We start from the raw sequence: 122,153 nt of genomic DNA on the forward strand, positions 1-122,153 counted from the left end.
TTTTTGTAAGTACATAATCTTATATATTTTCCTAATATGTTTTACTAATACGTTTTCTAGAAAAGTCTGCTGATGACAATCAAGAAGTTGAAACAAATGTGGGGAACATAATAGTAGATAGTAAGTTATACGTTTTCTTTATACGTTTTTGTAAGTACATAGTGTTATACGTTTTTGTAAGTTAACACCTATTTAAAATTAGCACGTTTTTTAATACGTTCGTTTAATACGTTCCTATTACTCTATCTATACGACTCTAAACACAGGAATTAATTGTTATTACTTTCAGTCATCACATGTGTAATACATTCACTTAACACGTTCAGTTCATACATTTTATACTACGATCTTATAACTGTGTTAACGATTTTAATACTTTCTGAATGAACTCGTTCAATTAATCAACCAAAAAGGTTTATGGAAACAGAGAATAGAAACCATTCCTAATTTAGTAGCGGCGTTGGCGTTGAATTAGTTGAATTTTTAAAGGATGTCAAAAGACGATTCTACCTTTATGTTAAGTTACGATAAAAATTGTAAATGGTTATGATCTACGTTCAATATGATCGCGTACGTTTTGTACGATAAACAATTAGCGTATTATATATATATATATATATATATATATATATATATATATATAGGGGAGATTTCAAATAAGAACCCCCTTTGAGTTTTAAGAACTCGAAAGAACTCAGTGTAACGATTTTTTTTTTCGAATTTATTTTTTACACATGCGTAATATATGTAAGTTACATACACGTAAACAAATTACAAAATTTTTTACGCACCGAGTTGACTTTTTACACATGTGTAACGAACGCAAAAGTTGGTGTAACTACTTACGTCTTTATTCTCTCTCCTACTTTGACTTTTTTGCCAGATTTAATCTTAGCCACATATTCCATTCTATTTAATTAAATGTGTGGCCTATAATTGAGTTCTTAAGTTCTTAAAACTCAACATGGTTCTCAAAAAATCCCTCCCACATATATATATATATATATATATATATATATATATATATATATATATATATATATATATTTCCAAGAATATATTTTTATTTTCTGTTAGAGATCTGTTTGTGTTTAGTGTTGTCTCACTTCCGCATCACCACGTTTTTGTACTGATGGTCTTCGGCGTATCTTCCAGATCCGTTGGAGTGTCCAAGCCGTTTGAGACAAAGAATGGGTCAGTGGTTGGGTTAGCCACAGCCGAGTCTGCTACAAGTTACTTGGTTGGAGCTCGGGGGAGTTTCAACATAAAATTTTAGGTACTTGGGAGGGGTATAATATAACTGGAGGTGTGAAACACTTGTTTAAAAGATTGTTGGAGTTGCCGTTCGAAAAAAAAAAGATTGTTGGAGTTACTCGCTGCTGGATTTTGCTTAAATAAATGGATGTTGTGGACTGTGCGAAGTCTTCAAGTGAAAGATTGTTATGATTTGTGAAAGATCTTGGGCTTTTAGTATGGGTTAATAAGAGTAAGCATTGTATTGCCCCGTATTTTGTTTGTTGTTGACTATGCTATATATTAACTCTAGCCCATCATTATTTATACCCTACTACTGTAAACTTTATACACAGAGCTAATAAATATAAATTATATTCTTCATTTTCTTATTTTCTTCATGTGATTCATTTGTGTTTAATGTATTGTTTCACTTTCAAATCGTCACTCGGTACCTAATGGTACTAATACACATAAATGCGTACCCTACTATTGTAATATTGTAGATTGAGGTAATAAATTATATTCTTCATTTTCTTATTTTCTTTCTGTGATTCATTTGTGTTTAATGTGTTGTTTCACTTTCACATCATCACTCAGTTCCTAACGTTAATTACTAAGAGCATTCTTAGCCCATTCTCTATATTTTTGTTAGAGGGATTTGTAAATTATATGGTATGGTTATGAACGGTTGTGAGTAGAGGAGAGAGAAATGTTATAGGGAAAAGTTAAATTTGAAGATTCACTGTTTATACCGTATAATTTTTTAATATTTTCTAAAAATGGTTGTGAGTGGAGGAAAGAGAAAAGATAATGATAAATATATAAAACGTATTATTTAATTAAATAGTAGAGAGAAAAAATAGTAATTTTAGTGTAATTATATGATATATATGGATATAGGGTAGAGAATGGGTTGAGAATGCTCTAATAAACATAAACATAAACATAAACATAAACATATGCAAACGTTAAATGTAATAATTATAAATATAAAACTTAATTTGTAATTGAACAAAAGCAAGCATGTATTTTTCAATTCTACAATTACAATCGAGAAAAGATTGTTGGATTAATAATAATTATTAGTAGATGTTACTAATATACTAATTATTAACGGGCTCAAAGAGTATATATGAATGTGATATTGAAACTCTAAAAAGTGAATAACCACAACCAAAGTTTGATCCGGTTCATTTCCTACGTTAACGGTGTGTCCCTGTTATAAATAGCAGGTTTAGGGTAGAAGGGAATAACAAGCCGCAACCATATTTCTCTAACCACAACCAAAGTTCAATCCAGTTCACTTCCTACGTTAACGATCTCGTATCCACTAGTATGTATATAGTTCGGATGCTAGGTTAATCCCGGTAGTGCATACTGCTTCGACAGTTGCACTCTGTGAGACAGGCAAGTTCACCTGGGTGGCCCGAAATTTGGTTTAAAGAACCTTTGTTAAACATAAATCCTCAGGCAACACCCGTTTTATATTGCTTTCATTTATTTCTGTATTACTTAGTGGTTTCTTGATTTAGTTATGTAATTTTATTTTATGTAACGTTGTTTTGATTTTATCCGTATTTGTATTATTATCAATATTAATGGAAATTTAAATATTGTTATGCTTTAATTTGTGACCAATGGTTATACTTAGATCAACAAAAGTGTGTGCATTTAGTAATTGCTAAAGTGGAATCGAAATATTTCTGAATATTATCAAACGATTAAATCCAATATAACATCAATAAATAGAATTACAAAAAAAATGTTCATACAACCAGCAAGAAAAGAAAAAACAAAATTATTACATATTAAAAAAAATCAAACAGTTACAATATTAATCACCAAGAATTAGCTAAACCCAAATGGTTTAACTGTGCCCACCACCTTCTTTAATGTTTTCCCCATCTTCTGAACCCGGTTCATCATCGGTGTGTTTGACACTGTCCCATCATTTCCGGCCAGCACTTTATACTTATCTTTCCTAGTAAAATTTGTGCACTCAAATCCTAATGTGTTTGCCAAGATTCTTTGTACATAATTCGCAACGTCATACGGACTCTTACCAGACGAACATGTAGCCTCAGCCGGCAACTGGTTCAAGAATGTAACCTCATAAACCGGTCTAGGGTTCATAAAGAAAAATATAGGGTCTAACCCTTTCCACCCCTTAGCAGTTGTTGCATGAAAGAACCCGACTCGGTAGTTCATTGCCACGGGCACGATCCGGTCGGTTAACTCGGCAAATAGAGCACTGAACCGGAGTAAAAACGGTTCACGACAAGTTGTGCCTTCCGGGCAAACCACTAAATCACCTTTGGATAATTCTTTTTTAATTTTTCCGGCGTCCACGTGGCGGATACGGGTTAATCGGACGGTTGGGATTGGAGAGAGGATTTCGGATAATCTTGATACGGAGTAGGTGACAGCTGGGATGCTGCGCTGGAGGACGGTGGATAAGACTACCGGGTCCATTAAAGTGCGGTGGGTGCAGACAAAAAGTACACCACCTGTGGACCCAGTTGGAGGGGGTGGTGGGACCCCTTTTACTATGACCTTGGCGCCAAATATGCAGGCCACGTATGGAATGGCCCACATCGGTAGCATGGCACCAATGGTTATTCGGATTATTGCTAGGATGATACCAATTGGGATCCAGAGAAGGATGAGAAGGGCCGTGGAAGGAGTTGGTCGTTTAACGAGGCGGCCGTCATGGAAGATTACCGGCACCGGTCGGGTTTGTTGGAGGGGTTTGTGGTTTTGGTGTTTGATGATGTATGGTGCATTTACTTGTTCCTGCAAAGAAGTACAATATCATAAAAACTTGAAATATTAAGCTATATCAGAGCAATATATACATATATTTTGTATTAGCATGTGATTTAGCAATATATGATTTATTTTTTGGGATTTTATTTTTATACTTTAGGGTGGTTCGTTATCTTGTAAGCGAACTCGGCAAGTGTAACTCTATGACCAGCTAGAGTTTGATGAAAAACAGGTTAAATTTGGTGAAAACTGTTTAAGTTTGGTTAAACTATCTATGAAGTTTTCTTGTATGGTAAGCTAACCTCATAGAGTTTTTGAAATAACATGTTAAACTTGATAAAAAAGACTGAAAAGTTTGGTGAGAAATCTCTTAGGAGTTCTCTTATGTGACAAGTCAACTCCATGAAGTTCGGTGAGAAAGTGAAAATCTCTATAAAATTTTCTCGTGGGACAAGTGAACTCTGTAGAGTTTGATTAAAAATAAGTTAGCTTATAAACAACTCCGTAAAAAGTTGTCTGATTCAAGCGAGCTTATCGAGTTCGCTTGTAGAAGTATCAATCTTGTTCCTAACACACAGAATCCACAACCATCACTACTACTTTCTATTAGCATCTTAAATTTATATGCTTTATTTACCTTGCATAGAGACAATACTGGAGAATCAGAATGACATCTTGCAAGCCCTATACTCGGTTGTTGACCTTCAAACAAGTCCACCACGCGATCAACCACCGAAGATCCAAGCCCACCACCCTTAACCAACCCTGTGGCGTACCCAAACCGGTTCACCACAAGCTCGGTCCCAACAACACCATCCGCTCGTAAATGCTCTTTCACGAACCATTCAACCATAACCGTAGGCATTTTGGTCACAACCACCTTTTTATCACACAAGTTAAACACCTTCCATGCTTCCAAATCAATATCATCATAGTAAAACTTTGGCAAAACTGCCCTTGCAACCGATTCTATCTCCGATATTCGAACTCCAGCGGTTGCAAGAAATATGGCCAGTTTTAGTCCAATGTCCGGTTTCCCACATGCATCGAGTAGCTTGATGACCGGCCAGAGTAATAATAGCAATGTGAACCGGATTAAACCCGAGGCTTCGAAAGCTACTAGCATGAAATATGAGAAAGGATCTTTGTTCTTTAGAAGGGTTCCTTCTAGCTCTGAAACAATAGACTCCATTGTTGTAAACACTAATTAGTGTTTTAATGAATTTATGTTTTGAACTTTTGATAATGTTAGTGTTTGATCAATGAAGATATGAATATGAAGATTAAGAGATAAGTTTGTGTTGAATTTATGGATGGAGGGTGAAGGTAGATCGACTATTTGTACTACAAGAAAGAGGCCGTTTATCGGTTTATACCTACCTTCCTTGGTGCCAAGTGGCACACAAATTTATTTGTTAAATATCCAATCTCTTAATTTTTCATTCTAGTGAATTTGAACACAAAATACTATCCAAAAATAATGTTAAACTTTAACTTAGTATAGATGATAGATTTAACGCGTTTATCTAAAGCCAAGGGGATACATTCACATTCTTAACTTCACGTCACCCACTTTGCCATCTTTTACCTCCATCGTAATCTAAAAAAATGGTTTAATCCCCCATTAACTCCTATTGTCTTTAACGCCCATTAACTCATGAAAAGAATGATGTTCAACTCGTTAACCCTTGCCAAATCAGTTTTAACGCTCTGGACGCTAAGGTGTACCTCAAGGCCTGATTACAAAGAGTTAAGATTTTGAAAATAAAGTGTAATAAAATAGTAAGAAATTTAATAAAGCACCCTAAGTTATAGTAAAAAAAATTAAGAAGTTAGCCTTATTGGCTAAAGGAATTATGAGAATAGCCATTGACTTTTGTGAATTATCGTTTTTGACTTTTTACTTCTACGTTAATCTTCTTCTTATGTGACAACCCTTCACCTCCTGCGTCATTTAATAAAAGTTTTCTTTTGATGCGATATATGGTGCAACATATCGCCTCATGCACCCTGTCTCTTGTGCCATCTCCTTTGTTACCATTTCTCCTACGCCATTTTTGTTTCCTGCGTCAAAAGGATACGTGCCAATCCTTAATTAGTGGCAGTCAACAAATTTTATGGCTATGGGATTTTCCTATTAATATCGTTGTTTAATTTTAAATAAATTGCATTGTAGATATACAACTTTGCCAGAAATAAGTAACTATTCGAAAAGACACGTGGATATATGGGGTCCAAATGTCCAATATTGATGACTCTTTAATATTCGAAAAAATAATGTTTGGAATGTTTTGTGCCTGGGAAAATGTAGGTTACTTAACTAGAAAATATATAATAATCACCTACAAAGTATTTAAAACCTCCACGTTTGTGCATGACTTTTTGTTTGCCTTATGGCGAGCTAGGTACACCATACAAGTGTAACGATATATATTTAAACTACATAATTTATAAGCTGGTCAATGTGCTAACTAGTTAATTTGTTTTGCCACGTAGCCGGCCACTTCAATATTAGGTTTCCACATTCGGCTGTTGTCTATTCATTTACAATTTACAAACAATAATTTATGAATTCGTTACTGAAAAAAGGTATGGACTTTCGATTTAAAAGTCAACTGTATATTTCCAGTTTTTAAAAATAATTTATTTCTATTTGTTTCACTTCTTTACCTCACCACGTGAAACTAATTTATAGACCCAAATATTTCGAGATCATAACTAAACATATAAGCATTATTGATGGTCAGTTATGTCAATAATTCCTTTGCAAAAGTAGCTACCAACGGGATTCCATTGATGAAAGAAGGGGCGGGGCTTACATTGTCAAGAACGGTGTGACTGGAAAAGTTTTGAGCGACTCCATAACAATTATTAAAGTGATCGACACCATAGCAAAAGGTTACCGCTGCTGCTCTAGTGGAATAGCGCCCTTTGGGTTCCCTTCAAAAGGGTCACGAGTTCGATTTGAGTAACGCCTATTTTTTTTTATTAATATTGCTATTTTAATTTTCTTTTAAAAACAAACGTGCTCACTCCCAATTTAGGGTTTGCAAAACAGTAGATGCGGCGACGGTGGGATCAAGAATCGAGGCTAAAATGATCCATTAGGGTGTTGTGGCAACGACTTCTGGAACTTCTTTCAAACACGATATATCGAACAATCATACTTGAGGTAATAAACTTTCTATTTTTTCAATCGAATCTTTTAATTGGATAGGTTAACGAATTGTGTTATGTGTACCTTTGAATATGAATTTTCTTAACTCGTCTATTGTAATATATTTTTATGTGTTTGAATTTACTCGCATAGAAAAAGTAATTAAAGCGCGTAAGTACATCATAATGTTTGACCCTAATCAGAAACGTGTCATTTTGTTGAAAGCAGGTAGGAAACTATAAAAGTTATGCACATGTAGGTGAGAAAAAAAATGTATCATATAGTTGCTATACTAACGATCTTTGATTTGATATAAAGCATTCAGTTAAATAATATATGTTAGGTACCAAAAACACTAAAACAGAATAAACCATCAAATAGTTACATCATATAACGCGTTGAGCTGATTAGTCTATTCGACCTAGTACACGTAGATATTCTCTCTCTCTCTATTTGTTGTAAGTTGATTTTACAGAAGGATAACATGTTCGGGTTTTGTGTTACATATATTTTGGCTCCTTTGGGTAGTAAAATAACAATGTTTACACTAGGAAAGGTATCAGTGTATAGAAATCGGTATCGAGTCGGTAAAATAACAAAGTTTTGAGTTTCGGTTGAACTGATAAAGTGCTAAGGACGAATATCATTAGTCAGACTTAGGATATTTAAATAAAGAATAATATTTGTTTTATTACGATGTAATGTTAGTTGTCTAATTATTGAATTATTGTACTTGCGAATTTTATGAAATAAAATAATTCTATTGTCACTATTCATAGTGTTACGAGTTTATGTGTGATCTATACGTTACACCCGGACGTATTGTGCTTAAAGCGGGGTGTTACATAACGCTTAGGTTTTACCAACGGTGTCTAACTGTCTATACCTTAACGAGCTTAATCGATAATGTCCGAATTCACGTCAACTCACCATCATAACGCTCGGGTTTTACAACACCCTGGTTTAAGGTTTTATCAGTTGCCCTGACGCAATGTGCCGGGTAAACACTAGTTTGAAATAAAATGAAATGTAGAAAATTCTGTATGGTTTGTAGACCGTAGTCATTACATGCACGGAATCCTCATATATGTTACACATGTATGCAGTATGGTTATTCCAAATCCTATCACACCCTTCTCCTTTTTGATACGTATTGTTTCTAAATCAATGCAGATGGCTTTTGTAGCCTCTATGAATGGACCGAATACTTGATGCCAAATAAGAACATGATTTAATCATTGTATACAACGTACCATATAGATGAAAATATGTTGAAAAAATAGTTTTTAACTAACATGTAGGTGCATGTAAATTCTAAGTGTAACTTATATAATTATTAGGTGATGAGTTTGCGTTCTGCTTGACGAGAGCTTCGAAATAAGCTAAGTGTTTGAACTGATTAAAGTTGAGAAGTATGCAATATCGATGTTTAAAGTGGTGTGTTTTCAGTGAAAGCGTTTTGAGAAATTGGGTGAGAATGTGTTTATCCGTTGAGGATGAATCACTTTGAATTTTATTGAATTGATTTACATGTAACCAATATGTTTTAGACATATATTTAGACATATGAATCATTTTCCGTTTGGCATCATGTTTTCTTGTCTTCTATGTAATTCGGTTAATTTTGCATTTCATATAGATGCGTGTTTCTACATAGGATTTACCTGACTTTTGGTGTTTGCATTTCATCTAGATGCATGTTAGACACGTGTCAATGTATTTATTTATACCTCTTCACTAACATGATCACAAGTAATTCCAATCTCACACATCTAACAATATTTTTCTTGATCACAAAAAGTTGGTTCTATCAATTAAATGGCCAAAGTGTCTCTTTAAGCCGGTGACTAGGTTTTGACAATCTTATTTTTCATTTTCTCTATTAGTATATTCTTATTGCTTTTGACAATCTTATTTTTCTATCAAATAATCCTATTGCCGTATTGCCTCCACCATCGTAACTTTGCCATCAGAAACTCGCGTGATCCCATCATTATCTTGTCAACCAAAAGTTTAAGATAAACTATGTTTTATGCTTCTCATGTTATAGAAAAATTCACCTGACCCCATCAATTTCTCATTTATCAAAAAGTTCAAATAAACTATAGCTTAACATGTTATAGAAAAATTCACCTGGCATTGGGCTACCACCCCCCCCCCCCCCTTGGGGGAGGATAGATTTGTTGCTAGGTAAGAGTTTGAAAATAATATTATTTTATTATTATATGTGTGTAGTGTGTGTGTGTGTGATGTGGTGAGGCAACTGTGAAGTACAAACCACTATATCTTAAAATGAAAGTCGTCTCCCTGCAAACATGTTGAAAATCTCCTCATATGTAGCTTTCCACTACACTTAATCTAAGGAGTCATAGACTTTATCTATTTCTTAAACATATGATTTTCAAAATGTTAGGCTATGCATTATACTTCACGCTTTACGGCTACCATTCACCACCTCGGCTTCTCCTTCAACCTTCAACCTATGTTATACTTCACATTTTACTACTATTCGCCACCTCAACATCTCCTCTATCCTTCAACCTATGTTACCTATACCGTACCCCCTTGCGTTAATGAAATCCGTATAATAATAATAATGATACTATACTATATTTGGAATCGCTTCACACTCACTCAAAAGACATGTATAATATCGGTTACCTCGTTAAATTGGGATAAGAATGCTGAATGCATCTATCTATGAGATTAACAATCTTAATATCGAGTATTGATTATGATTATGAATTTATTATGATAAGATAAAACAACTAGCCAAGAAGGGAAACTTGTCTTAATCATGACGTAATCATTCTGTTTTGTTCTTCAAGAACTCCACTCCATCACAATCACACATAAACCTATACATACACACACACCTTCTTCAATCTCTTAATAACCACATAACATGAAGCGCTTAAATCTTCAATCCAACTCAAATCCTTAGCCTTCATTTTCATAGCTTCAGCTTTCTTCTACTTCGGTAAACAATTCTCCGACGACAATTACCAGCAATCCACCTTCTCTAATCCCAATTCCAATTCCAACACCAAAACCCTAACCATCTCAATTTCCCCAAATCTCAACAAAACCTTCAACATTACTTCATTAATCAACACCACCAATCAACAGCATAATCACACATCAGTTCCGACTACTCAGTCTCCACCGCCGCCGTTACCTCCGCCGCCGGCGGTGTTGCGACTAGGTTTAGTGGATGAGAACGGCGTGATGAGGAATGATTTTGAGGTCGGTGAGTTTGATTCTGATGCGGTGGAGAGTTGGAATAATGAGACGGAAGTGGAGGATGTGAAGGATGATACAGTTAGGGTTAGGGTTTCGAAGTTTGAAAAGTGTCCGGCGAGTATGAGAGAGTATATTCCGTGTATGGATAATGCTGAAGGTATTAAGCGATTGAAATCGACGGCCAAAGGAGAGAATTTCGAACGGCATTGCCCCGTAAAAGGATTGAATTGTTTGGTTCCGGCACCCAAGGGTTACAAAGCTCCGATCCCATGGCCACGGAGTCGGGACGAGGTGATTTTATCAGTTCGAGCTCGGGTCATTTATTATCTATTAATTAATTTTTATGCGTGGTTAATTAAATTTATATATTTTGAGAAAAAACAAAGTAGCCTAGCTCAGCTCGAGCTCGGTTATGTAGTGTGAAACTAATACATAGAAGTTCAAAAGAGTTAAACCTAAAATTACACAAGGCTTGAGCTTGGGCTCGATAAGGCTTGGCTCGTTTCGAGCTTTTTGTTGATCTGATCTCGAGTAGCTTTGCTCGTTTGCACCCCTAATTTAGCCCTGATTTTGTGATAATATTGTGGTTTGGGCTTAACACAGGTGTGGTATAACAATGCCACATGCTCAATTAGCTGAATATAAAGGTGGTCAAAATTGGATTACTGTATATAAGGATAAGTTCAGGTTTCCTGGAGGTGGCACACAGTTCATACATGGTGCAGATGAGTACATAGATCAAATTTCAAAGGTCAGTTTCTATAATATCTATAATTTTACTTTAGTTTCTAAACATTTTGTTTACAGTTTTGATTTTTGAAGAAACATGAAATGAATCTGACCTGATCCATGACGATGTTCCCCGGTCTTCGAGATGAACGAACCACGACTCGATTTTCTTCTCCGGTAGCTTGAGATCTGCAATGGCTTTTGGGGGTGTGGAGGTGACTGCTAAGAAATCTCGAGGATCTCTTGTTTACAGACACAAAAATGGTTATGGTGATGGCTCTTATTGAGAACAACAACCCTTAATAAGGAGGTCCTTATATAGGGAGCCTCATGGCCACCATCATGGTACCCTAATGGGCCTTGCCCAGTTAGGGTTACCTCCACAAAACCCCCTCAGCCCAATAATATTGTATTAGTCCATATAATAAAATAAGCCGGACATAATAAATTAAGGTCGTAAGCCGGGTTTAGTACCATACCCCTACAAGCCCCCCAAGTCCAGTGTTACTCCTAGGCGTGCAAGCGTTTAGGTGGAGCGCTGGACTTCATAAGGTGTGTTAGGATATGAGGCGGTTTTTTCCCCTTTCTTCGGCCTTGTCTTTATTGTCTTTGAGTTTTGAGAGGTTTTCTCCATGATGGTGACATGTTGTGATCCTTATGATAATAATGGTGCACTGGCATGAATAAGATATAGCACGCATCATAACGATAGTGGCGCGGGGCCTGATAAAAGATAGAGTGCGCATCTCGATAATAATGTAATGCAACTTGCGCGCGAGGCAGCTTACGAGCTATAAAAATAATGAAGCTTGCGCGAGTTGCGGCTTATGAGCTATAATATGATGATAATGACTGGCCCACAAGGGCCTCTTCTACGCAGGATGACTATCCCAACTTGTTTTCAAAATAATAATGGAGGCACAAACGGCCAGATAATAATAATAATGTCATAGGTGCTTGTGCGACTCGTAGCCGAACCTGCAAAAACATATCAACTAAAAGTGGATGTATTACAAGGTTCCCATCCTCGGGCAAATTATAAGGTGTGCCCAACCTACGTTGGCGCGTGGCCGTTTGGGATATTATTAGGCTCCTGACCTTTATGTTTGGCGCGTGGCCATGTGGGATATTATTAGGCTCCCGACCTTTATGTTTGGCGCGTGGCCATGTGGGATATTATTAGGCTCCCGACCCTTATGTTTGGCGCGTGGCCGTTTGGGATATTATAGGCTCCCGACCTTTATGTTTGGCGCGTGGCCGTTTGGGATATTATTAGGCTCCCGACCTTTATGTTTGGCGCGTGGCCATGTGGGATATTATTAGGCTCCCGGCCTTTATATTCGGATGTCTTCCATCCTTAGGCGAATTATGAGGTGTGCCCAACCTAATATTCGACGCATAGCCGAGCGGGTTTATTAGGATTCCCAACCTTTAAGTTTGGCGGGTAGCCATATATTTTGCATTAATATAAGCACTTTTTGTGCCATTTCATGCAAATCCTATATACTCATACATCAAGAAAACACCTTCATTCATCATACGAAAGACATCCAGATCGCTTCTTCAGTCCCCGATGATGGTGGTAGAGTGAATTTCATCCATGCGGAAGCTTGACGAGCCCCGGTAGTAACCCGCAAAAGTTGTTTACGGATGCGGAATGGCGCGAATCAACCCGCTATGGAACTCTCTCGTGATCTGCGGGAGCCAGAAATGACCCGCGATACATCCATGATGGCTGAAGTTAACTTGTGGGAGTGCGCATGCGGCTCTTTATGGTTGCTAGTTGATTCTCGTGAGTGCCCAGATGACACGCCGTTAGTGTTTCATGGTGGCACTGTGTCGGGGCTGGAATATCTGAGCGCTTATGTCACCCGCGGGAGCGGCTGTCACGTCTTGCAGTCCGCGTATATGACCTGCCACGGACGGCTTTTAGCACGTCTACTCACATGTGACTGGTGGTGGAGTTGGTCTACTAGAGGGAGTATGGATCACGCATAATGCCTGCGGGAGGCGGAATCGACCCGCCCTAGTTTTACTCGGAGCTTTCATGTGGTCTGCGGAAGCCATAGTGGTGGAATTCATTCACCGGAAGTTTTGCACGTAGCCCGCAGGAGCCCGAGGCGATCCACCAGATGCTTTTGATTACCGTGATTGTTGGTGAATATTGTGTTGATCTATCAGAGCTTGCATGCGAAACGAGAGGGTCCCGCCATGAGTGATTAACACGCCATCAATAACTTAACCTGCCGGAGTCCGAGGTTAACTTCTCTTCCCGCAGGTGTTGATGGCATTGCCAACCCGCAGGTGTTGATACGCGGATCGCGGCTATGATCCGTGGGTGGCGTTGCCAACCCGCAGGTGTTGATACCCGGATTGCGGTTATAAACGGGTTTTTCCTTCGCACGTGTATAAACTTTCTTGGACATTTTATACTTTGTAAAATTTGCTTTTTATCAAGCGCGGTGCAGACAAGCGGACTCCGTGGATCTAACAAGTTAGAGGCGCGGCTCCTCGGCGGAGGTGGTGGGTGATCCTTAACGGTGTACATGCATGGAAGCGGAGACTTGATCTCCGATGGCGCGTATGCATGGCAGCGGAGTGGTGATCCGCGGGCGCACGTGCATAGCAGCTGAAAGTTGAGCGTGCATGCATGGCGGAGAGTTGAGTGCGCATGCATGGCGAAGAGTTGAGCGCTCATGCATGGCGGAAAGTTGCGCACAAGCATGGTAGAGGGTTGCGTGCACATGCATGGCGTTGGAGTCTTCTACGTAAAACCAAAAGCATGGAGTCGTCTTTCGAACTCACATGGTGGTTTCCGCGGGCGTGCATGCATGGCTGCAGAGTGAGGATCCGCGGACGCGCGTGCATGGCGGCTGAATGGTGACCCGCTGGCGAGCATGCATGGTGGCAGTCTTGATCCCGGCGGTGCGTACGTACGGTGGCGGAATGGTGATCCAAGGTCGCATATGCATAGCGGCAGAAAGTTGAGCGCACATGCATGTCGGGAGTTGAGCGCGCATGCATGGCGAAGGGTTGCGTGCGCATGCATGGCGTTGGAATCTTTCATAGGTGGTGGAATGTTGATCCGCGGCTGCATGCATGCATGGCGGGGTAGTGCATTATCCGCGGCCCTCGCATGCATGATGGTGGAATGCTCATCCGCGGGGACGCATGCATGCATCGTGGCGAAGTCTTCCACAGGTGGTGGAGTGTTGATCCGCGGCTGCACGCATGCACGGTGGCGAGGTGTTCATGTTGCTACGCGGATCACGGTTTCGACCCGCAGGTGGCATTGGCAACCCACAGGTGTTGATACACGGGTCACGGTTATGACCCGCGGGTGGCATTTCCAGCCCGCAGGTGTTGATACGCGGATCGCGGTTATGACCCGCGGGTGGCATTGCCAGCCCGCAGGTGTTGATACGCAGATCGCGGTTATGACCCGCGGGTGGCATTGCAGGCCCGCAGGCGTTGATAGGCGGATCGCTTTTATGACCCGCGAGTGGCATTGCCAGCCAGCAGGTGCTGATACGTGGCGGCACGTGGCGTGGTGGCGAAGTGTTGACGCGCGGCTGCGCGCATGATGTATGAAGGCGTAGTGCACTATCAGCAGAGGCGCGCAAGCATGTCGGTGGAGTGCAACATGTGCATGGCGCGCATGCGTGGCGGCGGATTGTTCATCTGCGGAAGCGCACGCATGGCGGCGTAGAGTTGATCAGCGGGACACGCATGCATGCACGGTGACGCGATGATCCTTAGCTCGCATGCATGGTGACGTATTGTTGAAACCCATCGGCGCACATGAATGGTGGTCGGGTGCTTACCTGCGGAGCTTGCAGGTGACCCGCCTTGGTCAGAGTTTGTTATGTCGGAGCACGGCGCCCATGAATGGTGTCGTCTTCCAAGCTCATATTGTACTATTTTTGACCCGCATGGGGTCGTCTTCCAACCCGCAAGGGGTTTTGATCCGCGGTACGCATGCATGGCGGCGGAGCGGTTACTCGCGGGCGCGCATGCATTGAGGCGGAGTCTTCTGCGTAAAACCGAAGGCATGGAGTCGTCTTCCGACCCACATGGTGGTTTCCGCGAGCGCGCATGCATAGCGACGGAGTGATGACTCGCGGGCGCGCATGCATCACGGCGGAGCATGGATATTTCCGCGGTGGCGAAGTTTTTCCGAGACTGTTAACTTTAGTTGCTCCGGTGGTGATGGAGGAGCACCGATATGCGTGTGGGTGACCTCCAGCTGTTTGGAATTTATTCTAAGGAACACACATGTGACCCGCGGTAAGTGACCCTTAGCGTTCATAAAGCTTCATTCGCAACGTGGAAGCAAAAAATGACCCGCATGAGATTATAGTTGATCCGCGGGGAGCGATTTTGATCCGCGGTTGATTGAAGTTGACATGCGGGGGCTTGTATTAGATAAAGAACTTGCGGGTGGCGAGTTTCATTCTCCGGGTAGCGTGAATGATTTTGTGGTGACAGTTTCACTCGCAAGAGCGCATATCGCCTGTGTTGGCTGGTGTTAGTCCGCATTTTAATGTATATGACCCAACCGCCATTGACGTTTCTAGTACAACCTCACAAACACATCCAACCATAATCGAACTCAGGTCAGAATAAATCAGAACCGGATCTCGCGTATGTCACTTCGAAAAAAAAAACATAGATCTAAGGGTTTCACCAAAAGGAGTAAAATTGTAGAGAGTGCGCATGGGGCCCGCTATGGCGGGGTAGAATCGCCGGAAGCGCGCATGCGGCCCGCTATGGCGGGGTAGAATCGCCGGAAGCGCGCATGCGGCCCGCTATGGCGGGGTAGAATCGCCGGAAGCGCGCATGCGGCCAGCTATGGCGGAGTAAAATCGCTGGGAGCGCGCATGCAACCCGCTGTGGCGGAGAGTAATCGCCGGGAGCGCGCATGCAACCCGCTGTGGCGGAGAGTAATCGCCGGGAGCGCGCATGCAGAATCTGAAAGTTGACCCCCAAGGCTTTGATTGCGGCTCGCGGGAACTTTGCTCACGGCTCGCGGAAGCTTATCTTGTGGAAGCTGAAGTTGACCCTCAAGGCTTTGATAACGCCTTGCGGAAGCTGTTTATGTTATCCGCGGAAGATGCTCCTATGTACCGCGGATGGGTTATGCGGAGGCCGTAGTGCGGATGGCGAGCACACCGATTTTTCTGTCAATTTTCCAACCCTTAATAGTTTGGTGCTCTAATCAAGGCAAAGCATGTGCATGCCTTTCAATATGACCTCCTGTCACCTTTTCAGATCTTGTTCCCTTGTATGAGACAGTGCCCTCATTACTTTTTATTATTATTTTGTATGACACCATAAAATATATTCATAGATTTAGAGATTTTGAATATCCACATCATGTAGGTTTTATGTAAAAACCAACAGATCTGAAAGGATTTATAGATCTATGAATATGAAATGTGACTATTGCTCAAACGAACCAAGATCTGAAAAAATCATAACTAGATCTGGTATATTTCACTTAGAAACACAGATCTAAGGGTTTTCTCCAAAGTTTGGTGGTATTTCTCCTTGTATATTTCCGGATCTAGAAATATTTTCAGATCTGCGGATTTTTGGACTTCCATAGAACAGATCTGAAAGAAGAAATCGTAGATCTAGAGTATTTGATGAACAGATCGGAGGACCGAGACGAAAAACGAAGTGTGGTTCGTTGCAGTCCCACGGATGGCGCCAATGAAGAAACATGAAATGAATCTGACCTGATCCATGACGATGTTCCCCGGTCTTCGAGATGAACGAACCACGACTCGATTTTCTTCTCCGGTAGCTTAAGATCTGCAATGGCTTTTGGGGGTGTGGAGGTGACTGCTAAGAAATCTCGAGGATCTCTTGTTTACAGACACAAAAATGGTTATGGTGATGGCTCTTATTGAGAACAACAACCCTTAATAAGGAGGTGGAGACCTCCTTATATAGGGAGCCTCATGGCCACCATCATGGTACCCTAATGGGCCTAGCCCAGTTAGGGTTACCTCCACAAAACCCCCTCAGCCCAATAATATTGTATTAGTCCATATAATAAAATAAGCCAGACATAATAAATTAAGGTCGTAAGCCGGGTTTAGTACTATACCCCTACAATTTTTGTTTGTAGATGGTTCCAGAGATTGCATTTGGGCATAAAACTCGTGTTGTGTTGGATGTGGGATGTGGTGTGGCGAGTTTTGGTGCATATTTGAGTTCACGGGATGTGCTCACGTTGTCCGTGGCTCCAAAAGATGTTCATGAAAATCAGATTCAGTTTGCGCTTGAGCGCGGTGTGCCCGCAATGGTGGCGGTTTTTGCAACAAGGCGGTTGCTTTATCCGTCTCAGGCGTTTGATTTGATTCATTGTTCAAGATGTAGAGTTAACTGGACTCGTGATGGTAAGGTTTTATGGTGATTTTAGTTGCTAAGAAGAATACATGGTTATGTTATATCGGTTTGGTTTTATGTTTCTGGTTAACTTAAATCCTTGATCGCATGATAAGATTTTAAAACAAAATACAATCATGTTCAGTCATATGCATTAGTTAGAAATGCCTTTTCAAAAAGCTCTTTGCTCGCACAAAATTTGCTCATCTGTAGCCAAACCGAGCCCAAGCTAAGGTCGGCTCATGCTTGCTCGTTAGTTGGCTTGTCGGTCCGCTTGTTGCCTCACTTGTTAGCTCGTTTACAAGCCTAGTTAAAGGTGGAAATTTTGGCCTATTCACTTATGAATGGGCGATTCAGTTTAAAAATTTTATCTTAAATGGGTCAAAGTCACCCAAGGTGTACTTATTAGTTATTAAACCTTCTAAATCACTTTATTTAAATAGTTTCTCTATTCTTGAAATATTATAATCTTTTAATCATATCAATTGTTACCTACGTTTCAATGTGTAGATGGGATTTTGCTGCTTGAAGCAAACCGACTACTTCGGGCAGGAGGATATTTTGTCTGGGCAGCACAGCCAGTTTACAAGCACGAACCGCACTTAGAACAACAATGGGAAGGTAACGTCATCATTTTTAAGGAATTAATTCTTATATCTTTTATAACAATTTTTAGCTTTATAACTTCATTTTTATTTGTTACGTTCAGAGATGATGAACCTTACAACTCGTCTTTGTTGGAATCGTATCAAAAAAGAGGGATACATTGCAATATGGCAAAAATCCATTGACAACACTTGCTATTTAGGCCGGGATCCAGAAACCCGACCCCCATTGTGCGATCACGAGGATAACCCGGATAATGTTAGGTATATATTATTCAAATTTGAAATTTTCTAGTAAATATTATATTTCAATAAAATGATTATATCAACTAGTTGTCATTATAGGTATGTTGATTTAAAACCATGCATCACTCCACTGCCCGATGACAAATCGGGAGCAAACATTACCACATGGCCCGCAAGATTGCATAATCCACCTGAAAGAATCCAATCCATAACTTTTGATGCGTTTATGTCTCGAAAAGATTTATTTAAAGCGGAATCAAAATACTGGAGAGAAATAATCGATAGCTATGTTCGGTCTTTACATTGGAAAAAATTCAAACTCAGAAATTTGATGGATATGAGAGCTGGATTTGGAGGGTATAATATTATTTTCTTTTGTCACGTTATTAGTTTATCTTTTTTTTTTATGTCATAAGATTAATATTTTTGTTGTGTCAGATTTGCAGCAGCCTTGATTGATAATCAACTAGATTGCTGGGTTATGAATGTTGTCCCTGTTAGCGGTCCAAACACGTTGCCTGTTATTTATGATAGGGGGCTGTTGGGAGTGTTGCATGATTGGTACAAATTTCTTACCATTTTTGCTATAGCAAAAAAAAATAATTGACTTAATTAATCGGATGGTCCATGTGGCTTGCTCATAATGCAAGTTTGGTTCTTAAGTTTGAAACATTACACGTATGGTCCCAACTATATCCGAAGTGTAAAACGGATAGTCCTTGAAATGGATGGCCACTAGTTTTTCCAGTTAAATGTGTGGGAAGTGACCTAAATACCCTCAGGTTGAAAAAGAAAAAAAGGAACAAGTAAAAACAAATGTGTAATTTCACATGCACTTAACTGTAAAAGGTAACACCCATGTATTCCAAGGTACATTTGTGTTACACTATCGAAATAGTTGGGACTATACGTTTAATCTGTCAAACTTAAGGACCACACCTGCAGTATGGAGTATGGACATATCAAATATTCAAAGGGACCATCCGAGTAAATAACTTAAATAGTTATAATATTGTTCCATTGCAATCTACAGGTGTGAGCCATTTGACACTTACCCGAGAACCTATGATCTCTTGCATGCGGCGGGTGTTTTCTCAACCGAGCAAAAAAGGTATTTTTCCTTTTAAAAGATTAGGGCATATTTTGAAGAAAAAAGAAAGTTAATAATAAATTTTATTTTTTAGATGCAATATTTCAAGCATAATGCTTGAGATGAACAGAATTTTAAGACCTGGGGGACGCGTGTACATTCGGGATTCAGTTTCACTGATGAATGAACTTGAAGATATTGGGAACGCAATTGGTTGGCGTGTGGCAGTACGAGATACATCTCAGGGGCCCCATGCGGGTTACAAAATCCTGGTATGTGATAAACGGCTCAAGTAATAATAATCTTGTTTAACAATTCTTGGCAATTTTTTAACCTGTGAAACAAAATTTACCACCCTGCTCCCCCACTCCTAGTTTTATAGTTGTCTAGGTACATACCGTACATGTACATCTTTTAGCGGTTACTATTTGTATGTAAGATTAAATTATGTTTAAGATTTTGAATTTAAAACATTCCAAGTAACTTTATCCTTTCAAATGATGGCTTCGATTTGTTGTTGAGCCGTATCTTGAAGTGCAGAAAACTGTCTGAAATATGTATTGCTTCACACGTATATAAATTTCAGTACGCGAGCTTGGATAAAGACGTGTAAAATAAAAAAAATTATTTGGTTTAATTACTTTATTGCTCTTTTATCCTCGATATTCAATTGAATGATTGAACTTGAACGTGTAGTTGCATCACATGTAAAATTTTTTTAGAAAAAAATACAGAAACATTTAGTTTTCTGATGGTTTTATATACCCTGGCCATTTCACAGAAATAATCATACCTCATGTAATGTTATGTTTCATGCAAATAATCGTACCGTACGCAACTATAACATCGTGTTAACAAGAAAAGGAATTTATATGATAAGCGACTAAGCGAGTATTAGTCGCGTATAATCTCTGTGAAAATACCTGCTACACAGCACCTGCTTCGCGTGAGACTTGTATCTGTAGACAAACAAATGATCCGACTCACTAAGATTTTTAGTTAAACATGTCAACCTAATAACTCGTTTATGACCCGTTTAATTCATTTCTCACAACCTGTCTAACACTTGATTATTGCATGCCACCTGGTTTAACTTGTTTAGATAAATCAGTTAAATGGCGCATGTTCGATTTACATATTTATGTTTGTGCAGGTTGAACGTTTCTACCTCGCAACTGACAACCCATCTAGTCAACACAATTGATACCCCCTAGTAAAACAATCTAGATAATATTCTTTGTAGATTTTCAAGTAAACACAGGTACCATGTATACAAAAACTAGACAACATAGGTACGAAAGGACTTTAAAAATGATTAAACAAAGCAAGCACCACTTCCACATGGCCATTGACTGTTTTGGCAACGCGAGAGTTCTCATTTGTTTAATCAAAAAGTATTTTAAAACCCAATAAAATAATGCTTTTTTGTACCACACATGAATTATAGAAAATAACAAGTTTTATAAGAAAACCATGGTGTAAACATAAAAAAAATCAGTATTTTAATTACATATTAAATTTCAAAGATTTATACATAATTGGATATATGCATAGCTTTACTTTCATTGAATTATAGATCTACATGAAATACGTATAAATAGCGATGAGCTCGGTACCGACCTGTACAGGTACCGAAAATACTGATCCCTAAAATCGCCAAATCTTAGTACCGACCGGTACCAGTACGGTACCGGTATTGAATGTAAAAATTCGGGAAATACTACTGGTACCGGTATTGAATGTAAAAATTCGGGAAATACCGGTACCGTACCGATCCCGAAACTCAAAACTTTGCAACCGATTCGGTACCGATACCAAATACCAAATGCTCATCCCTACATATAAACTATATTATCATTCCATCCCAAATTGTAAATATCCATATATATAATACATTAATAAAACACAGATATGCTAAACAACAAACGCATATAACATGTCTTGTATATATATTCTTAATAAGAATAAAGAAATGTTGAATGTGTTTGTATATTATTGTGTAGAGTTAATATTCTTATGAACTATATCTAGAAAAAGATCATAATTTCTCATTAAAGTCTTTCTTAGCTATCTTAATAATCAAATCATTTAGATTGTATATAATGAACAAGATTACCCGCGAGTTGTCTCAGTTTTATCGCATTTGTACCACGTGTTGTGGTAGACGAGAACTTGGTTGGTTTTAGTGTACTCATTACAACAAAGAAAACCCAAAAGTTGATAATAAAATAAAGTGAAAAGCCACTAAAAACCAAAATAAACAAAAACAAAAGGCTTCAAATCGGCCTCAGGGATACAACGCAAACTGCAGCTCGAGTCTTCCTTATATAAACTTGGTAGACTTACCACCAAACTACCCCCGCTCTCTGTTGTTTGTTAGAGCGTGTTTGGAATTGAGTTTGAAAAATATTTATTGGCTTTTTTCAAAAAGCTTTTTTGAAAAGCTAGGATTTAGGGTTTTGGATGTCACACCCCGACTTAGGGCCTGGGTGTGACGCCCGTTAGTTGGTATCCAGTTTTGAAAATATATCAGAGTTGTGGGTTTGTTTTATCGGAATTCTTTAAAATATAATATTGAATTATAAATTCGGGAGTTGAATACCCATTTTGATATTTCAAATACCTATCATTTCAAAATATAATTTTTTATAATATTTGAATAAAATATCTTAGTCATCAGATCACCTTTAATGACTTGTCTTCAATCTTCTATCAGTCTTTGCCTGTCAGTTCTATTCTTTTATAGTTTTCCTGAAATGTGGGGGAAAAATATGTCAGCACACAGCCGGTGGATGACGCTGACTCAATAATACCAGTGTGTAAACAATAATAATACATTTGTGACAATACTCATTAGGCACCCAACTCAATTGGGTTACAATTACCTAAGCACATGTACAATTAATCATATACACAATATCATTTATCTGATCAGTCCCGTAGACTACCAGAGGCATGTTTAATGATATGCATGGCCTCGGGGAAACTCCGAGTCACCATGTATGTATGGATCCAGACACATGTATACTCTTAATCTGAGTATGCCCGTTTCTTATTATTGTAACACAAAGTTTTAAGGATTCGTAAATCCTATGTAAACAGTTCAGACTCTAAAAGAGTTGTAAAAGTTTAGGGCGTATTCACCTTTTATGATTGTAATCAGTTTCTGACACTAATTCCTGTATATTTGATCAGTTTCTGTTACTGACCCCTGTCTGTAAATCAGTTTCTGTTACTGATTCCTGTTTCTGTTTTCAGCTTTCTGATTGATTGATTGATTGTTATCTATATCTACGATCTAGCTTCAGACCTCGTAGTCTGTTTTGTATAGCTATAACCTTGATAATTTATTTGTTTGTACAAAACATGTGGACCTTTAGTCCCTTTGTTTATTAATTATATATCAAGTTTCTTCTTCAGGAAGAAATATTTATACCCGGTTTCTTATTCAGGAAGAAACATTACTTTGTCTATAACCCGTGTATGAATAGTATATTTCTTAATTATTAAGAAATACTATTTTTAACTATACCCTTTGTATATAAATGATTACGTTTCTTAATCATGAAGAAACTATAATTAGATTATAACCTGTGCTTATGAAAAGCTATATTATACTTAACAGTGATCAAGATTCGGGCTATACCTCCAACTATGGTCTAAGCTATTATAATAATAATAAAATAATAATTTAATCAGAACCCCTACCTTGTACGGGTATTTGGAGTTAAATGCTTATGACTGATCGAGCGGTACTTCTACTCTATATCGCGTATTATCGCTTAAACCGTCAGAGCTTCGGAGCTTGGCATGCTTCACGAGGTCGGTACGCCTTTCGAGGTCGACACGCAAAACGATGCAAAACGTGTGAAAAGTGAAGTGGTTGGTGTGAGTTGGAATGTGCCGAACACCCTTCTATTTATAGCTGAAATGTTGTAACTTCGCGTATCGCGAAGATGCAAGTTTCAGATTTTCATTTCCAGTCCTTGTACAAAGTGCCAAGTGCGCCATCAAAACGCCACATTACGCCCAAGTCCGTGTCCGTGCGCGTCGGGTGCTTCACACCCTCCGCTAGGACTATGGAGAGTGATTAGTCACATTAAAACATTTATATGGAAACATGTTTCCTTATATAGAGCTTCCATTTCTTTACTTGTTTTCATGTGGGATGAAAATTTCATTCCTTATTTATACACATGGGGAATGCTTCCCTTTTCTTCCATCTTTCCACGTGGGATGGATTTTTTTCTTATTTCGTTAACATAAGAATGCTTTGTTTTTCTTATCTCATTCTTCCTATTACTTGCCTTAGAAATTTTTTTTTATCCTTCAACTTTCAAAGTTGGCAATTTTAGCCCAAAATAAGTATGGGTTTTTCCTAGATGTTACATTGGAAAACTGTTTTTTAACATTTTGAAAAAGCTAAAATAAAAAAGATGATTGTCAAACACATTTTAACTTATAAGCGTTTTGAAAACACCAATAAGCCAATAAACATTTTTCAAACTCAATTCCAAACATGCTTTTAGTGTGTAGAAAAAAATATATGCCAAAAATTAAAGCATTAAAATAATAATAATAAAAAGATGGGTGCCATATGCCAACCCATGATTCGGCCACGGCTAAACAATAAGTCAAAATCAATGTTTGCGAATCTTCTCATTTTATGCAGGATGAGATCGGTATCAAATTTAGAAAATTGGTACCGAAAACCATACCCGTATCTATACCTTATTTCTTAAAAACTGTAACCGAATACCGAATTAAAGGGAAAATGGTGGATTTGAATAAGCATTTTAAAAATAAAAAATCATTTACATTACATTTTTATTAAAGAAAAGAAAAGTTAAAAAAAAAATAATCACATAAATTACGAGCTTGACCAAAACTATTAATATATAAAACCCGTATTCACTCCATTCCATTCCAATCATCATTCCAATTCCATTCCGTTCCAAACCCTCCCACAGCACCACCGTCGTTCCACCTCCGGCACCACCAATTCCGGCCACCAATCACCACCACACACCACCCTAACCATTTCCCCCAAATCAATTCCACCCACCAAACCCCACAACCCACCAAACTCATATGCTAGGGTTTCAAAATGCTAATTAACAATTTCGACACCGTGATCCACTCAGGATCCAAATCAATCAACGAATCCGTGAACGGGTCTCATGACTTCACAATCCGCGGCTACTCGCTGGCCAAAGGCATGGGAGCCGGTAAGTACATATCGAGTGATACGTTTACTGTTGGCGGGTACGACTGGGCGATTTACTTTTACCCGGATGGGAAGAACCTGGAGGACAATTTGATGTATGTGTCGGTGTTTATTGCGTTAGCGAGTGATGGGTCGGATGTTAGGGCTTTGTTTGAGCTGACGTTGTTGGATCAGAGTGGTAAAGGTAAACATAAGGTTCATAGTCACTTTGATCGGGCGTTGGAGAGTGGGCCGTATACTTTGAAGTACAGAGGAAGCATGTGGTATGTATGTATGTATGTATGTATGTATGTATGTATGTATGTATGTATGTATGCATGCATGCATGCATGCATGCATGCATTTGTTATATTTTTTAAAAATCTGAAATTGGCGGTGAATTGGGGATAATGGGTAATTGGGTATGTGTGGTTATATGATTTCTTTTGTTATATTTGTTAAAAACTTGAAATTGGTGGTGAATTGAGAATGGTGGGTAATTGGGTATGTGTGGTTATATGATTTCTTTTGTTATTTGTGCTAAAAAAATTGAAATTGGTGGTGAATTAAGAATAATGGGTGATGGGGTATGTGTAATTATATTATTCTTTTGGTATTTGTGTTAAAAACTTGAAGTTGGTGGTGAATTAAGAATAATGGGTATGTGTAGTTACTAATCTTTTTTTTATTTGTGTTTAAAAGTTGGAATTGCTGGGAATTGAGGATAATGGGTAATTGGGTATGTGTAATTATATAATTTCTTTTGTTATTTGTGTTAAAAGCTTGAAATTGTTGGTGAATTGCGGATAATGGATTAATGGGTATGTGTAATTATATAATTTCTTTTGTTATCTGTGTTAAAAAGTTGAGTTTGTTGGTGAATTAAGAAAAAATGGATATGTGTAGTTACTAATTCTTTTGTTATTTGGGTTAAAAATTGGAATTGTTGGTGAATTAAGAATAATGGGGATGTGTAGTTACTAATTCTTTTGTTATTTGGGTTTAAAAATTGGAATCGTTGGTGAATTAAGAGTAATGGGTATGCGTAGTTACTAATTCTCTTGTTATTTTTTTTGAATAGTTGGAATTGTTGGTGAATTAAGAATAATGGGTATGTGTGGCTACTAATTCTTTTGTTATTTTGTTGAAAAGTTGAAATTTTTGGTGAATTGAGAATGATGGGTATGTGTAGTTACTAATTCTTTTGCTATTTGTGTTGAAAGGTTGGAATTGTTGGTGAATTGAGAATAATGGGTATGTGTAATTAAATTTTTTTTTTTTAATTATCTGTGTTGAAAACTTGAAATTGTTGGTGGATTGAGGATAATGGATTAATGGGTATGTGCTTGTTGTTTATTTGCTTTTGTGATGTTACTAGTTTGATGAATTAGGGTTTGGTTTTGTGAATTTGTAAAATTAAAGTATTAACTGGGGAATAAGTTCTTTAGGATCATGTTATATATATGGTATATATTTTTAATAAGCTAAAATTTTTGAACCAAGCCTGAGCCGGCTTGTTTAACTTTGACCTCGAGCTTGCTCTGGCTCGGTTCGGCTAATTTACAGCCCTGCTGAGAAAAAGCCATGAGGTACCGAAAATACCGATACCAAATTTCTGGATAAGTGGGTACTGAATAGTGAATACTACAACGAATCAATCGGTACGGTATGGGTACCGGTACTTGGTACCAGATGCTCATCCCTTATTAATTTGAGAGAATTTTTGTATGACAACAAACTGCAATGTGGAAGTAAAAGATTTTTTTATTCATTTCAGGGGTTACAAACGTTTCTTCAGAAGGACAAGTTTGGAAGCATCTGATTATCTTAAAGATGATTGCCTTTCAATGCATTGTACTGTTGGTGTTGTCAGAAACCGTGTCGAGGGGCCCAAACATTTCACGATATCTATACCTCCATCCGACATGGGTGAAAGTCTCAAGTACTTGTTAGAAACTGAAACCGGTTGTGATATTGTTTTTCGTGTTGGTGACGAGACATTTAAGTGCCACAAGTTGATACTCGCTGCTCGATCGCCCGTGTTTAAAGCCCAGTTTTTTGGGCTTGTTGGAAACCCTAATATGGATGAAGTTGTGTTGGAGGATATTGAACCCTCCATTTTTAAAGTAATAGATGCTTATTACAATTTCTTTTGTTCTTATTAGGCCTGTAAATGAACTGAACGAACACGAAAGGACTCATAGAGCATGTTTGTGTTCGTTTATTTAGCTTCAATCTTACAAATGATCGAGCACAAACAGCTTTTTGTTCTTTGTGTTCGTTTGTTAAGAGATAAATGAGTGTGTTCTTGTTCATTTTTGTCAGTATAAATTAACAAATGGTTTGCAAACGTAAACAAACAACCGTAACTAACATAGATGAAAGAAATAACTAAGGGAACGCCAACTAAGAGTAAACATTGACTAAAGTGTATGGGTTTAAAAACTTGTGAATATGTAAATAAACTTATACGAACGTTCATAAACACAAATGTATGAACAAGACATGCGCTCATGTTCGTTCGTTTAACAAAATGAACAGAGAAAAATGTTCGTATCCGTTTGTTTATTAAATAAACAAACTATAGCAAACTTCTTGCTGAAATGTTCAGTTTGTTTGCAGGCCTAATTTTGATGTGTCAATGTTATTAACAAACGTGTTTGCAGGCTATGCTTTATTTTATTTACTCAGATACTCTCCTGGATTCACAAAAACTAATGGGCTCGATGTCAAAATCCACATCAACAAACATGATCCAACATCTGTTGGCTGCTGCTGATCGGTTTGGTCTTGACCGATTAAAACAGTTATGTGAAGCAAAATTGTGTGGAGAAGTTAATGTTGACACAGTTGCAACAACTCTTTCGCTTGCTGATCAACACCGGTGTTCTCAGCTTAAGACCATTTGTCTGAAATTTGCTTCTGCAAACTTGGGAGGTGCGTTTTGACCGTACAATCTGAGCGGTCCAGTGTTCAGGTTATATTAATTTCAATATTTTAATTGTTAATTATGCAGAATTATAGGCCTGTAAACGAACGGAACGTTCAGTGAACCGTTCGTGAACCGTTCGGCGGTAAGTTAATTTATTTATTAAATGAAGAACATGAAAAAAATGTTATTTTCAGTTAGTTAAACGAGCAGAACATGAACACACGTCTCATTCGGTGTGCTATGTTCGCGAACATTCCTTTACGTTAGTCATTTAAATTTGTTTTTGCTCTTTTATGTTTGTTTAAGCTGGTTTGTTTTATGAACTTTTATATTTACTTAAATGCTTTAGGCCCATTACGATTTAGTCTAGTTTTCTTAAAATTTGTAGGTCCAGGAGATTTATGTTCACGTTTACTTTCATGTGGTGTTGGCTTATTTATGCTCCATAATCTATATTTAGTTATGCTCATTTGTTTATGTTCTTTTACGTTCGTGAACTATTTGTTTATGCTATTAACGACCGAACATCAACAAACACGGACCCGTTCATTTTCTTAACGAACAAACACGAACAAGAAAACCTTTTTTGTTTAATTGTTTGTGTTTCAATCGTGTGGTTTGTTTGCACGCCTTTGCAGAAAGTTGTTCTTGTGCATGCGTGCAATAAAATGTTGCCTTTTGGTAATCTTGTTGGATCACTTATGAAGAAACATATTATGTCTAGATTTTGTGTATATTCTAGTCTCTTGTAGTGTCGTAGGTTTTTGATGAATTTAAGGCTACGTTTTTGCAGCGGTGATGCAAACAGAAGGGTTCAAATATGTAGAAGAAACATGTCCTTTGTTGCTCTCAGAGCTTCTAGAAACAGTTGCATCAGCGGCAGTTGATGATTGATCAGGTGAAGGGGGGCTAAGTAGAAAGAGAAGTGGCAGCAGTATCATTGGCCTAGATTTAGCAGCAGCCGCCGCCCAGATGTCGATTGAGGATGGTCCTAATGTCAGGCGTATGCGTAGACGGATGTAATCTATAATTTTATCATCTTTTCTTGCTTATAGCTATTTTCTTAATTTCAAATTGTAATCGATACTGAATTAAATTTCGGCTTTAGTAATCCGAAACTGCTAAGATTTGCATAAGTTTATGGTTTTGTATTTTGGTTGTTTGGAATGATTGTTAAAACAGGCATACTGGTTGGTATTATGCACTACATGTTACAAATGGTCTCAGAGATGAGCCCTTGCCTTAATTACTCGAGCTTGGCTCGACTTGAGCCTATGTTTCTGGGCGCAAATGAGGCAAGCCTGCGCCTTATGTTACTAAATCTTGGCTAAACTTGAGCCTATGTTTTCGGGCTTGGAGTGGCTAGAGCCTATTTGAGAAAAACTTAAATGAACCAAAGCGCAGCTCGAGCTTAAATGAGCCAAAGCGCGGCTCTAGCTCGTCTGCCGTACCTTAAATATGCCAAAGGCTTGGCTGATATTAATTAATATATAGAATTAATAGAAATTCAAATTAACCGGCTAACCAAACCGACCCGAAAATCAAACCTAAACCGAACCGGTTTGAAACTGATTATGTAGAAACCGGTTCGTAATTAATTTGTTATTTTCTCCACCAAAACTGGTTCCATACTGGTTAACCAAACCGAAAACGGCTAAAATTGGGCAACAACTGGTCAAAACCCGAACCGAAACCGATTGTAACATGGTAAGAAATCTGTTTCAACCTGAACCGAAACCGGTAATAAACCGGTTGACTTTTGTTGACCAAACCGAGCAGGTTTCAACCTAAACCGGTTTTGAGTTTTAAACCGCTTTGTGCACCTCTAGTTACAACTTAAAAATACAAAAGCTTGTAAAGGCTCGGGCTGAGCTTGGGCTTTATTGATTCTAACAGATTATATATTAGGCCAAAATAGGGCAAAGTTTGTAGTATAAAAATTGGTAGATTACATATTATAAAGTAATAAACTAATAAGTAATACTAACTTCAAATACAATGATATTTGAATTGGGCAAATCCAAAATTCGAAAGAACACTTGCAGACCTCGGTCACTCGGGACCGGTATAAAGTATAAACAATTTACAATCGGCAAACTGTAATAAAAAATGCAAAACTCCGAATCAATCGCAATCGGCAATTCCAAAAGGACCAAAACACGTTACCCATAATATAGTTCACAAATTGCAAGAGCAAATAATACACTCTTAGTCTTTTAAAAAGATGAAGAGTTTGCCATTGTTTCTTTCCAAATTGATGATTGGAATTCTAGAGACGTTAGAGAAACTTCCGTATAAGCATTTTCCATGTCAATTGATTGATTATGCCATTTTTATGCCTTGAAGTCTCTTCGATTTAATTAACAATGTATAACTTTTTAACGTTCTCACTCCAAAAAAATAGCATTTCAATTCAAATATAATTATTACTTTTAGTATTGATTTATAATCAATTAATTCTCCTTTAGTGTATTTTAATGTTGTCTTCTTTTTCAGGTATATAGGGTTCCTATTCTTTGTATATATTGTATTCATCAACACTAAATAAAATGATTCTGGTTAACACATATATATGGCATAATTTATATAACAATTTGTTGATATGCAATTTATTAACTAACCATGTATATATTAGTTTTGTTCTAAAAATATGGGGGCTTTAATAATTTTGTGGCCTCAAACTCTTGCTTGAGTCAAGAAAGCACTAGGGCCGGCAGTGTTGATAAGGTACGGCTTGTTTTGAGTTTTTTTTTTTTTTCGATCCGATCTTGTTAAGTATCTCGCGAGTGGCCTGGCTCGTTTTACACCTCTAATGAAGGGTAAACATCATGGACATGCTTTAGTTTTTTTTTTTTGGTCAATGTATATTTGTCTTTTCTTAAAGCTGGAAAGCTATAACAATCTACAATTTCTTCTCTTTCTTTGGCCTAATTTTTGTTGATGGTATAAAATGTCCTTAAATCCCACAAAAGCCAAATTGGGAGATTCTCCCTTGATTCGATAAATACCAAGTGTTTAAAAACATCAAAAACGTGCCAAAAGGAGTTTAAATTCATGCATGGCTTGGAACATCCAATAAACCATCAAGTCATTAACTCATAGTTTATAATATGTTAAACCTTTTTTTTTCCTTTTTCGGCTATAAATCCATCATAGTTTGTTGCTAATTGTTTCATTAAGTTTTGAATGTGATTTGCCAAAGTTACATATCGGTTTCAAAAGACCAAAAAAAACACATGTATGGACTTTGGATGTAAGTCATCAAGTCCGCAAGTTGACTCTTACACAAAAAGTCAAATGATCAAATTTTCTACATTTTGATTTCATAGCAACCACCCCTTTAACGTATAAACACAAAAAAAAAAAAAAAAAAAAAAACATATATATATATATATATACAACAAATCAGACCCACAAAAACAGAGTCCCTCGGTGAGAAACCGCCATATTTTCAGCAAGTGAAAATTCAAGAAAGCGAGGCCAACAACCAAAGAACCGTGTGAGATGATACAAGAAGCAGAAACCAAGCAAAGAAAGCCAAAGCTATGGACATCTGGAACAAACTACACGAAAGTTTAGGATCTAATTTGCAAATATCCGAGTCACTCACAAACAGAACCATCACCCCAGCTGACGAGGATGCGCCCGCAAGTGATAAAATAGCAGCCACCTGAAAGCAAAACCACAAGATTATCTAAGTTTCATCAAAGGGTAGTTTGGGCATTTGTAAATTAAGAAACTCGTACCCAGTCGCCAATGACAACAAGGCTTAATAAGATCGGAGTTTGAAGATCTTTATTTACTCTTAACGCATGAATATCAAGACACGCGAGTCCAAAACTCCATAAAACTTGTAGCCCCATTGCTGAAATTAGAAAGCTAGTATCAAACATACAAACAAATTAGAATGTGACAAATGATAACGGTATCGACTCAATATTTAGTTTCAATCAATATACAATGTAATACCAGTTTGCAACTTTGCATACATATACAATTACCTAAGGATGATTGGAGTCTACATAGATTAAACATCAAGGATGCAAAACAGGGGACAAGATCATGAGAAAATACATTCTACCCGAGAAAACCAAAAAACTCCATACTACATATATGCAGTATACAGTGGTGTAAAAAGGTCGAGCCGTTAGTGAGCTACTCAATATCTGCTCGTAAAAAACCTCTAATCGAGCCAAGCTAAATCAAGCTCGAGCCCAAGTTCAAGAGTTTATTAAGGCTAATTTAATAAACGAGCTCAAGCCCAAGCTTCAAATATCGAGCTCAAATCGCTTCAAATATCGAGCTCAAATCGACTCGACATTTTATTAAGGGTCATTTAATAAACGATTTTGAGCCCGAGCTTCACATATCGAGATTGAGCTGGCTGTTGAGTCCAAATGAGTTTTTTTAACATAGTTATATAATAACTATTATTATATCTTAAGTCTAAACATATTATCAAAGTTAATAATAATATATGTTATACTATACATAAAAATTATAATTATGAATATATATGTAAATAATTATAAAAATATATAAATAAAAATAATAAAATAGTTAATAAACAATAAGCATGCCGAGCCCGAGCTTGACTGACAACTCATGAGCCGAGCTCAAGTTTGAGGATTACAAATCTCAACGAGCCAAGATCAAATTAGAGCTCGCTTAAACTAAAACAAGCTGAGCTCGGCTTGGCCCGTTTACACCCCTAGCAGTAAATCATGCTACACATGTGACATCAATACTACATATAGGCAACAGTATGGAGTTTTTTAGTTTTCTGACGAAGAAGAGTTTCTCATGATCCCTAACACAACTAAACAAGGCATTTTGATTGGGATATTGTCTCTCTATAAATGAATGTGAAACATGAAGTCATGAACAAATATAGAAACTTAACCTACAAAAACAACATTATATGATTGCTCTGTTTCAGAAACTTACTAACATTTAGGCATTCATGTTAAACCTTAAACTTGCAGCAAACTCCAATCAAAATCACCAAACAACACATGCACTCAAATTAAGAAGATAGATACCAGAAGGAAGTGGCGGCGGCGAAACCGGTGGAAGAAGCCATGGCGGCGATAGAAGCAGCGGCGAATAAGCACTGTAGAATCCTCAGGCTAAGGGTAGTGGTCTCGTGATGGGGGGCGCGGAGGCCCGGCGTGGCCACCTGGCTCGCGAACACCGCTACCACCTTGGCGCGGATGGGGGTGCGGTTGGCCGGCGCGGGGCAGTCCGCGTGAGGAATATAGCTGTTGGGGTGTTTTTTAAAAAAAAGTTTTTTTTTTTGTTTAACCTATATAAACACCAATCCACACACTTCATTTTAATTAAAACTCACCTCATTCTCTCTTATTCTCTTAAAAAATCATACTTTCCCTCTACCAAAACTATATTTCTCTCCATTTTTATAAATGGCATCGTCTTCATCGTCTTCGTCTTCCAATTCTTCCGAAGAAGATGAACTCATTTGTCAAGCAGTTCAAACGACGATAAACTTTTTGATCGATCAAAGACGCCCTCGAGCCCCATTATTCCGGCAACCACGTCTTCTGATCGAAAGACTGCTAATGAAACTTTGATACGTCACTATTTTAGCCACGATCCCGCATATGGTGAGGAAAGTTTTAAAACTCGTTTTCGAATGACTAGACGATTATTCATGCGTCTAGCAAATGACTTGCCGGAGCACTTTGAGTATTTTCAACAAAAGGGATGATGCTAGAGGTCATCCCGGGTTCACGCTTACTCAAAAAATTACTGCCGCTCTTCGGCAACTAGCGTATGGTGTTGGCTCGGACATGTTGGACGAGTATCTACAAATGGCTAAAAAGACCGGACGCGATTCGCTTAACCACTTTTGTAAAGGTATATAGTTTTATTTAAAATTTTATTATTTACATTTATTTATATAATTTTAAATAATTATATTTAGGGGTCATATCGCTATACAAGCGGAGATACTTGTTATGTATGATATCCAACGCATATACGAGGTGCACGGTGAAAGGTATGGTTTCCCCGGGATGCTCGATAGCCTCGATTGTATGCATGTTGGTTGGGCTATGTGTCCTACTGCTTGGCGAGGTTAATTCCACCAAGGTGATCACCCCGGCCCTACTATTGTATTTGAGGCGGTGGCGTCACATGATCTTTGGTTTTGGCATGCGTTCTTTGGGGTTGCCGGGTCAAATAATGACCTCAATATTATCGATCAATCACCGATATTCGATGATCTTATCGACGGGGTTGAACCCCCTCAGGCTTTTTTTGTAAATGGAGAACACTTAAAGTACGGGTGCTACCTCGTTGATGGTATTTACAGTGAATGGGGGACACTAGTTCAAGCTTATGCGTCTCCACTTTCTGACAAACGAAAGTACTTCACAAAGAGACAAGAATTGGCCAGAAAAGATATTGAAATGGCGTTTGGAGTCTTAAAGAAAAATGGGCAATATTGGCGAATCCAATAAAATTTTGGACAAGGGAGAAGATAACGGAAGTCGTCTACACGTGTGTAATCCTACATAACATGATACTAGAAGACGAGGGTCACGCTATTTGTCAAAACTACCAAGGTGATATTCCAATACAAGAATTGACGATCACCAATGAACAACGACTCGACAACTTATATATCATCAAGAGCCGTGAGATACACGACAACCTTCGGCATGAGTTGGTTGAGCATTTGTGGGATAGAAGACCTGATAATCTTGTATTAGACTAGTAATATTTTAAATTATTATCAATGTAATGTTTTATATTATTATTAATGTAATGTTTTAAATTATTTAAAAAAATAAAAAAAATTCAATCAAGCCCCGGATCACCTGGACCACTACACCCTTTGGAACTTGATCCTGGGGCTTGATCATGTGCTACGTCACCGCCTACGTGTCGTAAATATATTGGATCACTTGGGCTTGGATCAAGCCCCACTACCCTTAACCTAACACGGTGGTGCGAGCGATTGGCCGCGAGTCAGCTAGCAGCTGGTGAAGGGGAAATTAGAAGTGGAGAAAGAAAAGTTGGGTCTTGATCTTTGCAATTTTTTTAGTTTAATAATTAAAAATATTCAGAAAAAAAAATAAAGAAGAAGAAGAAGATAGTTAAGGTAAGAATGGCTTTCTTTTGATGCCTTTGGTTTTATAAACAAATGGGCCTTTTTTTGGTAATTTGTACCCCAATTTTTAATATGGATTTTCTAGCCTAAAATATTATAATATTTCATATTAATTTGTTCGTTTTAATTCATAATAAAAAAAATATATTAGTTGAGGCCCCTGTTTACTTGTACTTTTTTATGCTTTTAAGATGTTTAATATTTTTTTTAATTATAAAAAATATTTTTTTAGTTTACATTATTTTGTTATATTAAAAAAATAATAAAAATTAGAAAATTCGCTAAAGCCACCCTTTGCCTGAACCACAACAGGCTCAGACGGTTTTAGCGGTGGCCTCAGCGAGTGTCTAGTCAAAATCCAGTCAGCACTGCATGGCACAGTATTATTGATGGAATTCGAAGCCCGGCTTCAGCGATAACACACAGTCTAAAAGGTAGCAGAAAATTAATATATATTGTTAGGGGACGGGACACCCACGTCAAGCTTTGAATCCATGTGGTAATACCACCACTATCACCTATGTGGGTATGCATGGCTTCAAACCCATGTCGTAAGCCTTTACCACTTAATTCAACCTATGTTTATTTTGTGTTAATTTAATTTAAATTAAGAAAATAACAAATAGTTTTAGGGTACTTGTAAGTAAGTGCTGCTGATGATTTTGTGATTTGTGAGTACATGAGGGTAGAAATGAGGTGACAATACAGGATCGGCCGATATATAGGTTGTACCCATGATGCCCCTTCCCCTCTTATTAGATTATGTATATATGTGAGTGTTTGGCGTCTCATTTTTTATTTTTTTCTTATAATTTAACTAATATTTATCATTTTCTAAATTTCTCTCTTAACTTATTAAAACATCTTATTTAGGGGAGCAGAAACCGAATTAACAAAAAAAAAAAACGAACCGAGGTATTAACCGACGGTTAACTTTTTGTTTTTTTGAAGCAAAACGAATTTTCGATTTCGGTTCGGGTTTCCATTTTTACAAAACCGAATCAAACCGATCAGAGACGAGTCTAGAACAAAATATCAAGGGTAACGTTAATTATTTTTTACCGTATTTATGCAATATAAACCAAGGTTGCAAAACTCGCTAGGCGGACCTGAAGCGGCCGATTGAGAAATTAAGTGTCAGGCCCGGCCCGAGGGAGGGGAGGGTCGGGGAGGGAGACGGTTCAAGGCCTTGAAATGTTTTTTAAAAAAACTATATTTTAATATATATGTATATAATTTCAGTTTAGAAAAATAAAACTATAAAATAGTAAATAGTTGAGCGGGAAGCATGTACGTTTCTTTCTATCATGTGCAAGTTCAAGTCGCTTCCCATGCGTTTTTTTGTCGCTTCCCATCTATATACATAAAAGGTCCTAATTTGAATCCTAAAAACCTAATCCCATTTTTAACAAAATAGCTTAATGGGTGACTACAAATACAAAGAAAATCAAACAAAGTTGAAATTTGAAACCCTCCATCTATATGTATCTTATGAAGTTGTTAGAAATCCAAACTTTATAGAATAAAGCTATAAAAAATTTAAAATGGCCACACAATAACGAATTTAGCTCTTCTAATACATGAGTGAAAATCTATTTTCGTACAAATGAAGTTATAAATTCATATCTTTCATTTCTTTATTGTTGATTACGTATTTAGTTATATGCGATTCTCTATTCTGTTGAGTTTATATTTTAGCGGACCATTTTTTTAACTCGCCTCGAGCCCTGAAATATTTATGGATTCTCGAGGACGGCCATGTTGGGTGTACTTGGGGAGTACTCGGAAATGGTAAATATAAAACCAATTAATTTTTGGAGATTATATATATGTGAAATGTCATAAGTTTACTAATATTTATTATAAAATAAGTGAATATCAATATAAATAAGAGGAATGCATTTTTAAATACAAAATTATTCTAAAAATTGCTTATCATTAATTAAAAAGACGATATTTTTTCTTTAATATTACAGAAATACGAATTATGTTTTATTTTTGAAGTCAAAATCCTCCCAAGTTGACCGTCTAGATGTGATTCTGGTAGAGGTTGACCAACTTTAATCGATTCTTAGTAAGTAGGTGAAGTTAAAGAAACTCGTCTCGACACCATACCTTGTAGCGAGTACTCGAGGAGTACTCGGCTTTGTAGACCTAATTTTACAACATTAATATAAACTAAACAAAAATAGAAACACAATCTTACTACATTATTAAAGCAATACTTGGTTTTTACATGACATTCAACTAGCATGTTCACATAGGTTTCTAACTCATCAATTTTTCATTTATATAATCTCTACATGTTAATTTGAACATTAATTTTAAATATTAACTCTTAAGTTGAAGAAGGTTTCAAAATAAATGATTATAATCATCATTTATTGAGTAATAAAGACAATTAATTGTTTTTATTGTTATTTTTTTTTATTTTGAGACTTTGTTATTTTTTTTATTTTTATTTTTTTGGATTTTTGGAAACTATTCATGAACGTTTGGACTGGATGTATGGATGTTTGGATTGAGATAATGGTTTAAGTCACAAGATTTAAATTATATTGTTGCTTTATTAAACGTGTGGTTTAATAAATATTATAATTATATCTCATTGTTATATTCATATTTTAGCATTCTTTATATTGTATAGTTAAATGTTTTATAATTTCAATAGTTTTTATAACACACAACTTATGTTACAACATCCACATGTTTACACTTAATAGTTTACAACATATGACTTCAGTAGATGATGAAGTTTCAATTAATATGTCTTTTTTGTTTCACGGTTTAAGTTAGAAATATGTAGCATAGCTTAGAATTATGTTTTAAATTGTTATTTTTCTCTATTTGTCTTTATATTCTGGATTCTTTTAATTAAAACAAAAATGTGATACCTTATAATAATAATAATAATAATAATAATAATAATAATAATAATGTTTGACGTTACAATTTATTAAAATGTATATAACACACACACGCACACACACGCACACGTGAAGTTTTATATATTTTCCGTCCGTGTGTAACACGGGATCTAACCTAGTAATAAATATATTTAAACACATGAGCTGTAGATTTCTCCTCTTTGGTTTTCGAAAGCTTGAAATCGAGCCATTACATCCTCTTCTTTTACTTTATCAAGGGTTTTTCTTTCAACCGCACAAATTAAAGTATTGTTTAAATACTCGTCACCCATTCGATTGCGCAAATCCATCTTGATAAGCTTCATTTTAGAAAAGCCTCACTTCCACCTTGATTACCAACACTTTCATTAAACAAGTAACAACATAAGCAATATGTTTTTTCTCGTTTAATGCTATACTCAAACCAATCATATTTATTAAACTATTTTACATTAAAATGTCTTCAGCCACTAGAATAGTTTGTCCATTTAAAGTCATGACCTCGTTGTTGAAAAGCCTTTTTAACAAGATACGCTCTTCTTATGCCATCTATTTGATTAGGATGGTAACTAGCAATATGTGGTAAATTAGAAGGATCCAAAGGAAGATCATTCAAATCGATTATTGAAGGTCTTGAAGCCGAAGGATATTTCGACCAATATTATTATTTTATTGCATATCATTAGTTGAACTTGGACCGATATCTTCATTTTCATGCATATCATCAACAATATTTGAACTTGGAGTATGAATATTTGAACTTGGTGTTTAACCGATATCATCATTTTCTTTTCTTTGTCGTTTAAAAAGATTGCTAATACGACTTTATTTACTCATCTTCCAAGTTCCCTAAACAATATTTAAGCCATAAACCCAAAATCAATTCCAATTTACACATAAACCCTAAATCCCTAATCAATTCCAATTTAAACATAAACCCTAAATGTAACACCCCGACCAAAGGCGGATTATACATCGGGGCGCCACATATTGTTTCATTACTCGTGACACTATTGGGTGTCAATATTTAATAAATATATTCATTCACGCATGCGCAACGTATACATAAGATATAAATAAACCAACATAAATCAATATATTATAAATCAAAATATTTGAACAGCAATAACTTGTCTTGATACATTTTAATCTAGGTCCAAAAGTAAAAACGTCCTATGTGTCCACAAGCTCCAAAACAGCTACTGCAAACCTGAACATGTGTTAAAATAAACGTCAAACACTTGCGTGTTGGTGAGAAATCAAGTTTAATAGTTAATACATAGATAACAATAAATCTGCGCGCAACACGTGTATGTCTGGTGTTTAACAAGGGTGCAATCAGATTGTGATCAAGCCTAGATAGATCATAGCTCATAGTTCATAGTTCAATCCGTGCTCCCAATTGAGCACAAAAACGAGAAAACATCTGTGCAAGTGTAAACAAAGAAAACCGTAAACGATAGGTCTCCCGTGTTCATCTAATGGATCCATGAAAACTTCGGAATAGGCCGAACAAAGCGGTTAATGATACACACATACAAATAAACAGCCAAGTAAACGTCCTCAACACATGGGATACTGCGCGACTAAAGTTCATAAACAAGTTTAAGACTCTAAGTTTGTATGAACACATGAACATCCCAAAACATTAAAAGCAAAAAGGGATTAGATACGAGATTACTCACTTGATAAACGATGCGGTGTAAGATAAAGCAAGAACCAACTTTAAACAAGCACAAGTTAACCTATAATTAAAGATTATTGTTATAATGATTTGTTTTTAAGTCTTGATTATAAGTTAGCATAAGTAAATTATTATATATAATATATATATATATTACCGGAAAAGCAGGGCAGAACAGGGAGGAAGACGGAGGCAGAGAGGGAGGCGGCAGAGAGAGCAAGGAGAACAGGAGAGATTAAGTGTTTTGTGTGTGTAGTGTTATGAAAATATTATTATTATTTATAGAGGAACCCTAGGAGACATAAATCCAGAAAAAGGGGAAAAGATCTTTAACAGGATCAAGCAAAAGATATCGAAAGCATAAGAAAACAAAAGCAAAAGATATAGAAAGATATGGCAGCTGCAGGGGGCAAAGGAAAAGCTGTCAGGGAACAGTAAAAAGCATGGGCGGGTCAGATAAAGGTACTGGTCAAGCATGGCAAAAGCAGATCTCAAAAGATAATGTCAGTCACTTTATCTGTCAACCAATGGGGTTGGTGCGCATGCTGCGCCGAAAGTAACTTTTCAGACAAAGCAGATTAGGTCAACAGCTCAAAAGATAAGACAACACAAAAGCAAACGGCTAGATAGGGTTTAGCGCGAGAAGGCTAAGGCGCGAAGGCAGACACAGAAGGTCAAGAGAGCGCGAGCGCGAAGGCAGACAGAACCAACCTTAACGCGTCGCGGGAAGAACTACAAATCCTTAGCGCGTCGCGGGAAGAACTACCGTTCTTAGCGCGCTGCGAGAAGAATTACAAATCCTTAGCGCGCTGCGAGAAGAGTTCGTCTCGCGTATCGCTGAAACAGGTGGTCTTCACGCAGGATTCCTTGTAAGGGAGTCTGGCGCGTGGAGCTGCGCAGACAACCTTAGGCGGGAAGGAACAAAGGACAAGCAAAGAGTTAGAAGAAAAGAGGGAAACAAGGCGTAAGGGCGGGACGGCGACAAGAGGGAAAAGAGGGCGGAAAGAGAGGAGAGGGACGGGACGGCGGAAAGAAAGAGAGAGAAAGAGGCGGGAAGGAAAAGTATATTATTATTATTAAAAGTAAAATATAAGTATAAATAAATATTAAATCATAAAAGAAAGAGATCGGGTCAGAGAAACGGGTACCTGGGTCGGGTCGGATCGGGGCAGATGTCACAGTCTCCCCTACTTTAAGAAATTTCGTCCCGAAATTTATCTCGAAGTAGGCTGCGCAGAGAACAGGTGCGGGTACTTGATCTTCATCTGATCTTCCCTTTCCCATGTAAACTCGGCTCCGCGCTTGGACTCCCAACGAACTTTCACGATAGGGATACGACTGCGCTTGGTTTGCTTTACCTCGCGATCCATAATCTCAACAGGCTTCTCAACGAAATGCATAGTTTCATCAACTTGAACTTCATCAAGTGGAATGTGAAGGTTCTCGTCAGCTAAACACTTCTTGAGATTGGATACATGGAACGTTGGATGCACATTACTGAGAGCGGGTGGCAGGTCAAGTCTGTAGGCAACTTTTCCTACACGCGCGAGAATCTTAAATGGTCCAACATATCGAGGAGCAAGCTTACCTTTCTTCCCAAAGCGGACGACACCTTTCCAAGGCGACACTTTGAGGAGAACAAGATCATCAACTTGAAATTCGAGAGGCTTTCGCCTGCGATCTGCGTAACTCTTCTGTCGGCTTCGGGCAGTCAGCAGATGATCACGGATCTTGGCGATTTTATCGGTTGTCTCTTGAACAAGTTCGGGTCCTGTGATTTGAGTTTCACCCACTTCGCTCCAACAGATCGGGGAGCGGCACTTACGACCGTAAAGTGCTTCAAATGGGGCCATACCGATACTGGAATGATAGCTGTTATTATAAGAGAACTCGATCAAAGGCAGGTGTGAATCCCAATTACCTCCAAAATCAAGAACACAAGATCGGAGCATATCCTCAAGAGTTTGAATAGCTCGCTCAGACTGACCGTCAGTCTGAGGATGATATGCCGTACTCATGTCCAAGCGAGTTCCTAGCGCAGATTGGAGAGATTTCCAAAAGCGAGATATAAAACGGCCATCGCGATCGGATATGATGCTCAAAGGAGTACCATGGCGGCAGACGATTTCCTTGACATAAAGCTGCGCGAGGTGCTCAACACGGTAGTTTTCACGAATGGGCAGAAAGTGAGCAGACTTAGTCAAACGATCCACTATTACCCAAATGCTATCATGTTTGCTTGCTGTCAAAGGTAACTTGGTAATAAAGTCCATCGCTACACATTCCCATTTCCACGTAGGAATTTCTGGTTGTTCGAGCAAACCAGATGGGCGTTGGTGTTCAGCTTTCACTTTAGAACAAGTCAGACATTTAGCTACGAACACAGCAATATCCTTCTTCATACCGGGCCACCAATAAGTAATGCGCAAATCCTTGTACATCTTATCAGCGCCGGGATGAATAGAATACCGAGATTTATGCGCTTCACTCAGGATATCAGCGCGAAGATTCACATCAAAGGGAATCCAGATGCGATTAAGATAGCAGAGAATTCCACTCAGATTAGGGACAAAGTGCGCTTCCGCTCCACACGCTAACTCGGCGCGAAGGTTACCATTACTGATGGATGCGCGCTGCGCGTCACGAATACGCGATTCAAGGTTGCTTTGGATCGGCGCGAAGTGAAGCTGGGTGCGCGGCAAGATACAGTTAAGTTGGCAGGGTTTTCGGCTGAGCGCATCGGCTACCACATTAGCCTTACCAGGATGATACCGGATCTCACAATCGTAATCGCTGATGAGTTCGTTCCATCGGCGTTGCCTCATGTTAAGTTCCTTCTGATCAAAGATATGCTGAAGGCTTTTATGGTCTGTGTAGAGGATACACTTAGTACCATAAAGGTAGTGTCTCCAGATCTTCAAGGCAAATACAACTGCACCAAGTTCGAGATCGTGAGTTGTATAATTCTTTTCATGAACCTTAAGTTGCCTCGATGCGTAAGCGATAACCTTGCCTCGTTGCATAAGGACACAACCGAGACCTTGGTTGGAGGCATCGCAGTACACGACAAAATCATCATTACCCTCAGGTAGCGCAAGAACAGGAGCTTCACACAACAATTGCTTGAGCGTTAGAAAGGCTTCTTCTTGCTTCGAGCCCCAAATATACGGTTTACCTTTGTGCGTTAGAGCTGTTAAAGGCAAAGCGATCTTCGAGAAGTTCGAAATGAAGCGCCGGTAATAACCAGCTAAGCCCAGAAAGGAACGGATCTCAGAAGGAGAGGATGGCGTAATCCAGTCTTGATTGCTTCAATTTTGGATGGGTCGACATGAATACCCATCTTGTTAACAACATGGCCAAGAAACTGTACTTCATCCGACCAAAATTCACACTTGGAAAGCTTAGCATAGAGCTGCTCAGCTCTAAGCTTTTGCAACACCAACCGAAGATGTTGCTCATGCTCGGCCTTGGTCTTAGAATACACCAGAACATCATCGATAAACACAATCACGAATTTATCCAAGAAAGGCCTACACACCCGGTTCATTAGATCCATGAAAACGGCGGGTGCGTTGGTTAAACCGAAGGACATGACCAAGAATTCAAAATGGCCATAACGAGTTCGAAAAGCAGTCTTCGGAACATCTTCATCGCGGATGCGCAACTGGTGATAGCCAGAGCGGAGATCGATCTTCGAGAAACAAGAGGCACCTTGGAGTTGATCAAAGAGGTCGTCAATACGTGGTAAGGGATACCGGTTTTTAATGATGAGTTTGTTCAACTCGCGGTAATCGATACACATGCGAAACGATCCATCTTTCTTTTTAACGAACAACACCGGAGCACCCCAGGGCGAAGAGCTAGGGCGAATGAATCCTTTAGCAGTCAACTCTTGAAGTTGGCTGGCCAATTCTTGCATCTCAGCGGGTGCAAGACGGTAAGGAGATTTAGCTACGGGGGAAGCACCAGGGACAAGATCAATACGGAACTCAACTTCACGAGCGGGAGGGATACCAGGAAGATCATCAGGAAAAACTTCAGGGAAATCACGCACAACAGGGATATCACGAAGCTTCTTCTCTTCAGCAGGTTTGACCACATGGGCTAAGAATGCAATACACTTCTTCCGCATGAGTCTTTGGGCTTCGGCGCAAGACATAAGCTTAAGACCACTGGAGGGTTTTTCGCCGTAAATGCGAAGATCACCGTTTTCTCAAGGTATGCGAATCAACTTCTTGGCGCAAATAACTTCGGCGCGATTATGCGAAAGCCAGTCCATACCAATAATAACATCAAAGCTTCCAAGAGGCATAGGGATGAGGTCAATTAGAAAATCGTTTTCGTTAAGGTTAAGCGTGCAATCCTTAATCACCGAGTTAATTAAAACAGTTTCACCGTTAGCCAATTCAACTGAAAAATCTTCTTTTAAGTCGCTGCGCGGTCGCGCAAGCTTCTGCTCGAAGGCGCGAGAGATAAAACTTCGATCGGCGCCAGTATCAAAAAGTACAGAAGCATAAAATCCGTTAAGCAAAAAGGTACCATTAACTACGTCATTATTCGCTTGCGCTTGGTGCGCGGTTATGTTAAAAGCTCGTCCGCGCGTCACTTGGTTCGAGATTTGGTTCACCGGATTCGCTTGCGTAATCTGAACTTGTAGTCTCGGGCACGCGTTCCGGAAATGACTGGGATCACCGCAGTTATAGCACGACCTGGGTCGTGGGTTTTGGTAGGTTGGTTGTGGGTTCTGCGGGTAGACTGGTGGTGTTGGCGCAATTGGGTTGACGAGAGGGACTCTACAGTATTCGGCAGAGTGACCAACGCGGCCACATCGGTTACATTGTCGACACGGGGTTTGGGTTGGGTGGTGAAGTCTACAGGTTGGGCAAAAGGGTTGATTTCCTGTGTAAGGTTTCTTAGGTGGCGGGGCAGGGAGTGCGGGATTGGTTAAGGCATAGTTGTGGACTACAGGAGGTGTTGGGTAGGTTGACAGAGGGTTAGGCGCGTAAACTGGAGGTTGATAAATGGGTTGCTGGGCAATGGGCGGGTTGGTAAGCGCATAGGCCTTGCGCCTGCGCTTGAGGTTGTTACGGTTTGGGGGTTCTGGTTTGGTTTCTGTTGGTTCAGGAACAGTCTTGGTGAGTTTGGTCTTTTCAGATCCCCGCAGGAACAGGGTTCCTGCTCTGACATGGTTGTCGCTGAGCACAGCGGCCAACTCGATGGCGTCAGAGAGGGTAACTGGGTTTCTAGCCCATACAGAATCTTGAATTTCCATGGGGAGACCCCCAAGGAATTTCTCTATGGCTCGGCGGAAAGGGGTAACAAGGTGAGGGACAAGCAAGCTTAGTTCATGGAAGCGCGTCGCGTACTCGCGCGCTTCACCGCTGTACTGCTTAAGATTCCAAAATTCCTCCTCCAGGCGCTTAACTTCGTTGGGAGGGCAGAATTCTCGCGTAAGAATTTCCTTGAATTCCTCCCATGTCATGCTAGAAGCAGCCTCTGCGCCACGCGCATGAGCTACTCCATTCCACCATGTAAGCGCTCTGGATTCCAGGACACTGGAAGCATACAGGGTTCGTCTGTCTGAGGGGCATTGGGTGTGGAGGAAAGTGTTTTCTATCTTCTCAAGCCACTGGAGCATCACGGTGGCTCCTTCAAGACCTGTGAATTTTGGAGGGTTACCCGCGTTAAAGGACTTAATGTTATAACTGGAGGTATTATTTTGGCTCAAAGCTTGGGCTATTGCGGCGGCCATTTCCTGGGAACGTTGCTGTCTACGCATGCGCGAGGCTTCTCTTCTCTGAAATCGGCGAGATAGCGGAGGCATTCTATAAAAATTTTAATTTTAGTTAATATCTTGGTTTTAGCACAAAGTATAACCTCGAAAAGCTTGGTTTCACGGAGTTAGATACTATCAAAAGTTAAAGTAAAATAAATGACCCTAAATGCAGACTTAATAAAGGTAGCAAATTCGAATCAAGAATCGACAATTCATGTATCACCATGACTTTCCGAATTCCCAATTTAAAATATACGAGTAAACGAGTATTGGAGATTGACGATTCATGTATCACCATGACTTTTCAATCTTCAATATAAAATATACAAGAAAATGAGTATTGGAGGTTGACAATTCATGTATCACCATGACTTTTCAAGTCTCCAACCTCAGAACATAATCGTAAATGGAAATTGAAAATCAACTATTCATGTATCACCATGTCTTTTCGGATTTTCAAACCCAACAAACGAATATGTAAGTAAAATCAATAAAAATCGAAATTCAACAAAAATCGAAATATCGTGAAATAAAATCATATACTGCGCAAGCGCGAGCATATTCATAAATAACGAGTAATTAACAATAAGCGCGCAAACATGAGATTTCTCTCATGCGCGAGAAGGGACTCTTAGGTATTCTAGGCCGTTACGTCTAACCACCTATCCTAAAGTCAACGAGCTCTGATACCAATCTGTAACACCCCGACCAAAGGCGGATTATACATCGGGGCGCCACATATTGTTTCATTACTCGTGACACTATTGGGTGTCAATATTTAATAAATATATTCATTCACGCATGCGCAACGTATACATAAGATATAAATAAACCAACATAAATCAATATATTATAAATCAAAATATTTGAACAGCAATAACTTGTCTTGATACATTTTAATCTAGGTCCAAAAGTAAAAACGTCCTATGTGTCCACAAGCTCCAAAACAGCTACTGCAAACCTGAACATGTGTTAAAATAAACGTCAAACACTTGCGTGTTGGTGAGAAATCAAGTTTAATAGTTAATACATAGATAACAATAAATCTGCGCGCAACACGTGTATGTCTGGTGTTTAACAAGGGTGCAATCAGATTGTGATCAAGCCTAGATAGATCATAGCTCATAGTTCATAGTTCAATCCGTGCTCCCAATTGAGCACAAAAACGAGAAAACATCTGTGCAAGTGTAAACAAAGAAAACCGTAAACGATAGGTCTCCCGTGTTCATCTAATGGATCCATGAAAACTTCGGAATAGGCCGAACAAAGCGGTTAATGATACACACATACAAATAAACAGCCAAGTAAACGTCCTCAACACATGGGATACTGCGCGACTAAAGTTCATAAACAAGTTTAAGACTCTAAGTTTGTATGAACACATGAACATCCCAAAACATTAAAAGCAAAAAGGGATTAGATACGAGATTACTCACTTGATAAACGATGCGGTGTAAGATAAAGCAAGAACCAACTTTAAACAAGCACAAGTTAACCTATAATTAAAGATTATTGTTATAATGATTTGTTTTTAAGTCTTGATTATAAGTTAGCATAAGTAAATTATTATATATAATATATATATATATTACCGGAAAAGCAGGGCAGAACAGGGAGGAAGACGGAGGCAGAGAGGGAGGCGGCAGAGAGAGCAAGGAGAACAGGAGAGATTAAGTGTTTTGTGTGTGTAGTGTTATGAAAATATTATTATTATTTATAGAGGAACCCTAGGAGACATAAATCCAGAAAAAGGGGAAAAGATCTTTAACAGGATCAAGCAAAAGATATCGAAAGCATAAGAAAACAAAAGCAAAAGATATAGAAAGATATGGCAGCTGCAGGGGGCAAAGGAAAAGCTGTCAGGGAACAGTAAAAAGCATGGGCGGGTCAGATAAAGGTACTGGTCAAGCATGGCAAAAGCAGATCTCAAAAGATAATGTCAGTCACTTTATCTGTCAACCAATGGGGTTGGTGCGCATGCTGCGCCGAAAGTAACTTTTCAGACAAAGCAGATTAGGTCAACAGCTCAAAAGATAAGACAACACAAAAGCAAACGGCTAGATAGGGTTTAGCGCGAGAAGGCTAAGGCGCGAAGGCAGACACAGAAGGTCAAGAGAGCGCGAGCGCGAAGGCAGACAGAACCAACCTTAACGCGTCGCGGGAAGAACTACAAATCCTTAGCGCGTCGCGGGAAGAACTACCGTTCTTAGCGCGCTGCGAGAAGAATTACAAATCCTTAGCGCGCTGCGAGAAGAGTTCGTCTCGCGTATCGCTGAAACAGGTGGTCTTCACGCAGGATTCCTTGTAAGGGAGTCTGGCGCGTGGAGCTGCGCAGACAACCTTAGGCGGGAAGGAACAAAGGACAAGCAAAGAGTTAGAAGAAAAGAGGGAAACAAGGCGTAAGGGCTGGACGGCGACAAGAGGGAAAAGAGGGCGGAAAGAGAGGAGAGGGACGGGACGGCGGAAAGAAAGAGAGAGAAAGAGGCGGGAAGGAAAAGTATATTATTATTATTAAAAGTAAAATATAAGTATAAATAAATATTAAATCATAAAAGAAAGAGATCGGGTCAGAGAAACGGGTACCTGGGTCGGGTCGGATCGGGGCAGATGTCACACTAAATCGCTAATAAATTCCAATTTCCAATTTATATTATCCAAATATTTAATAAACCATAATCAATCATTCAATTATCAATAAACAATTTTAAATTAACAATGAATTTATATAAACAATTATAATCTTAGTTATAAGTAAGAATATCTAATTGAGCTTGAGAAGAGTCGAACTATGGTGGTGAGTGCTTGAGTGGTAACCGGAGTTCTGACTGTAAGAGGAGGGCGGATTGGTGGTGACTGGTGGAGTGCCGGAGTGGTGGCGTCTGGAGTGGTTCAAGTTGGTGGTACGATGGTGGACTGGTGAAGTGAATGTCGCTGCTGTTGATTGTTTTAATAATTAAAGAGTTTTTTTTAAAGGTTATTGGATTTTGTTTGGCCTTTAGTTGGGTTGAACTTTTAAATTGATTGGTGTAAAATACATAGGGGTAACGTTATTATTTTTAAGGGGTGGCGAAACTAAAAAACGACCGAAAATTTTTTTTTACACTGTCGAAGAAAAGTTGAGGGGTAGCGGAGGAAACCCCTGCTAATACTCTATGTCCATCCCTGGAACTGATTGATGATGATGAAGATGATGAAAACTGAGACTAAACTTTGAATATGAACAAGATGATGAATGGAAATTTGGATTGAACTTTTAGTATTTTTTTTTTGTTAATAACTTTGTTGAATTTTAAACTCTACACTCTAGCAACTTTGTATTAATGTGGTTCCACATAACACGCGCCTATTTTTGGTTTTTGTATTTAATATATTTGTGGTACTCTAATACGCTCTTAGAGCAAGTGTAGTGGGCGATATTGGGGCAAAATCGCCCAATATAGCCCTCCACACCCCCCCCCGGGACGATTTTGGGGCGATTTGGAGAAGGGGCGACATGCTTTTGTCGCTGGATGGGGGGTTGAATAATAATAATTAATGTTTTGTGTGTGTAACACACACACACATATATATATATATAGGTTTTGAATCAAATACAAATGAAATTAACATATTAATTGTGAGAATCAAGTAGAGTAATTACATAATTACTCTATTTGATTCTCACAATTAGCACTTTAATTTCGTATGTACGTTAACTGTCCCCTATATATATATGTGTGTGTATGTGTGTTTTGGGAAATATTGGGCTATAAACCACTACACCTTAAAATGAAAATCGCCCCCTGCTAACGTGGCGCCACATGTCAAAAATCATCCCCCCAATATAGCATTTTCACTACACATAGTCTTACAAGCTTAAAATCATCATATTCATTTTTAAATATTTTTTGCAATGTCTTAACATAATTGAAAAAAAAACCCCAACTATAATCGAACCGAAACCGAAAGTAATCGAAAACCAAACGGTTTGTATATTCAAAAAACCGATGAGTTCGGTTACAGTTTCGTCTAATAACCGATCAGCCATATCTCATTTGCCGTTTCTATCTTTATGTTATCTTTATTACTTCTCTTTTTTTCATGCTTGAGATAGAAATTATAAATACCTGAGATACAAACTGAAATGCATATTTAAATTTTAGAAATTCAATAACGAATTTATATATATAAAGATTCAAGGAAAATAAGTTCCCGCTCATCTTGTCACCCTAGAATCAAGGAAAATAAGTAAATATATTTGGGGTTTAATTCTACAATAGATACAGCAGTAGAGTTAGCCGGGATAAGAACTAGTGAAGATGCGTGAAAAGTTGCGCCCAATAATAAGTCTAATTAGAAGTCAAGGTTCGTGAACAAGATTGATAACCATTGGAAGAAGGGTGATGGCATGTTGACCATACCAGAGTGTGGGCATTCGGGAAAGTGCAATTTCAGTCAAAGCTACTATAACAACTGCAAGATCCCATGTACACTAAAGTGAATTTTTCAAACAAGTGTGTTTTGAAAATGATTGTTTTAATTGTGGGGAGATTGGGCACATGATGTTTGCATGCCCGAAGTTAGGTCATGGATCAACTAGTGGTAGTGGAAGTGGGATCGTGGAACCGAAAAAGGAAAATGCAAAGGCATTTCAATTGAACACTAAGAAAGCAGCTAATGTTCCCGATGTTGTAACTGGTGTGTTCCCAAATATTTTTTGTACAAGTTACGTAACAAACTAAATCTCAAGGACGAAAATGACAATTTACTATTGTGAATTTGATATAAAGCCCAACTCGTGAAACTACACCAGAACCAAGCCATTAACGATGGTTCGGTTCAAATTTCAACGCATTGGTTTTGACATTTGATAATAAAAAAACATTACTAACAACCTGAAATCCCTTAAAACGGAATTATGAACACCCCTTGTGAGAAATTGAGAATTACATTTGAGGATCAGACTTAGAACGTGTTTCTTTAAGGCTTATGCTACATTGCAAAGTTTGAAGCAATGGTTGGGTTTGAGCCCACAAATAACTAAGTGGTATTGGGCTCATATTAAAACACACCCCAAGGCCATCATGGACCATGGTGGTACACTCTATGATCCACACATAACAACACAAATAAGTTTAAAACTAACAAATCAGTTTATTCACACCTCACCAATGATCAAGTTCAAGGATGCCGGGTTACGTATTCGAGTCCAATTAGCTATCTTTAGTGGCCATAAATGTGCAGTCGAATTAAAAATGTCAATTTTGGTGATTTAAGTGTGTAGGGTTATCTTATGGCAAACCAAATATTGGAAAACATGCTTGATTCCATCAGGATTGTCACTTTCCTTGTGATCGCCATCACACTAAGCTAGAGTAACTATACAACAAAATTTTCAATTTATAATTATGGTATCATGAATTGGCGCACTTTGTATGAGCATTTGTCTCTGTTGGGCATCGAGGTTAGATGACTCTGGAGTTTTTTTAGTTCTAATTTACAATATTAAAAGTTGAACGTTCATGTAGGTTTTCGAACGGCGGCCCTGGTCGAATCTTATACTTTCTTTTCTTTATTTTTTTTTAAAAAAAAGAGGAATTTTACAATTGGAAATTAAAATAATAATAAAATGTTGTCTATTGTGACAGAATTAAAACAACATACGTGTGGTATAAAGGCATGAGACACAACTAGTTGTGTTAAGTTAGTGGTCAATAATTAATTAGTAAATGCAATTCTTCCTAAATAAACGTTTATGTCATTGAAAGCAATAAAAATTTAACTTGAAATTGAAATCATCTTAGGTAGATTATTTTCTTGGAATAGGAAGTAGATAACAGTTGCCATTAAAAAAAATAATCTGACAAAAAGAAATCGATAATCCGACCTATAAACCCGTAAAATAAGTCCATATTGTCATATTTAAATTATAGAAAACCAGTGTTATGCCCAGCGCGTTGCGCCGGATAGGTTGGTAAAACCCAGGCGATGATAAACCCAAACGTTGTCGGTCTCGGGCGTTGAGCCGCTAAGTCGACACAAATTTCGTCGGTTTCAATTAAGTGTGCTATGATACCGGAACTAAAAACCAAAAATAAAATAAAAACATATAAAATTTGAGGTGAATTAATTGAGTGGCGCCAGTTGGAAACACTCGGGCGTTGGGAAGATCCGAGCATTGCTGATTCCGGAAGTTGAGACGGCGAGTCTACGCAAATTCGGCCGATTGCCATCGCATTGGTTGCGGTACCGAAATTAAAACAAAATGCGGTGAGTCTACGCGAATTTATTCGGTTTCCGTTATATTTGTCACGGTACTGGAACTAAAATAAGAAAAAATAAACAAAATTCAACGACTAATACGATGCCGCAAAGTGGCCTAATCAATATTTAGCGGCACCAAAGTTTGTAATTGTATTATATAACAATGTGAAGGGGTAAAAAAGAAATGTAATGTCTTTTTTTCCTTTATAAAAGTTTGTTTTTTCTCTTTCATAATAGAAATCAGAAAACAGTTTTTTCTTTTAGTTTTCAAAGGTTCCATTTAGTGGAAAAAAGCATTCTAGAACACCATTGGAAAGTGTGGAGGTGTGAATATATATATAGTTGAATTTGAGTCTGTGGGTATCTCATTCTTTGTTACACACAGGATGTTGATGTTATCAAAAAAGCACCATTGGGTCCCCTTTTTGACAAAAAATTCTCCCTCATACAATGATACAAGGTTCTTGTAAGTGGAAAACAGTACTATTAGCTTTACTTAACGAAGTTATAAGCTAATTAAATACGAAAGTTATCCATGTTGATAGTAATAGATCGCTATCATCATCACCATCACGTTAAACTTTTAACATAGAATTAGTATGTATGACAGTATGAGTTACTCTACAGAGTTTGAACTTGTAACACGTTTAGCTAAATAACGTTAGATGACTAGATTGTGTATTTTCAGTGAATGGGGTTGAGGCGACTATCTTTATCCTTACTATTTACAAGATTTTTGTTTTTTTATGTGTTTGATAAATAAGATTTGTTTACTAGTAACTGATTTATCGTTAATCTTGTCATTCAAAAATATATTAATTTTTTTAAAGAATACTCATGTATGGCTATGACTTTGTTTGTTGGATGCTTAAGTGGTATAAGCCCTAAGAAGCGACTTCAAGCCCCTTTTAGACCGCATATGTGTTTGTAAATCTTCTTATTATCAATAATAAGTTATGTCTTAACGAAAAAACTTGTTCAAAAGACTTCATACAATAATTTACAACCATGATATATAGATATGAGTGGTCATAAATGACAAATTAGTTGTATTAAGTTAGTTCCTTGAAGCTCAATTATTTAACATAATAATTTATATCAAGATGTGTAAAATGTCTCTCTTTTTTATAATTGAGAGTTTGGGTTTCGTCATTGATAGTGACATAATTAAGAAGTTGAATTAGAAGGTTACTTGTACCTACAAAAGCAAATAAATAAAAATAATATAAAGAAATTGGAAAAAAAATATTATAATCCCATCGTTCATTTTGCTACCTCGTACATTAATTCCTTTGTTATATCATTCCATCCAACCAAAGATGTAACTTTTAGTGGTGAAGAGGTAGGTCCCAGCAGAGCCCAGTTGGACCCGCAAGACTCACCTTGAAGAGGGACGTCTGCGCAGAAACCAACTGGATCCGCAGGACCAACCATGCTCAGAGACGCGACGTCCTTACGCGCAGTACGCAAGCTGTTCCCGCAGGAAATGCCTCCCAATGGTGAAGGACTCTGCCTGTTCCCGCAGTTGCGGATACAAGAACTTCATTTCTTTTCAGTTTTTTCAAACTTCTGGAAAGATGGTTAAAGAAATTCCGGTAACCACAACCCCAGCTACTGGGGGGAATACCGGCTACACAGTCTTTACAAACACTACCCCGGTTACCCAAGCCGGGGCAAGTGAAGTAAATTTTACGAACACTACCCCAGTTACCCAAGCTGGGGCAAGTGCAGTAAATAATCGCTCACTGGGATTCACCGATACCCAGTTAGAGAAACGAACAAGACTCCCCCGCCAAACACTCAATGAAGTTAAGGCATGGGCGGAGGCACGTCAGAAGGAATTCCAAGCTGAGTTGGACGAACGCTTGCGTTCCGTCCAACAGGCTGACGAATTCGAAGAATACTTGGACGATGACTCGGAGGAATCCGACACCGACGCGAACCCTCGCCATAGGGCAAAAGGGAAGCGTAAGGAAACGGACTCCCAACCGAGAAAGCATTTTGGAGAAGCCTTCAAACCAAAAAACACAGGTGGAAGTCCACGTGACTTCTCCAAAACATTCAGACCAAACGTTGCAAATGCGGGAACGTCCAAATTTGCAAGGGACATTGCGGAAGCAATTGCCCCAAAAAGTGCCAAACAAATGTCCAGCATAGGCACATATGATGGTATATCTGACCCAGATGATCATTTGAACAGATTCATAGCGCGGGCAACCGTCAGTAGTTGGACGGAACCTACGTGGTGTTACATGTTCCAAATGACGCTTGTTGGGGCTGCTAGAGCGTGGTTCGATCGTCTACCGGTCAACCACATCTACGACTGGGCAGACTTCCAACAGAAGTTTAGCCAACACTTCAGCCAGCAAAGAAAGTATACCGAGGAGCAATGGACAATCCTCAAATGCATTCGAGAGAAAGATGAATCTTTGCTAGACTTCATCACTCGCTTCAATTCGAAGAAGCTAAGTATGGGTAACATTAGCGAAGATCTTGTTCGCGCTGCCTTTATCCAGGGCGCGAACGACCCAGAGCTCATCCGCACCTTAACGGGTAAAGATGGCATGCCATCCACATGGGATGCCATCATGACAGCAGCAAAACGCTTTGCGGAAACGGAGAAGCAACTGGGTAGAGATCTCCCACAGAGCACAAACCTCTACACCCAGAAAACAAGAGAAGACAGCGTCCTTACCGCCCGATTAAACAAAAAGCGGAAGCTAGGCATTTGGCAGTCAAGGGTAAACTTTGACACCTCATCCGGCTTGCAACATCGGTTAGGCGGAAGGGGTAACGTACAGTCGAACCAGAACTCCAGATGGACGCCGCTCACCAAAAGCGTCACCAAGATATTCGCCACTGAGGAGCTCCCATGGCCAAAGCCTCCAATAATCCGACATCGTCCCAATGCTGATCGGAGCAAATACTGTGACTTTCACAGGACAAAAGGCCACAACACTGAAGAATGCACAGACGTAAAGGACATGGTCGAAGCATTTGTCAGAGATGGGACGCTCGCGCACCTCGTGGCGCAATGAACACTGAGCAGGCTGATGCGTGTAGAACCCCAGCTGGGGAAAACACGGATAAAATTACAGCTTCAATGTGGAGACTACATGCTGCGTAAAGAACGAGATCCCGAACCAGGTATCGGCTCGATGGCACTCCCATCCCAACAACATGGAAGGGAGCTCAATTACACAGTTTGCATGTAGATCAATTCCAAATTTGTAAAGAAAAGGCCCAGAGCCACTTCTAATGGAAATGATTCTCCTTAGAACATCGACGCTGATGATTTTACATTTATACTTTAACTATCAACACTGATGCCGGTTTTCACCGCATACATAAGTGTGAAAGTCGTTGCATGGGGAAGGCGGCAAAACCCGCATAAACCCAAAAAACGGCAAACCTTCACGCAGGTCAGTTGAAGGGGAAAAGTTCAGTCATCCTACTAAATGAAAGTGCCGGTCTATCCGCATGAATCATGATAAGAGGAAACTGAACACTAACCTATTAACAACCGCGCGTCGAACGGTTAATTTATTCAACACGGATATGCCGGTTTTCACCGCATAAATACGTGGAAAGTCGTTGCGTGGGGAAGGCGGCAAAACCCGCATAAACCCAAAAAACGGCAAACCTTCACGCAGGTCAGTTGAAGGTGAAAAGTTCAGTCATCCCACTAAATGAAAGTGCCGGTCTATCCGCATGAATCATGATAAGAGGAAACTGAACACTAACCTATTAACAACCGCGCGTCGAACGGTTAATTTATTCAACACGGATATGCCGGTTTTCACCGCATAAATACGTGGAAAGTCGTTGCGTGGGGAAGGCGGCAAAACCCGCATAAACCCAAAAAACGGCAAACCTTCACGCAGGTCAGTTGAAGGGGAAAAGTTCAGTCATCCCACTAAATGAAAGTGCCGGTCTATCCGCATGAATCATGAGAGGAAACTGAACACTAACTTATTAACAACCGCGCGTCGAACGGTTATTCAAAAAAGGATGAGGAAAACCTACACGCAGGTCAGATATAGGTAAAGTTTAGCCATCCTACTAAGTGCAAGTGACGGTCCTACCCGCACAATCACGAAAGAGGAAGCAAAACTTCAACCTATTATCTACCACGTTCAAAGGTTAACTTATCCTAAATACTTGGAAATTTCAAAAAGATGAGGAAAACCTACACGCAGGTCAGATATAGGTAAAGTTTAGACATCCTACTAAGTGCAAGTGACGGTCCTACCCGCACAATCACGAAAAAGGAAGCAAAACTTCAACCTATTATCTACCACGTTCAAAGGTTAACTTATCCTAAATACTTGGAAATTTCAAAAAGATGAGGAAAACCTACACGCAGGTCAGATATAGGTAAAGTTTAGCCATCCTACTAAGTGCAAGTGACGGTCCTACTCGCACAATCACGAAAGAGGAAGCAAAACTTCAACCTATTATCTACCACGTTCAAAGGTTAACTTATCCTAAATACTTGGAAATTTCTAAAAGATGAGGAAAACCTCCACGCAGGTCAGACGTAGGTAAAGTTTAGCCATCCTACTAAGTGCAAGTGACGGTCCTACCCGCACAATCACGAAAGAGGAAGCAAAACTTCAACCTATTATCTACCACGTTCAAAGGTTAACTTATCCTAAACACTTAGAAATTTCAAAAAGATGAGGAAAACCTACACACAGGTCAGACGTAGGTAAAGTTTAGCCATCCTACTAAGTGCAAGTGACGGTCCTACCAGCACAATCACGAAAGAGGAAGCAAAACTTCAACCTATTATCTACCACGTTCAAAGGTTAACTTATTCTACACTTGGAAAATTGCTAATTTAAACTAAAGTATGCAAGTCATATAACGTTTATAAAGCAAGGAATCCAGAGAAAGTAGCGGTCTTACCCGCACAAAGATTTATATTTCACAATGATTCATTACAAGAATGGCCGGGTAACTACCCGCCTACAAGAAAATAAATCTATACAAGCTAAATCTATCCTAGCAGTGGGAAGGGATCTTCAGGATCGAGCTTTAGGGCCACTTCCACTTGGACCAGCACCATCAGTAGATCGTGGCAGTTCAAGGAAAGCTTTAAGGATAGCTAGCCCATCATCAGCAGCAGCAACTTGGTTCACCTTCTCCACCACCGGATGCGGGAAGGCGGCATACTGATTCACTGCTTGGTCGTAAACAGCTTCAGTATCAACATTATACAAAGGGAAGTTGGAAGGCGGGATGCCTTTCTCAACGAACCCTAGACCAAGCAGGAAGCCGGCCTTTTCCCCATCCTCATAAGAAGCGTTGAGGGCTGCGCTCATAGCATCATCATAAGAGGTCTCTGAGAAGACTCGATGCACAACCTACAAAAAAGAAAATACAAGTATCAGAACCTTTTCTATTTACAAAGAAAAGCGTAAAGACATGAAAAGCATACCTGAGACAACGCTTCTCGAAGAAGCCATTCCTTGGCAACCAGAGCTTCTTGGAGGGCAGCTTGAGCTTCGTTACGGGCGCGTTCGGTTTCACTCCTGTTGAGGTTGGCAAGCTACACTTCTTTAGCCGCAGCCTCTTCGACGCCCTTTAGCTTCCGCTCAGTATGGTCAAGCACCCCCCTCTGGTCCAAGATCTCCTGGAGCTTTTTGGCGTCTTCCATCGCCAAGGCATCATGAGCCTGCTGGAGAGCCTCTAATTTGGCTTTAAGCTCTTCATTCTCCACGCGTAGAGGCTCAGCAACAGCTTCAGCCTTGGTGGCCCTCTCGGTTGCGTTCCTTGCAGTTTCTTTAGCCAGCCGAAGCTGTTCATTAACAGCTTGGGCAGCCTTGGAACGGGCCTCGAGCCGGGCCTGAACTTCAACCTCGAGGGCCTTGAAGGCCTTCTCCTTTTCCGCAGCAGCTGCGGTAAGTCTTTGGTTCTCCTCCCGGCCAGCCCGCGCCTGAGCTACTTCTTTAATGCGAGCTGCTTTTAACTTGTCGTTTTCACGACAAAGCAGCTCGACGTGCGGCTGCATCCGGGCCAGGAGAACCCGAAGCTCATTGGTTAGCCTACCCTCTTGGTAGCTAGCCATGGCTTCCCCCAACGCACCACTGGGAGCAGCGTGACGAGCCCACTCCACGCACTCCACAGGGGTGCGAAGGGTTGTTCCTCGGCGAATGTTCCATCGTGGAACATACACTTCATTGGAATCCGACACTGCAAAAACATAAAGCAGTTAGGAAAATATGATAAAAAAATATATAAAATGGGCCAAAAGAACCCTACGCACCTGTAGGGTCAATAACAGGCCGATAGCCGCCAAACCCATCACCTGAACCCAAGGGAAATCCGTCCAAGAGGTCAGGCAGATGGGAAGGAGGCAGAGGTTGGCGATAAGCCCCATGCATACCTGAAGGTTCGGCTGTCGTTGCCGATGACGGAGGCATGGTAGAAGCCGCCGCGGAATCCGCAGCAAAAGTAACCGCCGGCTCGGTGAAAGATGCGGTAAAAATAGCACTCACAGCCGGCGGTGACGTCATCACAGCTGGAACAGTCGGCTCAAAGGAGTGAGCAACTGAACCAGCGGAAGCAGGCGCAGGCGCCTGGGTCGTCGCCTCAGGTAGGCTGACCAAGCCTACCGTCATGGGCGGAGGGATACTCTGCGCTCCACCCTGGAATGCGTCAACATCCACGCCTGCACAAAGAAGATAAGCATTAATGATGGAAAACTATGAAGTTAAAGATAAAGGAAGTTTGTACTTACGGGTTTTCTTGAGCCTGAAAGTGCGGACGGGCGGGGATGAACCCGATGGAGCCGGCCTCTTCACGCCGGTCACCGATGTCATCCTTGGCTCTCCGGAGGTGACAATCGTCGCAGCCTCCGGAGCAGCGGTCTTATCACCACCGGGATTCCCCGCCACCTCTTCGCTCTCGGTCTCCGAATCAGACCGAGGCGCCGGATCGGCAGTGGAGGCCACCTTCTCCTTCCCCTTCCCGCCGGCAGCCTTCTTCTTCCGCACCAACGGAGGACCATCTGCGGATTCCTCATCAGAACATACGATTAGAGGAATTCCAGCAGAGGTTTCAACATTGAGGGGTCGAGGGTCGAATAGCGACTTACCTGGCCGCCTGGCGCTAAGGATCTCGTGGCCTAGCGGGTAGACCTCCACGAACCGATCCGCCGTTTGTTCTAGGATGGGCAACTCGTTCTCGTCTAGAGCGCGAGTACCCATCCGAGCGGGACCGTCAGCCTCCCGCGGGTACATAAGCGACTGCAAGTCGTTCCCCTCTGAAATAAACAGGAAAGAAGTTAGAAGAAATTCTAAATTAACAAAAGGAAACAGAGCATACCGTAAGGAACAAAGTTCGAACCGTATTCAAGGACGATTGGGATCTTTTGCGCATCCGCAGCCTTCCACACCCGGCTCATCCCCAGCATCAGCATCCCGGACTCCGCAAACCGGTAAACCGGAGATTGGACTCGGGATATCTTCGCAAACCATTCCGCCTCCTGGTAGTTGGAGGCGTGAAGGCTGGGAAGTGCTTGCCCATTCTTGAATTTCATGGCAAGGGGGATGGCACGAGCGGAGATGTAGAAGAACTCCCGCTTCCACGAGCGAAGACTGCGCTCGGTTGCGTAAATCTTCAAACCCTTTATCCGGGTTATCAACGTATACCACCCCTGGATGCACCTCCAAGTATAGAAGGTCATCAGGCGGTCGACATAGGGCTCAATGCCCAGAATCCGGCACACCCACTCGAAGTGGCGAACCTTGGCAATCGCCATCGGATGCACCTCGGTCAGGTGCACATCGTGCCTCTCAAGGACACGGTAAACAAACTTTGTCAATGGGAACCTAAGATTCCCATAAACAAAGAATGCAGCATATACCCCGATCTTGCCTCTGGGGGCATCGTACACCGTCTGATGGGGTTCAGGAAACTCAGGCTCGAGAGACTCGAGCATTAACTTCCTGACGACGTACTGATACAGATCGACAGGCAGAGCACACTGGCACTCGCCAGCAGTACTCTTGTCATCGGCTGTAGATTCGAGATCACGTGAAGACATCTTAAAGAAAGAAGAAAACGATTTCAAGAGAATGCTCGACTGAAAGATGAGTATTCGCCGGAAATTGTTCTGAAGAAGAGGAGTGAAAGTGTGGATTACAAAGAACCCTCTCCCCCTTTATATACTAATCGCAATTAATGCGATGAATTTAATGCGGAAGAGAGAGAAATCGAAGGTGCAATGAAACTATGACACGTGGCAAAAAGCAAGCTGGCAACAGCTGTTGAAAGGACGCATACCATTAATTTCGCGGCCACGCGCCCGAAAAATCGCGCCCACGCGCCTGAAAAAGCGTCTGGAATGACCATGTACTGTCATGTCACCATAACTTCCTGCACGTCCTGACACAGTCAGAAGAAACCGTCGCACGACGTTTCAGAGGTTTGGACTGTTCTTATCCTTTCACCAACTCTTCGAATTTCAAAATTCAAAGATTCAAAAGTAATCGGGAAAATACCCCTTAACTTGGCAACCAAGTAACCGTAAGACGGATGCGGGTACAGTGTTAAGGCAAAACCCTTCACATACCTAGCACCCGCAGGGAATTGAAGCCAAGAGTAACTTGGCAACCAAGTAACCGTAAGACGGATGCGGGTACAGTGTTAAGGCAAAACCCTTCACATACCTGGCACCCGCAGGGAATTGAAGCCAAGAGTAACTTGGCAACCAAGTAACCGTAAGACGGATGCGGGTACAGTGTTAAGGCAAAACCCTTCACATACCTGGCACCCGCAGGGAATTGAAGCCAAGAATAACTTGGCAACCAAGTAACCGTAAGACGGATGCGGGTACAGTGTTAAGGCAAAACCCTTCACATACCTAGCACCCGCAGGGAATGGACGCTAGGAATACCTTGGAAGTAAAGTAACCGTAAGACGAGCGCGGGTACAGTGTTAAGGCAAAACCCTTCACATACCTAGCGCTCCGCAGGGAATTGAAACCAAGAAGGATCTTCTGGGCAATGCTTGCGGAAACGGAAATAACATCCCCGCATAGCGGGAACGTCGAGAACTACGTTGTTTGAAGCTCCAGGATGGAATTGGTGGTTTTAACATAATTGATCACTATGTTCAAAACTACCAAAACCTCATGGAGAATCCACACAAGTGGGACTCAATGCTCCTGACTTGCGAGGAGGTTACAGACCTACCCGCATCATACCCAAAGATCAAGCAGGAAAGTCGGGAATTTATGCAAGTGACAAGGACTTCCGCGGGAAGAATCCCCATGGAAAACCTTAAAAAACCCTTTTCAAAACCTTTTGCTTAAGTCCAAAAGTTCACATCACTTTATTAAACACTCATGAGAAGAACATTGGACTGGGGGGACTTGAAGAGGTAGGTCCCAGCAGAGCCCAGTTGGACCCGCAAGACTCACCTTGAAGAGGGACGTCTGCGCAGAAACCAACTGGATCCGCAGGACCAACCATGCTCAGAGACGTGACGTCCTTACGCGCAGTACGCAAGCTGTTCCCGCAGGAAATGCCTCCCAATGGTGAAGGACTCTGCCTGTTCCCGCAGTTGCGGATACAAGCCATCAGGGAAGGCCACCCGCGCAGCAAGGCTACACGCACAAGGCACTTAGCTCTCAATCACTCAGTGTCACCTGAAGGAATGAGCAAAGCAGGGAACAATCCCGCACAAGGGCGGGAGGGGGAATACTCCCGCCCAAATAAGCCAGTCCGTAAGATACGGGAAGATCTTCTGTACTGTACCTGACGAGGTATGGGCAAAAGATCTGACTAAAGATACGACAGCTTATTGACAACAGTATGGCGAGCAGCATGCTCCTGTACTGAATGTCACTATTAGCCGCTGCCTACTCACCAACTCCTGTCATACCACGTGCATAGCCGGCAGTTGATGGAAAAGGAATAGTACACAGCAGGCCTGGTCACTATCAGCCGTTGCCTACCCACCAACTACCAGCAGGGCACCTGCGTAGGCCACTGTTGGTGGAACAGGAATACTATTGCAGCCGGCCACACCTCCTTGGAAACCTACCTTCGGCTATAAATACCTCAAATGGTATGATCATCTCATCTTAACATATCTTATCATATTATACCTGATATCTGCTCTAGCAATCTCTTAATATACATTTATATTTAAAGAGCAATCTAGTCTGATTCTCACGCCGGAGGGTGGTCACAAGGAGGAACCCCCCCCTTCTCAGTGACAAGCTCACGGTGTCTGTTTTGCAGGTTATCAGAAGAACCATCTTTTCTGGGTCTAACCCCTCGTGGGAAACATCTATCTAACCTCCAGGTTACCCGTAATCTGCCCGGGGTCCGGTTAGTGTTTCTTCAAGTGGCCTTTCGACTTCAATAACCAAATCTAAATTACAGGTTGACTATAAATTTATTTTAGTTATCCTCCTAGTCCTATCATATGTACCAAACTTTGAAATAAACAATACATGGTCAATGTACTTATAATAATATATAATTATTTTATAATATATATGATATGAAAATTTATGAATATCAGAAAAGTTCTGTCGAAAAACATATAGGAGAATGAAATAAATAGATCGTATACATTGTTGCCAGACAATTGTTATTATCAGTTTTATTTTAATCATATAACTAATTAAAAATATACTTTTGAATAGGACTGACAAACAGGTCGGGTCAGAACGGGTCACAAGCATGATAGGGTTAAAGTGGGTCGATTAAGAAAATGTTATTTTGGTTCGGGTCGGAATAGATCAGAACATTTTTTATTTTATTTTATTTTTTTATTTATTTTGCTCTACATGGAGAGTTTAATCAAATAGTAAAACCAGTATGCTCCTTTAAGAATTGGTCATAGATTTGTTAAATATCTTTTTGCGAATTCATGTTAAATAAATGGCTACTGGTTTGACCTTTTGAAGTCAAACATGAAATAATAATTTTGGGATGTTGAATTTAACTTTTTAAGTGTTGGTTACAACTTGAATGAAAGACTTAAATCAAGAAAAGTGAAAGATTAATTTTGATAAATATTTAAAGTTTATAAGAGTTTGAGTCGGTTTAGTTTATTTAATTAGGAATGAGTTTTGGTTATTTTTGTTTATTTATTTGGTTTCCTAGTTTGAGTCTAATTATGTATCTTGGTGAGCAAGTTAAGGTTTTATTATAATAGATGGTTTAGGTTATTGTACTTTGTGGTCAAGCTTTTCAGTTTTACTATAATAAAGAAAAGAGTCGAACGAGTTGTTTAATATCGTGCTGTCGTGTTTGATTATTGGGGCTTGATTTTCAACAATTAGTACCAGGGCGCATAAGAAGGTTTTCCGTTTGAAAATCAAAGCTTGTGAAGGATTTATCATTCGAAGTTGTGTACAAAGAAAAAGAAAAGTTCATGTTTTCTTTGTAAGTTGCAATTACCAAGAATAAGAAAAGGCGATTAAAGAAAGTTTTTTTTTTGTTTTCAATATATAATCTGTTGATCTTGTATTAGATAAAAAAAGTTGGGAGGTGCTATTGATGATCGAGAAGAGGGGAATAATCAAGAAGGTCTGTGACTTTATTTGGTAGAAGAAAATTATAATAAAGAACCTTAAAAGTCAAAAAGACTATTAATAGAGTCAGAAGAAGAAGATTAAAAAAAGTGTGTTGGTGAAGAAGACAAGTGATCGAGCAAGCAGAAGAGTTAAGCAACCGAACCAAAGACAAGAGCAGCAAGGAAGAAGATCACCACATGAGAAGACAAATTGCAATAGTGTAGCAATCAAACATAGAAGAAGAGGAAGATAGTCGTATCTGTGCGACAATCAAGAAGAGGAAAGCAGTCGTATGTGTGTGAACGTTTGAGAAGAATTAACGTTAATTTGTGGGATTCATTCATGGAGAGAAAAGCAACGTCAGCCTGTGTGATTCGTTGAAAGAAAAGGAAGAAACGTTAATATGTGTGATTTGTTGAAAGAAGAAGAAGCAGCGTAAATATGTGTGATTCGTTGTGATCGTATCTGTTGAGTGATCAAAGAGGATGATCTGTGTGACATAAATAAGATTTGAAGAAAAGAATGGGTGATGATCCAAACAATGCAGGGAATGGCCTAGTTCGAGAAAACAACAACACCTCGTCTCAAGTACCAAGGTTGACAGCAACGAACTACAACACTTGGACAATTCTAGTGGAGCCAATTTAGGATGCACGAGGGTTTTAGGAGACAATTAAGTCGGTAACCGGTGGAGCCGTTGATGAAAAGAAGAACAAGATTGCGAGGGAGATTCTCTATTAAGCTTTGCTGGAGATTAAACTCCTTCAAGTTGCTAGGAATCGAAGTTCGAAAGACATATGGGAAGCTAACAAGCTTTACGTGTAAGGTTTCTTGGTGCTTACAGAGTCCAAAGGGAACGCTTAGCCAGTTTAAGAAGAGAATTTGAGCAACTCCGAATGAAGGAGACAAATACGATTGAAGAGTTTATGCAAAGTTAGGCGGATTTGTTTCAAGATTTACTAGTCTTGGTTCAAGCTCGAAGATGAAGTGTTAGTGCGAAAGCTGCTAGATTCGATGCCAAAGAAGTATCTTCAGATTGTCGCTTCTATTGAGCAATATTCAGATCTCGACACTATGCCATTCGAAGAAGTAATAGGCAGGTTGAAGGCTTATGAGGAATGAATCAAATAGCAAGATGAGACGGGTGATAACGGACCAAGTAAGTTGTTGCTTACTAAAACTGATGGACAGAAAAGTTCAAAGAAAGAAGAGGACTTGTGAATGTTGTGGATGAGGGAAAAGTGACCATGGACATGGCTGAGGTAGAGGACGTGGCATTGGACGATGTAGAGGTGGTAGGTTGCAATCCAATGAAAACAAAAGGAGAAAGGTATTAGTCGAGGTAAAGCTCATATCAGATGCTATAATTGTCTTGAATATGGTTATTTTGCATATGAGTGCCACGGGCCAAAACCGAAAGAAGAAGCTGCTAATTTGATCGTGAAGATTTGGATCCAACACTATTTTGAAGAGTAACGAGTCCATATCAAGATTAAGGGGGGTGAATGAAGGATTAATCTTGATAAATATTTAAGGTTTAAAGAGTTTGAGTCGGTTTAGTTTATTTAATTCGGAATAAGTTTTGGTTATTTTATTTATTTATTTGATTTCCTAGTTTGAGTCTAATTAGATTTCTTGGTGATCAAGTTAAGGTTTTAGTATAAATAGATGGTTCAGGGTTATTGTAGTTTGTGGTCAAGCTTTTCAGTTTATTATAATAAAGAAAAGTGTCTAACGAGTTGTTACATATCGTGTTGTCATATTTGATTACTGGGTTTGATTTCCAACAGAAATTTGATTGCTAAATAAAACCGATTGGTGATAAAAATCAACAGTGAGTAATGAAGGGCAAGAACATGCACCGTTTCACAACTATACATTCGTGCACCATTACTTAGTCTATAAATACAACTTGCAAATTGCAATCCGTTAAAAAGAATCAAACCATAATAAAAAAAAATCAAATCAAGATTCAATAGTTAATGATACCGAGGTCGAAAACCAAGAAATATGAAGGGCAAGTGTTATATAACATGATTCTCTAAAAGGTCTTTTAGTGCACAACAACTAGATATACTAATTCAATATCAAAGGAAAGATCATAAACCACTTTAACTATAAAGACTAATCAAATTGAATACAATTAATAGTCATATCAGTAACCATCTCAACATCCAATTAACATCCAAAAGAATTGATGCTTATCAACAAAAACTCCTTAACACCCGATCTGCAAAATATATCTAAAAAGAAAGATTGTAAGCAAAACAACAAATCATAAACTTTATAATGCAATAATATTCAATATATCACCATGTAAACTTGATAAATATTAGTTGCTACTGTTATAAGCCGGAATCAATGCTTCAACGTCTTCTACAAGTTCTTCCTCCACCTTAATTATGAGTGGATAAAAGAATGTGTTTTTAATGTCTAATACTTCATATTTTAATTGTGTGTCGAACACGAGTACTTTGAGTATTTTTATAATTGCATGTGCTCGGGGCTTAAAGGAAATAATTTGAAGCACTTAGGATGACGAGGAATCAAGTTATGGATAAAAGGAAGCAACCGAGGGGTCAAAATGGCGAACAAGTAACAACAAAAGAGAAAACCAAGAATTTGGTCTAGCCTCCACCGTAGCTTACGGTGCCTCCATAGTAGCTTACAATGGAGGGTGCACACTGATGTCCGTAAAGCAGAGTACAAGGGTCGTAAGATACAGGTCCATCGTAAGCTACAGTGGCATGTCCATAGCTTATGGTGGTGCCTAACTGAAAAAATCGTGATTTGCTATTTTATTCCATATTTAAGTGGCTTTTAACCCTAATTCGATTATCATTCATACCACAGCCGTCTTGGACGATTTTGGAGCAGTTCTTCACCATCTTAACACCTCTCAATCAGTAAATCATCCATGAATTCATCCTTCAAATTGATAATCAAGATATTCAAGATGCATATGCAGGGCTAAACCACTTGTGATCGCTTTAGGTGTAGAAATTGTTGAAATGATTGTTTTTGTGACTTCTATCTATGATTGGATTGAGTTTTGATTTAATCATTCGGTTAATCTAGCTTTACGTTTATTTAAACTGATTAAACAGTTGTTTTTCTGGGATTCCCGTATCTTATCAATCAATTAGTTTGTGTTCATCAACATTTAGGATGAAGTTTTTATCGTCATTGAACTGTTTGCATTTGATCATTAATTTATTTGAGGTCTTATACTAATAAATTGGTAATTAGATAAACCATGTTCAGTTGTGTCAGGTCGTCAGATTAAATTCTATAAATCATCATAGCCAAACTAATGCGTATAGTAATTATTTATCAAAATTAATTAACGAATCATGTCTATGTGGACCATTAGATAGGAGTTACAATTATACAGTTCATTTAATTACCTGAACGGCTGAACATGAAGCGTAGTCACACTTTTCTTATACTGATTTTAAAACTAAAGTAATCGTGTTTTCATAATTAAAATTTTAAAACTGCTTAAAACCGTTCGTCCGCCTAGCATAATTAGTTATTAAGTATTGAACTTGATTTCCACTAATTTCATGTGGATTCAATACCTTATTTTCTCTTGCTAGCAAAGTTATATTGTAACACCCCGGTTTTAAGCAGAATACGTTCGGGTGCAACGTACAGATCACTCATAAGCTCGTAACACTATTAATAGTGACAATATATTTATTATATTCCATAACTTCGTCAGTACACAAATAGTCTAATAATAAGACAAATAACATTAAATCTAAATGAAACAAATATTATTCATTGAAATAATCCTAAGGCAAAACTAGTTTTCTTGTCCTTGCACTTCATCTTATCAACCTGCAGCACGTTGAAAATAATATATTTTGTCAACAACACATGTTGGTGAGTGTTCATAAGTTTTTGCGTATACACATATATATAAAACTTGCGATTCAACAATCTTCATGCAATAAATATTCAAGCGTAAAGTAAATGAAATCAAATAGTGTCGTCCTCCCGTTTATTTAGCCGAAGCCGTTGAAGTCGGGGAAATGAGAACCACCTTACGTAAACAACCGAAGTCGTAACGTTAGACGGCGCGGGTACGTCCCGTCGGACCCTCCCACTATGTGTATGCGTTTGCATAACTTCCACCAATAAAACAATAAACCCGTTGCAAGCAAGTTCACGTATAATCACAAACAATATGCACGAATAATATTAACATGTACGATATAAATGAATCGGTTTGTAAACAAGCGCATAACTAACGAAAGAAAAACTTGTGACGTGCTACACCCCAAAACATTATAAAGCGTTAAAAATGGGGTTATGAAGAACTCACCTTTGAATTTGATAATAAACGAGAAATGAAATCCGAAAGCAACCGAAAATGCGTTTAAAGAACTCGAAGCGATTGAACTTCTCGAACTATAAATAAAAATAAATACGAAAATTTAAAGACTAACTAACAGGATTATACGGGTTGATTGATTATTTAGTTTTAAAGATGATGCGTCATATATTTTATTACGTTTAGGTGTGGATTCTTTAATGTATTTTATGGCATTATTATATTTATCTTTAACAGATTAAAATTTAGTGTTATAACTTAATGTTAATATGAAAGTTACAATAATTACAAGGCATGGATTTTAAATGAGAATTTTATCTTGAACTATGCTAACAAAGTAAGGTTGAAGAATTAAGAATTAACGAAGTATAAACCTAATGAATTTAAAGTTAACGGTTTAAAGTTAGCAAACGAGTTAATATTTAATGGATATGAAAGTTAACAAATATAAGCTAACAAAATAAAGTTCTATAAATTAACGGATTATGGTTTACAAATTATAAGCTATTGGTTTAAAGTTTAGCGAGTTAAGGTTTAACGACTTAAAATTTACTATTTAACGTTTAACGGGTTAAAATTTAATGAATGGAAATATAACTAATTTTTAACGTTTTATGAAAAGCGAAAATTAGGTTTTAGTCGGACATAATAAATCATAATTTACAAAAATTTTATTAAAAATAATTTTAATTTGATTTTTGTATAATTTATTTAATTATTATATTTAATAAGTCGGTTTAAAAAAAACCAGAAGACATGCTAGTCTAACCTGGGTTTCAAACCTGGGTCCATATGTTGACAGACAGCTGAACTAACCAGTTGATCTAACATGTTTGCTTGAACAAGTATAGAAAAGAAATATATAAAAAAAAACACTCTTGTTTGTGTTCAACCTTAACAAGCCCTAGATTCTAATCTTATGACTTGTTCATTGATTGATAAAATTAACTTAGGGGTTTCGATTAGTGGGTAAAAAATGAATCAAAACTATATTTTAATTACCTCGAATGGCATCTGGAAGGGGGTGAACGAGAGACGGCCGGAATAAGAACTTGACGGATTACTTTTGTGATATAAAGTGTATATTATGTTGATTTGAAGTTGTGAACGAGTTTAGATGAATGTTTGGGTCCATTTTATAGTGTCAATTGGAGCGTGTAAGGTTTAATGATCGTAATTGTGAATTGGCCGTTTTCCGGCGAGTTTAACGGCATTAATTGGTGATTATAGGTCGTTATAAATCAATTAATATGTTGATTATTGTTGGACGTCGATGTCTAAATTTCTTATACTAACCAAACGGGTCAAAGAGCGATATAAATATGGCGAGAACTACGTTGGCCGGAGCCGTCGCCGACGCCGGCGACTCACACAGCCGGGAAAACGGGGTCCAACAGGGGAGGGCTGGGTTCCTTTTATTTTAATTATATTATTTGAAAAAGTTACACTTTATGCCCCTCATCTTTCTATTTGTTTTAAAACAGATTTTAAAGTATGTTTTCGATGAAAACCTCAAACTTTGGAATGTTTTACAAATGAGACAAAAATTTAGTATATTGGATAAATTTTGAATCAAACTCGTAAAGTTTGTGGCTAGCTTAAACATATAAGCTCGAAGTTTTGTTAATTGATCGAAATAATAAAATATTTTCGAACGATGATCTTCAATCGTCGGAAATATAATATTAGTAATGAACGAGTAATGAAACTGTATCGAAATGACCAAATGGTCAGTTTAACGAATTTCAAATAAGTAAAGCAATGACGAATAAATACATGCAATGAAAATTAATTAATATTAATACTACAATATATATACAAGCAAAACTGAAAATTCAAAATGGGTCGGGTTTTAGAATTTGAAAAGTAACGAATATTACATATATTATGTTTTTTATTGACATTTCGATATCAATCACCTAATCTCGTTTCGTCTGAGCATGTAAAAAAATGAAAGTAGTATTATTAATAAATATACGAACATAAAATATAGTTGCAAAGATAATGAATGAGCTTTAATACCTTCCAAACCAAACTTTCAATAATGAGGCATAGCAACGCCTCAACGTTTGATGATACTAGTAAAGTTTGATACTTAAAACACCACTAATACTAAAAGATGATTTGGAAGCAACGATAGTAATTGGAATATGCTCAATATATCGCACACCAATATGGTCAATTTTGGAATTTGGATACCATCCTTGATTATCCTTCCAATACCGTAATATACCAAGTTTTTTAGGTTCCTCTGATACAATTTTAATTGAGACTTTTCACTATTAACATTTCTAAATTGGCTTTAAAATTACTCAAATCCATCCAGCATATTGTTACCAACATTTGAACTATCAGGTATTGAAGAATCATGCATCATCTTTAATTGAACTAGAGGGCGGGTTGCGCCAGTTACACAGTTTAAGCACACATAAAACTAGTACATTATAATAGCTTTACCACCACATCACCTTACTTTTTTATTGTTTGATTTAATAGGAAATCTATAAATACAAAAATCTATTTCTAGTTAAAATTAAAAGAAAGAAAAAACCAAAAAAAAAAAAACAAAAAAATAAAACCCAGCTAAAAAAGCATTCTCGAACTCAAGACCTACAAATTGCAGCAACATAGCACTGCCACCACGGTAGCTTCCATTTTTGTTACCTTCATTACTTTCAAATAATAAATACTTTAATAGATTTCGAAATATTAAGAAAAAAAAATGAAAGTTAATGGCTGACACGTGACAATTGGACATCCACTAAAGTTACTTTAGCCTTAGTTTCTCTTTATAAATAGCATAATATCATAATCCTTATATAGTTTATGCATGCCATCAACAATACTCTTCCATTTCATTTCTTGGTATTTAAATGTCGTTTGGAGCACCGTCTCAAGATAAGTTTTACATCAATCAACTTATATCCTTCTTCGATCAAAAGACATAAAACATCAGTTTGAAATTGGGAAAAATCTTAACGATGGAGTTAAGTTTTTTTAACGGAGGTCCAATGAGAAAAATACGGCCAAAGGTGACATTGGTGATAACAAGTTTTTGAAGTGAAATTATTATTGACCAATTGCAAAAGTGTAAGATTTTTAAAATCCAACTTGCCATTTAAAATGGCAATAACTAGGACGTTTTTTAAAAAAAAATAATAATTACGTTTTAACTGAATCTTTATCTTTAGTTAAGCCTAATGCATTTTCTTCCTTCAAATACAATATTATAATCTGGTTCATACGGCTGCAAGATTCAACCCAGCAATAGTTGCTACAAAGATAATTCAATAATAATCAAATAGTTAAAACATGTAGAGAAAACAAAAAGGAAAATTTGTGAATAATATATCATACAAAAATGTTGAAAATGGGACTGAAGAGGTAGGTCCCAGCAGAGCCCAGTTGGACCCGCAAGACTCACCTTAAACAAGGGACGTCTGCGCAAAGACCAACTGGATCCGCAGGACCAACCATGCTCGGAGACATGACGTCCTTACGCGCAGTATGCAAGCTGGTCCCGCAGGAAATGCCTCCCAATGGTGAAGGACTCCGCCTGTCCCCGCAGCCTCGGATACAAGCCATTAGGGACTGGCCACCCGCGCAGCATGGCTACACGCACAAGGCACTTAACTCTCCCATCAGTGTCACCTGAAAGAATGAGCAAAGGCGGGAGGGGGAAAACTCCCGCCTAAATGAGCCAGTCCGTATGATGGAGGATCTTTTGTGTGATACCTGACGAGGTACAGACAAAAGATCTGACCAAGAATGCGACAGCTCACTGACAGCAGCATGGCAGACAGCACGCCACAGCACTGTGACCAATAGCCGCCGCCTACCCACCAACTCCTGCCATACCACGTGCCTAGCCTGTAGTTGGCAGAAGAGGAAGAGTGCACGACACGCCTGCTCTGTGTCAGCCGCTACCTATCCACCACTCACAGGCAGGGCACGTGCATAGGTTACAGTTGGTAGCGTGTTGGGCCGGCTAAACCCCTTGGAAACCTACCTTCGGCTATAAATACCCCAATGGTATGATCATCTCGTATTATCATAATATACCTGATATCTGCTCTAGCAATCTCTTAATATACTTTTATATTTAAAGAGCAATCTAGTCTGATTCTCACGCCGGAGGGTGGTCACAAGGAGGAACCCCCCCTTCTCAGTGACGAGCTCACGGTGTCTGTTTTGCAGGTTATCAGAAGAACCATCTTCCAAGGGTTTAACCCCTCGTGGGAAACAGCTCTCCAACCCCCAGGTTACCAGTAATCTGCCCGGGGTCTGGTTAGTGTTTCTTCATTGGCGCCATCCGTGCATAAAGCTAGAACTTCATTTTTCTCCAGTTTTTTCAAACTTCTGGAAAGATGGTTAAAGAAACTCCGGTAACCACAACCCCAGCTACTGGAGGGAATACCGGCAACACAGTTTTTACAAACACTACCCCGGTTACCCAAGCCGGGGCAAGTGAAGTAAATTTTACGAACACTACCCCAGTTACCCAAGCTGGGGCAAGTGCAGTAAATAATCGCCCATTGGGATTCACCGATACCCAGTTTAAAAAACGAACAAGACTCCCCCGCCAAACTCTCGATGAAGTTAAGGCATGGGCGGAGGCACGACAAAAGGAATTCCAAGCTGAGTTGGACGAACGCTTGCGTTCCGTCCAACAGGCCGACGAATTCGAAGAATACTTGGACAATGACTCGGAGGAATCCGACTCCGACGCGAACCCTCGCCATAGGGCAAAAGGGAAGCGTAAGGAAACGGACTCCCAACCGAGAAGGCATTTTGGACAAGCCTTCAAACCAAAAAGCACAGGTGGAAGTTCACGAGACTTCTCCAAAACGTACAGACCGAACGTTGCAAATGCGGGAACGTCCAAATTTGCAAGGGACATTGCGGAGGCAATTGCCCCAAAAAGTGCCAAACAAATGCCCAACATAGGCACTTATGATGGTATGTCCGACCCAGACGACCATTTGAACAGGTTCATAGCAGGGGCAACCGTCAGCAACTGGACGGAACCCACGTGGTGTTACATGTTTCAAATGACGCTGGTAGGGGCTGCTAGGGTTTGGTTTGATCGTTTACCGGTTAACCACATTTACGACTGGGCAGACTTCCAGCAGAAGTTTAGCCAACACTTCAGCCAGCAGCGAAAGTATACCGAGGAGCAATGGACAATCCTCAAATGCATACGGGAAGAAGATGAATCTCTGCCAAACTTCATCACTCGCTTCAACTCAAAGAAGTTAAGTTTGGGCAATATCAGCGAGGATCTTGTTCGCGCAGCCTTCATCCAGGGCGCGCAGGACCCAGAGCTTATCCGCACCCTAACGGGTAAAGATGGAATGCCATCCACATGGGATGGCATCATGACAGCAGCTAAACGCTATGCGGAAACGGAGAAGCAACTGGGTAGAGACCTTCCGCAGAACACAAACCTTTACACCCAGAGGACGAGAGAGGACAACGTCCTCACCGCCCGATTGAACAAAAAACGGAAGCAAGGCATTTGGCAGTCAAGGGTAAACTTTGACACCTCATCCGGCTTACAGCACCGATTGGGTGAAAGGGATAATGTAAAGCTGCACCGGAACTCCAGATGGACGCCACTTACCAAAAGCGTCACTGACATATTTGCTACTGAAGAGCTCCCATGGCCAAAGCCTCCAGTAATCCGACATCGTCACGATGCTGATCGGAGCAAGTACTGTGACTATCACAGAACAAAAGGCCACAACACTGAAGAATGCATAGACGTAAAAGACATGGTCGAAACATTCGTCAGAGATGGGACGCTCGCACACCTCGTGGCGAAATAAAAGCTAAGCAGGCAGGCAGGTGCGTGTGGAACCATGGCTGGGGTAAACACGAATAAAAAAATCAGCTTCAATATGGAGACTACATGCTGCGTAAAGAACGAGATCCCGAAACAGGTGCGTGTCGGCTCGATGGCACTCCTGTCCCAACATGGAAGGGAGTTCAATTACACAGTTTGCATGTAATCAATTCCAATTTGTACAGAAAAGGCCAAGAGCCACTTCTAATGGAAATGATTCTCTTTCAAACGTCGAAGCTGATGATTTACACTTATACTTTTGTACACACTAATATGCCGGTTTTCACCGCATAATTACAAAAAACGTCATTGCATGGGAAGGCGGTCCTACCCGCACGAACCCAAAAAGCATGATAAACCTTCACGCAGGTCAGTTGAAGGATAAAAAAGTTACCATATGAAAGTGCTGGCCTATCCGCATGAATCATTCGAGGGAACTGCACCAACCTATCAACAACCGCGCGTGGGACAGTTCAAAGTTCTTAAGAGGAAAAGGTAAACCTATACGCAGGTCAGATATGGGTAAAGTTATGCCATCCTACTAAGTGCAAGTGACGGGTCTACCCGCACAATCACGAAAGAGGAAGCAAAACTTCACACCTATTATCAGCCACGTTCAAAGGTTAACTTATCCTCAACAGGCAAACCTTCACGCAGGTCAGTTGAAGGAGTTCAATTATTCCATTAAATGAAAGTGCCGGTCTATCCGCACGAATCATGAAAGGAAGATGAACACTAACCTATCAACAACCGCGCGTCGAACGGTTAAAACTATCCAACACTGGTGACGGCATTCACATTACGTGAAGTCGTTGCATGGGAAGGCGGTCTTACCCGCACGAACCCAATAACGTGGCAAACCTTCACGCAGGTCAGTTGAAGGAGTTCAATTATTCCATTAAATGAAAGTGCCGGTCTATCCGCACGAATCATGAAAGGAAGATGAACACTAACCTATCGACAGCCGCGCGTCGAACGGTTCAAAACAAAATTCTTAAAAAGGTAAGAAAAACCTACACGCAGGTCAGGTATGGGTAAAAGTTTTGCCATCCTACCAAGTGCAAGTGACGGTTCTACCCGCGCTATCACGAAAGAGGAAGCAAAACTTCACACCTATTATCAACCACGTTCAAAGGTTAACTTATCCTCAAAAAGTAAGAAAAACCTACACGCAGGTTAGATAAAAGTTAAAGTTTAGCCATCCTACCAAGTGCAAGTGACGGTTCTACCCGCACAATCACGAAGGAGGAAGCGAAACTTTAACCCACTATCAACCACGTTCGAAGGTTCTTATTCTAAACACTTGGAAAATTGCTATTTTAAACTAAGTATGCAAGTCATAAGTTTATAAAGCAAAGAATCCAATGAAAGGAATAACAATCGTATATTTCAGTGATATATTACAACAGTGGCCGGGTAACTACCCGCCTAAAAGAAATCTATACAAAGCTAAGTCTATCCTAGCAGTAGGAAGGGATCTTCAGGATCAGGCTTCAGGGCCACCTCCGCTTGGACCAGCACCGTCAGAGCGCGGCTGCCCAAGGAAAGCCTTAAGGATGTTTAGCCCATCATCAGCAGCAGCAGCTTCGTTCACCTTCTCCACCACTGGATGCGGGAAGGCAGCGTACTGGTTCACAGCTTGGTCATAAGCAGCTTCAGTATTAACATTGAATAAAGGGAAGTTGGAGGGCGGAAAGCCTCTCTCAGCAAACCCTAGACCAAGCAGGAAGCCAGTCTTCTCCCCATCCTCATGAGAAGCGTTGAGGGCTGTGCTCATCGCATCGTCATAAGAGGTCTCCGAAAGGACCCGACGCACAACCTACAAGAGAATACAAAGTTAGAACATTTTCTAATTACGAGCAGAAAGCGTAAAGAAAAAGTTAAAGATACCTGAGGCAACGCTTCTCGAAGCAGCCATTGGAGGGTAGCTTGACTTTCTTTGTAAGCACGTTCGGCTCCGCTCTTATCAAGGTTGGCAAGTTGAACTTCCTTGGCGGCAGCCTCTTCGACGCTTTTGAGTTTCCTTTCAGTACGGTCAAGCACCCCCCTCTGGTCAAGGATCTCCTGCAGCTTCTTGGCATCTTCCATTGCCAAGGCGTCATGAGCATGCTGAAGAGCCTTTAATTTGCATTTAAGCTGCTCATTCTCTTCGCGAAGCGGCTCAGCAACAGCTTCAGCCTTGGCAGCCCTCTCAGTTGAGTTTCGCGCAGTCTCCTTGGCCAGCCGAAGCTGTTCATTCACAGCCTGGGCAGCCTTGGAGCGGGCCTCGAGTCGCGCCTGGACTTCAACCTCGAGGGCCTTGAATGCCTTCTCCTTCTCGGCTGCGGCAGCGGCTAACTGCCGGTTCTCCTCCCGAAGAGCCCGCGCTTCAGATACATCTTTGGCGCGAGCTGCTTTTAACTTGTCGTTTTCACGACAGAGCAGCTCGACGCGGGGCTGCGTCCGGGCCTGGAGAACCCGAAGCTCATTGGTTAGCCTACCCTCTTGGTAGCTAGCCATGGCTTCCCCCAACGCACCATGAGGAGCAGCGTGGCGAGCCCAGTCCACGCACTCCACAGGGGTGCGAAGGGTTGTTCCTCGGCGTATGTTCCATCTTGGAACATACACTTCATTGGAATCCGACACTGCAAAAGAAACAAAGGCAGTTAGGAAAAGATGATAAAAATATACAAAGGAAAAAGAACCCTACGTACCTGTAGGGTCAATAACAGGCCGATAGCCGCCAAACCCATCACCTGAACCTAAAGGAAATCCATCCAACAGGTCAGGCAGACGGGAAGGTGGCATAGATCGGCGGGGAGCCCGGCGCGTACCTGATGGTCCGGCCGTCGGTGCCGGTGGCGCAGGTATAGTGGCAGCCGCTGTGGTAGCCGTTGTTGGCACCGCCTCCTCTGCAACAGTAACCGCCGGCTCCGTGAAAGATGCTGTAAAAATTGCACTCACGGCCGGCGGAGACACCTTCTCAGCTGGAACAGCCTCAGGAAGGCTGGAACCAGCGGAAGCAGACGCAGGCGCCTGGGTCGACGCCTCGGGAAGGCTGACCGAGCCTACCGTCATTGGCGGAGGAATACTTGCTCCAACTCCACCCTGGAATGCGTCAACATCCACACCTGCACAAGCAAAAGTGTTAGAAAAATTTATTTGAAACAAATCTAGACAAGAATTATGGGGGGTACTTACGGGGTTTCTTGAGCTTGAACGCACGGACGAGCGGGGGCGAACCCGATGGAGCCGGCCTCTTGACACCGGTAACCGTCGTCGTCGCTGCCTCCCCGGAGGTAACAGCTACAGCCTCCGGAGCGGTGGTCTCCTCACCACCAGGCTTCCCCGCCACCTCTGCACTATCTGACTCGGAGTCAGATAGGACTACCGGGCCGGCAGTGGACACCTTCTCCTTGCCCTTCCCGGCGGCAGCCTTTTTCTTCCGCACCAACGGAGGACCTTCTGCGGATTCCTCAGAAGAAGAAATGTCAACAACTCCAGCAGCAGGCACAGCATTGAGGGGTTCAGGGTAGAAGATAGGCTTACCTGGCCGTCGGTGGCTCAGGATCTCTTGGCCCGGCGGGTAAACCTCCACGAACCGACCCGCGGTCTGCTCTAAGATGGCCAACTCGTTCTCGTCCAGAGCACGAGTACCCATCCGTGCGGGACCATCTTCCTCCCGCGGATTCAGGAGCGACTGAAGATCGTTACCCTCTGAAATCAACAAGAAAGTTAGAAAAAATCGAAGTCAGCAAAAATAAAAAAGACATACCATAAGGGACAGAGTTCGAACCATATTCGAGGACGATCGGAACCTTATCCGCATTCGCCGCCTTCCACACCCGGCTCATCCCCAGCATCACCATCGCCGACTCCGGAAAACGGAAAACCGGGGACTGGACCCGGGATATCTTCGCGAACCATTCCGCCTCCTCGTAGTTGATGGCGGGAAGGTTCGGAAGCGTCTGGCCATTCTTGAACTTCATGGCAATAGGGATGGCTCGAGCGGATATGAAGAAGAACTCTCTTCTCCACGAGCGAAGACTCCGCTCGGTGGTACAAATCTTTAAACCCTTAATCCGGGTTGTCAGACTGTACCACCCCTGGATGCACCTCCAAGTGTAGAAGGTCATCAGCCGGTCCACATGGGGCTCGATGCCCAGAATCCGGCACACCCACTCAAAGTGCCGGACCTTGGCAATGGCCATAGGGTGCACCTCGGTCAGGTGCACACCGTGCCTCTCCAGGACACGGTACACAAACTTTGTCAACGGAAACCTAAGGTTTCCGTAGACAAAGAATGCAGCATAAACCCCGATCTTGCCACTAGGGGCATCGTACACAGTATGGTGGGGTTCAGGAAACTCAGGCTCGAGAGACTCGAGCATGAACTTCCTGACGATATACTGGTACAGATCGACAGGAAGAGAGCACTGGCATTCGCCAGCAGTCTTCTGGTCATCAGCATCATGAGAAGACATGGTGGAAGAAAGATGAAAAGAGATTTCAGGGTAATGCTTTACTGAACAGAAAATTCGCCGGAAATTACTTGAGAAGAAGAGATGAAAGTGAAAAGTGTGAATTGCAAATAACCCTCTCCCCCTTTATATAGTAATCGTAATTAATGCGGTGAATTTAATGCGGAGGAGAGAGAAATCGAAGGTGCAATGAAACTATGACACGTGGCAAAAAGCAAGCTGGCAACAGCTGTTGAAAAGACGTGTGCCAGTAATTTCGCGGCCACGCGCCCGAAATCCCGTGCCCACGCGCCTGAAAAAACGACTGGAATGACCACATAATGTCATGTCGCCGTAACTTCTGGCACGTCCTGACACAGTCAGAAGAAACCGTCGCACGACGTTTGAGGTATTGGATTGCTCTTATCCATTCACCAACTCTTCAAATTTCAAAATTCAAAATTTGAATAATCAAAAATTTAAAAAGTAAGCGGGAAAATACCCCTTACCCCTTGGCAAACAAGTAACCATAAGCCGGGTGCGGGTACAGTGTAATGGCAAAAACCCTTCACATACCTAGCACCCGCAGGGAATTGACGCCAGGAAAACCTTGGCAAACAAGTAACCATAAGCCGGGTGCGGGTACAGTATAAGGACAACCCTTCACATACCTAACACCCGCAGGGAATTGAAGCCAAGTAAAACCTTGGCGAACAAGTAACCGTAAGACGGATGCGGGTACAGTGTAAAGGCAAAACCCTTCACATACCTAGCACCCGCAGGGAATTGAAGCCAAGTATTCCTCGGCAACCAAGTAACTATAAGACGGGTGCGGGTACAGTGTAATGGCAAAACCCTTCACATACCTAGCACCCGCAGGGAATTGACGCCAGGAATACCTTGGAAGTAAAGTAACCGTAAGACGGATGCGGGTACAGTGTAAAGGCAAAACCCTTCACATACCTAGCACCCGCTGAGAATTGAAACCAAGAAGGATCTTCTGGGCAATGCTTGCGGAAGCGGAAACAACATCCCCGCATAGCGGGAACATCGAGAACTACGTTGTCTGAAGCTTCAGGATGGAATTAGTGGTTTTAACATAATTGATCACTATGTCCAAAACCACCAAAACCTCATGGAGAATCTAAACAAGTAGGACTCAACGCTCCCGACTTGCGAGGAGGTTATAGACCTACCCGCATCATACCCAAAGACCAAGCAGGAAACTCGGGCATTTCTGCAAGTGACAAGGACTTCCGCGGGAAGAATCCCCATGGAAAACCTTACAAAAACCCTTTTCAAAACCCTCTGCTTAAGTCCAAAAGTTCACCTCACTTTATTAAACATGCATGAGACGAACATTGGACTGGGGGGACTTGAAGAGGTAGGTCCCAGCAGAGCCCAGTTGGACCCGCAAGACTCACCTTAAACAAGGGACGTCTGCGCAAAGACCAACTGGATCCGCAGGACCAACCATGCTCGGAGACATGACGTCCTTACGCGCAGTATGCAAGCTGGTCCCGCAGGAAATGCCTCCCAATGGTGAAGGACTCCGCCTGTCCCCGCAGCCTCGGATACAAGCCATTAGGGACTGGCCACCCGCGCAGCATGGCTACACGCACAAGGCACTTAACTCTCCCATCAGTGTCACCTGAAAGAATGAGCAAAGGCGGGAGGGGGAAAACTCCCGCCTAAATGAGCCAGTCCGTATGATGGAGGATCTTTTGTGTGATACCTGACGAGGTACAGACAAAAGATCTGACCAAGAATGCGACAGCTCACTGACAGCAGCATGGCAGACAGCACGCCACAGCACTGTGACCAATAGCCGCCGCCTACCCACCAACTCCTGCCATACCACGTGCCTAGCCTGTAGTTGGCAGAAGAGGAAGAGTGCACGACACGCCTGCTCTGTGTCAGCCGCTACCTATCCACCACTCACAGGCAGGGCACGTGCATAGGTTACAGTTGGTAGCGTGTTGGGCCGGCTAAACCCCTTGGAAACCTACCTTCGGCTATAAATACCCCAATGGTATGATCATCTCGTATTATCATAATATACCTGATATCTGCTCTAGCAATCTCTTAATATACTTTTATATTTAAAGAGCAATCTAGTCTGATTCTCACGCCGGAGGGTGGTCACAAGGAGGAACCCCCCCTTCTCAGTGACGAGCTCACGGTGTCTGTTTTGCAGGTTATCAGAAGAACCATCTTCCAAGGGTTTAACCCCTCGTGGGAAACAGCTCTCCAACCCCCAGGTTACCAGTAATCTGCCCGAGGTCTGGTTAGTGTTTCTTCAGGGACTGTTCTACATGTGTTGGTGTACAGATTTTTCGGCTTTGAAATAATTCCGTATTTATTATTAGTGGGTAGCCGACAGTATTGAACATGATAAGAATATCCACAGACCACAGCTTTGTCAATTTAAAATAATGAAGTAGACAAAGTTTGCATAAGAATATTTTGTTTCTTTGTTTCTTGTTTTTACGCTATTTAAAAACAATGAATGATCAGCCGTATTTAAAATGATTTATATAATAACACAATATTTTTTTTCAATTATTTGGTAAAAAGTAATGTTTTTAGATAAATTTTGAAAGAAAAAATATGCAACTGTCAGTTTTCATTCGAAGGTCTCTTAATCTTTACGGAATTTACTTTTTCTTGCACTGTTTGCGAATAAAATCATGTTGGCCACTCTATCGAAAAGTGATAAGAAAATTGTACACAAATGATATAACTGTAGGCACAAATTCGATTTATACACAGGCAATTTTAACATGTTTGGTCCATATATTTCTATTATATGAACTACTGATTTTAGAACCCGAGTAATACACGTGAATTTTTAAATTTTAAAACTAATAAGCTGAATTATTTTGAAAGAAAGAAACAACATTAATTAAAGGTAAAAGTTAAATCTAAGAAAATTGGAAATAAATAATCCCGTCTTTTGTGTATTGGCCGATAATAATCCCACATTTAAAAATCACTAGCAATGGTCTCACCTTTTAACTATTTTTGTCTCACTGGTCCTCCGTTAAAAAAATATTTAACGTCGTTATGTTTTTTCCCTAGTTTCAAACCGATATTTTAGGGCTTTTGATCGGAAGAACGATACGAGCCGACCGATGTAAAACTTATCTCGAAATGGTGATCCAAACGACGAAACAATGTTTCAATTCGGGTGCTTGAATTTCCAATTAACAAAAATCAAGTCATTTGAAACACCGTTTCGAAATAAGTTTTACATAGGTCGACTCATATCGTTCTTCCAATCAAAAGCCCTAAAATATCGATTTGAAACTAGGGAAAAAACATAACGACGTTAAGTATTTTTTAACAAAGGACCAGTGAGACAAAAATAGTTAAAAGGTGGGACCATTGCTAGTGATTTTTAAAGATAGGATTATTATCGGTCAATACACAAAATATGGGATTATTTATTTCCAATTTTCCTTAAACCTAATATATAGATAAGAAGTTTAAAATATAAAATTTACAAATTCGAGAAAAATCTCTTACATGAAATTTTTGTGTAACTTATTTGTGGAGATGAACAAATGAATATGGATTATGTTAAATGGATTATGTTAAATAGATGCATGGATATAATGTATTCGGGGTAAGAATTTGCATTGAATCATAGATGAAATTATTTATTGAAGTGAACTAATATTGATTGGTGGATAATTTTAGTATGAACTCAAATTTCAAGCATGATTTATAAATTTATTTTGATTGATTTACAAATTTAATTTAAGCAAGTCTACAAAATCGTTCACCACCTTATTTAACGACAACAAATCAAAATTTTTTTCTTTAATAAATTAGTTCCAGTATTAAGTTACAAATCTTTCCTCGTTTAAAATGATCTTGAAATTACCTAGTGATTATCGAAAATTTTGTTGTCTTTTTTATTTAGATGAGTTTCATTATTTTTTTTTACTTAGACGAAAATGTAAATTTATTGACAAGAAAGAAATTAATAGGTTTCAAAAAATCTCCTGCTTTTGATATAAATTTAAGCTCATTTTAAAACAAACATTAGAATTTTTTCTATAATAAAGTATTTTTATATTTGTAAACAGAATGCAAATATAAAACAAACGAAGAATATAAACTTTTTCTTGTTTATGGATATTTCTACTCGGTTAATTATTCTGATTACTTTATATATACGTATAACTAAAAGCAATAGACAAAGTTTTTATTAATTTAATTAAGTTTTGTGTCTGACCATTAGTAGTAGTTCCCAAATATTGTTTTAATCAATTGGTGTATGATATGTAAAATTTTAAAACCCTGTATATTCGGTTTTGTCTTTTAATTGTTTCTTAAAATAAATAACAATCTTAAATTATTAAACATTAATATCATTACTATAAATATTTAGAATTAAGGAGATTGGAGATTAGAATTTAGGAGGGAAAAAATAATCAAGAATCAATATGGGACTGACATGTGGCAACCAGTATTTTCTTTTATTAGTATAGGTAGATTAGGATCGGTGCCAAATCCAGAAAATTTTCGTGCAGGGGTTGGAAAACTTTTGGGTCAGTACTCAGTTGCTTATCGCTATACAAATTTTCTTCGATCTGGTCCGGTTTTACGAGTCGGGTCAAATTGGTATATAATTTCTTTTTCGATCCACTTTGGTCGTTTAAGTCGGGTTAAATCAGGCTGGGTCATATGAAAAAAAGATAATCACATAACATATCATATTACCATATAACCAAAAAACATACATGATACATCATTAGTTATGAATAATTAAAATACAATATATTTATAGTTGTTTTCTATGAGTTTTTATTTTTTTGGTATCTAATAACAATATCATTTGTTCGATATTCATATATTAAAAAAAATATAAAAACAAAACAAATGCTTATTAAAAGTTAAAAAGTTGATTAATCATATACAAAATAAATGGGTAAGTAATTTTGGACAAAAAAACATACTGACTTTTATTATATATTAGGTTATAAGTAAACTAATTAACTCATAAATAACTAAATGTTTTGTTGACATTATCTTTATTTTCACATGTCATATAAAATGGGAAAGTGAATACGGTACTGTTAGCCGTGTAACCTTACACGCAAAACCAATCAAAAATACGTAGTTTTGATTAAACCCACCTCATCAATTTAAAATCCTTTCCATTCTTGTAAAAATATTAATTTACTAATCTTTTGAATAACGCTTAGCTGTACCTACTCCCTAAATTCCGCCAAAGAACAAAACTTTAAGTTTTTGGCCTTTTCGATCAGTGGCAGTGGCTTGCAATTTCTTAAATTATTTTATATTTTCTCGTTTGAATTTTAATTCAGTACTAATATCAATTATTGTAATTTCTTACATAAGTGGCTTGAGAATTCTTGGATTGAAATACCTGCAAAACCTTTTACTATGTAAAACCATAATAATCATAATAGTCAAATCGTAAGGAGGCTTTGGAATTTTTGGGATAAAAATCTCTTTAGGCAAACATCTTGAACAAGAGTTGACATGGAATTATTGTAAAAAATGGAAAGATTTTAAAATAGATGAGGAGATTTAATCAAAACTACGTAGTTTTAATTGGTTTCACGTGTAAGGTTGCACGGCTAACAGCACCGTATTCACTTTTCCCATTAAATTTTGGTAAAATTATGGGTTGTGAAATAGAGTTAATAAAGGTCTATTACATCCTTAAAATGTTAAATTAGGTCATTTTCATTCCTTTCTTCTTTAACTGTAATATGAGAATACTTTTTTGCACCTGCTGCCGGAAAATATGGTTGGTTTACTCTTTTTTTCATCTCAAGTTCTCGCTGTTGGTGGTCGTTCTCAAATCCATAGGGGTCGTGTCAAAATTTCATAGGGGTCGACTGGAATTTTAACATATATAAACCACTAAAAAAAATTTTCTCACATGGGTCGGCCGACCCCCTACCACTAAGGTAGCTACGCCACCGATTAGGATTGAGTTGTTCTACAAATGTCAACAAAAATAAGTGACATGTGTTAAGTGGAGACTAAAGGAAAAGAGGTATAAAAGTAACAGTACGCATTCTCTCTCTCCATATGCAAGTCATATGTTAATTCCTTCATCATTTTAAACGACTATAACTTTTTCATATGATATTAAAAAAAATCACCATAATAGCAAACGCTTTTTTTCTTTAATATGAGTATGATTTTGTTATATAAAAATTAAAACAAAATTTACGTCACTGTGTCTTTTTGCTTACCATTGTGTCTTTTTTTCGTCATTACGTTTTTTTTAAATACCAATAACACCATTGTGTAATAATAATATGTATATATAATGAAAAATACCAACAAATTATCTAATACATAAAACACAATGATGAATACATGTTACACAATAATGAATACATTTAACAGAATGACCTGCAACGTATGGCACAATGGTGAATGCATATAACACAATGACCTGAAACGTAAAACACAATGGAAATTACATATTACACAATGACTTGAACGTAATGCGCAATGAACATGATACTATTTTTCTCAAATTAAGTGAATGTCACATGTCAATTCCGAACAAAAGACAATGAACGTATTATACAATGACTAAAACACAATGATAAGTAGGAAGACAAATGTTGAGCACAAAGACACAATGATGAATAAAAAGACACAATTACGTAATCTTTGTTTTAATTTTTATCTTTAATATGAATATCAATTGAAAAACACAATGACCAAAATTTATAATACAATGCATAGAAAAAACTCAATTAAAAAACACAATAAACAACCAATAACTCAATATAAAAAACCCCAATAATTTTTTTTATTTTTATATAACAACTAGTTTTATTCTCACGTGTTATACGGGTTGATTTTGGTTTTGTTTTTTTTTTTAAATATTTCTGGCTGTAAATTTCAAATGACCAAGAGTTCATGAATTTAAATTATAATAATATCATATTAACCAGCACTTAACACACAACACACAAAAATCATGAATTGATGATAATGGACAATGAAAGCATGAATTAATTAAACCAATCGAATAGAGAGTGTTACAAAGAAGCAGATGCTATACATTAAGGATGCCTATCCCATACCTTCCTAACTTCTTGAATCTTTTCACAAATGTAGCCGTCACTTAATAACACAATGGAGAAGATACTAATGAAACTCCAATCATGTTTAGCTCATGAACATCTTCTACATATTTTTCATACTCTTTGATATCTTTAACTAAATAATTCATATTACACTGTTACAATAATATTTCATTGTTTAAATAATAAAGTTACATCATTGAAAAGCTTTTTAAGTCTACAACAAATATGAAATTTGAGTGTATTTCACTTAAACTAAGAATCCTTTTGTTGAGTTTCAACAGAGGAACACATCCTCTGCTTTGCCAGGTGGATATTTATTACAGATTACAATTTTATATAATTTACTATAAAACGATTACAATAAAGTGGCAGGCAAACGGGCAACAAGCTGCGCCGCAACCCCCCTAGTCGGGTATTAATTTAATTTTTTATTTTCTACTCACTTATATTTATTTTCTTTTTCTTTACATCAGAGAGATTATATAAAAATTGCCTACACCAAATTGTGTATTCAAGTGCTTCAGTTTGATCTTGTACTTTTTGATTTTAAACATACGAATAACATTATTTTAAATTTAAAATCATACTAAACCACATTGTTTAATATTACTATCTACTCGTTTTGAATACTGCATATTATTATGGTTATACTTATATATATACCTAGATATCTAAACCAAGTATAATAACAGAACCTATTACCTTAAGTTACAAGAGGCTTGTACTCGCAACATGGAACCTTTATAAGCAAAACGAAAAACTCCAATCTACAAAGTCAAGTGGTTTAGAAATAAAATAGAATATTAAATACTCATGTTCTGCATTAACAACAAAATTAAGCTCAGATCACAAATTGCAAAGGACAAAACACACAGATCACTACAATCTATTAAATTTCGTTGCCATTTAGTACATAAAAATAAGCAGCTCGCTGATGCATTTTCATACAACATTATATATATGAAAACAACATCAACTACAACTTCTCTAACCACTTGTAGCTTGCAATCAATTATTATGATCTTTGTATATATCCAAGCTACACAAAGAACTTAACATGCAAAGCATACCTATGGATGGCTGATGCCGCACATTGCGGAGGTCGGGGATTTGGCTTGTTTTAGTGCACCCACTATAGCCAATGAAAATAAAACCCTAAAAAATAAAAAGAGCCGTTTTACATGTCACACAACCTACCCATCTTCGTGTAGTCATCAAATACATGTTCACTTGACCATAAATCTTTTGACACAACTCCTGAAACACGTTAAATGCACAATAAATTGAGTATCTAAACACATGAAAACGAAACCCTACCTATTTAAAGATACTCATATTCAATGAAAATTAAGCATCCTCAATGCATCGATATCAAAAGCATTACGTACTATCACTTACATGAACCTCGGCTTCTTATCCTCGCTATGGGCCCCTTAAAACCGGACGTGAACAAAAAGGTGTAAACTGACATAAGGAGGAAAAAAACATATGTTGTTTAATTAACAAAGTTAAAACTAACAACCGTTTAAACTGATTTTTTTAGAATTGCCCAAAATACCCTTGATGCAAATTAAACCTAATATGTAATTTTGACTATTTAAAAATCCAAAAAAACTGAATTTACTCCTGATCCCCAACTCGTTACCTGAAACACACTTATTATTATGCTACTTGTGCATTAGAAATATGATAAGAGTCATAGAACTGGACGCGAACAACAATTGACTTACCCGGAAACCGGCACAAGGAAAATGAAACCCACTTTGTTGCCCACAAAAGACTAAAACTGTCAACTAATCACACCTGTAGTTAAAATTGAATACAATTTACCTTTTTACTGCCCATGTCTACTGTGAATCTAGAACCAATATAGTAGTAATCAAATACAATATTTCAACATTCATGCTGATCACTATCAAACTTTATTAATGGCAATCCCCCAAAAAAATCACAACTTTATGTTGATACTGTATCTATTATCTTAAGTAAGTAAATTGATGTATATATTTTTAATAAATATTCCTCAAACACACTAATAAAGCATTTAATAAAATAATTAAGTGCAAACAAAAAGGAAATACTCAGTACATCCAAGCAGAGTACAATACAAACTTTAGGGAGGAAGATATGTTGATTACAAAGAAAACGACTTGCCTGATACTCTAGAGAGCCATAATCGCAAGACAATCAAGTAGATAAAGTCCTACACAAACAAAGCAATTAGTATAATCAATTAGCCGAAAGCATAAACAATCTTGAGGAGTACTATTGTAACATCTCGGATTTTTCGTATTTGTATTCGTTTATGTTTAAACCGATTCGGGAATGTAATTCGGATTTTTTGAACTATTTAAAACTTGTATTTATTGTTATTTAACTTGGTTCAACTTGGTTTATAATTTTATAACTTTCAACCATGTCAAATATGCCTTAACAACTCTCAAAATTGCTTAAAACGGCTAAAAATCGCGTTTATGGAAGTACATAAACTAATTTTGCCAAATCTTTCATATTTTCAACTAAATTAACTAAACTTAAGCTCCAAGTTATGTTAGTTAATGTTTTAAAATAGCCCAAATCATTTTCTTGATGCTTAAGACATGATATTTAAGATATTAGACATGATTTTTTCATTTATTGATTATTTTGTTTCCTTAACGGGCTCGTTAACAAAACAAACGAATTTATGAACTTTATTATTTAAACTAACATAACCTAAAACCCTAAAATAATCTGGAAACTCAGCCCCCAACTCTAAAAAAATCGTTCATAATGTTTTATGGTGTTTTCTTTAAGAACTTCTATCTTCCGGTTTGACTTTCAAGCTTCAAAACCCTTTGACTAGTCTTTTACCATCTCTCCTTTATGATTTCGGATAAGTTGTCTTCATGAAAAATGTTAGTTTCTTATTTAACTAACAAAATACTTTAATCAATTTTACTGATTGATGGGGTTTTGTCGGTCAATTGCTCTCCGGCCCGTTTTAGGGCATAATAGTTAAAATACTTGATTATCCGATTTCTCTATCTTCTATTGGAATTAGCTTTCGGGCCATAATACTTTTAGTTTTATCTCGAGATTTTGAGCGTACTGACCAAAACCCGACTTCCGACTAGCTGTTCGGATTTTGGTCAGTACTAGCTCGCTTATTTACTGAAAATCTCATAACCGGAGTTCTAGATATCCGTTTGGATTGATTCCAACGGCTATGTTCTCAGTTTTGACTATATTTTATTTTGTATAAGTCTCAGATCTGTTTAGATCATAAAACTTGTCACATTAACTTTGCTCGTTTATTCTATCTTTCGGTTTATTCGTTTAATCGTCAAGGTGAGAAGTCATTCCCCCCTTTTTTTACCGCTTTTAAATATTTTGGGGACACTTGCCTACTTATTAATATTTACATATTATATATTATTCTCACTAGCAAATTGTGAGTGTTGTGTGTTATCAATTAAATGCTAATTGCTTAATTGTTTAATTATTTACTTTATCGCATTCGTAGAGGTCCATCATAATCACATTAAAGTATGATACGCCGTCCTAGTAGCCAAAGCCCGATTCGCAAGGTAATGGTCAACCGACACCTTTATTTGCAATTGTTTTGTCATAGTAGCCATAGCCGTGTTCGAGAGGCATGGTCATTTGACACCTTTTATTTGCTCATGGTTTGATTGATTTATACTCATAATAATATTTTGGCTTATTTTACTATACATTATTAAGGTGAATTTTCTCACTCGGCCTTGTGTGGACAAATCTATATTATTTTATACGTATTTGCAGGTTATCATTTGGTTGAAGCTAAGATGAAAAAACACTTAGAGAGACCTTAGCTAATGAAATAAAAGAATAGTTGTGTACTATTTTGGTAATTTGTTAAAATTTGTGTACGTGATTGAAATATTGTAATAAATAAAGATATATTGTCATATTTAAATTGTATGGTAGTATCTTGTAAGCTGTGAACCAATGGTTCGTGCCCTAACATTTCCGCCTTAGGTTAGGTGTGAGAACTGTATTCAAACTGTGGATGCTTCTGGAAATCAAATCAGATCACCCTGTGGATGCTTCTAGCAAAAGATAGGGGTGTAGGTTGATCGATTAACAATCGGTGAATCGATTTGTGGAAACCATCATCGACATATACTGCTTCTATGGGATGAATTGCCGCTATGTGGATATTAGGGTTTACAAAAGGGGACGATGGTTTCCAGGTGGGTGTTATGACCCGTTCATTATCTGGGTTTAGATATACGGGTTAAATCATTGAGAAATCACCATTGAGAAATCAAGCAATTTGGTGGTTTGAGAGGGGGTGGGGAGCGACGTGAGAGCGACACGTAAGATTTTATGGTTGACAACTATATAGTTAGTTATGTATGATATTCATATTAAAGATAAAAACGCTTGTTATTATGGTGAATTTTTTTTTTAAATGTCATATGAAAAAGTTATTGGCTTTTTAAAAATGACGGGGAATTAACATGTCCCTTGCATGTGGAGAGGGAAAATTATCATAAGTGGGTTATTACCTTAATGCACTTCTCATAAATTTTAATCTTAAATTAATCTTCACCGTTCAAATCTAAGATCAATGAATTAGGTTGTTTATCACTCTTCTTATTTTTGTTTTACTTCGTATTTCAACCTTATACTGAGCAATTAATTTGTTAGATACAAGTTATGGGTCAGGTTAAAATATAAAGTACGATATTTATAGAAAGGATAATAAGTAAACTTATCCATTAATTTGGATTTGAATGGTTGAGATTGATTTGGGGGAAAATTAAGAATAAAATAAGAAGAATGACATAAAATAAATAACACATAATTATTGACTTTCTTTCTTTACAAGCAACTCAAATTTCAAATACCATATCTTTTTAAAACGGCCATAACTTTTTTTATATTACATCTTTAATGAAAAAAAAAATCACAATAATAACACGCGTTTTTTAATTATTAATATGAGTATCATATTGCTATATATAAAAAAAATAAAATTAGTGGGTTTTCTGTACATTGTGTTGCATGTTGCGGTTATTGTGTTTAAATTGTGCTTTATAAAATTGTGTGTCGTGTTTTTTCATTGTGTTTGAACAAATTTTGCCTTTTTTTGTGTTTTTCTATTTTGTTTTTTTACTTTGTACTTGTCCAATATGTTTTACAAATTATATTTCTTCATTGTGTTTTTTAATTATCATTGTGTTTTAACTGTCGTATGTAAAAAGTCTATACGTAACAAATTACAAACTGATCTTTATGTACCCAAAAGCAAATTCATCCATATATGAAAAGTTAAAAAGGAACAAGAATACAACACCACAAGAAAAAGCTCTCATGTCGGCGTATGGATGTATAGTCTCCCAAGAAAAAGCTCTCACGTCGGAATGGCGAGGCGACACTAGACGGCCGAGGTTGGATGGTGGTATTTATTGAAAATTCCTCCTGGCTCGTTTTTCCAGTGGGTGTCGAAACCGGTTATGGCTGTGGTGGTGGGCTGGTGACGGTGGATGGTTGAGTGGTGGAGGTGGATGGTGACGTGGTTTTGAGATATAAGAGATGAGTTTTTTGAAAATGTATGTATTGGAATAAATTACCCTTCTTCCTATCCTCGTTACAAATTTGATACTTCCTATTTGAATTTAACTCTACAAGTTATATTACAAACTGTTGAATCTGTAATCTATTTTAACAATTTATACTTCAGTTTTTTGTACTGTGTTTTTATATTTCATTTTCGGTTCTTTCTTTCTTTAATCTAGAAATATAACAAAGAGTAAAAAATCGGTTCTTTCTTTTTAAAACTACGTATATGGTTCAACTGCTTACATGCCGTAACACCTTTGGTTCTTCAAAGTTTATATCTTACATAAAAGGAAATACAAGTGATGCGTTGCAACATGAAATTAGAATGTACAGTTTTAATAACATGCCCGTATCCTTGGAGCTCTCCTATGCATGGTTGTGAAATTAGTTGCTATGATTCCTCAAATATTATGTCAATAATAAATAACTATTTAGACTAAATATATCCTTTTGAAAAGTATTGAATAAATCATAAATGCTAACTCTTATGTTAAATCTTGAATGATGAATATAGTTAATTAAAAATTATCACAAAGTGTGTACCTTATTTATGCAAATTGTAAAGACAATAATGGTGGTGTGCATGTGATCATTTAGGCATTTACTCTTTCTTCAAATAAAATTATGCTTGTATATATGAAACGAATTATGATGATAACATAGAATATATATATAATTATTTTTCAACTTTTACACAAAATCATTTCAATTTTACAGAAATAACGTGTAATTTGTTAAAGAGTTCAGCGGGTCACACATAATAACTTATTGTTAGCGAAGAATCATAATTTGATTTTAGTGGGATCGGTCTTGTCAGTCGAAAGAGAGTTGCGATGCAGGCCCGCTTAACTGTCTTTTTATTGTAATTGAATATTTTTTTACTATTTTTTCCTAAAATTTGTTGAACTTTCATATTAACACCGCATGTTTAGCCGGTTTTGGCCATTTTATTTTTTAGGTGAGTAAAATATTTTAAATGTGAGTTTTGGTGCAATTATATTCAACAAAAGTTCTTTACATTATCTTTAAAAGCATAATTTAAAATTCCTTAATGAAAGGTTTAACAGTATATTTGTTAGATAAGAAATGCGTCATTAAAGCACTCAAATGTCGTTGTCCATGTCAACCAAATCTATATAATTAAGTTTTAGTATTCATTCATAATCTTATTTTTCTTGTGAGTGAAGAAATAGCAAAAAATAATAAAACATATTGTTTAATTAAATCTAGATGAAAGTAAGGAATATAAAGAGGTTTTATTTTAGAATATAAACAAATTTAGAAATACAAAGTTTTATTTGGCTATTTCTGAATGCGTTTATTTAACTATATACACTTGACTAGCTTTTTAACCCGTGTATTACACGGGATTTGTCAAATAATAAAAATAAATAAGGTCCGTTATTTGAAACAAATGAACAAAACTAAAGGTAAAAAGAAAATAAAATATATGGTACAAATAATAAGAATTCTATAATCTTAAATTTACAAATTAGAAAAAATCTCTTTATATACAACATTTTTCAAAATTGTTTTGACGTGTTACTCATGGATAGTTATGATGAATGAGATGAGAGTTAGAGAATTATAATAGAAATTATAACTCATTTGTTAAAATTGTTTTGACCCATGGCACATGTATATGTAGGATAAATAAGATGAGGAATTTGAAAATTATAAAGAAAAATTATAGCCCATTTGTCAAAATTATTTTGGCCCATAACTCATGAAGAGATAGAATGAATGAAATGAAAGATTAAAAAGGAATTATAACTCAGTTGTCAAAACGGTTTTGCCCTAAAACCCATAGATATATAGAATGAATGAGAAGAGAGATTAGATCAAGAATAAATGTGAGATTACCACATCATATTCATTATTTTTTTTATTAGTATTGTTAGATGTTAGATTTGCTAAAATTATTTTGGCCCATAACTCATGAAAAGATAGAATGAATGAGATGAAAAATTAGAAAGAAATTATAACCCATTTGTCAAAATGGTTTTGCTTCATGACCCATGGATATGTAGAATGAATAAGAAGAGAGATTATATCAAGAATGAATATGAGATTGCCACATCATATTTATTATTTTTTTTATTAGTATTGTTAAATTATCAAAAACAAAATAACATTTTGAAAGCTGGATATACTGGATCCGTAATTCCAAAAGTTTAATTCAACACTTGTGAGTCGTCTTTTATCTAATTATATTTAAACAATTGACCACATTTATAAAGATTTAAAATTCTAATCAATTGCTCTACAACTTGAGTAGCACTTATAAATACACTCCCCATTTAACTTTTTTTTTCTAAAATTAATTGTATTACAATTTCAATTAATCATAATATCAAATATTTATATTCTGTTAAATAATATCCAAAGTTAACATCCCCACTTGTAGCCCACTGATACAAGGTTTAAGTTCTCTATTGTAAATTCTAAGTTTGATTCCCACGTATGTCAATTTTGGTAGATTATATGACAATGAAATATTTGAGTTTGCATTGTAAGGTTGTCAGTTTGAATCCCGGGCTCATCCGGATTTTCGTCTCACCATATGTTACACCAGAGAGTTGTATTCTAACTGTCAAGTGATAGCCGATGATATGGTTTCTCAGGGGAACGCCAAAGCCAAACTTTAAAGCTAGCACAAGCTTGGTTAAAACAAATAGTCTGACTATAGTGAGGCAGCAGACTCTTCAAATTTGAAGAGCGTAGTGATCTAACACACAAGAAACTCAAGTACTAATTGAAACATTGTGGTACAGCCAATAATCGAAACATTGTGGTGAGTTATTCCAACTGGTAAATACTTCAAGTACTAAACTTGTAGATTCTTCCAATAGAAAAAACCTCGGTCCGTAAATTAATGTAATTAAATAAAACCACTTTCTTTCTTAATTCTTTATCTTTATATTATTCCTCCTCTGCTCTGTTCGGTTCGACAAATCCTAGATTCCTCCAAATTTCAATCCAATTCCAAACCCAGATCAAAACCCATCAACTGGGTTTCAGTCTATGGGATCTGGGCTATCATCTTTTCTTCTGATGTGCAGCAGCACCACCTCTGTTCCGGCAGCACCGCCGGAATCCAGTCTCGGCGATTTGCCGGAGAGTGTGGTGGGTTCTGTTCTGGTGTACTTGAACCCACAGGAGATCTGTAGACTCGCGTCTCTCAATCGTGCTTTCCGTTGTGCATCGACAGCTGAATTCGTGTGGGAATCGAAGCTGCCGAATAACTATGATTTGATAGTGTCGAGAGTGTTTGATGATAAAGGGTTTTGTTCGAATGTTTGTAAGAAGGAGATATATGCGAGGTTGAGTGCACCTAATCCTATCGATGGTGGAACCAAGGTTTGATTCTGTGTGCATTAATTGAATTTGTTTGTTGATTGGTAATTACTAATTAGGGTTGTAAATTGGGTTTTAATTTGTTTCAAAAATGCACTCTAAACTGGTGATTATTTATTATTTGCAATGGTTGTAATGAAGGTTTGATACTGAATTGCGAAACCGGGTGGATTTTTTTTAATGAAGTTTGTTAATATGATTTTGGGATTTTGTTTTCGCAGAAAGTTTGGTTGGATAAAGTCACAGGAAAAGCTTGTGTTTTGATATCTTCTAGTGGTTTAGCAATAACCGGAATCGATGACCGGAGATACTGGAATTGGATATCTACAGAGGAATCAAGGTGAAATTTTTTATCTATATGTATATTTCTGTGTGTATATATACATATATATATATATATACACATGCAAATTCACTATAATTTTAGTCAATTTGTATAATATATAGTACAAAGGTTAGTAGAGTTTTTACGGTTCTCAACATATATGAACAAAATGAAAATGATTAACAACGAACATGACTTGGTGTGTTTTGTTATTTAGATTCCGTTCAGTGGCTTATCTTCAACAAATTTGGTGGTTTGAAGTCGATGGTGAGGTCGAGTTCCCTTTTCCGTGTGGGACCTACACCCTCTACTTCCGCCTGCAACTCGGGCGATCAGGCAGGCGGTTTGGGCGGCGGGTGTGCAATTCTGACCATGTCCATGGCTGGGATATAAAGCCTGTGAAATTCCAGCTTTCAACTTCAGATGGTCAAAAGGCGATTACTCAATGCCATTTGACCAATCTTGGAAAATGGAATCTGTATCAAGCTGGTGATTTTGTTGTTGAGGATTCAAAGGTTCCGATGAAAGTCAAGTTTTCGATGACACAGATCGATTGCACGCATACTAAAGGTGGACTTTGTGTAGATTCTGTGCTGATACGCCCCAAATGAAGATTGATAATCTGGAGGTTAGAAGCAACTTTTTTAACTTGCGAGTAACCTTTTGTGTTAGTATCATGTATGTATGATATATATAGTGAGGTGAGATTGTGAATGATTAATTAGTAATGTATAGGACGCTTTTGGTTGTTTGTGCAAACTTGAACATGTTATCGGCCTATTTAGAGGACCTGGCGAATACTCTAGCTAATCAACAAGATCATATAAATTGCAGCTTGTTTTGAGCAGGTGGTCTTTGAGGGTGTTTAGCTGAATCTTACATCTGCCTGTATGGAAATGATATTAGGTTCGATGTTGTGAGCTTTTGATGGACGAAACGATCAATATTTGTTACATAATGAGTCAGATAAAACCTGTGTTAGGAGTATTGAGGTAAATCTTGCATTTGTGATGAACATAAAAGATATTAGGTATAAAGTTTTATACGCAAAAGTTACATTTGTGATGAAGAGAGTATATATTAGGTATAAAGTTTTATACGCAAAAGGAACCGTATAGATTGGTATAACTAAGAGAAATCAAGATGTGATCTTTTGTTGACATGATTAAATAATATAAGTATAAAACAAGAATATTTGTGTCAAATGACAAAGGCAAGTTTTCCACGGACCTTCCAAGTCACTTTATACCAAATGAGCTTCTAGAAGAAGAGCAGCTAGCAGAATCTTACACAGTATATGATTGAAATTGATTTAACTCATCTACTTGAAATGGTTCAAGACTTCAAGTTATGTTTCTCTCTAATGGATCTACGTCCAAAATTTAAGAAATTAGTTAAGGGAAGTTGGTTGATAGTTAATGCATGAAACCTCCTACAAGTTTTGAAACAATATAAATTATATAATTATATTTGACACACTAGTCACATAAAATCCTACAAGTTTTGTATCGCAGGTGCTTCGGGTCAACCCAACGGCAAGCAAGATTTATATGCTAAGAGAGTGTATGGTGGCCCATTCTTGGTTTTAGAAAACAAGAAGCACGACATGGTCTAAAATGTCTATGATTTGTCATAATTGTCTATTTTATAGTGTATTGAAGCACGCGGGGCGAGTCTAAGCCATTGCCTATTTTACAGTGTATTGAAGCACGCGGGGCGAGTCTAAGCCATTGCCTAAAAACAGTCTCTTAAATATAGCATTCCGCCATGCACAAGAAATTTTATACACACATAGTATATAATATATCTCTACTATATATAACACATGAGTTAAGGACCTCTTAATTTTTAAGAGGTACCTAACTTATTGCTATATGTACAACTCTTATAGCATGGAATTTTGAATTTCAAGGGCCAAAAATGTCTTTTACTCGATTCAAGTTTACGTAATATTGGTTTTGTTAATTTATAATTACATTTTATCCCCTTTATCTTTCCCAATTTTTTGTAACTTCAAACAATATTTGCTTTTCTTCCCCCTAATCTTTGCCCATATATTCTCATATCTATTTTTTTTATTTCTTATATATATTTGAGTATCTTATGTTTTTAAAAAAATTCAAACACACTCTTACAATGCTCTTATTTTTATCTATGTTTTGATATAAATTTTGTTCAAAACCGAGGTGTTAATTCTAAAGTACAAGTCATAGATGCATCTATTTACAAGTCTTTAAAGCATAGCAATTACAACTTCTTTTTTTTTTGGCCAATTTAGAGTTACTATGTTTTCTCCTCAACTTACTTAACTTTGTAAATTTAGGAAATAATTATAATTTTGGCCCCTAATCTTTATCCATGTAAATGACAAATTTATCTATTTCTTTGTTTCATTCTATATCTTTAAATATATTACGATATATAAAAAACGACTTTATTGTTACGACGTGCTTACTTTTGTCGACGTTTTGATGAAAATTTTATTCAATATCGGTGTGGATAAACAACGTACAGGTTAACCATGGATGTACAAGTATTTTTAAGATCAGAAATCTTGCAATTTCATTCCCCGGCGAACACCTATAGGCTCCTCATTTGCGACTCCAAATTAACCCTAATTTCTGTCCCACTGGCGCTCGTTTCTCTGATTGCTTCGGTATCATTTTTTATTGTTAGATCTTCACATGCAATGAATTTACAGTTTGATGAATACGATTTTAGTTTTAAAATTAGGGCTTCATTTATATCAGTGTCGAATTGATTTTGGTGATGATAAGTAGACTAGGAATTTTTAATTTAGAAGAGAACTGTTAGTGTAGATTAATTGTTAGTATCATAAAAAATGGATTTTTATCTCCAGTTTTTACATAAAATTGAGGTTCGGGAAAGCAAATGAACTGGTTGCAGACTTTAGAAACTATGTGTGTTTGGTTTTGGACTACCACGATGGTGGAAGAAATCGGGTTTATTTACATGCGAACATACGATGAATATTAAACACGTAGACAAACAAGATGATTGGCAGATTATTGCTACCTCTTCGGTGTCTTTAATTATGTTAATGGATTCACTAACACATTTGCTAGCCATATTTATGACCTTGTAATATATGTAGGTCACGGTGGTTGAAGAAAATCATACTATCTTAAGAACACCCTTTTCAAGAACATAATATATGTAATTAAATGACGATACAGAAATGATTGTTTGTGGGAGTTTTAGGGATTTATGTGTGAGCCCTGCATCATCTAAGTATAACATGAACACATGGTTAATAGGTAGTTTTATCTTTTGTTTTGTTTGCAGCATTCCTTTATCAATTGATCATATTATCATAAGCCTGACAGAAGTGATGAAAAGGTGCGCATTTAACAAGCTTGTGGTTTCATCATTTGGGCAGGTACGCATTTGACTAAATGACTTAAGTTATGCAATAGATTTAAATGCTAAAGTGAACAAGATCAAGATACTTGGCAAAATCAAGAGGATAAATGAGAGAGTATGTAAAGTGTCATAATTCTGTCGTTGGGGCTCTTAGAAGAATTTGCCATTTCCAAATCTAAAATAGATAACAGATCAGATTCTCTGTAATCTGATTATTTCTCGTTAGCATCAAACTAATGTATATTCTCATATTGGATACTTTATAACCTAACTAAGTTTGAACAATTTATATATAGTTTCTAAAATCAAGGAACATGGAGGGTTGGAGGGGTCCTTGTTGTTTCCTGTGCATTCGGAGTTCGGAGTCAAACTCCCCAAGCCATATGTTGTTGCTGAACCAGATATTCAGGTAACTTAATCGTTTTACATAGTTCAAAGTTTTCATTATCAGTGTGCAATCTAGAACTGCTTAAAAGTTTTTAGGATTTACTTTTGTCCGAGTGTATATTCTTTGTAATTACATATTTTCGACGCTAACAAATAAAAGGAAGCAAATTAATATTTATAGATTATTTTCCTTGTGATTCTTTTATTCTTTTCTTGCTTTTTAATAATGATGAACCGGTTTTTAGTGTTAGGTGAAAGAATTAACAATCCTTGTAAATGGTGGGCTTTGGAATGCACGATCTAGGTTACCTACTCATATTTATGGTATTTGATTTTCACTATATATTAACTAGAATTAGCAATTTATGAACTACTTAATAACACAACATGACTCGACACAGTTCGGTATGTTTATAACACACTAGAAAACGTGTCTAAATGGGTTCAACCCATTTATGTTTAATTGATTGATGCATCTAATACAACTTATTAATGTAATGTTGGAACTAATGGTCCATATCTATGCAGGCATTGGGGATGAAGATATGAAGAAAATATATAACATTCTTTTTTTTTTTTCAATGTAGATGAAGGTTAGCTATAATATGTGGGAGCATCTTTGTTGCACCAGGTGGTCAGACAACAAGAATTTTTTTTTCAAAATCATGCCATTGTGCTATATAATTTTGAGTTTGCAATAACCTAATTAACTGGAATCTTCACAAACCTAATAAACTGGAATCTTCACAAACTTAGCTACACGGTTGCCCACTAGAGGGAGCAGCAACTGGAGTTATAAAGTATGAGTTTTGATATTATGGAATTTTCTCTTTTAAAATTCCTTTTAGATGATGGTTTTCTTATTATTAACTACTAATTATAGGTGTTACACTAAGTTGTATGATTCTTCAAAGTTGACAACTGAAGAAAAAGAAAATGAATTTACAAATTTACCTACTTCACAAAAGGAAGAAACTGCGGCAAAAAAACATAGGAAAACTTAAGCACATGCTAAGCAAGTGCCGAAATGAAGAGTGAGGAAAGTTGTTGCAGGTGCCGCCTTTCAGATGCAGTCTTTTTATTTATTGAGGATTGTTTCGATGAAATAATGCTGCATTAAGTAAGTTTGTCATTCTTTTTCCTAATTTCATATGACAGTTAATTATAATCTTAAGTTTTTGTAGCAAATGTATATAATATTTTGTATGATGGAAAATTCGATGCGCAAAATATTTTTCATACTCAACATACTTTGAAGGTCACAACTGCTTGACTCGCGCTTTGAACAAAAATCCTATAATAGCGTGCTTAGACAATGGTATCATTTAACTGTCAAAACTTTGTACAAATACTATGAAAAAGGTGACATTATAATCGTTTTATGGAACCTTACACCAAAAGCACGACAACAAGATAGTGATCGTATATGTGGTGAGCAGCTCAGTCTTGCTAATTAATGTATTTAGGATATAATTATTGTGCAACATGTTTGTTAATTTATTGTTATGTTATGGTGACAGTTTGGAAACAATTATATGGATTTAAAGTTTGCATTCTGTGGTGTTGCAACCGTTTTCAAAGTGCAAGACCCAATGGTGCATCTGGTAACAGTGTAGGCGTTGGTGGTCGATCTTGATTTGACCGACGTTTGAGATGAGGTTGGTGGGCCGGTGGCTTACCGGCCCCTTTGGTCCTAATGATTGGCCTTCTGCAATATAAGTACATAAGAAGTTTTTAAATAAACATTCTTGAACATAATACTTTTGACCTTTAATACTTGAAAACTGTTTCTCCATGTGCGGTAACATCAACGGGCCAAAATGATTAAGATGCAACAACTACAGCACTAACAACCATGGTGTTGGTGAAGACGTATCTCAAACGATAATTGAAACATAATCTTTCATGCATCTAATCCTTATTGTGAACTTTTTTTGTTTTACACCTAACATGTGATGAAAATATTTAATTTCAAAAAGTTTAAGAAAAATAAAACAATAAACATACTAAACTTTTGTAAAATATTATATAATTAAGAAAACTACAATTCCAGGATAGATAAACTAACTAAAAAACTGCAACCGCCGCAGCATCGTGCGGGTTTACTACTAGTATATATATATATATAGGGGTGGGATCTAGAGAGAACTTATCTTAAAGAGAGAACTAGAGAATTAATAAAAACTATTTTTAACTTAAAAAAAATTATTTTACAATTTTTTTTCTTTCCTCCTAATAAAATGATATTGTTCCTAAAAAAACGACGATGTAGTGCATATGTGCACTAATATGTATTGAATATATACAATAGTGTTTTATTGCATATAATACAACATAATTGCATTATACAACACAATTGCATTATACAATACACACTATTGAATATATGCAAATACAAACACTAATAATTGTACTCAAAACAAACTATCGCATATACGTAATACAACACTAATGCATATATGCACTATATTGTTTTTTTTGGTATTTTTGTATATAATATAACACTATTGCACTAATACAATACAAAAAATTACATATATGCTATTCATCATTATTGCACATATCAAAATACACACTAGTGCACATATGCAATAAAAAAAGGTCGATGTATTGCATATGTGCACTACAACGAGTTTTTTTTTAATTTTTTTATATTTTTCGAGTAAATGGTAACAAAATATAAGAATAATGGCAAAAACGGAAATTTAAAAATATATTTTTTAATTAAATTAAAAAATATTTCTTTATTAGTTCTCTAGTTCTCTCTTTAAGAATGAGTTCTCTCTTGATCCTCTCCCTATATATATATATAGTTGATGGATCTTGCGAGAAGTTATATTACAGCGAGAAGTGAATCTCATCCATTGATTTTATTTGATTAATGGTCATTACTCAAAATGACACTCTTGTAATTTATTTTCACCATTTTAATGAACTTTAATACCAAAAAGGGCATGTTAGTAGTTTTTATATACCATCATTAAAAACAATTGTGTAACTCATAATCACTTAACTAGTTAATTAAATATTCCCATTAAAGCCACAACTAACTGCAGGTGTACAGTGAAGAAACTGGTAAAAACCTCTTGTATCCATATGAAGTGTAGGTACGTGCGTACACACATACATACGTAGCTACGTACGTACCTACGTGCGTACGCTCCTACGTACGCACATACACACATACATACATAGGTGCGTACCTACCTACGTCCCTATGTGCGGATATACCTACATGCCTATGTACGTACGTACCTACGTGCGTAGGTACCTACGTGCCTACGTATGTACATTCCTATGTAATTATGTAAATACATACATTCATAAAGTGTATAGCGTACCTATGAGTTTCATATAATTGGAATATACATGATAATTTCGATAATTTTGTAATAGTTATTAAAAATTCATGTAAGATATATGTGTCATCTAACAAACAAAATAAAGTAAATACATGTTAATATTCAAATAAAATTTAAGTTACAATATTTTGTTTTGTAACTTACTAATAGTATTTAATAGTTACCACAAAAAGAAAAGTGTTCACTTGACTAACATGTCCTTATAATTAATAATTAAATAAATAAGAAGAAAAATTATTATTGGTTCTGATCACTTCTCGTACTTCTCGTCCTAAAAATACTTCTGAAAAGAACCAAATCCTATATATATATATATATATATATATATATATATATATATATATATATGACAAAATAGCAAAAGACGTCATTTACGTTTGAACGTTTTTTCAGTAGACGTCCTTTAGCAAAACAAATGGCAAATTACATATGTTATGTTTCAAATCCGTATCACGTTACGTCCTTTGACACTAACTCCATTAATTTTTTTCGTTAAAATCAGTTATGTGCACCTCATGTGAGGACAACTTGGTCTTTTTACCCCTTATTTGTGTAATTAGCATAACAATTTGGACTTTGAATGAAAACACCACTACCCCATCTTCCTTCTTTCTCTCTATATATATATATCATAAAATTTCTTGATTAGATTTTTAGTTCGGGTAAAACCCAAACCAAAAACTGAATAGCAAGTTGGTTTATTTATAATGGTTTTGATTTCGGTTTTGTTTTAAATTTAATTGATTTGTAACCCCGTAAAATCACCAATAATAATGACCGTCGCATACAAAATTTTTAGCCATCCTGTTCTTTTTAAAACGGGCACACAACACTCTTATTCATTTGCCACACCCCTAAATCTTCAGGGTCTGTGTGGTAGGACATAATGGAATGAAGGGAGAATGAAATGAACGAGAGAATGAAATTGATAAGGGATTGAAATAGATCATTATCATTCATTTGTTTTGTTTGATTAACCTATAGGAATTGAATGAATTATGACTTTATGTTGTTTTGTAGAAAACAGAAAAACCCACATAAATGAAATACAAATGGCAAAAATGCATACATCAAATAAATAAAATTAACAAAACAAAAAAATTGGCAACGACGACGATGGTGGCGGCGGTGGTGACAATGGTGGAGACGACGGCGGCGGTACGTGGTGGCGGCCAGGTGGTGGTGGTGCAGGATTGATGGTGGCGGTGGTGGCACTGGTGGTCAGGTGGCGGTGGCAACGATGGAAGCAGGGAGTCAGGTGGTTGTCAGGTGGTGTGGTTGTGGTGGTGGGTGGCCAGGTGGTGACGGTGGTGGCTGGTGGTCACGAAGCGGTGGTGGCTGTTATGGCGGGTGGTCACGAGGTGGTGGTGGTGGCGAGCCGTCGAAAGTGGTGGTAGTCAAGTGGTTGTGGTGGCGCTGGTCAGGCGATGGCGGCGTTGGTGGTGGTAGTTGTCGGGTGGTATTGTCTAGAGAGTAGGGTGGAGTGGAAATGAAATAAAAAAAATGGGGTGGGGGGGGGGGGGGAGATAAATGATTTTGATGGAATGGAAATTCCTTGTGTGATGGTTGATATAATTCCAATGACCAATCAAACACCAATTTTTTATTCCATCATGTTGATTCATTACATTTCTCATCCCATTTCTGTGTACCAAACAGCAACAACTATCACCTTACCCAGTAAATCTCACAAATAATCAAAGCTATCGGTACCATTCCTATATACCACCATACCTAGTAAATCTCACAAATAGTCAAAGCTATCGGTACATTCCTACATACCAAACATTACCTTAAAAAGTTAACAAATAAGATCTTCATATACGTGATACAAATGTAGAAAGCATAGTGTTGTCTTGGGCCCATTTAAATGTTGTGGGCTTAAAATTGGTTTCTTCGTTTTATATAAGTTGAAGACGTTTAAGGTGCCGTGTGAATTTACCACACCATACGAATGCAACATAAAATTCATGAGTTAGGTTTAATCAAAATAGGTTTAAGCTAGTTTTGAGTTGAACTAGTAAATATGGGCAGGTATACCCAATTGCGAAGCCATAAAAAATTTTCAATGAGTTCGCTAGACTTTAGTGTTCTAATGTCTATCAATTCAACTTACATATATCTGGATCGGATTAGGTCAGACACAAAGAAACTCTAATTCTCAATCCTTTGTACTTACTAAGTTTTCACAAATTCAAATTCTCAATCTTTTTAGTAAAATGGAGGGGTCAAAACCTGGCAAATAGTTGTAAAAAGCAACCATTTTTCTTTTTATGAGTTCTTGATGCCATATGACAACTAGGTACTTGTCAATTTTCTTTTCTCATTGATCAAACAATATAGCTTTCAGTACAGCACCGTGGCAAACCAAGAACGACGGCGGCCTGTCGTCAGCCAAGAACGTCGTTGGCTAGATGTAAGTTGTAATCGATCTTTCGATGGTCAGAACTCTGGCAACCGTCATAGCCTGCACCAAAATTCGATTTGGGACACCTTTTTATCGAGTGAGCTACAGATCTAGAAATCGAAATCAAATAGGGTGGAAACTGATGGTGATTTTCATCTTAACTACTATAACTCCTAAATTTTAATAAATCGACACTTGTTTACACTACATCGACTTAGGAGGGGATGGTTTTCCCGTCATTACCATCAGATCACATAGGCTCCTCCGAACATCCTGCGTCTCACACCATACGTCTACCCTTAGTAATTATAATCATGAGTTGGATAACGGTATGTATCTTAACTACTACGACCCTTAAATTTAGATGAATCAAACAGACACATTTCCAAACTTCAACCTTTTTATTCATTGTACTTGAATCAATTAGCAACAGTAGATATATAAATATATTTGATGAAAAAGGTTATTCATTTGCAAGTTAGGTGCCTGTAGCCTCCAACGTTGACAAGTGTTTAACATCATTTTCATTATTGCTATTAATGTCACATATGCTAACCCTACATTTTGCATTTTAAGCGTTTATAATTTTCTAGCATCATATTAGTGACTTTTATATTATAAAATTTATGTCGTCTAGAAAAAAAGAAAGGAATATTGGCCTCATATAATCCTAACTATGGTCCATTGGCAAATATAAGGACCAACTATCGAAATGGCAAAATATAATCCCAACTACGCATGTGGGTGGAAAATTAACGGGAAGTTAACATTCCGTTAGTTTTTGTGACGTGGCGGCTTAGCTGTCTCGTAACCAGCTGACGGGGCTGCTAAGCTGGCTATTAATTACAAAAAAACTTAACCATATGTTGTATATATATACTATGAACTTCCGGCAGTGTAGGTTGGAGTACCGGAGACAAAACGCCGGCGATGTACAACAACACCACCGTTACCAACGTGAAAGTAACCGACGACTCGCCGTTGTTCCGAAGCTTCATGGAATCACACATCAACCAGCCGCAAGCACCAAAGCTAGAGGACTTTCTCGGCGGCCACACTACAACCCAGTCGTTCCGGTATGCTGACGTGTCACAAACGGAGACACAAGACTCGTTGTCGTTGACTCAGATGTATGATGGAAGTGGTTCGGTTTACTTTACCGAGCAGCAAGATCTGAATGGTATAATCGGTGGGTTCCTTGAAGAACTCGGGGTCGGAAGTGGATGACTCGGATACACATCTAACTGAGTTAAATTTGTGTTAAAGAAACCTCTTCTTCTAATTTGTTCCATTCCCATGTTTCGTCTTCATCTTGTCAATCAGAGCATGTCGAGATACACTACCGCCACCCGATCAATCAATCTATCTTTCTCCCCTCTTCCGTCATCGCCGTTGCCTTCAAGAAATCCAGTCGATTTCGACCAAAATTGGAGCTAAATACACTTGAAGTTCATGGATCTGTAGCTCCGATTGGATCTGCTAGTCGAAAAAACAAGTTGCAGGTTTCCGTCGAGTACTGATCTAGCTCTCTAACTCTACTTTTGTTCATATCTCCTCAAATTCGACCCTTATAAGGCACCATTTAGAGGTTTATTTTGGAAATGGGGTCCGATTTGGAACTTGTGAGAGTTGGCCGGAAAAAAAAATAATGATGAAGAAGATGAAGTTGGCCGGAAATGGGGTCCGATATCGCAGAGGTTTGATTTTAGGAATATTGGCCGGAAATGGGGTCCGATTATTATTATTATTATTATTTTATTTATTTATTTTTTTGTAATTAATGACAACTCAGCAGCCACGTCAGCGGTTTAATGACAACTCAGCGTCCACGTCAGCTGGTTAATGACAAGTCAGTTGCCTCGTCACAAAAAACTAACGGAAGGTTAACTTCCCGTTAATTTTCCACCCACGTGCGTAGTTTGGATTATATTTTGCCATTTCAATAGTTGGTCCTTATATTTGCCAATGGGCCATAGTTGGGATTATATGAGGCCAATATTCCAAAAAGAAATAACAAAAAAGAGAAATGCAACCTTAGATCTCAAGGCATTATTTTATTTTCTACGGGATTAAATCGCGTTTATTTTTTTAGCTAATCTTATACCCAATTTCATATTAGAATAAGGGTGTCGAGATATTCGGATGCTTTTTTTTATTTCATCTTTTTTATCCTTATCGGCAATCGACTAAAAACACATATAGAAGTTAAGTGGCTAGAGTTTTGGTCTATTCATAAAAAGCATGTCAATTTGTAGTCTTACCAACTATTGATAGAACGAGCATAATTAAAACGTTGCTATAAAAAAATTTTATCGAATAAATGAAACTCACGAAGACATCAAACAAACCCGTAGGTTTTCTTATTGAGTTCGGTTAGCTGGGTTCTATCAAGACGGTTATTCTGGTTGTAGATCGGTTATTTGGTTCAGTGCACAGCACTACTAAGGATTAACAAGACATTATATGAATTATCAAATAAAATTTTTATCTAGTTATAACGACCTAAAAAGAATGGATGTACAATTTGGTACTTGTTAACAACTGAAAAATTCTTTTTGGCATTTTTTACGAAGTAATTCCTATGTGTCTTCGTATTAAGTGGGCTAGGTTCCTACACGTTGTTAATAGTGATGAATAATTGACAACATATCAATCCAACATTTGACCTTTGTATAGTTATAAGGTCTTGTAACTTTTTTTTTATTAGTTTTACGTTGAACGTGTTGTTAGCATTCATACGTTCTCGTATTCAGTGGCACGTCTTAAACAAATAATCTGGATAGACTAGACGATTTTGAACAAATAATCTAGATGGATCGGACTTGATACACAAAACTTTTTTTTTTCTTTCAGAAAACACATTACTGAGCGAAAAGCTGGGTGGACCAAGTCCCGACCTAGCCCAAGCTAAGATCTGCCTTTGCTCGCATTTTTGGAAGTTAATAATGTCTAGTGTAGAATTTATTTAAATTTATTAATTAAACAATTTAACTTAGCAATACAAGAGGGGAAGGGACACTAGTGTGGGTAAGGTTTTGGGTAATTTACCACATGGCAAACCCATCCCTAACTATGTGGGTAGTTTGCCAAATTATAATTTATGACAAAGGTTTACTGTATGGTGTTTATATGATCTTGGAGATTTTTGAAGAATTTAAAACATCCATTAATACTCAATTTATTACATATAAATACCAATAACTTTTCATCATTTTTATTCACTCAAACATTTTATCATTTTATCACTCAACCTTCATCATTTCTATTCACTCAAACCCTCATTGGCAAATTTCTCAAACGATGATCTCGGGATATTCATCTAGAGGACAAAGACATATACTTGGCCACACGATCATCTAGAGGACGAGGTGAATAAAATCGCTATAACCTGCAAACAAGAAATTGCAGAAAAATATAATTGGCAAAAGGATCGTCTAGTTTAGATGTTCGTGTTTTAATTTTTTTGGTTTTGATCGTCATATTTTGTTTTTCCTGTTTTCAATTATGTAATATATTTAATTTTAATAAAATTTTAACTTTAATTACATTTATTTTTTATTTATTTTTAAATTTGAACAAAAAATAAAAAAAACTTTTAGGTACATGTGGGTAGGCGTTTCCAGTTATTTTGAGGTTTGTGGGTACTTAAGGGTAAAAATGAAATAAAGATATATGATTGGTCGGTGTATGGATAATACCCATAAATACCATTCCTCTCTAATACAACAGTGGTAGGCTGGCAGCCTAGAAACAATCTCTTACTATATATTTATACCTTATCAAAATATGTAGACAAAACACATAGTAAAACTGCTTAATCCAGTAATCCTTGTATTTTCCTTCCAACGCATCTTTCTCCTGTAAACGATGTAGCGCTTCCGAGCCTCGTGCAACCAAATAACATTTGATTAAATCATTTTTTTTATTATTTTATAAACCTTTGTTATGTGGTTTATTTAACTTTCCTTGATTCACAACATATATTCATGCTGTGACAATCATGATCCATTTCTTCAAGTAATGCGTTTATATCTTCTAGCGTTTTAGGCTTTAATGATTTATGACTTTGTCGCTCATTGTCTTGATTGTTCATGTCGGGTTCTTGTTGGATCCTTTTCAATATTCATACCAAACCTCAATTGTTATGGAGAGTATATTGGTTTTGCATTAATTCCCCCACATTATAGTTTGTTGTTTCAAGCCGAATTCTTGATCTCCATATTATACTTAGATGATACAAATCGAATCTTGATCTTGAATGGTCAATTGCGACATTTGTTGATTCTTTGTAGTTTTGATGATCATATTGATTGTTATGACTTAAGATCATTAATAAAGTGTTTAGGGACATATATGTGACATATAATCATCATTACTGAACTAGTAATATTTGAAGGCACATTTAGTAATTAGTCATTATCAAAACCAATATAGTTAATTAAGGTTTAAACCATTGTTTTCCCAATAACTCTCATCAAATTATCTTGGGTTACCGAGATTTACTTATATACCAATTGAGAATTCACAATATTGGAAGGACACCGCCCGTTGGTTGGTTCAGCGTAGCACGTTGCAAGGTCAAGGGGCTAGCCTTTGTGGGATCCAAGGTAGCGGTTACCTAATGAGAATTCTTAATATAAATTGATACAAGTAAAGAAGTGTAGGGCCTCTATGGTTTCAATACCATGAGGTGGTTTGAAGGGACACCACCCTTTGGAAGGTTCTGTGTAATGCCCTACACGGTCAAGGGGATGACCTCTTGTGAGGTTTAAATGGCAACACCCTCGATTGGTGGCAACAAATTTACTGCATCGGAAATGTAAATATTTAATAGAAGGGCCAGCGTGAAAGTTTTCGATTTTATCTTAAATATAGTTTACCGGAAACGCATTGATAATACTAAAGGTCGGTAGTGACTTTGAAGGTCAGTGATACCTTTGAAGTTGGATAGTGACTTTGAATTTTAGTATTGAAATTGAAGGTCATAAGTGGTTATGAAACTTCGATACCTACCAGGTCCGATACCGAAGCTAACTACTACGGTTACACCCTTAAAGTAACATTGCGACATTTCACTCAATACCTCGTCATTTTGGCACCTATGTAAGGAACTCACTTGTTCTAATTTAACTTCATTTGAATTTTACATATCAAAACCTCTTGTTGTTAGAAAGAAACTTTATATCTTAATCGTAATTAATTTCATGATACGTGAAATACTTTAATATGAAACAAACTCTACGCTAAATAGTAACATATCCAAGTCACATACATATAGAACTTCTAAGTCTCCAAAAAAAACTATATAGAAAGCCATATTTTATACCTTCTACTAAAATTTCGATTAAGACCCATACCAAATCAAAGAGCAAGATCGAAACAGAAAATAGTAAAACCACTATCAAACATCTAGCAAATCAGATAACTATATTTAGTTAATAATAATAATATGTACGATTATTATTTTATAAAATAAGTAAAATAATTTATTACTATGAAAGTAACTATATAAAGGTCAAACCCTCAGCCACCCACAGGGCTTGCTTCTTATCGGCTGCTGTCAAACCCAATCACAAACACACACGTGCCATCCACATCATCAACCTTCAACTCCCCCACGTTACCAATTTAAACCCTCGGACCTCATCTCACCCGAACCAAACTCCAAATCCAAACAAAACCATGGACATGGAGTCAACGGCCTCGGCAATCGGAGTATCCGTACCCGTGCTCCGGTTCCTGCTATGCTTCATTGCCACCATTCCTGTCGGCTTCTTCCACCGTTTCGTCCCCGGCGGCCCCACCGGAAAACACCTCTACGCCTCCCTCACTGGCGCCGTTCTCTCTTACTTGTCGTTCGGGTTCTCTTCGAATCTGCACTTTCTGGTGCCTATGCTGGTGAGCTACGTGTCAATGGTGGTGTATCGGAAACGATGCGGACTGATTACGTTTGTGTTGGCTATGGGATACCTCATTGGATGGTACGTTATTGTTACTTAATAATGGTTTAATTTGGAATTTTATTTATATAGTTTTGAGCATTTAGGGCTCAGTTTCGTTGTTAACGACTGCTCGAGCTCGGATAGATAAAAAGATAGAAACCAGCTGAGCTTTTCCGAGCCCGAACCTCGAATAAAGCACATTTAGTCATTGAGCCCGAGATCTTTTGGACTTCTATACAGTAAGATGCACAAACCGGTTTTAAACCTAAACCGGTTGGGTTTGGTCAACAAAAGTCAAAACCGGTTTATGATCTATTTTGGTTCGGGCTGAAACCAATTTCTTGACCGGTTCTTGACCTGTTTTGGCCAGTTCTGGTAAAGAGAATTACAAATTGGTTCCGAATCTACGGTTTTAGTCAGTTCCAATTCCAAACCAGTTTCTACATAATTGGTTTCGGATCAATTTTCGGGTCGGTTCGGTTAACCGGTTTTTTACCCACCTCTACAATAGTATGCAACAATTTTACACTACACGGCAGAGCTTGATTCAGGCTTCGGCTCATTTAAAGTACTACACGAACTAAAGCCGTTCCAAGTTTAGGCGTGATTAATGTTTTTCTCAAAATATATAAACTAATTATAAAAATGTATATAAATTAATTAATAAATAATAAACAAGCTGAGCTTGAGCCCGGCTTGGCTTATTTAGACCCCTTGCTATTCGAGTTGCTTAAATTGTGTAGATTTTGTATTTTGTTCGATCATTGATTTTGGATTGTACACAATCGAACGATGTTAGCTTGTTCTAGTGTTCTAAATTTGTAATATAGACACCGAATTCTCAATTTAAGGGGTGTGAAAACTGGATTAAGAGTGTTGTTAACTGTAAATTATTTGAAACACTTGTAGCCATGTATACTACATGAGTGGAGATGCATGGAAGGAAGGAGGAATTGATGCTACTGGTAAGCTTTCTCTCCATTGTTCATAATATTTGTTGTTGTGTTGTTGAAATAATATAAACAAGTCATGTTGTATTGTAAAAGAACCAAAAAATAAATAAATAATTTGCTATTTTATTGCTTACACCAGTAGGAAACACTAGATCCGCCCTTAAATTGAGTTAGGTAGAGTTTTTACTTCATGAATTCAGAATTCATTAGCTTGCATTGATGGCCAACCATAAAACCTAACTTCTGAATAAGTATAAAGTGGTTGGATATTGGATACAACATAAATGAAAACTTTTATAACATCTCAAATATTTTAACAATGAAAGAGTAAAAAAAAATTCAATGAACATTACATAAAAGGTGAAAACTTTACTGATTGCTTAATGCTAAATTTATGATTTATTCCATCATGTAGGAGCTCTAATGGTGTTAACATTAAAAGTAATATCATGTGCAATTAACTACAATGATGGATTATTAAAAGACGAAGATCTTCGTGAATCTCAAAAGAAAAACCGGTTACTTAAGCTACCCTCGTTAATCGAATACACGGGATTCTGTCTCTGTTGTGCGAGTCACTTTGCAGGCCCGGTTTATGAAATCAAAGATTACCTACATTGGACCGAACAAAAGGGGGTATGTTGAGTCAAACTTTTTACTCATCTTTTCTTGTTTTTATCCTAAGTTTTTATTATCTTTTATAAAATTTTATTCAGATTTGGATCAAAGGTTCACCATCACCATTTTTGGCAACTCTTAGAGCTCTTTTCCAAGCGGGTTTTTGCATGGGCTTGTATTTATATTTGGTACCACACTATCCGTTATCAAAGTTTACCGACCCAACATATAAAGAATGGGGATTCGCGAAACGACTTGGTTACCAGTACATGGCGGGCTTTACGGCCCGTTGGAAGTATTATTTCATATGGTCTATTTCAGAGGCTGCTATTATCATATCGGGCTTGGGTTTTAGTGGATGGACCGATTCTTCTCCACCCAAGGCCCTATGGGACCGGGCCAAAAACGTTGATATTTTGGGCCTCGAGTTTGCTAGGAGTGCGGTTGAGATACCGCTTGTGTGGAATATACAAGTCAGCACATGGCTTCGTCATTGTAAGTTTTTGTTCCTTTTTTTATGTCAGTGGTCAAACGGGTCAAAATGGGTTGACTTGTTTGTTCATATGGGTTGAATTTGCCTAATATCTGTATCTATAGATGTTTATGACAGACTTGTACAAAAGGGGAAGAAAGCTGGTTTCTTGCAATTGCTTGTTACACAGACTGTTAGTGCTGTATGGCATGTAAGTTATATCGGTGCTTAAAGTTAGGGGTAATTAGGTAAATTTGCAAAACCTTGGTTCTTCAGGAATTTGACAGATATGAATCTATGATAACAGGGATTATATCCGGGCTATATTATATTCTTTGTGCAGTCAGCTATAATGATTGCTGGTTCAAGAGGTAATAATTTGGTCTTTGCTTTTTTTTAAACTATGATTTGCTTAAATTGCTATATTTAATATATAATGTTTTTATTTGTCCCGTGTGCAGCTATTTACAGATGGCAACAATCGGTTCCACCAAATTTGGGATTGGTTAAGAAGATTTTTATGCTCGTGAACTTTGCTTATACCGTTCTTGTTTTGAACTACTCATGCGTCGGTTTCATGGTTAGTCATTAGTGTCGTGTTGGCTTTTTTCTTTAAAACGAAGATAAAACTAGTTTGACTCTTGGATTGACCTTTTTAAACTTGCCTTCTAATTTCAAATTGACCATAACACAACATGGTTTTTACTTCTTGTTTTCTTTGAAACAGGAAGAAAAAACATAGCTTGACTTTTAAGTTAACTTGACTTTTAATTTCAAATTGACCATAAAACTATGAAGAAATAGACACAATATGGTTTGCATATATGGAAAGAAAGCGGTTTTTGTTCGAAACTACTCATTCTTATAGCAAAGAAGAATTGGTTGTTGTTGAAAAGTCAAATCACTTGTTTTGAGATCTGTATGACCTTTTAAGGTCAAAGTTAATAAGGTTGCTATTAGAGTATTATCTTAAGTCTAAACATCAGAAGTATTGTTATTATTTTTTGAAGTGTTTGGTCAAGTTTAATTTTGTGATTTTGGTGCAAGTATTCAGATCATTTTTCAAGTTAAATTTCTGTAACTGGCCTAAAATACAAAAAAAAAAAAAAAAAAAAACCCTAGGATTTAGGGGTTGACTTCAGAATATCACGTTTTTGTGTCTAAGAAACCGCACGTAATCATTTTATTTCAGATGGTTTGTCAAACACTATTTTCTATTGGGGATTTAAGGTAGATTTTTATACATATTTGGTTGTTTGCAACAGGTATTAAGTCTACACGAGACATTAACAGCATACGGGAGTGTATACTACATTGGAACTATTATTCCTGTCGTATTGATTCTTCTTGGTAACGTTATTAAAACAAAGCCAGCTAGATCCAAAGAACGAAAAGAACAGTAAGAAAAAGACCATAATTTTATGACAAGTCAGGTTTGTATCATCAATCTTAATCATCCAAATTATTCACTCAGTTGTTTTCATGTGTTTTTGCAGTCTTGTAATGTACTATATGATATATATATAATTATCCGTCACGAAGTAGGTCTTGTTTGTTTGGATGACACATAGTGATATACACAAAACATATTTATCTCTACTCGGTCTCATTTGCGAGTTGTGCAGGAGATGAGTTTGTAGTCAACGTGACATAAAGTCATAAACTTGACTCGAACAAATAGCAATCTTACGCCTTGACCCCTTCATCTTTCATTGAGCTTGACTGCAGCCCTCAAAGTTCCAAATTATGCAATTCAACCCATGAACAATCAAGTAAGCAGAACACTCTATTGTTGTATCCCATTCGATGTACTTACTTGAAAGACATTTCCAGTGGTGGTTGGATCAAAATGCACCTCTTCTTTATAAAAAAATGTGACCACCAAGGCATTTGTCCATTACTCCATTTTATCAGGCTTTGGCTCTCTCATAGCCAAAACCAGCTCTAAAAATGTCTCTAAACGCATCCGCGCCCTCTCTTTATATAAACGTTATTGTAAATGAACTTTCATTTTCCTTATATCTTCCACATCATCCTCCCCTCATAAAAAAGTCCTATAATAGATTTTGACATGCGCCGAATCAAGGAATCTTGTTTGCTCATGACCTTTCTAAGATTTTGATTTTTGAGCTATTTAAAAGGAGTATGTAGATTTAGACATTATTGTTAGAGATGCATATAGAGAATATAACCTGGCACATGAGAACATGATCATGGATGAAGGCCAGGACTAGTTCATCAAGCTTGTATGATCTTAATATTAACAAAACTAGTGGGCATTTAACCTTTTTTTAGGCCACACATATCGCTCAATGATTTTGAGTCAAATTTCTTTTTATTATAGTTACCACCGGTGGTTACCCATCCTCATTACAACAGAGCTCTTCTGGCACTCAATGGCTTGGTATCTTCTGCACCCACTAGAGCTCTTTGTTACCGTCTCTTATTGTAAACCACCATGATTACGTGTGTGGGAGTCACTTCGTTGATTATAAGCTATAGTATTCATATCATGTGAACTTTTGCTAGCGTGCAAGTTGGGACGACTCAACCATTTAAGTGTTCAAAGCAAAGTAGAAATCGTTGCTTTTTTTTTCTCTCTCAAATTTCAGTGTTAAGTCTGACTCAATACTTTCGATTTCAATTTGGCATGAAAATTAGTAAGAAGAAACTCAAATCATCTAGTGTAGTCTCGCTAAATTAATATGAGTCAAGAAATAGAATACAATACAAATAATCAAGTCTTACCAAATTATCTGAGTGTAGGCTTGATTAACATACAACAAAACATTCTCAAGTCTTAACATTTTACAAGAATAATGAACTCCATCAACAATAAACCTTTTAGTTAATTGTTTTTGAATCACCCACACATAAAATGGTCAATATCATTTCATGAAATATACCTTAAATTATGTTTGGCTCCAAATAGATCGAGCAGCCCTGTCGACATTTAATTCGAAACCACTCATATATGAACGTGTCAAAACGGGCAACACCAGAACGGGAGCTTACCACCCGTTGATTTTTTTCTAGAACGACAAACACACACACACACACACCCACGCCCTACTCCTAGATCTATAACATTGTCATTGCCTCGAACCCTCAGCCTCACACGTCTAGTCTTTGTACCACCAGTTCGATACCTTGTTTGGTTTATGAACATAGTATACCACAAACATGATCCAAAATATTATGCAAATTCACATGACCAAATGATTATCAAGTTTTCATTTCCAACAATTTTATTAATCAAAACAATCCAGAAAATAAACCTCAAGAAAAATACAAAATATCATCAACACTTCCTGTCAATTTAAAAATACATCAATAGCATCAAGAAGAAAAAACGACAAACAACCGCAACTTCAAACCTTACGGTTAGGCTGCAACGGGTGTCTTTCGGTTCGGCTCAAACACATACTTCACAAGCGATTCTTTAATCGACAAAAGCTCGGGAAACTCCGTTTTCAACTTGGTAGTATCAAGCTCGTTATTGCTTCTTGGTGCAATAATCACCTTAGCTTGCTCCTCAAGATTAAAATTCTTCCAAGTGTAGCTCGGGTCAATGTACTCGCGATACAACTCCAAGACCTCGTTATGGCTGACACAACCCGGGTTTGTGAAATTGTAGATCCCAGTTAGGTTTCTTTTAGCCATTTCAATAGAAATCGGGAGGAGTTCATCAAGAATGGTCATGGAGTTGGGGATGTTGACCACTTTCTCATAACGACTGATTTTCGTGATGAAGTTTCGTGGGTTTGTAAGATCTGATGAAATTGGCATACGCACGCGTAATGTGCATACATTCTCATAGTTGTTGAGTAATTCTTCGACCTGCGGGTCAAACAATGAGAAGGTAAGGTTTCACTTTATCAAGATAAATGTTCGACTTGAAAAATACAAACGATTTGTATGAATCAAAGAAAGGTTAGAAATATCTTTCAACAGTGCTTCTTCAACTTAGATCTACCACATTTTCATCCATAAATATAATTTTATAAATCCACACAAAATTATCACATACATAGGTTATAATCAACTTAAAAATTGCTTATTATTTGTTTTTAATCCAAATACAAACAAGTTGTAACATCATTTAAGATCTTAGCTGTGTGTGAGCAGTATAGGACTTCAAAAGCTCGAATAGAGTTTGACACAACTCAGGTCCTATATGACCCGTATATCTTTATATAGTTGTATGTGAAGATCCATGGTGGTATATGAAGATCTTATGCCTAAAAAACCCCTCAAAACAAAAAAACATCATAATTGACAAAATTATAACAAGGTCATTGCACAAATCTTGAAAACTATACTAAACTCTAAACAAAAAATGAAATCTTTAAATAAAAACCTCAGGCGTTGACTTTATTTTACCATGTTTAGTGGTGACTGGTGAGGGTCCCAATCTTACTTTTACAAATAACACACAAATCTACAAACACCAATAAGATCAAAGAACAAAACCATATCAAGATCTCAGATCCACCCCTAATTTCCCACAACCCCACACAAAACATCTCAAAAAACACAAATTCATCAAATGGGCAATGCACCAATCAAATAAAAATCAAATCTTTAACCAAAATAAGTTTCATTTAACTTAACATAATCTTAATCTTACCATAGCTTTCGTCTTGGAGTAAAACGACCCAGTAAAGTTCGGAGTATCCTCTTCCTTAAACCCGACACCCGACCCGAGCTGATGCTCCGAATCATACTCAAATATACACCCAGTTGCATAATTAATCAAAATCAACCCTTTTTCCCTGCAGACGTCAGCAAGCGTCAGCGTGCCCACAACATTAGTCCGAATGGTCTCCACCTTGTGCGACTCGCACCAGTCAACGTTCGGCCGGCCGGTGACTCCGGCGGCGTTGAACACGTGGGTTGGGTTCACGGCGGCGATGTCGGCGATTAGGGTTTCGCGGGATTCGAGGCGGCCGGAGCCGTAGGTGTAACGGATGTTCTGGGATTCGCATATTTTGCCCAGTAGACCGCCGATCCAGCCGGTCCGGCCGTAGATCAGGAACTTGAGTGGGGTTGCGGGTGAACCGTTGGATTGGGTAACCATGGTTTGGTCGATGTGAATAATAATATTATTATTATTGCTGTTGCAGGTGAGTTAAGTGTGTGTGAGGTTTATTTGTTTTATAGAGGGGTGAGAGATTTGTGGGGAAGAAGATTCGGCAGCTGTTGTTTTTATTATTTATTGTATCGTATGTAAGTTACTTGTCGGTGTCTATTGAAATTGACTTCAAATTCATGTCTAAAGGCTAAATATAATTATGAAAAGTTATAACTAGTTAACAAAAAGCTAGCCCTGCATTCTTGAGTATTTATTTAATGATTTGAAAAAGAAAAAATATAAGATTTTTTTTTATTTTAGTTTTTGTAAGAAGAAAGAGAATAAAAAGAAAAAATAGAGTTTTTTTCCTTTAAAACTTTCCAGCTAAATATGTCATTGTGAAGGAAAAGTTTATAGTCATGTATAATATTATTAATTTATCCTATCTTTTTCTTTTAATCTAACTAAAGAGTAAGGGCATAATTATAAAGTTACAATTTTTTCTATTTTTTCCTTCAAATCTAACTCAATAATGTAATTAACACTTTCTTTTCTTTTATTTTAACTCAGAAATGTCTTTTAAGTATACAATTTATTTTTCTTTCTTCCTCTATCCAATCTTATTATTTTTTTTTCTTATATTTTAAACTCGAGAATACAGTGCAAGTGTGATGTGTATAATTGAACGTCAAATGTTTATCTAACCCTTTTCACCTTTTTTTAACTAAACATATCACTTCCATCAACTTTTACATTAATACAAAGCAAACCTTTTTATTTTTTTTCCTTTCCATCAACTTTTTAAATATTTTTTACAATTTTTTATATACTTAAAATGATATTTTGTTTCTTTTTAAATAAATTTTTTTTATTTAAAATAAACATATTTTTATTATTTAAAATATGTTTATTTTAATTGAATGTGTGTGTTTTTTCTTTAATAATTTTACAGATTGTTTGCATTTTTTAAAACAACTTTCATATTATTTGTTAATAATAATAATAAAGAAAATAGTGTGTTTACGCAATAAACTACACAAATTTTGTGAATTGATAATGAAATACATAAGGTTATATGATAATTTGTATTTTAACATGGATATAATGTTTATATATGAAAATATAGTTTAACTGAAAATAATATACACAAATGTGATCATTTGTATTCTTAAAACAAAAATAATTTTTATAATTCAAAAGGTGAAAATATTAAAGAGAAACTATAAAATGGAAATACTATAAAAGTTGAGTAATATGTCAAATAAAATTGTTAAAGGAATTCAAAGCTCAAGGAAGGATGTATGACAAATAGGAGAGGGGGTACGTTTAGCTTAGCCTATTATTTAATCAATTCTTTTAACTGGTTTTTTATTTTAGGACTTAACCTTTCACTATTTTAAAGAGATAATCCGTTAACAAACATCTTGATGGCATTTGGCCGCAAATCCTTTAGTAATTAAAACTGATGTTAAAAAAACTTATGATGTAATAATACTAACATTAACTAGTCACATTTTACTTAGTATACTTGATTATATGATTTAAATTTTATGCAAGTTTTTAACATTTAAAATTGATACTTATCAAACAACTATGTAGCATACTCTACGCGTTGCAGTGGTCTGATGTGTGATCACTGAATTAGCTAATTAGTCTAAATGTCATGAAAATTTTCACACCTTTTATATTTTAAAATATGGTTAACATAAAAAGATGTAACATATTAAGATAACAATTAAACATCATATTCGTTATGGATGCAAACCGGAGATGCATACAGTCAAATTAAGAGACAGAAGCAACTTCATTATTTAAAAGAGAAAGACAGTAACAAAAGTCAGTAAAACCTGGGTGTTATGACGCGGGCTTGGTCAGTATCAGTTAAGTTCGTTATAATACCGGAAATAAACCAACAACAAAAAAAAATATGTAAAATAAACATATTTAAAAGAAATAAAACCAAAAGAAAACGTATTTTACAGAAAAAAAAAATAAAAGAGTTTTTTCCCAAAAAAGTGTTATGGGGAAAATATAAAATAGTGTTCATACAAAACTATTTATTAAATTAGTGTTCTTTGTTTTCCTCACTCCTAAAATCATTAGATAACATCTTGCTACTGTATTAAATCAAAACAATGTGGACGCATGTCATCTTTATAAAGTGTCCACATAGGATGATATATAAATTATTTTCAAAATTAAACCCTATTTAAATCTATTAAATTAATTTGCTACATTTATTATTATTTTTAAAATTCCGAAATTAAATTTTCATTAACTTTCATCTAATGTGACTTCCATAATAAAAAAACGTTTAATGTTTATTTATTTATTACGTCTTTTAAATTAATTTTAAATACTTTATTTCAAAGTATTATTATTATAAAGATTTTTTTGATTTGCGTAAAACAACTAAAATACGCCAAAACTATTAAAAGTCTATTTTCGAGCGTGTGTACATCAGAATACCCAGAATTTGCCTTATGTGAAAATTTAGTTAAACTTGGTTCGATACTTGATTTATTTTACCATTTTAAAACCTTAAAGTTTTACTTTCGTACTATAAGATAATTAATATGGGAAATCACATGTGTTGTGCACAAAGAGATATTTGAAGGTTTTATGAACAATTTTTGTATTTAATCTTTTTTCAAATTTATATATAATGTAATATTTAATTTCATATATGAGAATTTGTTATACATTCCTAAATTATACCACGTATATAAACATCTTTTTTTTATTGATTTATATTCTTTATTTAGTCAGTGTATTACACGGGCTACTAACCTAGTATGACTTTATAAACAAACTAGTTTTAATATTTTTAGAAACTACTTTTTCTTTATTAAATAATAGTGTATCTCTTTTTTCTTTAGATGAAACATGCTTTTTTATTCGCAATTCTCACAATATAGGAATTTAGGAAGATTCTTCTGATCATATTATTTTTAGTATTAAAAGGGTTTGTAAAATGATAATGCATATCACTTAAATTAATAGTCCAGATAATAAGTAAGGTAAAAAAAAACAATAAATACATTTATATATAGTTGAAGATGAGATTGGAAAGGGACGAGTTTCAAATACTCTGATACAAAATTGGTATCAAATACTGTACCCATTTTGGGTACTCTTTTTTTTATTTTTTTTTTCATATTTGAACAAAATTGGTATCAAATTTGAACAATAAATACATTTTGGGTACTTTTTTTTTCATATTTTACTTTAACTTTTGGTTATTCTGATAGTTCACTTTTTGTATAATCTTCATTGCCATTATAGTAAATATTGTGTAATGCACGCTCGTTTCTTTCTTTTAACAAGCCTTTTCTTATATACATAAAGACGTTGCTTTATGCAATAAGATAAAAAAAGGTATAATCTGTTAAAAAAAAGTAATAATATTTTCTGATAATGGCAATACTTAACTTTTAATTTGATAAGGTTGCACATGGAATTTGTTCTTTGAATCACCATATTTGATTTCAATGTATAGAGAGAAATCAATTTGCCAATAGCGAACTTGATCCGATTAGAATTATTCACAAGCTGAGCCAGGGCTCACGCTTGAAAAACGAGTTGGCTTAACTAGCTCATGTATTTTAACAAGTTGAAAAGTCAAGCTCAAACTCAACTTGTTGAAAGCTCAAACCAGCTCGTGGTTTGTCATGTATTTTTATATATTTTTTTATAAAAATATATAAAAAAAATTATATATTTTTTTACGATAATTATCTTTAGAAGAAAAATAAATAAATAATTTTTATCATACACATCATATAAAATTTATAAACAATAGAATTTATAACATTATATTAGTATATTTGTTCTTTATATATATTTATATGCTATTTTTATTATATAAAATACATGTTTATCTAATAAAAGAAAAAGAAACAAAATTATTTAATTAAATTCAAAATCGGTTTCAAAATATTAAAATAGTTTTTTTTTTTTTTGAAAAAAATGTTTTTGGTGAAATTAAATGCTATCAAATAATTTTTATAAGAGAGAAATCCAAAAACACTTTAGTTCGTAAATACTTTTGTAGCAACACCGTAAATATTTTTTTCCATAACACTACTACAGGAAAAAGCTCTTTAATTTTCACACTTTTTATACTATATAATATGGTAACATAAAAGATGTAACATAATGGGATAACTGTTAAACATCATATTTGTTATGGATGCAAATCGGAGATGCATACGTCAAATTAAGAGATAGAAGCAACTTCATTATTTAAAAGAGAAAGACAACAACAAAAATTAGTAAACCTGGGCGTTGTGGCGCCTAAGTGGCTAAGCGACGTGGGTTTAATTAGCATCAGTTAGGTTCGTTATAATACCAGAAATAAACAAAAAAGAGAGAAACAAATCTGTAAAATAAACGTATTTAAAAGAAATAAAAACCAAAAGAAAAAGTATTTTACAGGAAAAAGAAAAGCTCAAATAAAATATTACCAAAAATCTTTGCGGCACGAAGTTCCGATTTTATCTATATAGTATAATAATTGTTATTGTGATATTTTTGTGTTACTTTTTTTTATTATATATAATATCTACTAGGAGCTATATTAGAGATTTAAAAAAGAAAAATGACATTTGCAAGTGAAAATCCATCTAAAAATACTTTTCAGCTTATCTTCAGTCATTGTGTATCTAAAATAAGTAAATAACTGATTTGGATAATTTTTATTGTGATCCCGTTGATAAAACTGAATAAGAAAGGACATGACCAAAAAGAATGACAGGGAATAAAAAAAAAGTATTTCACGCGTGCATGGTCTTAATCAACCCAAGCCGAAAATTTGATAATCGAGTGATGCATTCGAATACCGAATATTAATGAACTCAATAAGAAGATCCTGAAAAAGTGAGCACACATGCTCTTTAAATCTAGAGCATAGTTACCGAATTCACCGGAAGACCAGCGAATTGCGAATTGGTTCACGATGAATCGAAACGAAATTCATCACATTCCGGTTCGCTCCGGTATGGCGTACCAAATGAACGAATTTGGTGTTCCAATTCGCTCCGGGACGCTATGTCAATTTATGACGCCGGTACCGCCATTTTTGCCGGAAAATGAGGAAGGTGGAAGGAGGCTGCGTATATAAAAGTTTAGCTATTTCTACCTTTAACCCCTAAATCTTTCACGAGTTTACATTTAGTTCCTAAAGTTTATAAATATTTATATAAAAATAATTAAAAAGGTGAAATTCGCTTGTGTATTTTAACGATTAACCCCCTCTAACTTCACTAGTTTACATTTGACCCATAAACTTATAAGTTTATACATAAAAAGTATGAAATTAACATGATATATATACAATTACATATAAATTATAAATAGCTATTGTTTGGTTTGGGTATATCGAACCGAACTACATGGTACACCGTACCGGTTAGTACCGAAATGAACCTACCCCCGTCTGTACCGAATACGTTAGCTTTAGCGAATTGCATACCCGAACCACGTACCCATACCGGAGTGAACCTAATCTAGAGTCAAATAAATATAACAAGTAAAAAGGAAATAATTAACTTAAAAAACTAAAGCGAGTAATGATTACTTAAGAAAATCGTTTAATATTTTAAACACATGATTCTTGAGTTGATGGACCTTGTTTAAAAAATTAAGCACGAACGTGGCCAGGTCCGACTTT

The 122,153-nt window shown here is 37.3% G+C and overlaps 6 protein-coding genes and 1 pseudogene across 6 annotated transcripts; 4 read left to right on the top strand and 3 right to left on the bottom strand.

Annotated features, from left to right (window-relative positions):
• Positions 1-3,084: 3,084 nt before the first annotated feature.
• LOC143580166 (glycerol-3-phosphate acyltransferase 5-like) lies at positions 3,085-5,195 on the bottom strand. The gene is made up of 2 exons (XM_077063269.1): positions 4,640-5,195; positions 3,085-4,029 (listed from the first exon to the last, which is right to left on the bottom strand). The coding sequence occupies exons 1-2, from the start codon at positions 5,192-5,194 to the stop codon at positions 3,085-3,087; spliced, it is 1,500 nt and encodes a 499-aa protein (XP_076919384.1). The 5' UTR covers position 5,195.
• Positions 5,196-7,344: 2,149 nt separating this feature from the next.
• Positions 7,345-19,830, top strand: LOC143580163 (putative methyltransferase PMT11; annotated as a pseudogene).
• LOC143580162 (bifunctional dTDP-4-dehydrorhamnose 3,5-epimerase/dTDP-4-dehydrorhamnose reductase) lies at positions 12,630-116,506 on the bottom strand. Its single transcript, XM_077063265.1, has 3 exons — positions 116,039-116,506; positions 114,763-115,248; positions 12,630-12,657 (listed from the first exon to the last, which is right to left on the bottom strand). The coding sequence occupies exons 1-2, from the start codon at positions 116,486-116,488 to the stop codon at positions 114,793-114,795; spliced, it is 906 nt and encodes a 301-aa protein (XP_076919380.1). The 5' UTR covers positions 116,489-116,506; the 3' UTR covers positions 12,630-12,657; positions 114,763-114,792.
• Positions 24,458-28,724, top strand: LOC143580161 (BTB/POZ and MATH domain-containing protein 3-like). Its single transcript, XM_077063264.1, has 4 exons — positions 24,458-24,958; positions 26,452-26,800; positions 27,341-27,611; positions 28,400-28,724. The coding sequence occupies exons 1-4, from the start codon at positions 24,576-24,578 to the stop codon at positions 28,498-28,500; spliced, it is 1,104 nt and encodes a 367-aa protein (XP_076919379.1). The 5' UTR covers positions 24,458-24,575; the 3' UTR covers positions 28,501-28,724.
• On the bottom strand, positions 31,040-32,735 carry LOC143580167 (CASP-like protein 5B1). Its single transcript, XM_077063270.1, has 3 exons — positions 32,649-32,735; positions 31,353-31,485; positions 31,040-31,276 (listed from the first exon to the last, which is right to left on the bottom strand). Exons 1-3 carry the CDS (start codon positions 32,687-32,689, stop codon positions 31,073-31,075), a joined length of 378 nt encoding a protein of 125 aa, XP_076919385.1. The 5' UTR covers positions 32,690-32,735; the 3' UTR covers positions 31,040-31,072.
• Positions 93,130-94,494, top strand: LOC143580168 (F-box protein PP2-A13-like). The gene is made up of 3 exons (XM_077063271.1): positions 93,130-93,561; positions 93,780-93,898; positions 94,101-94,494. The coding sequence occupies exons 1-3, from the start codon at positions 93,226-93,228 to the stop codon at positions 94,492-94,494; spliced, it is 849 nt and encodes a 282-aa protein (XP_076919386.1). The 5' UTR covers positions 93,130-93,225.
• Positions 109,102-112,887, top strand: LOC143580169 (lysophospholipid acyltransferase 1-like). Its single transcript, XM_077063272.1, has 8 exons — positions 109,102-109,404; positions 110,275-110,330; positions 110,734-110,954; positions 111,035-111,431; positions 111,534-111,619; positions 111,716-111,779; positions 111,870-111,988; positions 112,674-112,887. The coding sequence occupies exons 1-8, from the start codon at positions 109,106-109,108 to the stop codon at positions 112,809-112,811; spliced, it is 1,380 nt and encodes a 459-aa protein (XP_076919387.1). The 5' UTR covers positions 109,102-109,105; the 3' UTR covers positions 112,812-112,887.
• Positions 116,507-122,153: the final 5,647 nt, after the last annotated feature.

This window comes from Bidens hawaiensis, unplaced genomic scaffold (assembly GCF_021521415.1).
Source record: "Bidens hawaiensis isolate Kalapana, Puna unplaced genomic scaffold, B.hawaiensis_p1.1 tig00030261_1, whole genome shotgun sequence".
Lineage (NCBI taxonomy): Eukaryota > Viridiplantae > Streptophyta > Magnoliopsida > Asterales > Asteraceae > Bidens > Bidens hawaiensis.

Coding starts and splice junctions, on each gene's coding strand:
- LOC143580166 (XM_077063269.1), bottom strand. CDS start 5,194: ATGGAGTCTATTGTTTCAGAGCTAGAAGGAACCCTTCTAAAGAACAAA. Junction 4,030..4,639: donor CAGTATTGTCTCTATGCAAG/GTAAATAAAGCA, acceptor ACTTCTTTGCAG/GAACAAGTAAATGCACCATA.
- LOC143580161 (XM_077063264.1), top strand. CDS start 24,576: ATGCTAATTAACAATTTCGACACCGTGATCCACTCAGGATCCAAATCA. Junction 26,801..27,340: donor TTGAACCCTCCATTTTTAAA/GTAATAGATGCT, acceptor ACGTGTTTGCAG/GCTATGCTTTATTTTATTTA. Junction 27,612..28,399: donor TGCTTCTGCAAACTTGGGAG/GTGCGTTTTGAC, acceptor ACGTTTTTGCAG/CGGTGATGCAAACAGAAGGG.
- LOC143580167 (XM_077063270.1), bottom strand. CDS start 32,689: ATGGCTTCTTCCACCGGTTTCGCCGCCGCCACTTCCTTCTG. Junction 31,486..32,648: donor GCCGCCGCCACTTCCTTCTG/GTATCTATCTTC, acceptor GTTTGATACTAG/CTTTCTAATTTCAGCAATGG. Junction 31,277..31,352: donor TTGTTGTCATTGGCGACTGG/GTACGAGTTTCT, acceptor TTTTGCTTTCAG/GTGGCTGCTATTTTATCACT.
- LOC143580168 (XM_077063271.1), top strand. CDS start 93,226: ATGGGATCTGGGCTATCATCTTTTCTTCTGATGTGCAGCAGCACCACC. Junction 93,562..93,779: donor CTATCGATGGTGGAACCAAG/GTTTGATTCTGT, acceptor TTGTTTTCGCAG/AAAGTTTGGTTGGATAAAGT. Junction 93,899..94,100: donor ATATCTACAGAGGAATCAAG/GTGAAATTTTTT, acceptor TTTGTTATTTAG/ATTCCGTTCAGTGGCTTATC.
- LOC143580169 (XM_077063272.1), top strand. CDS start 109,106: ATGGACATGGAGTCAACGGCCTCGGCAATCGGAGTATCCGTACCCGTG. Junction 109,405..110,274: donor ATGGGATACCTCATTGGATG/GTACGTTATTGT, acceptor AAACACTTGTAG/CCATGTATACTACATGAGTG. Junction 111,620..111,715: donor CTGTTAGTGCTGTATGGCAT/GTAAGTTATATC, acceptor CTATGATAACAG/GGATTATATCCGGGCTATAT.
- LOC143580162 (XM_077063265.1), bottom strand. CDS start 116,488: ATGGTTACCCAATCCAACGGTTCACCCGCAACCCCACTCAAGTTCCTG. Junction 115,249..116,038: donor ACTCCAAGACGAAAGCTATG/GTAAGATTAAGA, acceptor TTTGACCCGCAG/GTCGAAGAATTACTCAACAA.